Consider the following 137,759-nt stretch of genomic DNA (forward strand, 5'->3'; position numbering starts at 1 on the left):
GCCTGATTTAGTAGGTGCAATAGTTTAAGCATATACAGCAATAAAGGCTGTACCATTTAACTGCTTTTGTGTCTTAAGAGTCTACTGAATCTGACATTACTTTGAGGTAGAATGATCTATTTTCTATCTATTTTTGTAATGTGAAAAAGAAATTATTTTCATAAATATATGCTATTTTGCTCATCCATATATCCTCACTTCTAAATAACAGTAACTGCATATCACTCAAAAATAAACTTAAAAAAACAATTAAGGTTTAAGTTATATTTTTTTTCCTCATGTTTTTGTGATAGTTTATTGATACAGTGACAGAACCATTTCATCTCAGCAACATTTTCCTTTCTTTCTCATGCTAAGTAGCGGGCTAATACACAAACTTGTCATCATTTTCCATATCTCATTTTCAGTAGAAATCATCATCAATATCATAGTCTATCACATGTAACACTTCATCCTGTTTCATATTTTTTCCCTCCTGATCATCTTCATTTTCATCCCTCTCCTGTCGTGATGGTTGGTGGTACTCCTTGTAGATCCTGGTCAGTGCCTGGGCAGCTTCCAGAGATACCTTCAGCTTTCCAACCACTTCCTGGTTCTCACCAATACTTAGAACTAAAAGTGAGGGTACATTTTAGTGGTGAAAATGTCATCATGATAATTGGTTTATGATGAACCACAATATTAAATTCCAGTCATTCATAGTAATATGATACATGTATCCATTATATTGAATTATCAAGAGTACTCACTGTCAATCTGCTGCTCAATTACATCATTTCCTGTCAGCAGAAGTTCCTGTAAATCCAGATAAGCCTGGCCAACATCTTCACATTCCTCCTGTTCATTCATTGGTTCACTAACAACTGTAAACTTCAACCTTAATGAAGACATAATGATATTGTTATTACTACAGCTCAATAGAAACAGAAGTTCTGCCATGTTTAGCTGTATGCAGAGAAAGCTAAAAAAAAAAATCTCACGTACCTTCCCTGATTTGGATCTGTGCCCTCCAACATTGTGTACAGATACTGTCTTAGAGGGGCTGATTCTACAGTGTCGACATAGATAACTACAAAGGAAGAGGTATGAAGGAGATGTGGTGGAGTAGGCATAGAAAATGCATAAAATTATTTGTTTCGATGAACAGCATCACAAATTCAAATAGCCACACATGAAAAATATCTACTATAGGATACTTAAAATTAAAATATAAGTATACAATCACATTCTGGTTCTCTCTGAGACAACTGGGACAGATTGCTTATCATTTACTTTAAACACAATGGCAGAGCTGACTTGTGACATTTATGATGAAAGGTTTGGGGAAAAGTTCCTTAATTGATGAATTATGCCCTCTTGGAGTGCCACTGTGTATATTATAAGGACCACAATATACTGCAGTAAGGCGTAAATTATACCTCTTTGAAGCATTTCTGGTAAGGATGTCCACTGAATGCAACAAACAGATAGACGTTTGTACACACCTCTTGAGAAGTTGTAATGTATTTCCTCCCCCTCAGTAGGTTTACGCAGAGACATGGGAGTTTCTGTGGTTTCCATGGGAATGCCCAGTAGTCGATACTCCACATAGACTTGCTGCACTGACTGGTTCATGGCAATGTGAGACGTTGGGTCAAAAGAAAGTGACAGGATCTCCACCCGCAGTTTGTCCCCCTGAAACAAAAAATATCCATCTTTCTGAAGGCTTTTTGGGTGTGTCTTTGTGTTTAAAATGGTCATGGCAATTTTTGCAGAGGTGTGTGTCTTCTTGGTAAAGTTAGTTAAAAGGAACTTACATTATTTTCTTTAATTTTAAACTGATACAGTCTTGTATGAGACCTGAACAATACTAAAGATTAAAATAAAAACGACTACATTGAGAAACATTGTCTTAGAACTTGAACGACTGACTTTGCAAAGGTAAGTGTTGAAATCCCTACCTTTTTTAGCGGTCTTGATGGTTTTGGAATGATTATAACATCACTACCACTTGAGATACTTGATTCATTGGACACAAGGCTGCTGTCGTCCATTCCAGCTGTTACAAAGGTGAAATAAAATTTGCTAATTAGCAGATGATCACGCATTTCCCAGTACTTCTTTGTGTATACCATAAAAGCCAGAAAGTCAAGAAATGATGAATTAGAATAAAAGTTGAATAAAATTGTGGAAACAATGAAATCTGTTTAACTATTTTTTTTTAAAAAAGCCCTTGGATGACACTTGTAAAGCTGAGGAGACTACTGTACACATCATCTTTGTCCAGATTTAGAAATCCTCTCATTGATGAAGTTCATCCTCATTGATATGCGATTCATTATAACCCTTCCTATGTTATTTTTTAATCAAACACTTGATCTATCAGATTTCCATCTAAACACACCGTTTGTACTTCATATTTATACATGCTTATAAAGTTAATGAATTTGTGTGATTTCTCATCTACAGAAAAGAAGAAATTGGTCTTGAGGCCTAGGGGCTGTCACAAAGGTTACTTCACTTTGAAGAAGACCTTTCAAAATAAAATACAAAGCACCGTAAATAAACAAAATGGTATCTTGCTCACTTTTGTCCTCCTGCTCTTGCTCCTCCTCTCCCTCTCCCAAGTCCTCCTCTTCCTGTTCTAGTGCTTTGATTTCCTTTATAACATGAGGGAAAAACAGATGTAGGTCAATCCATGTGTTACGTCAATAAAGTTGTTAAATGTTATGATTTTGCAAGTATATTCTTTTCACTGCATTATCTCTCTCTTTTCTTACCTGTACTCTGGAATCACTAAAGGAGCTTCTCTCGCTTAAGGATGAGTCTGATGCAAAGGGAGATGAGCGTGATCTTATGGGAGAGCTTCTCTTACTGTCAGGTGACCTGGTGATTTTACGTTGGTGCTGTGGTGACTGGGTGGTCTTGGCCAGCTTGGGGTCTAGCATCAAAGGGGAAGTAGCAAGAGATCGGTCAGGTGACCGAAGGGTGGTGGCCCGTTTACGTGCTGGGGACTGTAGAGGTGTGGCCAAGCCCTGCCCAATTGTCTTGAGGGGGGTGTCTAGCACACGTTTGGGGGACTGAGGATGTGAAGTCCTCTCGGCTGGTTGCATTCTGATTGATGGAGGTCGAGGCTGAGGCTAAAAGAAGAGATTTCACAGTTTAGGGACATTAAGTGTAAGGAATTACAGAGACAGTTCCTCAGAATGTGATTTCTATTAATGATTTTCTTTTTTTTGAGTGATTTTGAAATGTCTGAAATTTTAGTGTAGTTAATTTTTCAGGTTATGGCTTGATTCGGGCTGTTTAACATTTCCATTTATCCTACCTGTGTTTTAGCTTCTGTAGGAGTGCTTAACACTTTTGGCTCAGTTACTTTTGTCTGAAAAAAAAAAAGTAATAGTGTTTTGAAAAAAACAAAGGAACAGACATATTATTTATGTTTAACTCTCTTATTCTCTCATACGCAGACACAGCAATATACATACCTTAACTCTTGGTTTAGCCACTGGCCTCTGGAGCCCTTCAGTTTTTTCCTTCTTTTCTGGTTGCTCTATGCTACTGTGTCTCTCTGGTGCCTCTGGTGGCTGGAAAGGGTACTTCCACCTGAGAGTCACCCTGACGATTCCTTTTGGACTACCACCCGAGTCTCTCAGCACATAATCACCTGATAAAAGGGGAGAGAGATGGATTGCAGAGACCTTTGTACATTTTATGGTGAATTACTCATATTGTGACCCTTGGTACCACAGAATAAATTTGACAGAACAGTTCAGTGCAACATGACATGCACCTTCACAGATCACATTGTCTTCAGTGAGACTGTCAGCAGGATTAATTTTAAGAGTAAGACAACATTTGATAGAGTTGCCAGCAATTCATTTTCAAATTCTGCATTTCCTCTACTTTAACTAATTAGACTAAAAACTAAAAATTAGTAGAGTTTCTGTGCAGAGATAACTAGACTGAAAACACTAAATTTGGACCAAAAAAAAAAAAACATATACAATTACAAAACCCAAAATGAGCATTTGCAATTACCCAAAGAAGGGGTGTGGGACGCAATCTTCATGAATTATAAAAGAAAATGTTGTATTATTAGTTCTATTCTATTCAACATGAATTTATTTTTTTGGTAAATCATTCTGGATTAGAGCATTTGCTATATAAACAAACTGTAGGTGTTAATTTGAAAATGGCCATGCTGCCTTCTTACCTCTGATTGGCCGGCCTGTTGCTAGGGATCGAAGAGGGATGGGGGTTTTGGCTAGGTAAGCTGGTTGTATATTGCCCTCACTGTCATCAAACATGTACACCCATAGGCATTGCACTTTAAGGTACTCCAGCACATCCACGGTAACAGCCAATGGATAGCTTGTGATGTCATCAAACACAGGGTCTGAACTGCATGGTATGGTGGGTGTTACATGAGGTGGCAGGTCATACAGCCGGTATGTCAAGTAGACATCAGGAAGCAGTCCTGGCCAACGTGCACTGAGACCCACACAACGCTCCAGGACCACTTCCAACTCGTTCGGTATCCCTCTGCCATAGTCAAATAATTCCTAAAAAAAATCATAAAACGAAATAGTGTCAATTTAAATATAGTATATTTGAATACCATCTATAGTTTTCCAAGAGAGAATAAACTTCAAATAGAGTTTGACTGATTTGTCAATCCTTTAACAGTATTCAACATGGATGAAATATTTAAAGAGAGTATGTACTCACATCCACACATGTGTATGTATGTATAGGTGTGTGCATGCGTGTGTGCGCATGTGTGTGTGTGTGTGTCTGTTTACATCCACAAATTCAAACATGTTTACCCCTGTTCCAGCATTGTTCCATGCAAGAGCTTTATGTGTCGTCAGTCTGTTGGTTTGGTCCAGGGTTCTGGCAGCCTGAGTGTCCATGGGCTCTGCTGGATGGTACAGTCGTATCCAAAACTCCAGCACCCCAATGATTTCCCCATCAACACCTGAATGCCAAATAAAGAGCAGATATCACTGCTAAAAAAAGCTACTGACTGTAAGAACAACAAATGTAACTATTGTAACGTATTTACAGGGCCAGATTAATTAGCGTGTAGTAATATTTTAAAACAGAAACATTGATGTAAGATTTGAGCTATGTATGATATAAAAACTACTTCTTACAAGTTATAAGATATAAAATTACAGCTTGAATAAGAAAACAGAATTATGAAATGTGCCTCTTGCATATTGCAATATTGTTCATTCAGAAAGCTACAATCTCTGACCTTACCTATGATATTGGCTTTGCCGCTCACTCTCTCCCCTTTGTGTTCTACTGCCCCAACAATGGGGATTTGTGCTTGTCCCCGGGTCACAAAACGCACCCCTCCCAGGGCCTGGTGCAGTTCAGCGGGCACCCAACTAACCTGACCCCCAAGTTTGCCCAAATCATGTGAAGAGAGAGCATAACGGGAGGTAAATCCATAATTTGGCTGCGCCCCTGAGATCAGTGGAGTGGAGTGCATCTCAAAGTCGAGGAAAGCATAGGTGCAAAAGGTTACAATCCTCTGGTGACTCACGGGTGTTGATCCCCTGTCGGCAAGCGCTCTTCCCATGAGTCTTAAACCCACTGGTGTGAATGTGGCCCCTGTTAGATGGATTTCCAGTAGAGACTCCCCGGCATGTAACTGAGAAAAAATTGCGTTGTCCTCTACTGTCTGAACTAACTCCTGATCCTCATCCACCCAGGGGTACTGTTGTGGTATGGTCCGATTGTAATTCTTGGGACTGTAAGCCAATTCTCTAACCTGAGCTGGAGAGAGGAAATGATTGTATTCACGCACGGCAACACAATCATTACGTACTTAATTTGGTTTTACATAGCCATTTGTGTCTTAATCTGTCAATTTTACCTTGTAAAGTGTTTATTTGTTGAAGTTTTCTCTTCAGCAGTATCTCTTTATCTCCTGCTCTCCTTCTGTTTTCTTCCTTTTCCCTTTCAGCTTTGTCCATCACCGTCCTCAGCTCAGTCTTAGAGAAAAAAAAAGGATCAACTCAGACTTTGTAGTGTGTGTGTGTGTGTGTGTGTGTGTGTGTGTGTATGTTTGTGTGTGAGGAAGATGCATACCTGAAGATCGTTACTGAGCTTTTGTTGTAGTAATAGCATGTCTCTAGTTTTCTGCAGCTCAAGCAGTGTTTCTGCATGGGACGCCTGAAGGGCAGCCGGCTCTCTCGATGACTCCTCCACCTTCCCATCATCAATGAGAAAGCGTAATTTCTCTCGGCTCTCTTGCTGAAGTCTGAAAGCCTTTCCAAGACAGAGAGAAAGCGAGACTGGAATTTGTACTCAGACACAGCAGATCGTGCGATGACTTTTGCAAGCAGATTTTGTACCGAGCGGATTTCAAAACATTCTAAGAAAATTTAGAAAGACTGCGTTTCAGAGACGCTTAGCCTTAGTGGGATCCTACGCTTATGATAAAGTAAGAGAGCAGAGCCGCAAAGATAGACGGGGGCGACAGAAAACTGTATTTTTTTTTTTCATAAAAGTTAAAGTCATTATAAAGATCAAAAGGCTAGTGTATAAAATGAGCCAAATTCTAACAGCAATTAAATATCCAGATATACTCCATAGCCAAACAACAGACCTTTTTATCTGGATTAAATGACGTTTGCAAACGTTGTCATGGAGATAACATACCGTTACAATTAAAGGAGCAAGATAGAAGAAATTGTCAAAACTTTGGTCTTAGGAGCCTTTTGCAGACGTTACATGAAAATCATAAGTTGTAAAATAAATGCAAATCAACACGTTTTCCACATTAATTGCCGCCAAAACTTGAAGGCAGCGGTGTGTAGGCCTGTTCCCTTCCGCAAAAACCGAGACATTATGCAAGACAGTCTAGTACCCTTAAAAAACCATTAGAGTGATTGTCTGACCAGATATGTGATGGTGTAAAAAATGATAATATGTGTTAAAATGAGACGGTACAAGTACAGATTGCTGAAGCTGGTATTCATAAGGAACAATTGAGACAGATTTTGACTGTTTGACGAGAGCTGGTTGCAGAGTACAGCAATATAACTAGAAGGAGTAGACACAGTGACCATTAATCATTATTAGTATAGTAACTAGTATTATCAGAGTTAATATTAGCAGCTCTGATGCTGTGGAAATGTTTAAACTTCCACAGATTTGATTTTGTGGCAGTTAAGCTATTTGAATGAAAGAGATGGTGGGAAGGGGTGAGGGTAAGTGAGGGTTCAATCATATATGTTGTTTGTTTATTGTGTTAAATTACATACAGTATATATATATATTTCTGACTTGGTTATAATATTCTTTGATCTTTTTTAGAAAAAAAAAAAAACCTGAATGTGAAATTTCTAAATCTAAATGTAGCCTATTTCAAAACGATGAACAACTGACCTTTATCTGCAGAAGAGTTTCACTCAGTTCTTCCACACTCATACCAAACTCCTGAGACAAAGAAATAATGAATGAGATTGCACAAGAGTAAGCTACATACATTTGTATTTAGACGACTTGACTTTTTCATCAGTCATGGTCTTTTACATTTGTCACTGAATCCAGCCTCTCCTGCAGTGAGGTCACTTCCTGTCTGTGCCGCAGAACCTCCTGTTCCAAGCGTTCGTGTTTTTCTCTTAGTGATACAACCATGTCTGCATGGAGATTTTTGAAATTTTATGAACTTTCAAAACATCTCTTTAATTTTTTTTCCTTTATTTGATCAAAGTCTTAACAAGTTACAAAGAATAGAGGGCAAATCACATATTGGTGCCAAATAATAATAATAATAATAATAATAATAATAATAATAATAATAATAATAATGCCTTTTATTTATTATAGAAACAGAATTATAGTTACAGCTGCCAAGAAAAGCAGGCAGTTATCATTAGCTCTACCTCCTCCAGGTTCGTGTCTTACCTTTTTCTCTGTCCCCCTCTCCCTCAGCCATCTCATTTCTGTTTCTCAGCCTCTCTGTTTCTCGTATTAGCTTCTCCTTGTTTCCTCTCTCCAGGGCCAGCTCTTCCTCCAGCTGTTGTATCACCAGTCGCAAGCTCTGTTCTCTCAGTGTTTCCGTGTCTTTTTCCTTAACACCATGTTTTTCTTGGTGGCTTTGGGCAGATAGAGTGCTAGGAAGGAAATCAATCGACATGATAGTTATTATTTCAAAAACCTCTTTTTTTCGGTTTTGTTGAATTTATTGTACTGTGAGGAACAGCAGAATTCTGCACTGTTTTTATGTTGTAGTGACACACCTCTCCAGAAGCGCATCGTAGCTCTGTTTCAGAAGATTCTTCTCTCCTTCAAGATATGACACTCTCTCACGAAGCTAAGAGAGTGAGGGAGGCAGAGAGAGAGAGAGAGGTTAAGACTTAAGGTTTTAAGACTTATCTTTAAGACTTACACATAGTTGTGGGCCTCCACACACAGGACAAAAGCGTGTGTGTGTGTATGTGTGTGTGTGTGTGTGCGTGCGTGTGTGCGTGTGCATGTGTGTGTATGAGGGACAGAGAGAGAGAGAGAGAGGGAGGGAGAGAGAGAGAGAGAGAGAGAGAGAGAGAGAAGCAATGTGCATCTAACAGCATAACGGCAATACCTCTTCCAGTCCTTGCAGGGAAAGGGTGGCAGCATTGAGTTTGCCTTCCAGTGCTAATGCTCTTTCCTTCTCCTGTTTCAGCTGCTCATTCAGCTCTTCTACCTTCTCCAAAAGTGCTCCTTGGCTTTCCCGCATTGACCGATGACTCTTCCAGAAACATTAATTGGAAGTGTAGAGCAATCATATTCATCAATACATTTTAAGTGACATTCACTAGTTTCCTGGCTTTACATGATTCTTTCTTTTATCGTGCTATAAAATGTGGCCACAAATAATTCAGTCATTGAGCTTGCTCTGACTGGTCAATGTGTGAGCATGGTATTTATTGGTTAAGCTATTTCTTTCTGTGAAGATGGTTAATGGAGTGACATTTTTTACACTCACCTCCTCCAATTGTGCCTCATAAGTCTGAGGAAAACATAGTGACAGATTGAGAGAGGGCAAGACAACTGTAGTATTACTCTGTCCTAAATATTCCCTATAGATTCTTGCTTGGGGACTACCTATATGGGTAAGGGTACTGTAACTTTTGGTAATATTAAACTATTTCTCTCGCATAGAGTAAAGAAGTTTTGATTTCGCTCTACTGATAAGGGCCAAGGACAAGAGTTTGGAACCCCCATAAATAAATGCAATAATTAACAAGCCTTTGTAACAGCGTATCAATGCTGTTGATAAGGAATACGTTTTATTGAGGGTGGGAGGGGTCATATGAAAAGAAACATAATGTCAGCCTCTGTCTATGATAGCTGTTACTCACCTCCTGAAGCATATTGAACTTCTCCTGAGTGACCAGCAGGGCGGCGCTCTTGTCAGAGAGCTGCTTCTGCAGACGTATGACATCAACATTGTCTCTTATTGTCAGTCTTCATGCGGAAGAAAGAAACAGTGGTTACCGCAACATCTATGTGCATGTGCTTGTGTGTATGCATTCATCTGTGAAATTGTGGATGTGGATCTCCACTCATGCGTTTGAACACCTGTGCCCATCTGCTTGCTGCTTTCTTAACTCTTTCATTGACTCTGCAATCTCTCGCTCTTTCTCTCTCAAAGTGTCTCTGAGTGACTGAGCAGCCAGCTCAAGCTCTGTCACGTGCACTTGCTGTGTCTCTATAACACTGGACCTCCTGAGAGAGAGAGAGAGAGAGAGAGAGAGAGAGAGAGTAGAAAAGACAAATAGACAAGAAAAGAGATAAGGTGTATAAGGAGGCAAATAAGGCAAAGCAATAGAACAAACATGGGAAAGTATTTGAAAGGAAGACGAACCAGACAAACTGAGCTAATCATAAGTATGGGTAGGCAATACCATACTGTTGAGAACCTCCCAAGCACCTATTAAGCGGTGACTGTATACACATGTAAAATGGACCTCTTCTGTTGAATGATACTAAATGCATAAATATGACTGATGTGATTCCACTTTCTTAGCTTTATACACACTTCAAAGACGAACATGCTGGAAAAGTGAGTGGTCCGTTTTGCAGTTTTTAAAAACAAACACTACACGCTATATCATGTTGGAAAAGTCCATTCCATTAAACAATGCACCAAAGATGTTTTTGGAGACTTGGATTTTTCCGTGACATGCAATAGCATCAAATCCAGTCAAGCAAGCATGATATATAGAAGCACTGGTTTTATTTCAGTTAGGTTGGTTCCTTGCAAGCACGAAATCTAATTTGGGAAAACTTTTCAATTGAAGCCGGGGTTAGGATGGCTCTAGGATATTTGAAATTTTCTCTTAGTTAGACTGACTATTCATTTGTCTTGCGTATTTGCACAAGGATAATATCTTTTTCTTAGGTAATGACTTTTTCTGGCTTTGGCATGTGCTAGTTTGCATTTGTTGGCAAGGATGCGTAACCACAAACCTGAAAATGCATGTCTGTTCATAGTGAAAGCAAAAAAACCCTTTACTATGATTGATTGTTTCTGGCAGTAACATGATCAAGAGGTTTCTGTACAAGTGCTTTATTGTACAGCATGTAGTATCCGGTGTTTTAGCATGTTTTAACACTTCAGAGACTTGTGGTGTCACGCATCTCGCTCAGTTGCTGTTCAAACCTTTTTCTACTTACAGTCTCTCAGTCTCCTCTCTGGTGTCCTCCAGTGAACTGAGACCATAGCGGGGCGGCGCTGTTTGGGCTGCCCGCCTGACCCCTCCCTCACCATCCAGACCCCGCCCTAAAGACAGAGTGAGAAAGTGAGTGAGAGAGAGAGAGAGAGAGAGAGAGAGCACACTTGACATTATTGACTCGATAATTGAAAATGTTTTTGAAGTGAATTTTAAGGAGAAGTTGTTCTGAAGTCTAAGCACTCCTAAACTGTTTAGAAAACATTGCTCTGTATTTGTTTACTGCAGTATACTTAAACCAAGAGTTCATTAAATAGGACAAAAAGGAATGCAGGCACTTTTTACTTGTATGTTTGAATAATGCATTTTTTTCCCCATTGTGACACATACAGGATAACATTTCTCCAAGGTTTTTTTTTCCACTTCCATTTTCTCCATCAGTCAGCATGAATGAAGTCTCTGTGCCGCTCCCGTTACCTGTGCGTGGTCTGTGAATGCTCCTGCCTCCCATGTCGAGGATGTGTTGTCTGGCCAGGCTGAGTTTGTTCTGCAGTGCCTCTTTCTGGCTCTCCAGTGTAGCCACACGGGCCTCTAGCTCCTGAATGGTGTCCTCCAACTCGGCATCTCTGGCTCCGGCCGAGCTCGCACCGCCATGCCGCAGTCGCAGCAGTTTCGTAGAGAGTCTGAGGAATAGAGATGGTGACCAAAGAGTGTGTGCGTTTATGTCACTGTGTGTCAGCATGCACTATCGGTATGCCATGCAGTTATATTTTTGGTATTTCTGTCAAAAAAAAAAGTACAAATATATCTCTGGTATGGCATCGTGTATGGGAGTTTCTGTGTATGTGTATGTGTGTGAACGTGTGCATCTGTGTAATTTCTGTTCTTGAGTGCGGGTGTATTGTTTAAGTAGTGTGCACCTGCGTAATTTCTGTTCTTGGGTGCGGGTGTATTGTTTTAGTAGTGTGTTTTCCTCCTGCAGACGGAGGCACTGGTCCTCCAACTGCTCTCGTGATGCACGAAAAACACGTTGATGATCTAGAGAGAAAAGGAAAGAGGGATTTTCTGTATGGACTAGTTCGTTAGCAGGGGATTATGAACAGAAGTCGTGGACAGAAGCTCCTATAATGTGCTACCTTTTATCTTTAGTATCTGAGGCTTTTTCCAGGACCTCAAATCTCGAGGTGAGTCTACAAGAGAGATCCTTAAATTAATTTAAGTACATTTCAGCATACAGATGTAATAATGTACTTGCCCAACCCCATACGCGCGCATGCACACACACACACATACACACGCAGACACACACACACACACACACACACCTTGAATTCTTGATGTGGGTCCACCTCTCAACCCCACATCCCTCACAGGGAGGTCCCCTGCTGTTTCATCCACAGCTAATGACATTTTGAGGAAAGCTTTCTTCAGTCAGGTGCTTAGGCCAGGAAGGATGGCACCATGTGATCGTCAATGGGCACGTGGCTTGCCAGTCTCTGGTGACAATGTGAAAAGATGGGACACTTCAAAATCTATATAGTGCTACATATATTGCTTTCATTTCTAAAAACACCAAGACACAAACATATCGTTTTATAAATAAAACTGTTATTGAGAGATCCAAATAAAAGAAGACTCCATCAACTTATGTGTAATTATAAAAGTTAGTATCTCACAGACCTGAGCCCTTGCTTAACTCAGCACAAATGCCTGATTCATTGTTTACTTGTATATGTCCACTTCATTTCCCTAAATAAAAGTCATCTTTTATTTTATCGTTGTCAGTTGATGTCATTCTGAACTCCAGTCCTAATACTCATTCAGTGACATCTGCAGTGATAGCCATAATCTGATATGTTAGTTGTTGGTTGTCTTGTCGTATAATATGTACAAATGTGTCCCATTAAGAGATTTCACAAGGGAAAATGTGTCCCAACTTTTACTTGCAAAGATGGTAACATAAAAAGATACTAAACATATTAACATTGTGTATTGTCATACTCATTACACAGTGAACAGTTCAGCAGTATGAGAAAACATCACCTACTGTCATTTCGCCCATTTCTGCAGAACAGAGGAACAGGTGACAAAAAAGAAGATGGTTAGTTAGCAGTTTTGAATATTATTGTGGTTTTTTTTGTCTCAGATTTCTCTCTGACTGTCTTCTGAGTTGATCAGTCACTGCTAATCCTATCCTATCTGCTCCTCCAGTTCTTCCTCTCCACCATATTTGTACTTTTTTACTATTTTTGTACTAATTCTTTGCCATTCTAACTGCTTTAGATGAATTCAAAACAGTCTACCTTTTTGATTTAGTAGGTTCTTTCTTTTTTCCATCAGAAGAAAGACATCGGTTCGTCCCACCGTAATCTGTCTAATCTTCTTCTTTCTCCCCGCCTCTACGCTGCCCATCCTCTTCCTCTCTTTCCCTGCACCTTGCACATTCTTCAAAAACTCTGTCACAGTAATGTCAGTACCAGTGCAACAAAACAGTTTTATGTTAAAATGAGCTTGGCTTAGTTTTATTGCACCACTATATGGGTTATGGTGATTATTTGCAGTGTACGTGCAAGAAATGTTGTTAGCTCACCTCAACTTGATGCTAATGGGCTTCAGTGCAATCTTTCCCAGGCTAATCTTATTGGCCAAATGGCCGGATTAGGTTGCTGGGGAGGAGAAAGACAGGAGGTATGGACAGATAATCTGATTATTCTGATTACTATTGTGTGTGTGTACATGTGTGACAGAGAGAATGAAAAAGAGAGAGAGAGAGGGAGAGATATAAGCGGCTGTCATAGCACCAGCAAGCTTGTATGTGGCTTAGTTGTAGGTGTACACTGCTACTCTCAACAAAAAATGTTTTGACATATCAATAATGACAACAATAAAAAGTTATGAAAGTTTTATTGGTTTATATAAATGCATTTATGATTTTTAATTATGCTTTTTCAATGACTGAGAATGTAGCTCTAAAGGTACACTCTTAAGGAGGAGAGTATAATTTTTGAAATGCTTGTGACTTTTAGTAAGAAATTCAACATAAGAAATACAAATAAAAAATGCTGATCAAAAATTCGTGTTATCATCCCACACTTCAAGTTTGTTATATTCATAAACACTGTGAATTTAAAAAGATGTGATTAATAAAAACAATGTTTGTCATTATTTCTGAAATAGCAACAACTTGCCAAAATGCTAACCAAACCATAAAACTGCAAACAATTGAGCTTCAATGATTCCTATCTGCTTGAGACACAAAAAATACTTCAAAACCAATAATGCCTATTCTAGTGGTCATATTGTAATGTCTTCACATGGCAGCTCTCCACTGATTTCACTGGCAGGCAGAATAACCAGCGGAGCTCTGTTATGTCCAGAGTCGCTCATCTCAGGGTTGAAGAATGGCAGTAACGGTTCAATGAAAGAGAAGCCAGTGAACGAATAAATATGAGTCCTGGTGCCTGCGTCAAAGAAGGAAATGCAACCCTCATCAAAATCCACAAACAGTCCAACCTTGTGTGGTTTTGATGGCAACTTCAGGAGAACAGAATGTTTGTCGCACGCCCTATACTCCTTCCCCTTCCTAAGACAAATTGCCCAATAGCCATCTTCAGGGCTCAGTGTGACCACCCCCTTCCTGCTGATTGACTGCCTGACCACACCCAGGTCCCAGGCAGTCTTGTTGGTCACCTCCACCTCCCAGTAACTCCTCCCCCCGGTGACTGCTTGCCTCGCCAATACACAAGGCGCAGTGTCGAAGCGTTGGGGATTGTTTGGGACACTTCGCTCAATCTCACCATCGCTCACTCTCCTGCCGTCCGCAGACAGCTCCAGCCAGGGATTAGCTGTGCTTGGGTCGAGGGTCAAATCCACTGTAGATGTACATGTTAAAGATGATTCTTAGACAGCATCGGCACAGGTTTTCAATGTACAAATGAATTATGTCAGTAATGCAGGTTTTTAGTTTAATAGTCAGTATGCATGAGAATTCTTTTGTTACTATACCTGCATAGTGTGATATCGTTTCAAGTTCTGTGGGGGAAATTATTAGTAAATAAATTAGTACTTTTTGTCAGCCTTTACAAATCTGGGGGTTATTTGAAATGCAGAATTAATTTAGTTTAAACACAATGAATGGCTACTTATCATTGTTGATCAAAAGCAGCATAGCATGAGTATTGAACAATATTTTGTTGAACATATCTATTGTGTCATACATAGAGGTCTGACGTTGAAAACAGAGAAAAGGAAGGAAAAGTGACCTGTCTCTGTTTGCCTGTTGATGTGGGTTCTCAACTGTCCGTCTAGCTGAGATAAAGCCTCCCTCAACATACCAACGCACTGTACAGTGTGCACGCTGATCTGAGACCAGTCTTTATGCTGTGGGGGAGAACGCACTGAGAGGAAAGTCTAATGAGAGTTAGAGAGAGAGAGAGAGAGAGAGAGAGAGAGAGAGAGAGAGAGAGAGAGAATTTCTCATGAACTTTGAAAGCCATCACACAAAAAGCATATTCATTTTTTAAGTGCTAGCTGATATGACTTTTATCAGAGATGGTGTCTGCATGTACATAATACAACTTGCGAGCCCCTCAGACATGGCGGAAAACCAGAGGAAAGAAAGGATGGCCTGACCTGTAAGAAGTGAAGGTGGTCCTCTGTGTGTGAGAGCTTTTCCAGCTCAACATCTCTCTTCTTTAGCCCAGATATCTCCCGCTCCAGCTCTTCAATCAATGTCTGAGCGTGTCTCTCCACCGTCCTCTGCTTCTCCTCCATCACCTCCAGCAGTTCCACCCGCCTTCGCTCAATAGACTTCAGAAGCACAGTGAAGACCTCAGCACTCTCAGCGATCTGCTTGTCAGTGTTTTTCTAACAGTAACAGAATAAAAACCGCGTTAAAACACATTCATTGCATCAGTGTCGATACATGTGGTACCTTCTACTCACTACTTTAGGATTATGAAAACTTTTTTTTGTCTGAAACAGACTGACTAACGAAATAAAATGACATGTATAGAATTGACCAAAAATTTACCCTGCTCATCTCCACTGATTGCTTAATTTCATTAACCTTCTGCAAGCGCTCGTTGATCATCTGTCGCACGTTGTCCTGTATCCCCCCCAGCTGAGACTAATGAAGAGAGCACAAAATGATATTGTCAGATATTCATTTTAAGATATTCAGCTTAGCATTAACTGTGTTATTTCCTACATTATCAGTCAAGTCAAAACACTGATGACAAGTGGTTACGGTTAATATAAAATGAAGTCTGTTTTGAATGGTCTGTCTTGAAACTAAGTGACAAACAATTAGCCTTCACATACCATACAATCTTGTGATCAACTAGTGCCATTCCACGAGCAATGTCATCCTATGACCAAAACTAATCAAATCAATATTTGAACAAAATTAGTAATGTGACCTTTTTCTCTGCCCACTCCCTCTCCACTGGCACTATGTGGTGTGTGCTGTGGTCTGTGTCGGTGCAAAGCACACAAATACATTTCTGGTCATATCTACAGAACAGCTCCAATGGTCGCTCATGTTTCTGACACATGCGCTCCTCCAGACGTTGGACCGGCTCCACCAGGGTGTGTTTGGTGAATCTGTTGTTGTGTATAGCCAGGTGTTCCTCGCAGTACGATGCCAGGCACACCAGGCAGGACCTAACAGCGCGAAGCTCCCTCCTACCAGGGCAGACGTCACAGTGAACTTCCCCGGGGGCTGCCAGGGAACGTACAGGGGCGTTCTGTCGCCTGCTCCGGATCTGCTCCGCCATCTCCCTAGCAAAGGCATTATCGTGGAGCTCCAGAGAACCTGCGAAAACTTCAGAACATTTAGGGCAGTGACGGGTGCCACTGGCTGTCCATACACCGCAGATGCAAGACCGGCAAAAGCTGTGGCCACAAGGGACAGAGACTGGATCAGTGAACATGTTCAGGCAGACAGAGCATTGGAACAGCTCTTCAGACAAGTGGGAACTGGAGGTCATGTCTGAGGAAAAAGAAATGAACACGTTGTAATTACATCCTTTTAAGCAACATACGACTGTCTGTGAAATGCATGCACCCACTGCAAGAAACCAGAGTAGGGGAAGACCACATTCAGGGGTAGTTCTCTATATATGTAGCTTTTTCATTTATTCTTTCTTTGTTGGTTAACTGAAACATCATCCCATCACTCTATGTTCAGTAAGCATAAGCATTATTTATATACATATCAAGTTTCACAAGTCGGTGTAAAACATGTTTAAACCTAACATTCATGGTATCAACTGTTTTCACTGTCACAAATCTGAGTGTGTGTTTAAGAATCCTGCTACTACTGTGACCAAATAAAAAAATTAAAGAAAGAAAGAAAGAAAGAAAAAAAACGGTCTGTACCGAAGGTGCAAAGTCCAACAACAGGGGCACTGAATTGCCATACTATAACTAATTTTTGCATTTTGCCAAACAATAATACATATGTTGTATTGAACTCCTACTTTCTACCACTATAATCTTAAACAGTATAAGCTCTCATATACAAACACATGCTTCAAATTACCTTTCAGTGGCAATTGTGTGAATGGAGAAGGGAGAGTCTGTGTACAGATGGCGGAGTGCAGTTCAAAGATATAATCTGAAAAGGCATGTACTAAAACTAAACCACTCCCATTTGGCAGAAAAAGCAAGACTTTAACCCTGTTCACACCACTGAGCTGTGAGAATACGGAGTACTGATACTGAAACCTCCACTAGGCTTTCTCTTTATTATGATGACCAAAAGAATAGTAGAATGATATAGTTAATACTTCTAATAGCTTTTCTGTTCCATCAAGTATCTGATATCATGTTGTTGTATTTGTGAATATAAACCTTTGTTTATCCTTAGTTCATGCAATCAACAGCTTACCTATGTGTATACTGTCCTCTAGTGGTGGCAAAGGCCCAAGAATGATAAAATAGACTATGACATTGAGGAAAAGCAGCAACATTTTTTTTTCTTCCATCTACCCACTCTTCACCCCAGTTAACCTTCCGCCTTAACCAAAACAAACCATCGCCGAAACACTCCAGGAAAATCCATGATTGAGATTAAATATTTCCAACTGTAAAATATGAAACAGGAGGAACATCTTTTCTGTCCAAACATCTAATCAAACAATGTGCTTTTTTAACACTAAAATAACTCAGTGAAAAATTTTGATAAAAACTAAAATGACTTCTCTCAAGACTAAAAAGCTGCTATAAGCTTGAAGTTCTGGCAAAGAACAAATAACTTTCTTTGGTAATGTTACAAGCAAGTAACACAGACTTTGGTAAAGCAGGAGATGGTGTATGATGTGGTTGTACCAAGGCCACTGTTGAGGACCTGTTTAATGCTCTTGTTTGTACAAAGCATTGAAAATACTAGAAGTGGTGTGATATTGTGCCATTCCTTTGGAAAAGAAAATTGTAATCTGAGAAGCGTCATTTTAGTTGAGTCTGTATTATTATGGGCTAATATCATACTGTCACCCATAATCTCCAAACAAGCTGTACACCTATATTCTTACATACATGTATTCTTTTGTCCAGAACAGTGTTTGTCCAGAATCTTTCTCCTGCTGTTCAGTGCACTACCCCACCCAGGATCCTTAACTGTTTGGTGTCTCTTAAATGTATCAGTGTCACTGAGAGACGTTATAACTGAATGCGTGAATTTGTTCTAAGGGAGCATGGGACCAGGTCAGGTTGTGGTATATGCGTCAATGCACAAGTTACCTAATTTAGACATAGTAAGTCCTTATGTGGCGGTAGTTATGATGTAGTTTTTGAATTGTGAGGAGCTTTTTTGTCCACAGAATCTATAAAACTGTAAGTTTTTGAAATCTTTGGTTATGTTTAATCTTAATAAAGTAGAACCTGACCTGCACATGCATCCAGTCTCTGCTACCCAGCGTGACAATCACTGGTTAACAATGATCCAGTGCATTACTTTATATTAGCTAAAACACATGAGTAAAGACTGCTAATGAAAGATTTGAAAGATTATGATTAATGAATTCATCATGGTTACTAATTATGAATAGTTTATTAACATGGAACAAGACATAGATTTGCCTTCAGAAACAGATCAATAAATAGCTACGCTGGTTTGGCTGAAGTGTATATATAAATGGTAGAAGTCATCCAATGTACGGTTAAATGTCTTTTTTTATTTTCAGAATGCCAGTGATTCCACTGTCCTCCCCTTGCACAACAAGAAGAACATGTAAAGTTTGCACATATGAAGCCAGACACAATCATTACACAGCGCATGTTCTGTTGTGTCCTATCGTTTCTCCATAGAGGATATCTCTATTCACTCAATGCTGCCAAAGGTTCTGCTGTGGCCTGACTAAACAACTGCGGCTCAGACTCGAAACAAAGCAACCATAGCTAACACACCAGCTTAATTACAGTTTCCTGGAGTCCCTGGTCATAAATAAGTGCAGTTGAAATCTGAGATGTAGGGTGTAGCCCTGCACTGCGAGACAGTGTTTTAACTGGTTGCACCAGACAGGAGTTTCCCGATCAGTTTACAACTGAACATCATGTCAACTTATAAAAACTGTCACACACAATCATAAAGTTCCAGAAAGGAGCTGATGAGAAAAATTGTTCTAAGAGTAAGAGTTCGCAAACCAGGAAAATTGAAAAAAATAGTCTTCAATGTCCCCCAGCCTAACGAATCCCAGCTCACACTAGATTTGGGAGTGTGACTTCAGTTCCTCATCAGACCCTCAGGGTGTGGTCCTGTAAGTGCGTCTTAAGTGTAATGTGATGGTGCCGGGAATCCCACGTCTGGTCAACTCTTCCTTCAGCTGAGGAACACAGAACACACAGTTCAATGGTCAGGCAACCGTGAGACTTTAATGCCACCCTGGCAAATCAGATGAAGAATGTGATTTCAGTTCCACTCTTCACAGAAAAGAGCAGGTAACATGACACACTCATATCCTATGCACAGAACTAGAATTTGACATACTGTCATTTGACATGCTTTCATATGAGGCTCTCCTGATGATTAGATCAAGAACATTAGATTAGGAACCTTTTTAAGTTTTGGATAAAACTGAGAAATCTTCATCTAGCTAAATGCCATAAAATTGTTGACCCTGTTTCTGTGCCCCATAACTGTAAGTGAAAGTAATTTATTTTCATTTATTGTGAATTAGAATGACAGAGTGGTGAAATGTAAATTGAATGTTGTATGTTCTTTTAACCAAATCACGACTCACCTGCTGTAAGACCACTTCCTTAATTCCAGACTCCGAGATGCTTTCCTTTGAAGTGAATTTTACTCTCAGTCCAATCACAGGACCAAAACCTGTGTACCAGGAAACCAAGTACATCAAAAATCTGACATCTGCAACTCTCAGTTCTCAAATACATTAAACAAACAAATCCTTGGTAGTACGCCAAATTGTTGGTGGAGAAGAACAGACAGCTAGATAGCTTGATAGGCAGAGAGAGAGAGAGAGAGAGAGAGAGAGAGAATATTTCTAATGAGTTTCAAGAATTGCTACACCAACACCCATGCAGGTACTTACACTCTCTCATTCCTAGCATTTTAGGCACGTGAGAATTACTGTGAGTTCGTTCCATTTTAGTGTACCCATCTCTAACATACATGTTCTCAAACACACAAATACACACACACACACACACACACACACACACACACACACGCACACACACACATTCTCAATTGACTAAAATTATGAGATTATTCAGATGAGAACATAATGGGAATATAACAAGTAAAATGCACATTTAATGGAATAGACATGTAGAGAGGAGTATGGGAAGTCACAAATGATAAAATAACGTGAAAATCATTTGTAGCACAGTATGCTTGTGTTACATATGTAAAATGTGAAACAAATGAAGTGACTCAAATGAAATGACATGTTTGTTGTGAGAATAACCCACCACTGTAGCAGAGAAAAGGAAAACTGTCAGTGCAGCTTTCATCTGTCCATTTGCCTGAGTCACTGAGAGACACAGCAGTACAGTTCTGATCTCCTCCAGCATTGTCAGGCTGCCCTGTTTTCCAATTTCTGAAGGTGGAGTTGCTCTGATCTGACCATATGCTGGTTCTGTAAAGGCCAATCCAAGCACTACTTGACCCCAATAAACTGACAATCTTCTGGTTCTCTGTTGTGTTCCTTATGCTGGCCAGATCCGTGTGATATTTTCTACAGTAGCTCTGAGCTTCAGTCCAGTTCTTCTGTTCAGTAACCAGAGTGAAATTCTGTGTGCTTGCTGAAATAAACGTGTTATTTCATATTTAAGTTCAAATGGAAAGAAAACTGAGGGCATTGATGTAAAATGACATTAAATGTTTTATAGGATTTCAAATATGCTTTACCATTATAGCAAATAAATGGTAAAAGTCGGTCACACCAGAAGTCATTCCATTCTCCATTAGTTAACAATTGCACACAGTACTGTTGACCGTTGACATTGTCTGGATCACGTCCTGACTCATCCCAGTCCCTAAAATCTCTCTCTCCCTCTCCATAGAAATCATCGTCGTCCAAGGACCATTGCCAGACATGATCTTGCACACTCTCAAATAGCCCAATCCAGGCTAAGCCATTATAAGTGCCATTTGCAGCATCAATCAGCCTGTTCATGTCTTCCATATTATAAACAGTGGCCAGGTCAGTGTAATTGTCTCTACAGTATCTCTGGGCTTCAGTCCAGGTCTTAGATTCATTCACAAAGTGGTACTGATGAATGCGACATGAGCAAAGAGCGCACAATCCTGGCAAACAATGATACGTTCAAGAAAATGAAGATGCACAAACACTGAAAGGATGAAATGTTTCTCTCTATTGAACCAACAGTCACTAAAGGGTCAATGATATCATGAATCATTATTACATTTAGGGCAAATGAACTGATGTGTATACAAACCAACCTGACAACAGCACAAGGAGAATCATTATTGGAGACCGAGCAAGAGGAAAGATGCTGTAAATAAATGTAGTTATGACGTGTGTTACTCATTTAATTTACCATCCAGGAGTGTCTGTAGTGAGATAAATGTAATCTGTTATTTAACCTGCAGCTGACAGTGTTTTAAAAAGCCACAAGTGATATACACTGAGCAAACTGGCTGTCGTAACAAATGAACAAATAAACAAACAAACAAAAAAAAGTATATTTGCATAACTGTACACTGAATATAACTCTACACACACACAAACAAAGGTTTACATATCAATACATCTACCAATAAAATTATTAGTACCGATATAAATACTATCATCTGTTTCATCTTTTCTTTTTTTTTAATTTACCGGGAAGATATAATTGAATCCTACCTTTCTGAAGTCACAAATAAAGACAGATATGAGTCTACCACTAGCACAGAAGGTAATAAGACTTGCGTGTTGTACAGATCCACTTATACACGTTCTGAAAGGTTGCTAAACAGGAAAAACAATTCGAGAGAACACAAACTTAACTCTACCTTCCATCATATTACGTAAATGAATCTGATACAAGGAAGCACACACTTTGAGTCACTTGTTCAGACAGCCATCAAATGAAATGTGTCAACTTAAGAAATGTCAAAAATCCCGACAGGTTTTTTCCATCCTAGCACATTTGAAATCTACCATTGTTAAATCAGAAATGATGCTTATACCTGTATTCAGACCTCTATCAGCCTAAGAGATCACAAAAAAGAAAACAATTATCATTCACAATTCAAATAAATTCTTCACCAAAATAAACAATGACATGCTACAACATTTAAGTTGTCTGAGCCTGATGAACAGCGCCTCAGTCATTCACCTGAGTCCTGTTTCACTGACATATAAAATACATTAACACACACACATGAAATTCATTTGTTGTCCATTATTATGATTAAAGAGAGAGAGCTCTCAAAGCCAAATGCTTGTTGAGTTTCATGAAGGGAAAAAATCAGGGCATGGATACAAAATAAACACATAAAGATATCAGTATTGTCAGTACTACCTGCTCCACAAAAAAAAGTGTAAACCTTTTCCAACTGCGCAGGATGCCCATGCATTTTTCCTCAATGTTGGGGGGGGGGGGGGCTTTCCAAGATAATACAAAATGAACATTTACACATGATTAAAGAGAGAGAAACAGGACAAACAATTTGAGAGAACACAAACTCAACTCTACCTTCCATCATATTACGTAAATGAATCTGATACAAGGAGGCAGACACTTTGAGTCACTTGTCCAGACAGCACACAAATGAAATGTGTCAACTTAAGAGAGTGAAATGTAAAACAACCTGATAGGTTCATTCCATACTAGCACACGTCAGCACCTATTGCACACCTGACTGACCAAGAAGGGGTCTCCTCTCTCTGTGGTCCCTTTGAAGATCTCTTCCATTTTTTCCCTTTTACACCAGGGTTTTTGGGGAGTTTTTTCTTGCCGGCTATGAGGATTAAGTCAGAGGGTGCCATCCTGTTTTGTTTGTTGTGGGCATGTAAAGCCCTCTGAGACTTTAAACAGTGATATTGAGCTCTAAATAAACTTGAAACTTAAAAAACTTTAAAAACTTTAATATTTAAGGAGGGATGGTGACATCGTATAAACAATGTGTGATTAAGAGAAAGATGAAGCAGATCACATTGTTAGGTCCTCAACTTATTCTCATTTTGCAGTCTAGCTAAATGCCATAAAATTGTTGACCCTGTTTCTGTGCCCCATAACTGTAAGTGAAAGTAATTTATTTTCATTTATTGTGAATTAGAATTTATTCAACAGAGAGGTGAAATGTAAATTGAATGTCATATGTTCTTTTAACCAAATCACGACTCACCTGCTGTAAGACCACTTCCTTAATTCCAGACTCCGAGATGCTTTCCTTTGAAGTGAATTTTACTCTCAGTCCAATCACAGGACCAAAACCTGTGTACCAGGAAACCAAGTACATCAAAAATCTGACGTCTGCAACTCTCAGTTCTCAAATACATTAAACAAACAAATCCTTGGTAGTACGCCAAATTGTTGGTGGAGAAGAACAGATAGCCAGATAGCTTGATAGCCAGAGAGAGAGAGAGAGAGAGAGAGAATATTTCTAATGAGTTTCAAGAATTGCTACACCAACACCCATGCAGGTATTTACACTCTCTCGTTCCTAGCATTTTAGGCACATGTGATAATTACTGTGAGTTCTTTTTCCATTTTAGTGTACCCATCTCTAACATACATGTCCTCAAACACACAAACAAATACACACACACAGACACACACACATTCTCAATTGACTAAAATTATGAAATTATTCAGATGAGAACGTAATGGGAATATAACAAGTATGCACATTTAATGGAATAGACATGTAGAGAGGAGTATGGGAAGTCACAAATGATAAAATAACGTGAAAATCATTTGTAGCACAGTATGCTTGTGTTACATATGTAAAATGTGAAACAAATGAAGTAACTCAAATGAAATGACATGCTTGTTGTGAGAATAACCGCTCACAGAAAAACAATTCAACCCACCACTGTAGCAGAGAAAAGAAAAACTGTCAGTGCAGCTTTCATCTGTCCATTTGCCTGAGTCACTGAGAGACACAGCAGTACAGTTCTGATCTCCTCCAGCATTGTCAGGCTGCCCTGTTTTCCAATTTCTGAAGGTGGAGTTGCTCTGATCTGACCATATGCTGGTTCTGTAAAGAACCAAGCACTATTTGACCCCAATAAACTGACAATCTTCTGGTTCTCTGTTGTGTTCTTTATGTTGGCCAGATCCAAGAGATATTTTCTACAGTAATTCTAATTTTGCAACCACAGGGGTTAGTCTTACCTTGAACATTGAAAAATTACATTTGTATTATCAGTATGGTTAAGAGTTATAATGCTGTGAAGGTGTTGACAAACTTTTACCTTCTTAAAGTTTTGGGGGGTATTCCAGAGAGCAGAGGTTTATTCTGCTTTCTGGAAGTTCGAACTATTAGGATGTTTACTACTTGTTCTGAGTTTTCACTAAACCCACTTTCTGGAATGAGCAGTTGTGTTTGCTACTTGATATTTGTGCACATGAAATAATTACATGGAAAAAAAACCTGATCTAGAGCTAATCAGATCTAAAAGCCCATGTTGAAATACAGTAAAAGTAGAACATTGAGTGGAATTGCAAATAACAGGACTTTGATTCTGATATTCACCACTACCCACATGGACATAGGCCTGTTCTAGCCTTTTGCAAATATGTATCCAGTATTTTATTCATATATCTATATTCACCAGTTTCCTTAAACATTATCTACAAGACATTAATCTTGTTTCAACACATTAATGACTTATTTGCCATTACAAAAAGCTACCCCTTTACTGAAGAGACCAGACAACAGGATAAGAAATAATATTTTATTGAAAACAAAAAGAATACTAAAGGCATGTTTAGATGTGGGGGCAAAAAACACCTTTGGGTTCCAAGTATGTCACATTTAAGAACCACCCAAGTGGGAGCTTCTACACACTGAACTGATCAGTTCAAGGTGTGTAAACAATGGGCATATTACAGCTTATCTAGCACACTACACAACTGAGGCTAGCCCCTAGCAGCAGGCCTACTGAACACTCGTATAAATTTGGCTGGTTTATGAATAGCAGGGGCCTTTGTGCTTGGCAGCTGTTTGAGAGGAGCTGGGGGTTTAGATGAAAAGGAATCCTTCATCACTTGAGTAACTAAGGGAAAAAAAAAAAAAAAAAGTTTAGTATAATATGCACACAGTAGCAAACAGAGAATAAAATCGTGAAGGCACTTGCCTTTCACAGGAGTTTTGGTCTTTATCGAAGAACCCTTTCCAGGAGCCTCTGCCCTGAACTTCCTGCTTACAGTCAGTCTGTGTGTGGCCTCAACTGCATATACACATCTCACAGTCAGCCTGCACAGAGAACGAGTCCGAACCAATGAAACCTTCAGCTGGTTAATATATACAAATACAGTGATCGGATCAGACCAAAACCCAAGACTACAACAGTGAGTGCATGAGAGAAGTCACCTGTAGGTAGTATCCCTGGTGATGACTGGCTCTTGGATAGGATGGAATTCTTCATCAACGACTATTTCATTCTCATAAGAAAGAAACTGACCATCAACCTATGGGATGGAGGATATACAGGTACAGCTTAGTCAAATCAAAACTCAAAAGGCCATGATCAAGATGAGATGACCTCACCTGAACCCTGGTTCCACATGTATTCACCCCAAAGGTGAAAAGAACTCTGTTCTCATCCAACTCCTTGGGTCTGCAAGTTTTATCCAGCAAGGTGGCTCGGGCAGGATTGGCTCCAGGGATGGCTTTAGTGAGATCACTGACTACAGTCATAATACCATCACTGGAACATGCTAGGGAGAAGAGAAGTCTCAAGAACGTCATCTGTGTGTGCACCCCTTCGGGTTCATTGCAAATTTGTGTACATCTGGGGAGGAAAAAAAAATTACCAACAAATTCAGTGGTTTTAAAGAGGCAGCGTTTGGCTGAGGACTGCTGTATTTCCATTGTCTTTGGATCCCTAGCAAGGATTTCAAATGTTCCAAAGAAATTCTGCAAGGTAATATCCTGTGAAAGGACAGAACAAACTGAGTCTACACAGGTAGTGGAACTCACTCACTCTACAGGCTAGAACCCACACAATATGCTGGAATGTTTGCACAGCAGCACAAACCTCATAGATGTATCCAATGCTGAGTAAGGGCACCTCCAGGATCATGCTCTGACTGCCATTCTGCATATAGTAACCACGCTCTGCTGACAGCTGTTCAGTGAGTGGGAATTGCCCAATGCAAACTTCCCACATGTAGTCAAATTCTTGGTGGTCCATCTTAAATCTGATACCATTCTCCATGCAGAGGCCACTGAACATGGGAGGGACTGGAGGAAATGGTAACAGGACATCAAGGTAAGACACTAAGCCACTAAACACTGCACCACTAATCAGCAAGTTTAGCTTCAAGTTATTAGAACACCATTTACATGAACACTGGTCAACTGACACTTACAGACATCATTGATGAGTGCCACCACAGAGGCTAGATGATAATATGAGTCTTTCTGGGGCATGACGTTCAGAGTATAGGTGATGTCAAGAGAATACCGAAGGACTCCCTCAAAAGAATACTACAGCACAAAAACGCAAATCATAACTTTAACATGATACATGTCAGTGTTGATGTAAAGGGGATGTGTATAAGAATGACAATACTAGATCATCTCATCCCTGACCCCTACCCCCTCCTCACCATTTTAGGAACAAGGGAGTCTTCAAAAGGGACACTGATGACATAGGCATGGGTACTGTTGGAATGGGAGAGTTTTACTATGGGATACCCATGCTGATCAGCCTCTAATGGAGTGAAATCCTGCCTGTTGAGCTTCACAGCAACCAACTCCACATCAGTAGGGAAGTTACCCACAAAAACAGTGAATTTGCGTTCCTCAAGGACAGTCTCTGACATAGTAAAAAACATTAAGAACAGTGAGGACTGTAGCGCAAATGAGAATTCCTACAAGGTCCTCAATACTTGGTCAGACATGATCAAATCTGGCGACATTCAAAAGGGCCATACACTGAACTACTTATTTGATTCAGGTCCAACAACTCCACAAGTTTGGGCATAATGCTGAAGGGCTCATTTAAGGGACATTGTTTTCAAAACCTGAAACACACATTCAAAGTGAACAAAAGAGCACCTGTACTCCAACAAAACATACTTACGGTTAATGGTGAATGGATGGTGTTCCAGCAAAGGCGTAGCCATTGGTCTGACAAGACGGAGTCTAGTCTCAAACCCAGACTCATCCATAAACACTTGCTCATAGTACAGGTGGACTGTGTAAAACTCAGTATAGACATTATGCAACACAAAGCTCTGAAAATATGGGAGGGTATGTATTAGGATTAGAAAGTCATGTTTTCACCTTTGGCTATCAAGTTAGGTGTATTGAAGTCAATTGCTGAGTCCAGCCAAGATCACTTTTCTGACCTTTCCATGGCCTCCCTTAGCCCCATAGGGAACAGCTATTGTCACAGTCTCTGCAGAGACTTCCCTGATGTAGCCCCAACTGGTGGTGGTCTGATCATCCAAGAGCTGGCCATCCACACCCAAGCTGATTTGCTTGGTCTTGAACTCCGAGTGCCCCAATACCAACGGTGTCACAACTGTGGGCATTTTCCAGCTGAGTGTGGCACCATCAAAAGAGCCCTCATCTAAGGAACAGCGCATGAACAAAGCTGACATTTTTGGAGATGAATCATGTCAGGATAATATCACAAATGTAAACACCAAAACTGGGCAGGAAGTAGCCTGTAACAAATCAGCATGCATTAAATGAGAAGTAGTAAGGAAGGACTGGATAGGATAACAAGACTAGGCAGAAAGATTATCACTTACACAAATTGCATGCGGCCACCATGTCAACCATCAGGACTTCCCATAGCTGCCTGGAAAACAGTACAAGGTGCACTACCTCTAAAGGTAAACCGTTTACCTGGAGAGGGGGAAAAAAAAAAAAAAAAAAAAAAAAAAAAAGTAAACAGTAGATTTTTAGTAAACAGTAGAGCCGTGGATTGATAGACACGAGCACTACAGTTTCAGTGATTTGCTGGTTGTGCTTGCTCATTCTCCAGTTCTTTCCATACCACTGAGACCACGGAGTGAGGTTGCCCATAAGGCATACGGAAGACCATCCTGCCCAAGGTGAAGTTCAGATGGTATCCCAGGGTATGAGCCTCATCCACAGACATCTGTTCCACTAACTGACCCTCCTGCAAGAACACAACCTGCCAGGCTAAGGTGGAAGATCTATGAATCTGAAAAAAAAAAGCAGATACATTTGTGGATCAGTAAAAGGTGTGGTGACAGGTAGTAAACTGTTCAAGGTCATGAAAATCACATTTGACAAGACAGCCCAAAATTTCCACCCAGGAGCACAGTTTATAGAAGGACACAATATGGATCTGCACCCACAAAATCAAAGACTTCAAGTATGAACAATCAAGTGACATACAGCAGAGACAGCATTATCCCAGATCTGTTCTGCAGAGGTAGTTACTCCTGAATAGGAGCAGGATGCCACATTCTTGACAGACACCTTTAAAAAAAAAAAGAGAGAGAGAGAGATTGACCCAAGAACTAAGATTTTCCGCATATATAGAGCTCACTTGTGGCATAGTAGTTGAGAAGTAAAAGAATCATTTTAAGGCTAACCATTCAGGAATGGTGGAACCTTAAATTTGAGAATAAAGTGGGCCCGATTGTGCCCCTTTGTCAGACAGCTGTGCTCTTGAATGTTTCATCAGACAGCAAGTACCTCCATGTAGTTCTCCTCACAAGTGACCTCCCTCTCAGACCAGGGAAGTCCCAACGAGCAGGTTTTGGACAATGTGTAGCTTTGCGTTTCACCATGTTGGTCAGAAGTAATTAAGTTGAATTTGAACGTGAACACCTCATCATCCTAGTGAGACATTTGGTGCTGGTTCAGAACATGTTACTAAGTCATTAATAGACGCTCAAAGTGAAACGTATAGGGAAGGGGGCGATGTCCCATTTGGACGGCATTTACCCAAACAAAAGCCTTCTTACCGTGTTGTCAGTGTGGCAAGAGAAGTACGAAGCTCGGAGGACAACGCGACCCGGCAAAGGGAGCATGGTATGTGTGTAACCACATTCTGATCCATGCTGCTGCGTGATCGGATAGACACCTGTAGGGTCTGATGGGCAAAAAACAAAGTCGCCCCAAAAAACCCTACTACGCTTTAAACTGACATGTACACTTCCTAAGTCATGTTGTCATCACCTTACCAATAGCTTCAAAGTGGATTTGAACTTCTGCGCCAAAAAATGACAGATAAGTAGTAACCGTAAGGTGTCGGTCCCTGCACTCCACATCGACAGCCTCTGTCATGAGCATTAAAAGTATGAGATGAAATTAATAAACCAAAGCGGACATTAAAAAAAAAAAAGAGCCGCTATAACGTTCTTACCTTTTGGTGCTTGGACATAATCGTCAGCTATACTCACATGGAACAGCAAAGTAAGGCTTAAAAATTACAGAATAGTCGAATGTCATTCATGGAAGATGACAAATACAAAACTAACCAAACGCTTTTATGCTAACTACATACCTAAATAGTGATCCAAGAGTCAGATCCATAATTAAGCTGCTATCAAGTAATCCAAACACTACTCCAGCGGCCAGTAAATGCACATACATCTAAATCCGCGTGCAAGGAAAAGCTGCTATTACAGTCGACTGCCCATCCTTCAGACCCTTGGCGCTGCTCGCCCCTGTGCGATGTTTTCTTTTAACGCCTTTACTTTTAATGAGAGAGCTAATTGCTATCAGCTGGAGACAGAGGAGCGCGATCTCCAGCGGTGTTCTCGTGACACAATTTCACTAATTTCCAAATGGCTCATGTTCACGTCATACCATGCTCAACTGAGTAATGACCATAGGCCTGAAATGTTACAGCGGTCACTAGGCGGCGTTAGTTTCCTTAAAATCTAATATTGCACTCGAGACTCTGAATTCTCTAACCAAGCAGCAAGATGTGAACTGTCCTGTAAATTTCACTATAATGGCAGCAAATGAAAAGGTAACATTGTGTAAACCACACATATCATCGTCAACAAACAATATTTTACTAAATTTGCGTATTGTCTGTGTATTTTACAACTATTCAGAGCGAAATCCTCCTGCTAATTCGTGTCGGGTGTTTAAATGATCTCGCTGTGTTTTGTAAAGTAGCCTTGTCTATGCAAGTCACTCAAACAGATGGAAACAAGAAAAGAGGGCACACATAACTTTACTGTTTGTTTTGTGCAGGGAGCTCGAAGTTGTTTAACATCTCTGACTAGGTAAATTCAAGGATGCATTTCACACATTGTCACTCCTTGGGTGTCTCTAGCGATGCTCACCTTGACTGGAAAAGGCCAGCGTTGGCATCCATCCACCATTAAAAGACCAAGGCCTATACGACCTCCTCCCTCCCCCCAAAAAGAAAAATGAAGTGGGGCAAAAAAAAAAGGAAAAAGTGAAAGAGAGGAAAAAATAACCAGTGGCTGATAATAGGGCACAGATGTGTCTCTGGGATAAGTGTCTGTAAACAAGGTCTGTGTTCTTTAGGGATTCCCTGCCGTGGTACCCTCGTTCTCAACCCGGACTCTTCATCACCCTTCCTTCTTAGCCCTTTTCAGGGAGTCCATGCTCAGTGCTACAGGCCCCCAGTGTCCTCCAGGTGTGTGCATTTTTTGTCTCACCTTACAAAGTGGGTCAGTTTGTCTGAGTGTGTTGTAGACAGGGATTTAATTCTTCAGCGGTATTAACAAATCAGCTGATGACACTTATAAGGTGTGCCTATACTTTGCCTTGTTAGTGTGGTCTTGTTCATAAAATTCCTGCATACAATTTTGATGAGAGTGCACTTCAGTATATTTTGTCAGCAAAGGGAAGCTTGGACAGTGGTGTTATTTACTTTTTTGTTGAAAGTGTAGGGCCTAGAGCCTGATTCTAATGCCTGTCCACAAAAATGACAATTTGTTTATGACCTAAAAGATCTGAGAATTTCAGTTATGCTGGGCTTGTCTCATACTTAGTTTTTTAGTTTTTTTTTGTTCTGTCCCCCCCCCCCCTCAGTACCAGTCATGACCCCAATGGATTTTCACTATACCGACCCATCCCTCCCACCTGGATGTCGCATCCCTAATATAGTCACCCAGTTTGAGGTAAGGCTTGAAGTTTTAATGTGATTATTTTACAGTTTCAAAGCCTAGTAATTGCAGTGACATTGGATTTCAATGTACAATTTACCACACGCTCAATATTCAAATAAATGGAGCAGGATGTTGATGTCCAATAATTTATGAGTGTTTGTTGTCTTCATAGTCTCTTACCTGGTTTTGACTATATAGTCCTTTTTGTTGTCAGGTTTGTGATCAGCTACTGAGGTGTCTCTTAAAATGCACTCAGATCTCCTATTACCAGACTGCATAAATAGATTTTAAAGGGCACAAAATACTATAGCAAAGAGGTATCCTGCTTACCACAGATTATATAAATTCTCTTTGAGGTTCTGAAGAAGGACATAAGACCCTTTTAAGTCCATGTTGGACTAAGAGGGGATCAGACAGACTGGATATTTTAATGAGATTGCTGCTCAGTTCTACTCAAGTCTGAGAAACAGGGTTTTAGGACATTATCCCTAGTGTATATTGACATAATGACAAGCTTCTGGTGTTAATTTTATTTTAAAAAGCACCAGTGCTATCACCAATTTTCTCATCTGAAGTCAAACATCCCATTTAATTTCCCTGAAATCCTGGCAAAAATACATTCAACTTTATAATAAATGTGTGGAACAGTTGTATTTTGTATGAAACGCCTTCATTAAAATAAAACCCAGATATTAATCTGTGTTGTTCTTGTGTCTAATGTAAAAACAGCTTGTATCTTAACTGGGCCTAAATGGTTTATCAGCCATAAAAATGTCTGACTCTCGAATTCATTTTTTTACTAAAGTCTAGGCAACCTGCCCTTCTCTGTTTTTCACTTATTTTTCTCTCACCCTATTTTTTTTTAATCCAGGGTGTCCAGCACTTTCAGCTCAACACTCCTTCTCCCATTATGTCTGCATGGCCTGGCCAATCAATACAACCAGATCCTTTCCTGGCAGGGTCATATCCCACCCGAGACCTTGGTTCCACCAGGTGGGCAGTTACAGGCCATTCTAGCCCCACAACCCCCAAGCGCAAGGGTCCACCGAGAAGAGGGCTTGAAGTCATCCAGCTCACTGCAGAAGAGGACGAAGCCATCACCAATCTGATGAAGCTCCATCATCAGACCCAACAAAACCTGGGATCTAGAAACAAGACAGAGGGCTGTGAAGAATTAGCATTCATGCTCCACTCAGACATGGTTCAAGACACACCTGTTATTGACCAGAAGGGGTCCCATGGATGGTCAGCTATCATGGATCAAGACTTCAGGTCTCCAGTCTGTAAACCACACAAGTCCCCACTAATAACATGCTTTGTGACTGAACAGACAGACGGTGACAACCAGAAAAGTGCCATCTCTACTAAAGCAGATAAAAATCACTATCCCACCCTTGATGACATTGTCCCTGCTGAGGAGAAGGAGACACAAGAGGGCCAGCGATCAGAGAGTCATGGTGAGGCCTGCCAAACTTTCACAACTAGATCTACCCCATTTAGTGCTATTGCTTTGGCCAACCAACACCACACCATTCAGGAAGATGCTCTTTCCTTTGAGGTTGAAGAATGCAATGATCAATTTCCACATTTACCTCTTCTGTGTCCATCCCTGCTCCTTATGCAGTGTGAAGGCTCAACTAATGGACATGATGTTTCTGACCAACGTAGATATCAGAGAGATGGCACCCTCATCATAAACAGAGATCCCGTTTGTGTATCACCAGCAGTGGATGATACCACCATATATCCCACACCTCAGAGCCAAAATCTTTGGGCTTCATCTGAAGTCTCCTCAGCTGGATTCACAGTTCAGAATCAAGCCCATCCAGATCACAGCACAGTCACCATTTTGGATCATCAGCAACGTCGCAGTCCAACATTGGTAACCGAGATGGAAGCAGCAAGAGTCCTTCTTACCCTCACGGAGTCTGGGAGTTTGGGTAGCTCAGTGGGTGAGGGTTCTTAAGAGTCTCAGCAGGGGTTGTGATGGGTAAGTTTTAGTAATCCTCATATTATCACCATAAGAAAAGGATGCCTCAACAAATGATGGAGGTCTTGTCTTTGCTCTGAATTCCTTTGTGGGCAAAATGTTGCTAGAAAGATAGCTTTTGAGAGAAACGTGAGGAGTCACACTGTCATGGCAGCACACACTAAATGTTGGCTTAATCGCCAGTGTTAATGTCATGCTGTTTCTGGTCCAAACATGTTTGCGCAGACCTCTGTTCCTATGCAGACCAACGCTGTTTGAACATAACTATGTTCGGTTCATGTGGTAATAGTATTATCTGATCTCAATAAACGTTCTTTTTAATTTGCTTTCTCAGTTCTAATTTGTACAGTCACGTTCTTTGATTGATTAAAAAACGCTTCTGTTTGTATGAACTCTTTAATTGAGAAAAGGAGGCTTTCTATTGGCAGGAAATCCAGTCACTTCAACAGAACATTATATACAGAATATATTACATTTACATCAGAAATTCTACCTCTCCCACACAGCAGGAGGTGCTGTTACACTACAAAGGATTGTAAGGGGGGGGGGGGGGGAGAACTGTAATATATTGAAGTCCAAAGTAGTCCATTTATTATGCACTTTTTCATTCCACAATTTCTGCATCAGTCCATGTCCTGCTTTTGCCCCTCAGGGAAAACATCCAAACAGTCAAAGGGACGCACATCATCTGAGCCCCGCTAAGAGGAACACATCTGTTACTCCATGTGCATGAGAGGCTTCATGTAGGGTTAACTCCTCCAAAGCCTTAAAGGCTGCGTTGCCCGAAAGTCCTTTCTATTCTCTTGGCCAATTTACTGCAGCCACTATAAATTAGAACCAAAAAACCGTCTAACTCAGTAAATCCCTTTTACTTATAAAGGATTAATTGAAGTACTTGAAACCCAACAGTCTTGAATGAATTAAATTAACTACACAGTGAATTTGCTAATTGGGCAATAAATTGCCTAGTTAAATGGATAACTGCTAAAATGTAAAACAAGATAGCTGACCTGTGTTCTTTTTCCTTTTTTGGTCATTCAGTAAAAAAAAAAAAAAAACTGAAGTAACCAGTCCTTTTAAAACATCAGTGGATATGTGACATAATCTCGAGAGATGGAGGAGGGAAGCTCTTGCCTTGGCAGTATTTCAGAATTATTTATGAATGACGACACGATCAGAACACACTTGTGTTACCATGGTGAGGGCACAGGCAGTCATTCAGAAGTGTGACAGGGAATTTTCCAGAATACCTCAATGGCACAGCTGACAGGATCACTGGTATGGCAGCAATGCATGGTTCAGTATGTAGGCATGACTAGAATGTTATTTTTTTCCTTCACAATTCAAGAGACACAGGGACCAGACTGGAGAACCGGTCAGATTTTCAGTCATGCACACATTTGACTGACAGAGTCCTACTGTGTAAGGAGCAAACAGACACCTCAGAAGAGGTAAATCTTCTAAACAGGAGTGTCTAGCTTGTACCACCAGTTTGGGCTTAACTATTTAAACAAACCTATACACATGCACCCAAAAGCACATACATAAATCTTAAGTTCAGCCCTTGTTTATAGCTGTCGGCGTTAAGTAAAAAAATGACTGCTTTCTCAAAAATTAAGACCTGTGCTTCGGTGAGAGGGCAGTTTCCACTCCTGCTTAACGTCACATGCAGGAAAGGTGGCCTTCCAGTTGATATTTGGGCATGACTACAGCGGATGGCAGTTTTAACGTCGTTCCCTTCTTGGTGCTCAATTAAAAACAAAACAAATAAACAAACAAACTAAAATATATGTTGTCCCATGCTGTCATCTGAACAAACTCTACAGCCATTTTTCATATCAGCAGAGCACTACACAGAATATTTCTGTTCCCAAATATCCCCCAGGACTCCTGTTCTAGTGTTGGACTCCCTAGAGGAAGTTTAAGATTTGGTTAGGGAGCTGGCTGCTTGGATCACTCGGTACCGCTCTCGCAAGTTCCGCCGTCGGACATGCTCGTTGGTTATTTCCAGAACATTCCCGACAGGAAACCAGCCCTTTTGTCCATCTGACAACCGGATCCCTTCATACCATCCTGGAGAGAGATGGAGGGGAGAGGGAAGACAGAAGTCAGAGAGGCGACAAAGAGTGTACATACTCACACAGCTCATCAAGTTTTAAATGATCAGAACTGTTCAGCAGTTTTGTGCCAGTTAGGTTCAACAATAGGTTATTAAATGAATAACACACCAAAATAATCAAAGATTTCACAGCTCTGAGAATACTGACTGATTTCATGTCACTAGCACACTTAAGTTGTGTTTACTTTTTAGACCAGAACCTACTTGCTTTCAGTGGTTTAACGTGTATGGAGCTCAGCAAAAACTATTAAATAGGGCACGTCTGTCTGGGCAGACCTGAGGAATGATGTCTATGTGAGAGTTGTGCCTTACCTTCATTGGTTTTGCGGATGACATTTACGATCTCTGTTGGTTCCAGGTTCAGTTCATCAGCCTGCTGGGCCACATACCTTTCCACACACTGCACCTGAGGACAGTCTTTGATACACCCACACACACACGCACGCACGCACACACACACGAAACACATATAGGTGACTCAGCAAGTACAAGAGCGGAGACACAAACACAAAGAGCAACTCAATCTTCTTACAGTATACAGTTCTTTCAGTATTCATGTAAATCACATGCTTAACTCATAATGGTAAATATGTTCAGTACTCCACTACATCTGTAGAGGAAGTCAACCTCAGTCTTACAAATACACAGACACACAAACACACACACAAACACTCACCCCAGTCCTCATATATGACCTCGTCCATCTCCTTGTCTGGGTCTTTGGGACCTGGGAATGCGGCCATCCACCTGTGCATATCTGACCTGCCAAAAAGAAAGACAACAACAGATTGAGCAATTCATCAGAAAACAGCACAATCGTTTTGTTTTGTTTTGGTCTGTTTTTTTTCCATGGAACACTCCTACACACGCTCTTCACCTGACCACAACACCCTGCAACTCATGATAACACAGAGTATGACACTATCTGCCACTGGCATATTTTCACTTCATCTATTCACAGCGCACCAACGAAACAAAAAATACAGGCTGATAAATGTTGAAAGTGTGAAAGCATTTACAACACAGCCGTTAAGCTTTTAACATAACTTTACACACTGGACACCATTACAAATGTTAAGTCTCTGAACAGAGTAACAAAGTCTGGTCCCATTCAGTGAGTGGATAGTTTAGTGACATACTATGTGGAGAATGTTTATGAAAAGATTTCCTAATCCCTGTCACAACAGAGCTAGTCTAACAGTAGTCATGTCCGCGGGCCAATTCAAATTTGTCTATGGTAAACAGAAGTAAGAATAATATCAAAGATATGTTGCAGCACAGACTCCTGTGGTTTGAATTCATTCTGATCTCCAGATAAACGGCGTTTTCCTGAGAGAGGTAAATCATGTGCCATTTCTCTAGCTGTTTTGAAATTTCCTCCTGCACAGTTAAAATAAAATTACATTACAATTACACTACATTATAATTCTGGACCACAGAACTGGAGTACATCACTGTTTAATTCCTCTCTTCCTCCTCCTGCTTCTCCTCACGTTTTCTGTGCAGTACTTACTGTGTAGGGGCCTTGAGGACTCTCTCCACCGAGCGGCCCTGGTGGTTCTCCAGTAGTGTTAGACAGAAGCAGTTCTCATTGCTCCCAGTGGACGATTCATCAGGCAAGGACTGCACCTGCACCAGTGACCGGTGCGCATAATCCAACACCATATAGCGTTCTGCACTGCTGACAGACAGATTAAAAAAGTTACAATTACCAATAAATGGCTAAATCCTGGGATGAAATAATCTCATTGTCTAATTAGGAAATACCATAACCAAGCAAATGATGGAACTGCAGAGTCACATTCAATCATTTCATGTACCTCTATCATAATGGCACTCCAGTTCCTACAAACCTAAGATTAGCTAAACAATAACATTTAGTCGTTTTCTTTCTTTAATTCGGCTTTGATAAATCTGTTCTCTCATATGTGCTAGCTGACTTCTGAGCATTGTTTTCCTTTGGTTTTCCCCTTAGAAAGCAGGGTGTGTATAGAATTACTGCCCTAACTATAATCTTTTAATTGTATGGAACAAAAGGAACAGGGATAGCTATGGTGCCACTTTTGTATTTGACCAGGGAGAGACGTAAAATGTGTAAAGCTATAGGCTTCCAGGAGCAGGATTGGGAAACTGGGAAGAACAGATGAACAGATGATTTTCTGCCACACTAAATTTTGAGCAAAGAGATACTGTCATGTCATCTCTGCATCACCCCTTACCTCTTTTTGTTTGCAATAACAAGCAGGTCATTGAAAAGAAAGAGGAAGACCGGTGTGAGTTTGGGGCGCAGGTTGAAGATCGTTCCTCCCTTGGCTACCTCCTGCAGCTCCCCACGTTTCTCCAGAAAGCGTTTCTGAGTAATTATGGGTATAGCCTGCAGGGCAGAGAGCATTCACAACACGTCACTGATTGCTGAAAGTCCCAGACGTATTTCTCCCACTCAGGCTGTAAAAGTGCGTCAGATGCATTTCTATACACGGGACGAGCTCACAAATAACAATAACTCATTTTTACTGAGTTTGAAAACCGGATCAGGCTGAGCCTTCTGTATGGAATGGAAGAAAGTGAAGTTGACATTGAGAGATTAAACGTGATGGGAAAGCCGGGAGTGCTCCAGATTTAATCATGTCATCTTAAAATTTTGCCTTGGTTTAAATAAGAAAAACCAAGTGTATATCAAATCACACCTGGTGCTTTTATGTCTCATGAACATGTAACATACTTTAGCCATGATGTATGAGCTGGTTTTCTAAACTCACCCTCAGTTTATCAAACTCCAGCGTCCTGTTGATCTCAATGAGTTCTTCCATCTGTTTCATCTTCCCAACCTGAGCGTTGCATTCCTGCATGATCTAGAGGGTACGTGTGTGTGTATGGTGTGTATGGTGTGCATGTTGTGTGTGGGTGGAATGATGTGTTTTGGATAAGGGAAAGAAGAGCATGGGAGAGGCTCTATGAGACATATGGGCTACAGCAACTGCAGGGTGTAGCACACACATTCTTTTAATAGCCTGTCAAATGTCTTTAGCTCTCATGTGGTTGAGTTAACATAGCAAGGGAACTGACTTCTCTAATGGTTCCAAACTCTTGAATTACAACAGTGCTCTTTCTTTCCTTAGACACAAGTAACTTCCTGCTTTCACATAACAATCTGTATATTGTGAATTTAGAGCTGTGTGAAATGACCTAGTCTCTCTCTCACTCTTTTCCACCCTGTTCCCCTGTCCTTCCTTCCATCTCTCCAACTCCACCCTTTTCCATCCCTTGCTCAGATAGGATATCCTGACTGAGACAATGGACCATAACTTGACATTAGGAATGACTGTGAATTTAGGGGGAAACTGCAATGGCAGTTGGGCGGGGTTAGATGGTTACCTCGGATACAGATTCCAAGGCTTTGGTGGCACTCTTTTCCTCTTTTGTTCCCTCTTGGGTTCTCTTCAGGATGTTCTGATGAAAAAAAAAACAACCAAACAAACAAAAAAGGACAAGTGTTACTAAAAAAACACACACACACAACAAATGATCACACCACTGAATTAGAGTATTTTGATCAAAACTGAAAAATTCCAAACTTTTTGATCAAAGCTAAAAAGTAAGCCCTTTGCAGAGGCATAATAGCATGAAATATATGGGTTGATGCTTATCCATGATGCAGTGCTGACCTCGATAAGCATCTTGATACGCGTGATTCGCTGGAAGGGCAACAGCAGGAAAGACATGAAAGGTAGACGCTGACACATGGGGGACTCCTGCAGACGGGATATCACAGCAGCGAACTGCGTATTCGTCTGCCTAGAGAGACGTACCACACAATGTAATGTATCGATGCACCAATGCAACTGGTGTAATATATCATTCAAATGTGTAAAACATCGGAAATGTGAAGCATTAGATACGAATCATTCAAAACACAAAACTTCTTTTGGACACAAGTAGTGCAATTCTTGAGAGGAATAAATTTGCTTCAGTATTTAAAGAAGTGTGTGTGTGTGTTTACTCACATGAGTTTGGTATAGCACTTCTCCTGGTAAATCTGGTTGCGTACGTAGTCAATATAGGCGGGGAAGTGATGCTTGCCGTGGTAATGGATGATGTCACAGATGTCTGTCATAACCACGTCATCTTCCAGTCGAGCCACCAGATCCTTCAAAAACCTAAGAAGGACCAAGTCTTAGGTCAAGATATGATCTTACATTGTCTATGTTTAAAACAATAAGATTTGTCCAAGTGATTATGAGAAGAGACTTCGAATTCTAATTAGAATTAGAATAAAATTTCATGCTCTCTAAATCCAGCACTAAACTATATAAGGTTCAGTAATGGTTAAATGAAAAGGAAGGGAAAGGGACTTTGGAGCAGGAACCAAACACAGTATACTATTTAATCCTCCTCTGAGAGGACTTTAGTCCTGACAACTTTCCCCAGCAAACAAAGAAAGCACCCAAAAAAGCTGTTGTTCAGGTTCGACAAAGTTCGTTCTACAGTTCTAAAACTACATGTCTAGTTGTGTGTGTGTGTGTGTGCGTGTGTGTGTGTGTGGAAGGGTGTGTATTTCATTGTCTCTGTCTCTCTAACCTCTCGCTGACCTCCCGTATACGCAGGATGCAAGAGAAGAGCGTCTTCTTATCCAAGACACGGAGCGTCTCATTCAGATCCCTGGACTCTAAAAAGTGATCCGTCAGCACGCGCAGAGAGCGCATGTATGATAGTTCTGATGTGATTACCTCAAACATGCTCTACAGACACACACAGACACAGATAAGGCAATGTAAAGATATATACAAAGGACCATTCCCACAGAGATACAGAGATTTATGCATTATTAGATAAATAAAATCAGATAAGACAATGATTTTAAAGTAGACGCATGCATTGGAATCGTCAATTTATTCCTGTTGCTGTACCTCTAGTCAGCACAATGTACTTCCATTGAGCATAATCAATTAAACTATGTCAAACAATCATATCAAAAGAGTGACTTTGATATACAAGTGTCCGACAATATGATCAAGTAACCTTTCATTTTCCCTTTCTCTCACCATATTCGTTACGCCTCAAACTGCCTTTTCCCAACCCCTCTCTCCGACCCACTACCTTATCCCCAATTTCTTCTCCTTTCCTCTCCTCTCCTCACCTCTTGGTACTTGCATTGCTCTGGGCTGAGGGTGTCCAGGAGGCCGCTGTCTTTGACCTCAGGTAGGTCTCGCCAAAGCTTGTTGTGAGTGAGCTGTTTGGAGATTTCTGGGTCCGTACTGGAGAGCTGGTAGTCATAGCTGGTTTTACTGATGTTACGGCACACTGTTCGCCGGATCTCATTGTTGATGACTGCTCTACAGTAGATCTGGTAGAGAGGCTCTGAGTGAAGGGAAGGAACGAGAGATGGAATGGGAGAAAAAGAGGCGAGGGCGTTAATATTTCATGAGTTAACAGCATTGAACAGGATTTTGCCAAAAGCGAAAGCATGACATTGTAATTACAGCAAAACAGATTGAGACTCAGATTACAGTTTGGGTTGAATTACATTTAGTAAATGAAAATATGAAAATCATTATTAGTCAAGAAGAAACGCAAAATATGTCCATACCGTCTTCCATATCAGCGTCTAAGTCTATTGATTTTGTCCGTGTCAGGGTAGCACGTGGTCTGGGAAATTATAAACACATTGTCCTTATTAACTGTTAATGCACAAATCACTGAAACTGAGTGTACTAATATGATACAATAACACAGAACAGTAGAGAGAAAAAAAGCTTACTCTTCCTTTTTTTCTGATTTCCCAGTATTCTCTCCCTCACCCTCATCTTGTTCCACAGCTGGAGATTCAAAGGTAGAAAGAGGACAAATGATATATCGGTGGTTAAGCACATCTTTGCACAAGACACAAAAGAACAAATACTTTTTTAACTTCAGTATTATTGCAATTTTACTTATTCGTTGTTCAACAAGCACTTATTGAATATGATTGAGGTTTTTTTGTTTCTGTGTGTTTATCTACCTTTGGCAGACGGGGACTGAGATGCGTGTTTGCTGAGGGACTGGCCATTTTGAGAGGACTTGCAGGGTGGATCGGGGGCAGGTCTGTGGGGGATAAGGGGGCTTTGGGGAGGGCTGGGTTCGTTTTGGGTCGGCAGAGGAGGGGAAGGACGCAAGGCTCGCAGTTCCTCTGCCGTCGGCTGTGGCAAGGGAATGCCACCGCGCGGCACTGTGCCGGGACGCAGATTACTGCCCTTGACTATAGGGACCCGTGGTGGAATGGCAGGAGGTGGCTCCTCTGTGTTTGCATCCGTACTTGCTGGGGAGGTGGACGCTGCATTAGAAGGAGTAGATGGTGGTTTGGACCGACGAGGTGGTTTAAGGACTGTGATGGTGGGGATGGTCAGGGCTTTGTCAGGTTGAGTCTTCGTGGGGACACTCAATACTTCTAACCTGTCTTCATAAATAGACTCTTCCTCAGGTACCTCCATAGAGTGGGCTTTAGATAGGCTGGTGGGACTTTGGGACGCATTAGAGGAGATGTTGTTCAATACAGCGTGTGGCCCAGGGTCTGATCTCCTCCTCTGTTGCTCTCTCTTCAGCTCCAGTGTATATGGTAACTTAGGCCTGTTAGAAAGTGAAGCTTTCTCCTCATTGTCTTCTTCATTTTCTTCTTCTTCTTCAGATGACTCGCTCTTGTATAAGTCCTCCTCCTCATCCAGTTGCTGTTTCTCTGTCTTCTGTTCTTCCCGGCCTTTCTCTTCCACGTATTCCTCTTCTTCTGCCTCACCGTTTAGGCCTTCTTTCTCCTTTCCATTTTCCTCCTCCTGATTTATAGGCACCCACACCAGTTTCATGCCAGGTCTCTGCAGATGGCAAATACAACTGCAGTTCCGCACGCAGCAGGACACACGAGACAGGTCCACGTTATGCTCCACCTCTGCCTTCAGCCTGCCTGTCATGAGTGACTCCACCTCCTTCCCATCTGGGGCTGGAAGAAATGGTACAAATTTGATAATGAATGCAGGGAAATCAGGGGAGGTTTATTTTTTATTCTGAAATGATCCAACTGTGAGTACTCTCAACTGGATCAGTTATTTACAAAGTATCTTATGTGCATTACATATGAATACTTCAAGAAATTATACACCAATTATGGTCATGGTCTCATGAAAGCATTACAAAAGTGAGTTCCTATCACTGTATAGTAGAAGTACAAGAGGTGGTAATGAGCAGTTTTGAGTCCTGTGTTTCCAGTACTTTCACAGGGCCCTGTGCTTCCAGTAATTGCACAGAGCAGTAATCTCACATGCCTTTTTTTCATGCCTTTGAAATCCCAGGGTTGTGCTGCAGTGGTGTTACCATGTGACAGGTTTGATTTTTTTTTTCTCTACCGTCCTTATTACATAATGCGCTCTACCTGACACAATATAAAAGTAATGTTACATAAATGATATGAAATGTATGTTTGATGATCTATATTTATTACCATTCAATATAACTGATGTCCAAATCTCTGGGATTAGGAAGGCCTCATTATTCACAGATGGGATTACACAGTTACACCTTTAAAACACGTCCTGCTTAATCACAGTGCTTACCTGTGTATATTGGGACACTGCCCTTGAGCTTACAATAAAACATGACTCACTGTACAATAAAAGCCCTTTTTACCAATGCACCCTTTGTCAGCCATAGAACACACACTCCCTCTCTTTCTCTTTTTGTCTGTCTGTCTGTCTGTCTCTCTCTCTCTCTCTCTCTCCCTCTCTCTCTGTGTGTTACTACAAACCAGATGAAAAGTAGACTAGCTCCCACAATGCATTCCATCAGCAGTGAAGGAATGAGGCCACAGCTCATTACTGACTGTGTTTTTTGCTTATCTTTTCTTTCCTGTATCTATTTCGGCAAAAGTGTGGCAGTTTTAAAGATGCATGCAAATGAATTGCATGCAGGTATCAGTGTGCATTAGTGCCTGCCATGGCTGTTAACTGCTTTATTTGCAACATCTCACTGCTCCAATCTCATGAAACTAATCAGGATAAACTACTCATGTCTCTGATGTCTATATTAAATCTGAAATCGGTCAATTCAGATTTCATCATTGTACAGTTTATGTAACAATTTCAAGTGTGTTCAGTTTCAAAAACAAACCAGCATACGTATATAAATACATCAAAACTTTTATTGTTTGCTATATTGAGTAGCACGGTAATATAATAATATTATACTGTATCCAGTTTAAAGGTAAAATGAGGGTTACAATCTGCTTTTTGTTTGTTTCTTTCTTTCTTTCTTTCTTTCTCTCTTTCCTCCTTTCTTTCTTTCTATCTGTCTGTCTCCCTTACATCTCTTACATACAATGCACTGGGAGTTGTGTTTACCTCCTGCAGGTGCAGAAACAAAACTTATATCACAGTTGATTCAGTTATGGCTGGGTTATACCAGAACAATACCACCGTTCTATTGTGAGTGGACAGCAGAACATGCCACTATTGTCTGGAAGAACTATAAACATGTTGCTGTCTGTTGCTGTATAGAACTGTCAATCAACAATAAAAAAGGAAGAGGGAATGCAACTGCAGTAAAAACAAGCCATAATCGTGACACGTGGCCCTGCTATAAAAAAAGCAAATATAATAGGGTACTAAAGCTTCAAATGTCACGGGATTCACAGTTCTAAACGTCACACAGGTAAATCAGAAGATATAACTTTACCTGAGCGGCTTCCATCCGCAACATCAGAGGCAGCATTGGTTCCCTGTGCTACTGTTTTTGTCGGCTCTTCTTCTCTCTTCCTCAGGCTCTGACTTCTCTTCACCGGCAGTGGAGGAGCCTGCTCACCTGTGGTGTGGAAGGTTCTTGGTTTGGGTTTGACTATAGGAACCTTTTTAGGTCTCTCCTCACCACTGTTGCCATTAGCAAGAGGTCCTGCAGAAGGTGGATTCAAGGTAAACTTGTCGACAATGCTCTTCACCTTTCCAGCAGTGCTTGTCGTTGAGTCAATCTCCGTGGATGGCAGTTCAGGGGTACCATTGGAACGTTTTGAGGGGACAGGAGGCCTTGGTTTAGGTTCAGGTTTGGAGGGACATGGTGTACCCTCTGTAGCTGACATTTTGACTCTTATGTTCCTGTTTTAACTGGGATAGCAGACAAACATAAGCCTGTAGCTTCACAAAGAGTCTGACACATTTACCCTGTGGAGCAGAGAGATGGGAGTACAATTAGTTTCCACAGAACTGTATGCCAAACAATCCAAGTCAACTAGGAACAGCACCACTTTCTTTTGAAAAGTATGATGTGACTGATCAGTACACAGTCAAATCAACCCTTGGCATAGTAATTAACACCTGGCTCTCTGGTATGTTAAAAATTCTTCTCATCTTTGTTTGAATACCGCAAAGAAGCTTGTTCCGAAACTTGTTCAAGGGCTGCACAAGTTATGAAACACTTAATATAATCACACTTAAAACAATGCAAGCCATATTGCAAACCCATACCACACAAAAGACTATTTCACATTCAGTTGACTTACCATAAAATTATGATATGGTTCAAAGTGCCTTATATTTTTTTTAAGTTGAGCTATGACAGAGTTAATGATTTCATAGTCATTGGAGAGACTCCTTGACCCCACTAAAGCAATGAAACTTGGAATGAGACATCCCATTCCGTAAAGCAGATAGTCTATTTCCTGAAACGGAAGACGTCAGCATTCACATGCTAATTATTTTCTCAGAATCACTGACAGCTCTTTCAAAGAACCCAAATGTGCATCTAATTATTTCATTTGACTGTCCCATTCTGTGCATTAAAAATGCTTAATGCTAAAATGCTTAAATTTTGAATGCCCATTTGAACTGATGGACAACCTTGCTAGAAACTATGTGAGAGTGATTTTTTGTTAAGGAGTATCCTTCCACTGAGAACAGTTCTTTCCCCTAAGTACAGTTCTGCATCGCTGATCACTCATTCACCAGCCATTAGTAAGTTAATAATCAACAGACCCTCTGCTCTGTGAACTCATACACAAACTACAGTTGTGTTAAATACCTATTCAAGTTCAGCTATTCAAGTTCAGCTCCCTTCAGTATGCTGTTGTATACTGACAGACTGCATTATGTCAAAGTCAAACTTACACAAGACACCCGGGTATCCCAGTGTATAAGGATTTAACTTAATTTGAGTCAGATTACATCTTAGAGTTGAATACTAAAGACAACAAAAGGCTGCAATATCTACATGACATCACATAGTACAAATACATTAAAGACAAAGCTTATGCACATTTATTATAAACTCTGGTTCACAATTATACTCTGTGAGTTTGAATGCAGTTGAATGCATAGTTAAATAGTTACAAATTCCAACATGTACTGCCAGTCTGCTTTGCAAAAACAAAATAGTAATGTAATCATGTAAGCACAGGGTCGCTATTACAGAAATAAACACACAGAAAGACCAGACAACAGCTTTAGAGGCCAGGTTATGAAGTCTCCAGACAAACCAGGGCATTAGACTTCTGTGTGTGTGTGTGTGTGTGTGTGTTGGGGGGGTCACACCTCACTCTTGGAGAATGTTTGTTTTGTGGAACAAGAAGCTTGGTATGCACATTGCTGATAACACTGAGTGTCCTAAAGGTAGTGTGTAACAGTTAGCTCAGGTGTCTTGGGTTTGTGTCACCATAATATGGTGAAAAACAGAGAGGAGAAAGCCATAAACACTTGATCTGATTTACAGACACCTGTATGAACAGCTCAGCTGTTGAACCTGCATGTAGTAGAAAGCGGGATAAAGTTGATCATTCTCTTGACTCACTTTTCAAACTGCCACAACAAGTTGAACAGGTTCTAGTAGTGCCAGAAAGATCACAGTCACACAGGGCAGTCTGCAGCGTGGATGAGAGACACGTTGCCTTTTATTGAATGAGGAAGAGTCTAAGAATGCTTCGCATGAAGTGAACACCAATGTATAAACTATTTCATTTCCAAAGAAAGTCCCTGTCTGAGCATTTCACCTCCTGTCTATAATCTGTCATCCATCACAGCTGCTTTTCCCACCATTTATGGTCAGACTTTTTTTTCTCTCCATTTCTCTGTACTTTATATTATGAGTGAATAAACAAAAGTTCTTCTCAGATTTCCAAACATGTTTCTCTAAACAAAACACATTCCCTCCAGCCCCCACTTTGCCTTTTCCTGCTGGGATAAGCATAAAGAGTGAACTCTAACTTGTACATTTCATGCCATGTCTTGTTTTGAAAAGTTACTGCTACGTCGCTCCTCACAATCAAACTGTTTTCTTCCCTGCAACACAGTCTGCTGAGAAATCTGAATTCAAAGTGAGGTAAGTTAAGATTTCATAGCAGAAGTTTGTTCTTGGAATAATTTAACTTGACTAAAGATGGATCCAAATCTCATGGCAGAATCATTCAAATGTGACCAAAATACTCAAATAAGCAACTAAAAGGACACCAATATTTATATTAAAAATGAGACAAATGTGAGGCTGAAGGTAAGAAATTTTCCTGTAACATGACATGAGATTTATCCATAGCAAGGGCACTGAAAACCTGTAATCAAGAGCCTAAATCGAATTGCCTTGAACTGAATTCACTTGAATTCACTCTTTTACCCCAAAACATGTATGTTTAATACACTGAAGTGTCGTTACAGCACCTCTGTCTAACATAGGCTTTATTTATCATCTTTTGAAAGGACAGACATATTGTCAGGGATTGCTTTTAGGTCACAGCTACTGACAAAGACTACGCAAAGGAAATGAGTTAACAGGACCATCTTTTTTGTCTTTTTCTTTTGAAACATACAGACATACCCTGAGGAGAAGTCCAGTGACCCACTCTTGTTTTATGTAGTACAATAATATTTCCTCATAGCAACAGCTCGGATGGGTGTCGGTGAATGGTGACTGACAGATTTTACTCACAGTACAATGAGCAGTCATTAAAAAGCTGAAAGTTGTGAGTGTTGATTGGCTTGAAATGAAAATCTCAGTATAGATCTGAGGGTGACCCCTCTCTCTCTCTCTCCCTTCACCTCCCCCTTACACACAGATCAGAGGTTCACAAAAACATGCTGCCAACTTCATCTTGTGGTGTCTGCTTTTATAGGGATCCCACATCAGTCTGCTTTGTCCAACACATTCCAACAGATGTGTGTGTGTGTGTGTGTGTGTCTGTGCAATGGGGAGGTGAAAGGTTTTTCACTTCAGTACAATTATTCTTAATTCTATTAATGTATCGCTAAATAATTTAAGTGCTGTAATGTTCAATAGACTACACCGATTACTAAAAAGAAATCCGAAAAATGAAAGAAATCTTCAACAGCTGACGTGTAACGAATTCAACTCTTGATGACCTGTCAAAACCTGTCATCGTATTAATACAAAAAAGTGGTGCCTACTCACCAAATACAGTTTGTGTCGGCCCGTTCACCAAACTGTTGAGCTGTACACTTCATACAACAATATCCAAAAGTATGCTCCAACGACAGACTGCGAGCCAAATTGTCGTTTTCCGTTTATCAAGTGAATTGTTCATGTGGCTATAAAGGCTGGAGCTTACTCAGCTTCAACTACACCAGCATTACTGTACCTGAAAGTATAACATATTTCAGAGTATCTCTGACATTTTAGCCACAAATGGGAAGCACTCTAAAACCTTACGTCCATTAGCGCTCTGTTCAGTGCTCTCTTCCCCATTGCATTGCTTTTTGTTGTCTTTTAGAATAATGCATGCGTTACATCCCCAGTTCTTTGTTTCCTGCTCCTGTGTGCCTGCTGTCGGCTAGCTGGAGTGGGACCGTATGTTGTGTAGGTTACCCCCGGATTTGATCCCCTCCCCTCCTCTCGCTGTCTCCGTCTCCACTCTGGTTCCCTGATTTGGTTGCAATCTCCCCCTCCCCTCTCCCCTATTGCTGCCTACTCGATAGAGATTGTCAGTGGATAATGGGCCCGTTTGCTAGACAGATTAAGCATAATCTTCGCATAAAAAAGTATTTCCAGTGAGTACGTTAACGATGAACTTCAGTCCACAATGAAATTTGATCAGTGTCCGGAAAAGAATTAATTTAAGCCTGACTATAAGCTAAAGAAATAATGACAAGAGTTAGAGATAATTCAGGTCAAAATTCAGTAAACGCTGTCGACGCGACCGATACCACATAGACTGGGTGGCAAAGTGGTTCATTTCTTTTAGCAACAATTAAATAAATCAGCACAATTGCCATGCCCACGACAGGTGTATTTGCATGTGGTTAAATACTACCATCTAGGGACGATGCGGTGGTAGCTGTAGTCGCAAATGTCTTGTGCCTCAATATTGACCAGAAATATTCATGAACCTATACGGAGCATAGGAATGAATAGACAAATAAATGAATGAACTAATGAACGATTAAATGAATGAATGAATGAATGAATGAATGGATAAATAAATAAGTTAACAAATAAATAAATAAAAATCTGTAAATGTGCAGTATTTCAAATAAAATAAAACGATGACTTTGTGAAGCAACCTGTTGTTCATTGCGTTGTCTTTGTTTAGTAAAAATTTCCCAAACTGTGTCATGGTGTTACTAAAAAGTCCTAGATAGCACTGAATGACCGATAGACACAAACAACCAGCCAATAGTTTGTTATGAATTACTGCTGCTACTACCACAAACAACTAGGACCCTTGTTATTATTATTATTACTATTATTATTATTATTATTATTATTGTTGTTGTTGTTGTTGTTGTTGTTGTTGTTTAACCTCTTGTGCTGAATTTTCTCTCTTTCTCGCCTTCTCTCCTCCCTTTCCGCCATGCTGTCATGAAAGACACCCCGTGTAAGTACGTTTGTAACCATAACTCTATGTTTCACCAATTTTGGTTTGTTTTAAACTGAGATAATAAGGCATTTTGGTGAGTACAACTAGAAAACCGGTATAAAGGCTTATATTTTGACGTGACTCGTTAAAATTGTGACCCGGAAGAGGAAAACATTTAGTCGCAGTTCGTGTGTGTACACCATCAAATGTATTCTTGTACATTTTGCTTTATTTCGTCCTATACGGTAAGAGGGTTTTTCTTGTTATCTTAAATTCGCGGTGTATCATAACAGAATTGACCTGGCACGTCAAGTGTATTTACTATATGCGTCCTGGAATTTTGGATTTAAAGAAGTAATTAAATAAATATTCGTGAGCTCGGCAGGTTAGCTTGTTAGGTTAACTTTAAATTTAGCCAAGAGTGGCTGTCAAGCTAGTGCAGGTAGTTATTTTGCTAGACTGTGAGGCGAACTTGCCATATAGTAATTATTTGATTATGAATTCCCATTGCGAGGGGAGTAGACAAAAGCGTTGTTCGCTCTTCAGTTTCTTAAAGCATGGCTGGCTGATTTGCTAATCTGGCTAATCGTTGGGCTCCATTTGATAAACATTAAATTAGATTAGTTATTAGAATGGCGTTAGCCAATACTATTATTTTAAGGTTGTGAAATCTTGCAAAAGAGACACTTCTCCGTATCACAACTGCATCCATGGCCCGATCAATTGTCCAGAATCACTGTTTTAAAAAGGTATTAAGATGTGTATATATCCTTCAATGGGTCACATATGCTACTTACCCAGTTAATCAGCTTGTTAGTCGTATAATAACCCTGTGGTGTAGGTATACGTAAATCGTCAACAGGTAATGTTTGCCTCTTTGTTTCGCTAAATCATGACAGATTTAGCGACCGATTATTACAGGAAGCATGGTGGTACTAGGCTGCAGAAAGCTTATTATTAAGCTAACGTTAGCATATCCGCCGCAGAATAACATGGCTGTTGTCAACGTTGTATTCACTGTAAAAATTTATAAGAGCGAGAATGAGGTCTTTACCAAAATTACTGTCAACCGTACATCATACATAGTCTTGTCGATGCAGCGGTATAGGCTATGGTACTTGCCCATGTTATTTTTGCTCGTATTTATGACTTATCTCCCAGTGTGCCACTAAGCTGTTAGTAACAGCAATGGACGAATTATTACTCATTTAACCCGTGTCTATTAGTACACTGGCTCATGTGTTGTATTTGAATAAGAAGCAGATCCAAAATAATTTAGATTCAACTCTGTCATGTTCTTTTATGTTCTCCCATTTTTTAATTTTGTACATACTTTAAATCGCTTCATTTAATATATACATTCGAGTAGAATGAAGTCAGATGTATTTTTTCTACAGTATTAATGGTGTGTGTTGATGCGTAAGTCTGTTGCGCTACGCAGATACATTGTCCTCTATGGCATAATCACAACTGATTAATCATAGACTGCAATGCCAAACCTGTCAAGGTTTGACCTGTACGTGCGTGAAGCAAATATAAATTTAGCCCGGAGTTCACGTACACTATAAAGATTGATAGAACACAATTAGATTAAAGAGCACATTTTAGTTTTGACAAGCTAAGTGAATACTGGACAAAGAATGACCTTGCAACTCTGCCTCATATTTATCATGTTGTCTATTTGAAACATGATGCTTCGTTAGATGCAGGCATCTGCAGAAGACAATACCACACAGATTTGTTTCTCTGCATAGATGGCCTGCATTTGTTACAAATGAAAGCGGTCTGACATGCACAGTTACAAGAGAAGAATGAATATGTTCAGCGTGTTTTTGTCAGCGATGATGAGCGATCAACATTCCTCTTCATACATTTTTTTGATGTTGTTTATACTGTGACAAATAATCATGCTGCTGTATAAAAGTGAACTGTGGAGTGGAGAAATCCTAACCTGCTCTGACACTGGCTTCAAACATATCATGTGTAATATCAGTAGGGCCTGAGTCTGGATATGTTCTTCACAGGAGAACGGTCCCTACGTGTAATCTATGAACATAACCTATCCAAACTTCCAAACTAAAAAGACTGGATATGAAAATCATCAAACCCCCCCCCCCCCCCCCCCCCCGTTATGCTTTACTTGTCTTAGAAAGTATTGAAAGCTGTACGCATTGTCTGAAAAAGCAAGTGTTCCCTTGTGTTTTTGCTAGATTTGGTTTGGTCCTTTGTGTAGTGTGTATATCTCAGTCATGTGTTCATACAGACAGACACACACACACATATGCAGGCACATAGCACACTAATTAACCCCCTGGTCCCTGGAACCCAGAGCAGAGACTATCCTTAGCAGCATCTCTCTCTGCTGCCTCCCCTATGACCGACAGCAGTGCTGCTGGGTCTCTGACTAACCTCAGAGGACTAGGTATGAGATCTTGTTTTTGTATGAGTGTGTGCATGTACACATGCATACGTGTATTTGATACCCTGTGTTTGCATGCGTGTATGTGTGTGTGTGTGTGTGTGTGTGTGGGGCTAACGGATAAACGGATATGAGATTGGTGGTTGACGTGTGGCTTGTATGGTGGTGCTGGAAGAGGCAGCTTCCTGTGCTGTGTGTTATCTCTTCAATGGGTTTCCTTTGGATCTGATTCTGTGCAGGAGTAAAAATACAGACATACACTGAAGCGCTTACAGTAGCCACCTTCAGGACGGACTCTCTGGCTTCTGACCTTTTGGAGGTAGGTGAACTCCCTCTTAGGAGATGCAGCCATTATCTCTTAGAAACAAGGCAGGTCTAAAATGCAGTGGTGGGCTATGTTTAGGCTAGGTGGTTGGTACTTCAGAAAAGCAAGTGACACCTTAAGACGTCAATAGCTTAATTTTTTTTTCCTTAAACCCAGCAAAGTATTTGAATGTCTTTCAGCTGATTATGAATCATCCCAGTTATAACCATTGCGTGACATGCAAAGTACAGTTGAGGAAAAAAAGCTGAAAAATACTTCTTATTTTCCTCTATATTTATAGAGTATGTTTGTTCTTTGAATGTACAGATTACTTATTTTACTGACATTGCTTCTAATATTGCTAGATTTTGTTTGAACATAGATAGTTACATTTGTGTATTAACTGAGAAGACTCAAATTTACAAATAGTGATATAGCGATGTAGTAATATAGTGACGTAATCAAAAACATGCCTTGTACATGATTTTCTAGCAACGCTCTTCGGTCGTTCAGTTGCTTTAGTGTGATGAGAATGATCATATACAAACAATGGAGGAAAACAACAGTGACTTCCTGCTTTCCTGATGAGGTTGGAGGGTTTGCAGCCCATGTGTGTGGTTGTTTCAGTGTAGGTCAGGTGCACAGTGCAGTGGCAGATGGCAGGAAAAGTACTGATTTATGCAGAGACCCCGCTGAGCAGAGGAGACCACAGAAAACACAATGCTCTGAGAGAAATGTCAGTCCGCAGCTCAGAGCTGACTGAAGGAAGTGGCCACTGCCCAGGACCTGTCACACATCTGTGTGTGAAACATTAAACACCTCAACACTTTAGCTGGATGAGGAGAGAGACGACTCCAGACTATATCTCAGAGAGGACCATTTGAATTAGGTTAACTTTGACTCTCTCTCTCTCTCTTCTCTCTCTCTCTCTCTCGTTATTTCTTTTTGTCTGTCATCTGTGTGTCTCTCTCTTTTTCTCAGTGGAATAGCGGAATAACCCTTGTAACATGAGCTCAGTGGCTGTGTTGACCCAGGAGAGCTTTGCAGAGCACCGCAGTGGGCTGAAGGATGAGGAGATCACAGGTAGTCTGTGTGTGCGTGTGAGAGAGAGAGAGAGAAAGTGCTGTGTGGTCCTTTCGCCTTGACTTACTGTTTGCACACTTAACTTGTTACGAACTTTTACTGAATAGAAATACTGGTTATTTTTTTGGTGCGTGATTTTGTTTTTCTGACGCTGTGTTGTAAGGTGGTGTTCCTGAGGATGAGGCCTACATCCCCACCTACCTGGAGGCTTTCCCCCCACTGCCTGAGAAAGGTGCCTCAGGAGAGAAATCTGGTGAACCTGCAGGGGCCTGGAGCAAAATTCGACCCATCAAAGCATCTGTTATCACACAGGTAAGAGGTACAGTTCCCATCTGTCACCTAGAAGAGAGGCCATGTTCTCTCAAACTCCTGTTTTCTTTTTCAGATATCCTTCTTAGTTCACATTTCTGTCATTTTCTCAGAGGAGTTTGTACCGTCTTTGAGTTTGGGTTGAATTCTCTTGTTCAAAATCGTCATGCAAAATCGTTAGACAGAACACTTAATGTGAGAGTCCTAGAATGTTTCGAACATCTAGCTTATAACTAATCACAATGTCATTCAGTATTTCTCTACTGTGACTTCCCTCTTAGGGTTTTATATAGTTTATAATCTCAATTTCTACTTTTTACAACATATCATCTTGTTCATCTGCAGGTGTTCCATGTGCCCCTGGAGGAGCGGCGTTATAAGGACAACAGTCAGTTTGGGGAGGGTGAGGAGGCTAAAGTGTGTCTGGACATCATGCAGAGGACTGGAGCGCACATCGAACTTTCTCTGGCCAAAGACCAAGGCCTCTCCATCATGGTCACAGGAAAGCTGGACTCTGTCATGAAGGCTCGGAAGGAGATTGTGGCTCGGCTCCAAACTCAGGTCTGGAGACGTGGCTTTTTGCCCAGTGATTTTACTCACATTGGAAAAATGCTCATTTGATCTCATGGAAATATCCTGTGTCACGCTCTCTCTCTCTCTCTCTCTCTCTCTCTCTCTCTCTCTTCATCCCGACGCGTCTCACATCTTCACGTTCCAGGCCTCGGCCACAGTCACCATTCCCAAAGAACACCATCGCTTTGTGATCGGGAAGAACGGAGAGAAGCTTCAGGAACTGGAGCTGAAGACGGCCACTAAGATCGCCATTCCGCGCCCAGACGACCCGAGCGCCAACATCCGCATCACTGGCACCAAGGAGGGGATTGAGAAAGCCCGACACGAGATCCTTCTCATCTCTGCTGAGCAGGTCTGTCTTATCCACATTCACCTGTTCTACAGCTGTAAGAAAGACTACTGTACACTGCCTACAGAGACTCACACCATGCTTTTGTGTCATACCAGGTGCCATGCGTCTGTTTTTGGTTTTGATGATTTTTATGAACACATTATTGAGTGGTTGTGTATGTTGGTAATTGAGATCCATTGGATGTGTTTTACTGTCACAGCCTTGGTATCAGAAGAGAATTCGTTTCCTAATTGTGTTAAAAAGATTGAGCCAAATAACCTCTCAAGAATCCACCTATGAGACTGTATAAATGATCTCTTTTAAGCAAAATTCTTCTCATAAAAGCCAAAAGAAAATACACACAACAAAATTAGTTCATCTTGACTGCTGCCCCTTTCTGCTCTTTCACTTTTTAAAACAACACTTTTCTCTGTACCCGCCTCTCCTCTGACCTCACCGTGTCCGCTCCCCGTGAAGGATAAGCGTGCGGTGGAGCGTCTGTCTCTGGAGAAGGCCTTTCACCCATTCATCGCGGGAGCGTATAACCGGCTGGTGCAGGAGCTGAGTCAGGAGACGGGGGCTCGCATCAGCATCCCCCCGCCAAGCCTGCACAAGGATGAGATCGTCATCACCGGAGAGAAGGAGGCGGTCGCCATGGCAATCGCCCGCATCCGTGCCATCTATGAGGAGAAGGTGAGGGCAGAGAGAGAGAGAAGAAATAAGATGGACAATGTCTATAAATATACTCGGTAAGGGGAGAGAATGAGTGGCCAACAGGCAAGAGGAGTTCAACAGAATCTTGTGAATATGATAAGTTGGGTTGGGATCCTAAGTAGGGTCATAAAAAAAAAAAAAAGAATAGTAAGAAAAAAAATGTGACATCTCTAAGTTTTGTCAAAAATCTAAAGAAACTTTCCTTTCCGTTTGGATATGCAGGGCTTGTCCTGAGCTTGTCGTACTATGGTACTATAACCAGTACTATGATCTGAGGTATCATAAGGTAATATTATGCATGTGCTGCATTTTAGGTCTGTGGTGATGGAGAGAAATAACAAAGCTTATAGTAGACAAAATGGTGATGGCACATATTGACTAAATGGACTGACAGAGCACAGCATGGCTGAGAGAGGTTTTACATGTTTTTGCTTTTATTACACCTTTATGATATGGTTTAGTCCCCAAACTGTTGAAGTATGTTGTTACGGATACTCACACACACACACTTCGAAGCAAACGCTTCCAGTGCCACAACACACATTTCAGCCATGTCTCTTTCCTCCTCTTTTTTTTTTTCAGAAACGAAAGACCACTACTATCTCGGTGGAGGTGAAAAAGTCGCAGCACAAGTACATAGTGGGACCAAAGGGCAACACCCTGCAGGAGATCATGGAAAGCACTGGTGTGTCTGTGGAGATGCCACCTCTGGACTCCAGCTCTGAGACCATCATCCTCCGGGGTGAACCCGACAAACTAGGCCCTGCCCTCACACAAGTTTATGCCAAGGTGAGTGGACAACATTTGGATAGGAAATCGTTGTTTAAATTGATTTATTTCAGCAACAAATTCATGACTTTATATATATATATATATATATATATATATATATATGAGAGAGGGGTATGTTTTAGTAGTCTTTTTGTTTATGACTCTTACATTAGTGTTAGACTAGTAAACATGCAGGAAGACACTTCTTTTAATTACAGACAAATTACAAATCACACATCAAACCAGACAGAAGATGTATGAGTGTTTATTAACCTAAAGAGAACATCTGCTCTGAGCAGCTCATGGTCCAAAATATTAATGACTGCCCTCACACACAGATGTATACACTGGTTACACTGAACCACAGAAAGGCTGGGATATGATTAATAACTCTGCACACACTGACGCTGTTATTACAGCTTCTTCTTATTGTTGTGATACACACACACACACACACACAGTCTTTGGCAGGCTGTAACTGGTTGTGTTGTACAGGCTAAGAGTGTGATGGTGGTGGAGGTGACGGCTCCAGCCTGGCTCCATCGCTTCATCATCGGCAAGAAAGGACAGAACATCAGCCGCATCACACAGCAACTCCCCAAGGTAAGAGGACAAACCACGGAAAGAGAAAGAGTGGAGGAAAGAGAGCTTCCACTGGCTCACAGACTTATCACGTATGAGAAAACACACACACGCACACACACGCACACTCTCATCTATATCGAGGAGTTGAAGGGACAGAATGTAGCAGGGAAGAAAGGGCAGTTGAGAAGAAAGGGGGACATGAAAGATGTCCAGCTGGGAGGGATATTGAATGAAGGATCTGGAGGAAGAAATAAACTGAGAAGAAGAGAAGGAGAGGAAGAAAAAGCTTGGTATTGTTGCTATGATGACGAGGGGGCATTTGTCTGTGATAAGATGTATGAGTGTTTATTACGTACTTGAAAAATGTTCTCAAAAGCAAATAATGTTTACTGTGATCAACGTAAATGTATGTGTTTCTTGTAACCTTTTCTCTTTTTTTTTAAGCTTATCGAGTAGTTGAAATTAAGACTTTGCCCGTCACGTGCTGCTTACCAGAGACCACAGATTCATGTATGAAACTTCTCCGGAGGTGGCCGTCCAGAGATGTGAATGAGCTGTGCTAACATGTTGACCTTTGACTTGTTTAGGTGCACATAGAGTTCACTGACGGTGAGGAGAGAATCAGTTTGGAGGGGCCGACAGAGGAGGTGGAGCAGGCCCAGGCTCAAATTCAGGAAATCATCAAAGACCTGGTGAGTGAACACTGTTCTTTCATGTGTGGGTCAGAAATATACTAGGTCTCTTGTTGACTTAGTTGTTTGAACTAACAGAAGCAGGAAAATTTTCCTGAGGCAGGAAACTCAGCCACGTGAAGCCATATCATGTCACCTGAAAAAAAGTGTTTGTTAAGCATTGCACATAACACAACAAAATGTAGTTATTTAAACCACTGACATTGTTCATGAATATTCCCTTCAGATGTCGCGGATGGATTACGCTGAGGTGAACATTGACCAGCGATTCCATAGACACCTCATTGGCAAGAATGGGGCCAACAGTAAGCTTATTAACTTAAAGCACTCAATTTCAATGGGTGTAATACAGAGGATATATGTAATTATTGACAGTGTTTGGTCTCTTGTTGTAATACATGTTATTTTAACAGTAATCAAATAGCTTAAGGTACTGAGTCAGGAAGAACTTTGTGTTCTTTGAGTCACAAAACTTCAACTGAAAATGTGTAGTTCAGTGAAAAGCATGTTCTTTAAAGGAGACACAAATCTCTGTCAGACAGTCCATGACCTCATGCTGTCATCTTAAAACTGACATTGCTGTTCATGTGGACCTTTCTACAGTAAACCGGATTAAGGAGCAGTATAAGGTGTCAGTGAGGATTCCACAGGACTCCGACCGAAGTGGACTGGTCCGCATTGAAGGAGACCCTCAGGGAGTCCAGCTGGCCCGCAGAGAGCTCATGGACATGGCCCAGCGGATGGTGAGAGATGAATGAGTAGAGGTTTTTTTGGTACACTCACTGAATAACTGCCGTTTAACGACCGTGGCAGCCTCTCTAGATCAGCTTTTGCTATCTTGAAGTTCTACTATAGCTGAAGCTTCATTTTCCTTTGAAATCATTTGTTTGCTGATCTCTCTCTCTCTCTCTCTCTCTCTCTCTCTCTCTCTGCTCATAGGAAAATGAACGCACCAAAGACCTGATCATTGAACAGAAGTTCCATCGTACAATCATCGGCCAAAAGGGTGAAAAGATCAAAGAAGTGCGGGACAAGTTCCCAGAGGTACAGCGTGTATGATGTCATCGTGTGGTGCAAATGACACGACATATCGTGGTTGTTTTTCCACCACCGTTCTGTGAACTGAAGTGTTTGTTCTTACTGTTGGCACTATAGACTGTGTTATGTGTCTTGATTTTACTGACCTGAGTTACGAACGCTGTTTTGCATATCCTTTTCGATTGTTTTAGAACTAAACATGTTTAATGCTCTCTGGCAGGTGATTATCAATTTCCCTGATCCGTCGCAAAAGAGTGACATTGTGCAGCTCCGTGGGCCCAAGAACGAGGTGGAAAAATGCGCCAAGTTCCTACAGAAACTCATCGCTGACCTGGTATGTGTTTCACAGTCTTCTCCATGTCCTCTCTGGTTACAGTCACAGGCTGGATGTTCAGTCTCTCACCCAGTGTTTTCTCTTTCTAGGTTGAAAACAGCTTTACGATCTCTGTTCCCATCTTCAAGCAGTTTCACAAAAACATTATTGGCAAAGGTGGTGCTAACATCAAGAAGGTTAGAGAAAACCTTAACCTATGCTAGCAGCTTTTTTTTTTGAGGTTATTCACATACAACACTCACAGGTGTCATTGTGAAGTCCATTTATGTTCAGGATGTACAGAAATATAATATTGTGTGTCCTCAAAATCCTATGACGTAGAGTCAGTATTGGTGTGTATGGTTTAACCGTAGATCCGCGAGGAGACGAACACAAAGATTGATCTGCCCACGGAGAACAGTGACTCTGAGATGATTGTCATCACGGGTAAAAAGGCAAACTGTGAGGCAGCACGCGATCGCATTCTGGCCATCCAAAGAGACCTGGTGAGAGGGATTAATGCATGTTCAACTAACTTCAGTATGTTCGTATGTTTTCTTTCAATACCCAGTGTCTGTTTGCTCTGTCGTATAGTTTCTCTTTCATTTGACCTCTTTCTGAATATTCCTCTTCCCTCTCTTTTCTGTGCCCCTACCATTTCTATGTCTGCTCACGTTTTATCTCTCCCTGTGTTCTTTTCGGTCTATCCCCCTCTTCCTCCCTCCATTCTTTTCTCCCTCTCTGCCTCTAACTGGTCAGGCGAACATTAAAGAGACAGAAGTGAGTATCCCGGCAAAGCTGCATAACTCTCTGATTGGCTCAAAGGGCTGTTTGGTTCGCTCCGTGATGGAAGACTGTGGGGGCGTACACATCCATTTCCCCTCCGAGGGCTCCGGGTCAGATAAAGTCACCATCCGTGGCCCCGCCGGAGAGGTGGAACGAGCCAAAAAACAACTGCTGCAACTAGCTGAGGAGAAGGTACATTTGTTTTTCTTATGATACTGGTAGCATTTCAGTTTTTCCTATCAAGAAGTACAGCTGTTATAAAAACCAAACAAACATACAAACAAATATACTTGAGCCAGACCTGTATGGCTGTTTCTGTTTTTTTTTTTCTGTATAGTGTGTGGTTCTCTTTTACTCTATTCTGAGCTGATGTCAGTGTTTCCGACTCAAGTTTCCATTCCTCTGTCACTCTCTTTCGATTTGTAGCAAGTGAACAACTTCACCGTCGAACTGCAAGCCAAACCAGAATACCACAAATTCTTGATCGGGCGAGGTGGAGCAAACATTCGCCGTGTTCGGGATCGAACTGGTGCTCGAATTATCTTTCCATCACCAGACGAACCCGAACAAGAGCTCATCACCATAGTAGGCAGAGAGGAGGCTGTCCGGCTCGCCCAGAAAGAGCTGGAAACCCTCGTCAAAAACCTGGTAATTACACCTGTCAGTCAAAGCCTGCACTCTGACCTGTCAATCTGAAACACACGCTGCATTTCAGTCAGTCAAAAAGCTACTTCCCATACGGCAGGTACGGGCCATACCTGCCAGGGAAGGACCAACCACCTAATGATTTTTTAATTCAGACAAAAACATGAGCAGTCTGGTACTAATCTCTTAAAGCAAAGTGTATTATTTAGTCCATACTTTAATCTGGACAAAAATGCCAACAGTACTTCCAAGCTTCTTAACTCATTGCTACTGGAGGGGGGGAGAGAGAGAGAGAGAGAGTGTTATACTGTTAAATGTCATAGTGATTCATCTCACACTTCAGTGACCTGAGACTGACATCAAGGGCATTGCATCCATCTGTGCAATTCCTAAGAGATGAGTCATTTTTGGGGGGGATGGGGGGAGGAGGGGGAGCAGGAGAGAATGTTGCTGTAGCGGAGAGATGACGGAAAATGATGCCGTCACTACCATGGTGACTCATCCTGACAGCAGGCTCTCACTCACTCTCTGGAGCAGAACAGTGATGTCATACGCTCTTTGTTTTGGACCGGCTATGTAACAGAAATGTTTATCTGTTTTCTTCAGTCTACCATTTACCCCTCATGAATATTCTGAGGGTAACGACGTCACCTTTTGTCTGTTAAACTTCCACAGCGCTTTCCTGCGACTTTAAATTTTCAAAGGAAATAATCTGTTGAACATTAGTAAGTGTCTGTAGGTATTGCTGCAAAAAGAGTCTGTGGGTATTGCTGCCAGATTGTTCCAAACTCCTCTGAAGTCTGACATTTATTTGACTGTGTTCTGAAAAAATGCCTCAGCCAGCCAAGGATAATGTGAGAAACTTTGCCTCACAAGTTTAATTACTGTTACACAGGGGATTAAGGAGAGATGATTTGGTTATTGTTGCCTCTGTTCTCTCTCTCTCTGTCTCTCTCAGGATAATGTGATAGAGGACACCATGGTGGTGGATCCGCGGCATCATCGTCACTTTGTATGTAGGCGAGGGCAAGTTCTGAGGGAACTTGCGGAGGAGTATGGGGGAGTTGCTGTCAGTTTTCCCCGCACTGGCGTGCAGAGTGATCGAATCACGCTTAAGGGGGCCAAAGACTGCGTGGAGGCTGCCAAAAGACGCATCCAAGAGATCATTGAGGATCTGGTGAGACAAAGGAGAACAATTACGCATTATCTTCAGAGTGTTTTGATTAAAATGCCTTGATTAAAAAAAAAAAAAAAAAAAAAACCGTTGATTCACTCATTTTAAACTGATGAACGTCTCACCGCGTTTCCTATGAAAGCTTTTAATCTTTTTGTTCCAGCGTTTTCATTTTTTCTCAAACCATAATCATGACCTTGTTCAAATGAACGACACTCTTTAGTAAGTGTAGAGAATTTTCCAAAGAATACTAAACCAAATTAGTTTAATTAGCTCAAACACAGACCAGTCTGAGTTACACGTCGGAACAATTACATTTTAGAACACGTCAGCAGTTGTGGCTTCACTCTAGACTGTTACTGAGTCATCTGCTGGTGTAACTTTGCTGTCTGTCTCCTGTGTGTGTGTGTGTGTGTGTGTGTGTGTGTGTGTGCGCGCGTGTGTGTTTATGTGTGTGTTTATGTGTTTGTGTGTGTGTTACAGGAGGCTCAGGTGAGTGTGGAGGTGGCTATCTCTCAGCGGTACCACAGAGCAGTCATGGGCCCCAAGGGGTGCAGAATCCAGCAGATCACACGAGAACATGAGGTCCAGATCAAATTTCCAGAGAGGGACGAGTCTGCAGGTTTGTCCTTTTTTTTTTCTTTGTTCTTTTCTTTGCTTTGCTTCAATCTGCTGTGCTCTTCTTTTCTATTTTTCCCCTCCCCTTACTGTTTTCTCCGTTTCCACTGTTATATCCAGGTCAGGAGCCCTCTCCATTAGAGAATGGAGACACCAGCCCAGATGCCAACTTTGTGCCCCGAAAGGGTGACATCATCACCATTTCAGGCCGAGCAGAGAAGTGTGAGCTGGCACGGGTGGCCCTACTGGTACGAACTTCATTTCCCATTAGTCACAGACATAATCTGACCCTGTCTCCTCTGATACTTTTAACCAGTTTATCCCCGCTCACCCACCTTCCTCTCTCTGTCCCTCTCTCTCACCCTAGGCTCTGGTCCCTGTGACAGTGGACGTGGAGGTGTCCTATGACCTCCACCGCTACATTATTGGGCAGAAGGGCAGCGGAATCAGAAAAATGATGGAGGACTATGAGGTTGGAAGCCCTTTGTGAAAAAAACGCAATTTTTTTTTTTTTATAAATTTATGTCTTTTGATGTAGATTGATTCATATTGCTCCTAAATAGCAAAATATTCATGTCAATTGTTTTTTTACCCTGATTTTAATGAACGTTTCTGTGCCAGTCCACTGCTGTAGGATTCTCTGGGCTGTAGTCTGATTGCAGCGTCCGTGGTTCTCTGGGGAATACGTAATTGTACTGAGCGTTGACTGAGCATGCTGTGTCTGTGGTGTTCAGGTGAATATTTGGGTTCCTCAGCCAGAGCAACAGTCTGACATCATAAAGATAACGGGTCAGGTGACCAACGTGGAGCGAGCCAAACAGGGCCTGCTGGAGCGGGTCAAAGAGCTACAGGCAGAGCAAGAGGACCGGGTAGGATCCGTGATGCGACAGAACAAATATAATGTATTGTCTTTGAATCTCGTGATGTAATGACAGTATTATCCTCAGGGGTCAGCAGTTGGCTTTTTTTTTCTTTTTTCAAATTAATGAGCTGTGACATTTTGTATTTTGTAGGAGTATCCAAACAGCCTCTTAATTTGTGCTACTTTTATATTATCAATGTAAACTATAACTCACTGTATTCCTTATTAATTTGTCATCCAAAGTGTTATCAAGTTCATCTTAATACTGGATCGTATGTCAGTGTGAGATTCTCACGTGTTGGACGTTTGTTTGGATTTAGGCTTTAAGAAGCTACAAAGTTACCCTCTCTGTCCACCCCAAATATCACCCCAAGATCATTGGCCGTAAAGGTGCCGTCATTTCCCAGATACGCAAAGATCATGACGTTAACGTGCAGTTCCCAGACAAGGGCGATGAGCACCAGGTGTGTGTGTGTGTGTGTGTGTGTGTGTGTTTACAAAAGCATGTTACTGAGTCCATAAACAAACAACATCATATCTATTACTGTATGACCCACTATTCATCATCTGGGTAGTTTTTCAGTTTTTTTTCTCTCTTTCCTCTGCACATACGTGTGTGCAGGATCTGATCGTGATCTCTGGTTATGAGCGAAATGCTGAGGAGGCAAAGGCAGCTATAGAGCAGCTGGTCTCTACCCTGCAGGAGATGGTGAGTGAGGATGTACAGCTGGACCACCGCGTCCACGCTCGCATCATCGGCACCCGCGGCAAGGCCATCCGCAAGCTCATGGAAGAGTTCAAGGCAAGCGTGTGCACCTTTCCCAAAAATTACATCAGCTACAGTGACCAGTGACATCAAAAGCTCTGTGTGTGTGTGTGTCTGTGTGTGTGCGTGTGTCTGTGTGTGTGTGTGTGTGTCTTATCTCACATTAGCCCTCTGTGTTCTCATCAGGTGGATATCCGCTTCCCCCAGCCGGGCTCAGATGACCCAGACAAAGTGACCGTGACAGGGCTGCCTGAGAATGTGGATAACGCCATTGACCATCTCCTCAACCTGGAGGAAGAATATGTGAGTAGGAATATATGTATAGGCATCCATACCATCTACATCCAGCATTCTGCATCTCAATAGACCATCTAATGGACTATCTGTTGATACATTGTATTCTTGAATGGATTTTCAACTTTCTCTTTTTTCTCTCACTCTCTCTTTCACACTCCCATACACACACAGATGTTGAGTGTGACTGAGACAGAGACCATGGCAGCCTATATGAAGCCGTCTCGTGGAGTAGGAGGAGGTGGAGGTGGAGGAGTAGGGGCGGATGATGACGGCAGGAGCCCTGCCAAGGGTTTTGTAGTGCGGGACGCCCCGTGGAACGCCCCAGGCAACAAGGTAACATCGACATCAAGGTGGAGCATCAGCGTGTATGAAAGTGCCCTGGTCAAAGCGGAGAAATAGATATCTTGTCTCTGTGTGTTTGTCAGGCTCCTGACATGAGCAGTGCAGAGGACTTCCCAACCTTTGGCTCTGGAGTAGCACCTAAACAGATGTCCGCCTGGGGACCCAAGAAGTTTTAAACACCAGAGACGTTAGGATGGAGATGATGAGAGACTTAAAACCACGCTTTAGTCCAACAAGCACACACAGCCCCCCCCCCCCCCCCACCCCCCCTCCTCCAGCAATGCTTTTCGGTCTGCCACTCTTGTGGCAAAAGTCTATTCCTCCCTCTTCATCTCCCTCTGTTCCTCTCTCTTTCTCTCTCTCTCTCCATTTGTCCTCGGTACACATTCTGAGTTGGCTCTTCTGACAGCTGTTCCTCTTCATTAGCCCTGTGTGGCTAGTGACATACTTGTCTTAACACACTCAGTGTAATCCAGTGTAATCCATAGCATTCTTTTGGTTCCAGTTAGTGCTTTTTTTTTTGTTTGTTTTCTTTTATCTTCTTTTTTTGTAAGGGGAACTGTCAAAAACGAACAAACTTCAATCAGCAGCAAATGACAGTGATAGATCCCTTAGAGGGCAATCCAAATACAGTCATGCGCCGCATAACGTCAGTTGGGGCAATGTACACCCGCACATACGTCTGTGGTCCCATAAAGTTACAACAGAGTTCAGAAATCCCCATCAGAGAACGGGATGTAGCGGACGCAAGAGTTACCTGCACACAGCATGTGGATCTCATGTCTCTTGTATACAAAGCAATTGCGCTGCCAGGGGCATATAATGGTACAGTACATACATAACCTGATAGTATTGATAATATGTCTTGATAGTCATAATAAACACCTATGTTACTGGCTTATGTATGTACTGTGCTGTACTTTCTATTGTTATTTTAATGTGAACTTTCCCTACTTACAAATAACAAGTTTACTGTACAGGTACACTACAGTATCCCATATAGCTTTGCATATACTATGGTGTTCGCACAACGTCCAAATCACATAATGCCCTATTTCACAGAAGGTGTCGTGGATGTTAAGCGACGCATGACTGTAGTGTCCTGGTCACAGTAGGACACTCCAGGGTTTGCTCAGTAGATTCGTTTTTAAAAAGACAGCTCTTTTAAAATGTGTTCTTAACGGATTTTTGTCTGTAGTTCAACCTTCTAAGCACATTACAAGACTTACAAGTTGCTCAAACTTGGTGCTGGAGTTGTCATTATTAACTGTAAAACAAAACAAAAACAAAAAAAAGGGTGCACGATTTTTACTGTATATTTATTTAAAAAAAACAAACGAAAAAAGTAGCTCTTGTTCTATTTTCACTGAGACGTTTTCTTTCAAGTCTTTGAAACAAAAGTGAGGGTGAGAATTCAGAATTCTGCAATATTTGAAGAAAAAAAACATTTCAACAGGTTTTTACCTTACTTCATATTTATTTATTTATCTCTCTTTATTTATTACTTTGCTTTTTTTGCTGACTCTGAGACTCTTTCTTCTCGTTTTTATGAAGCACTCAGTGCAAATGCTTAGACGGGACTTCTTTTAGGAAGGGTTTTAGGGAGAGGGTGAGGCCAACGGCTTTGTTTTAATGAATAAAAAAAGCTCTTGGTATTTTTTTTTTTAAGAATGTTTTTTTTTTCTCTGTTCATTGTAGGACTTGTCAGTGTTTGTGTGTGTGTGTGTGTGTATGAAAGACTGCTATTGGTTGAAAGTCACATATGTGTTGGTTTATTGCCTACCTTGTCTCTGCCCCCTGCACCCCCTTCCTTATTCCACAAAACTCCTGTCCCAGTGTGCTGTCCCGACTGCCCCTAGCCTCTGCGTAACCTAGCAACAGGGCAGCACATGACCCTCTATAACATTTCAAAGAGTCAACATACAGTGTGACCAACTAATGAGAAGAAATTAGTGGGGGTCAGAGAACTAGGAGGACGTTGTCGTTTGTGGTTAAGACTAAACTCTGTGATAGCTCAATGCTCTTTCTCTTTCGATTGCGCGACTTCATGTAAAAACAGTGAGGGGTGGGGTTAGCGGATTAACGTCTGTGTTTTTTGAGTGACTGTTACAGAATTGCTCCTCTCTGTGTGCTTCTCACTACCCCTTAGCTAAGAGGTGCCTGTGGTTTACTAAACATAGTAAAGTTGAAAGTCTAGTTTGACACTGAGCAAAAGTTGCTCTTAATGTGCTGGCCTGGATTTTAGTAAATCCTTTGAAGAGGTTTTCAGATAGGCCTAAGTCATCAGAAACCACTGCTTGAAAATTAACCTGGGCCTTCATTAAAGAGCAAGTCCTTCTAAAGCTCAGAGCAAACAGATGACTTTCCCTCCAAAAAAAACAAAAGTCAGAATATGCAAAATGATTTGTGTGTGTGTGTGTGTGTTTGTGTGTCATACCATATTGACTGAACAAGATCACTGTTCTATGCGCTAGGGCAAATTTTGGTCAAATGCTTAGGAGTCTCTCTTTTGTTTGAGTGTAACTTTTTAACTCTTCCCCAACTCTCCTCTTCCCTTTCTTTCCTCTTAAACAGAGGTTAACTGCTGTATATGATTCTTAAAATATGTGGTGTGGGTCTACTGTATATGAGAATATGACTTTGGAGGGCAAAAAAAAAAAAAATTGATTTCAAACAATCCAACAACAGTTGACACTATTAGCCTTAAGATGAATTATAGAATATTTTGAACCAGTTTGATTGAGTAAATATGCAACACTGCAATAACATGTCAGTGACTGGACTTTTCCTACTCCGAATAAAACAGTAAAAAAAAAAAAAAAAATGGGTGTGCTTGTTAATTCTGTACTCTAAAGGAGATGGATAGTCTTTGAAGTACTGGGCTGGCCAAAGAACTCGACAGGTTATTTAATAAAGCGAGATTACTTGGGCCGTTCTCCTGTTGGAAACACATGAATACAGGATCAAAACTTAAAATGAGGAAGGGTTCAAAGTAAGGATGGACAATTCTGTCATATGCTCGCTACACTGAAAAAAAGTGTTAAAGAAACAAACTTAAAGTATTCTGGTTAACCCAGCAATCCTGTGTTGTGAAATAGATGCAGAGAAAGATAAGAACCCACAACATAACGAGGAGTGAGAGGCAGTAAGAAGAGAGAAAAATGGAGAAGTGATCATTTTAGCAGCCTCTTTGGCTACTGCACGGTTTGACATAGTAGTAACGGAGATGAAGTTATACTGCCAGATCAGCATCCCAGAAGAAATTCCAACTTGATCCATTTCATGAATACAACGAAACTTCACTAACACACACAACACGGACAGACCAAGTAGACACAATAAAACCACACACAGATTTCATATAATGTGCATAACTTGTCTCTTTTTGGATTTTTTTTTTTTCATATAAACCAGGAAGATATGATTAGTGTTATGTAACAGCCTGTACAATGCAACACAAAGAACAAAAATAAACATGAACAAAATAATACAAATTAATTACTGAAAAAGCAGCAATGGGCCGACATCAACCCTGTGCATTCACATTTGATTTACATTGCAAGAAATACTCTCTTGAATCCTCACCATTGCAATAAATAAATTACACGCTTTTTTTTTTCTGAGTCAGTTTAACTCATTCATCTAACACCTCTGACAAAATGGAGAGATTACTTATGTTAAACGTGGCATGGCAAAATGGGCCATTTCAAGTCCAGATACAATCACAAGTTCAAAATCTTCTTCCAAAACAGGCTTTTCAAAACTGTGCAAGTCTATGAAGAGTGTAATTCAATGAGAAGCAGAAAGTAAACAATTTAAAATTAAAAAAGAAAACAAGAAAGAAAGAAAGAAAAATCCCAGTGTAAACTCCAACATTAGGGGTGTGTCTTCATGGAGGGACTACATTTCCCATGAAACCTCTGAGGCACGCTAATGACATAATTAGGCTGTGACAGTGCTTTCTCTTGGAAAAAAAAAAAAAAATTGTCTAATAGGTGTAGACACGGTTTACTTACTGTATTTGACAGCTGATGTAAACACATCTCCTCTGACGTTAACGTCAGCCCGTAACTGCCTGTGATGTGACCCTAATAAAATGGCTTTTGAATCAGCCATCCATGGCACATAGGGCCCACACGCACACACGGACAAACAAACGTCGTCCGGAGGAGACGGGAGGACTTCAAGATAACCATGTGTAAACAATGTCTGAGAGTGGAAACAATTCCTAACCCTAATACTTCTTACACGATAGAGGGAAAAATGATTCCTCCAGTTACTTGAGCTGTGTGTCAAACAAATGGTCTATGCTCCTTCTTGTACAGGGCACACTGTTCCCTTTCCGTTAGCTTCAATTAAGGGGTGAGAGTAATTGGCAAATGAACTGTTTCCTAATTATCTTTCCGAATCTGGCTCTGTATATTGCAGGGTTGCTCGGACTAGCTCGCTTGCGCTCTTTTACGTAAGAAACATGCCCAGTTTCTCAGACCTACCACTGATACCAATGGAGCCCTGGCAAGGCAGCAAGCATCACGCTCTTTAAAAAGATTGTGCGGCCAACGCGGAGCCCGGTTAAAGTTTGGACAGGCTCCTCTGTGAATGACCGACAGATTGAATAACAGAGGGGAAATGATGTGTGTGAGATAAAAGGGGCCATTGAGGTTTAGAACGGCAGTGAACCCACTGCAAACAAAGAGGCAAAACAGTTCCACTTCACAGAAGCATTTCCTTAGCATTGCATTTGTTACACAATCTTATGGCTATGTAAATAAATTAGAGGATCTGTTTCAGTTTTAGCTGTTAAATACGTCAATGCAAAGTGCCACAGTACGTCTTTGGGAGTTATACTTCACTTAAATCACGTCGGCCATTAAGGAAATGTTATGCTTCTACTGTGAAGTGGAACCAACCAACTGAATAAAAGGAGACAAAAAAAAACAAAAAAGAACAAGACACTGACAAAAATAACAGGACTGTTGTTTAAAAGGAGGGAGTTGAGAGGGAGAGCTTCCATTCATCAGGCCACAACTCTTTACATTTTCACCTCTCTCTCTCTCTCTCTCTCCCTCTCACTCACTCCTCCAGCATCCTCCTGATCTGAGTTTTGATTTTTTTTTTTTTTTTTTTTCCCCCTCAGTCGTGTTTTTTTTTCTCCTTTCATAAAGTCAATGTTGTTGTAACTTCTGAAACAGGTCTCCGTACGTTGAAATGCTCACAGAAAAAAAGATGCTGAGTCCAGAACTGTGTTACATTGAAAGTGATGGTAAGTTGGTTGTGTTGAGTCTGGGTACTGAGACTGAGTAAAGCTCTCTCAGCTGAGGGGAGAAAACTAATTGGCTGGGCAGGTGGGGCGGGGTGGGGTGGGGGCGTTGTTTGGTGTATATAGATTGTGATGATGAAGGTCTTCAGGAAAATTAGGGGGAAACTGGGGGCGGGAGGAGAATTGAGCAAGTGAGGGGAAACCACAGTCTGTAGAACTACGATTGAAAGAGAAAGATTAAAAATCGCCCACCAGTATAGAGAACATAAAGTGCAGGCAGTGTCTTATTTCCTCCAGAGATCCCCCTCACCTTGTCTCAAAAAAAAAAAAAAAAGAAAAAAAAAATCCTGAAAAATATCCAGAGACAGGGGCAAAAAAAACCAAAAACAAACAAACAGTCCTTATTTGTCAAGAATTCTCAGCTGGAAAACTCCACAAAGTCTTAGGCATGTTGGACATTTTGGTTGGAGGAGATCAGCCGAGTGGCCATTGGTGTTCAGGACACACTCTGGCCTTGCGTCCACTTGTGTCTGCCCTGTTGCCCCTCTCTGCTCCTCCTCCTCTTGCTCCCTGGCCAATCCTCACTCTACCCGGATGAGCAGGCCATAGAGAAGGGTTCCACCCTTCTCCTTGGTGATCCACTCGATTTCTGCGTTGCTGAATCGAGGGTCCAGTGACTCGGTGACGCCCAGCGTCTGAGGGCCGACCTTGTAAGAGCCCGGCCGCACGCACACCTGGAAACCCACTTGTGCCTGGTGACAACGTAGAGAGCGGGGATCTCGGAATCTGTGAGAGAGAGAAAAAGAAAGAGTGAGAGAGAAAGAAGCAGTCAGTGAGAGAGAAAGAACGAGAGTACGAGATTTGAGAGAGTGGAAAAGCCTGAACAAAGAACGATACATCTTCACTTGCGCGAGTCCTTAAATTCCAGTATGCTACTGCATTTGTACTTCACTGTTTTTACAGAAAGCTATAAAAACTGATCATCTATCCATGCATGTCTGCATTGCGTGTTACAGCCAAAACCGTTGGTCACGAGGAGTCTGAACAAAACGTACTGCACTTTAGGGGCAAACGTCTCCAGGCCAGAGTACCGCATAGTCGGGGAAAGCTGCACGCGCGGGATCTCCCTGTCAGGAGCGCTGTTCTCCTCTGGCTCACCATAGCTGCCCTGACCCTCTGTCTTCACTGGTGACGCAGAGAAAATGGAAGACGACTCTGCTGCAGAAGACAAAATAAGTCAGCGAGGCAAAAGAATAAAAAAAAAAAAGGCAACACAAACTTTTCTCTTTCTACCTGCTCTCGGTTCTCTCTCTCTCTTATCTGCTCGGCGGACAGCTTCTTCTATACATCAACGAACACCAACAAACCTGGCTCTGAATGACTATATGATGAGAGAGGCAGAGATGTGTGGAGGTGGGTAGTGGGTGTGTCTCTTCTGCTCACCTGAGAGAAGCTGGCTGTGGTCCAGGGTGCGTCGGAGGGCGCCCACGCTCGTGCCATGGTAGGCGATGTGCCACTTCTTTAAGGCATTGGACACCTCACAGTGTGGCTTGAGTCTGAGACAGAGAGGACAAGATCCATCACATAAAAATGTGCGAAGCCTTTAACGTGCATTTGACCAGAACATTCGACCCAGTTACGTCGGACACTCGCTCGGCTGAACGGTCTCGGTCATTGTCAGAGATTAAAAATCTTTGGCTATAAACTGAACATTAGGCTAATACTGTGAAGCGCATCAAAAAAAAAAAAAGAATATGGTCTCAGCTGTTCGACCAGTCAGATAACTGATTACTTCAGGGTACTGACCTGAGAGCGAATCGGCACCAGCCAAAGGGGAGGGCATAGTCCCTGGGCGGCTCCCCCCGTTTGTAATAAGCCTCATCACCACGCAGCTTATGACAGGACTCACAGTAACAGAGGTTATACTTGGCATCCTCATTAAAGTAGCCATCTGAGAAAGAAAAGGAAGCATCAGTGTGTTCTCACATGGAACTCCACACTTCATACATCTTCAACGCTATTACTAATGTGACATATGAGTGAGAAGGGGAATGAGAGAAAGACTGAGATCACACATATGAGAGAGAGAGAGAATAAGGAAGAGTTAACATAATCCTAACCAGGTAGCGTAAGCAGGTCCTTAAATCTGGAGCAGAGAGCCTGGTATTCACATGTCTTATTGGGGTTAACCTCAGGAGGCGGAGTCCAACACACACTCTCCTTAATCCCTGGAACAGTCAGATTGAAAAAATACAAGTGAGAGATATTCCATCTGTATGTCTGAGTCACAGTTTCCTTTATCTGCAATGACAATGGAATCTCAAATTCCACAAAGACTAATGGGATGAACAGAAAGCATGAGAGGTTGATACAGTCCTGAGAAATTTTAATTCCATTTCAAATCCCACATCTTCACATCCAAACACAGCTCCACTACAGAATAACTTTTAATAAATTTGGATATACACATAAAGTAAGTATCTTAGCTACTTAACTTCAGACAAAGCATGAAGTACATAAACACCAATCCTCACCATCCACCATGTCAGCCTTCTCCATGTCACCTTGGCAACGCATCTCCCCACTTTCTGATCCCACAGTCGGCACATTGTTTGTCACTATAGTAACCTGACATAACAATAACACAAAAAACTGAAAGTCTCTGCCTGGAAAAGCCAAGTTTATGAAGAGGATGATCGAATCCTACACTCCAACCGAGTTACATTTCAGATAAAGTTTGCAGAACAGCAGCAGTTGGGCTGAGACATTAGAGGTTATTTGGCTTATATTGGGGAAGACTATTTTTTTAGGAATAAGGCTCAGTAAACCATTGGCACTGACAATTTCACTCAGCACTCACGAGATCACATAAATCATGTCACTTATCTATGGAAACCAAAAAAAAAGAAGACAACAAAGTGAAGTACAAAGTTCACTGGTTGAATTGATAAAGAATACCAGCATCCATTAAACCATACCAAGCATGTCCTACACTGTATGTGTGTGTGTGTGTGTACACTTTTCTATGGTGCTGACCTGTTCACACTGGCCATAGAGGTCAATGAGAGGGTAGCAGGGGCTGGGGATGTCCTGTGCAGCCACACCCTGGTCCATACCATTTACAAAGAGGTGCAGACAGCTGCTGCTATCCACCAACAAACCCAGCACAGTCCCCTCAGGACACGTGTCCAAGTTAGGGCCGTAATTCTCACAGATCTGGGAAACAGACAGACAGAGGGAGAGAGAGAGAGCGAGCGAGAAGAAGTAAAAGAGAGAGCGAGAGAGAGAGAGAGAGAGACAGAGAGAGGACACCTTGGGTATTACTGTGTAAATTATGAATGTTACATGGGGAAGAAAGGGAACTGAAGAGATTGGAAAGACAGGGACAGGAGAACAGAGAGGCACCTTGAGGGAATCTTGAAGGGATGGGAAAAATGTGGAGAGAAAGAGGCAGACATGAAGGGGAGAGAGAAGAAAGAAGCGGCACAGAAAGAGACTGTTACCTTGAGGGAGTTGTGGAAGACAGAGTCACGTTGCAAAAGCCAGACAGAGCGTTTGAGGCAGCAGGCTGTGGAAGGGAAGTTGACACGGTCTGGCGAGTGGCCAATCACACCCAGAGACAGTGAAGAGGTCCACGATGGGTTTAACCTATCTATCTGGATCTGGAGAGAAACAGAAAAGAGATTCAGAAGGCTGCATTCGCACACACACACACAAACAAACACATTACAAGTCAAACTGATGCAGACTGACTAACACACACACACACACACAAATACACACCAACCTGAAACAGGTGCTGACGAGGTAATGGTTGTGCTGTGACTAGTAACCCCTGGTTATAACTGGACACACGAGCAGCAGTCAGATTCTGATTGGACAACTGGATATTCTTCCCATGGTTCTCTAGGAAGGCCATGACGGTAGGCACCAAGGCAGATTCGTTCTCGCACTGAGTGAACGAGGGACAAAAGGAGAGAAACCTTAATACTTCATGGATTAGAGAGGTCGTTCAAAGGAGGAAAACCATGATGATATTGATCAAATAAATGATAAAATTGCAGTATTCAGTTCCGTCAATGAATAACAAGTCACAACTCTCAAACCTTTATTCGCAACTTCAAGCTGAGAATAAATATCATATGCACTGAAAACCCTTCTCACCTCTCCCCATCCTTTCCAAACCTTTTTTCCACCTCTCTCCATTTGTTTCTACCTCACTTCCATTAGTCATGTTCCACTTGTGTTTCCATTTTCTCCTATGTGACAGCTAAGTGACTTTCACTCCTCTACCCTAAATATCTAAACTCACTCTGTCTTGTGTTGTCCTCCTTGAGTTTTTACCAGTTGTCTGATAACGGCCATTATCTCTCCACTCTCCCTCTTCCTCTCACCTTAATCTTTTACCCCTGAAGCAGATCGTTCTACCTTCCCTGATGCCTTGTAACAGGACTTCTCTCTCTTTCTCTCTCGCTCTACATCTAATTACCCTGACCCCCCCCCGCCAACTTTTCTCTTCCTCCTCCTCTCCTCTCTTCACCCCCCATCTACAGCTTCTCTCCTCCCCTCTCTCACCGGTGTGCTGTCCTCTTCTCCTTCACTAGAGCTGTCAGAAGAGAGGGAGGGGGCTTTCACACTCTCTGTGTCCTCCATCATGGTCGAGCTGACGATCGACACGGCCGTCACCTTTCCGTAGAGATCCAGCACCGCATACACATTCTGGAACAACACAGCATACGCGTGTGTGTCAGTCGAAGCAGACACAGAAGATTACTGTACACTACAGGCAGAGAAGCGTATGAGCTGGCCCTGAAAAGAGATGTATAATGTGTGTATATGTGTACCTTGGCCACAGCAGTAGCAGCTGGTCCCATGTCCTCTCCATCAATGAGAATGTGCATGGTGTCATCACTGCACCTCTTCACTCCAACACGATTACCCACCTAAGTCACACCAGCATTCATAATTCATTAAATGACACGCTCTCTCTCTCTCTCTCTCTCTAAACATTTATTTTTTCACCCCTCTTCCAACCAACATTCCCATCCTCTCTCCCTCTCTCACCGTGAGGCGGTCCAGTGAGCAGCCGTAGTTCTGTCTCTGTAAGACCCCATTGCGCCTGACCTCTGAGCCCACCAGTAACCAGGTGACTTTTGACCTCAGCTGGGTTAGGGAGGGCGAGAGGCCACTGAGAGGGCAGGAGGGCAGGTCAGGGGGCTGGAGTGTGGTCAGACCAACACGTAGTGACCCCGACCACTGCTCATCAACTTCATTTATCTTTACCTGTACACCAATGAAAAAAAAGACACTATTCAGCTGTCTGAAGGACGAACATGGTTCTTCTGGTTACCAACAATCATAATTTCTTGGTCTTAAATTGCCACATATTTTTTTTTCCTCAGTCTTTTATATAATTAATTCCAGACAAAATGCAAAGAGAGGAAATGTTAGCAACTAACAGTAACTACATAGTAACTAAATGTTAGTGCAAATTCCCTAGTAACTTGCCACATATGCTATTTGTCAAAGTTTTCTGTGCCTTTTCCCCAGTACACAGCTCAGTGTTATGTATGCTCAGCATTTTAAGTTACTACCCAACCCTACCCCTCTCCCTCTGTCTCTCACCTCAAACAGCTCGTCTGTTTTGAGCTCCTTGGCACTAAAAACAATGCCATGGGCATAGCTGCCAACTCTCACTGCCTGGCAACCATCACCTAGCAACACCACATTTTTCCCATGTTTACTGTGCAGACGATGAGCCACCCCCGCCACTAGAGGGAGACACACAACAAACACAGACATACAGAGAGAGAGGGAGGGAGTTTGTCATGATTACAGCCCAGCAGTCATCTTTTGTATCCACTCACTGGATGTCATGATTCTAAATCAAAAAGTACATTAAAGCTTTACTGTGCCAATCCCTACAATAAGACAAACCAAGCATGTGCACAGTAACGCTAACCAAGATAACCATTGCCATAAGATGGTTAACACAGACAATATCAGTCAAATAAGAGCTCTGAAATGTAATTGACAATGTGTTAGAAACAAAATCTCATTCTTTCACACAGTACCTGGGGAATGTATAGGGAAGCTCTTCTCTGTGATGTTACTGGTGCACAGACTGTTGTCCAGTGGACCAGACGAGCTCGTGATTGACACTTGAACACACTGACCGTACAGGTCAACGACTGCATACACCTCTGAGAGAGAATGAAAGAGAAAAGGGGGAGGGGTATCAAGATCACTTCATCTTTGGAAAAAGCGTTTGTGACAGACAAACGTCCGAATCCGCAGCCGTGACCCGTGCGTGTTTGTGTGTACGTGCGAAAACAGACAGGCATGTTCCAGCTGACAAGCACCTCTTCCAAAAGACGGCATGCGGTATATGTGCTTCCATCATTGTGCAGACAGGTGGGGAAACTGGTTCCATTCATCTTTACCTGGCGGGAGTCCAGTACACGCTACGCCCTGGTCCACTCCGTTAATGTAGTAATGCAGGTCACCAGACGCGGTGCGCATCATCCCGATCCGCGAGCCCGTCGTCAAGGAGTCCAGGTCACATCCATAATTATTCCGCATGGTGTTCCCATCCTGCATTATCGCTGTGCCACTGAGAGAGGGGGCAGAGAGGCGAGAGGAAGGATAAGACAAATAACTGTGCAGAGGCCATCTGTCAGTTCAAAGAAATGAAAAACAAAACACACACACACACTCAAACACACACGCTTACCTGAGCATCCAGGTGTCATAATCAATGTCAGTCATGGTGTTGGGAAATTCCAGTTCCTCTGGCCGGATTGCCGTCACTCCTTAAGACAAATATAAACAGAGTCTGAGACATCATGCACTAAACATGAATCAATAAAAAAAAAGGCTACTGTTAAAAAGAACTACAACAGTGTGAAAGGTCTGGCACACTCCTGTGCTGATGGAACGTTTTAGTAAGTAATCGTGTATTTCCCTTCAGTAAACTGATACCACAGGTGATCTTGCTCTGGTACAGACATAAAACAGTACATGCAGTGAACCTGTCTGTGTCAGCTCACCTGCTTCTATTGAACCTGACCAGCGATCCACCATCTTCTGAATGACAATCTCAAACAGCTCACCATCTCGAAGGTACCTGAAAACACACACACACACACACACACACACACACAAACGCAGAATAAATACTCTCTTTTCTAATCTTCACCAGACCGACATCATCGGAAGACACACCGAAGTCTGTAATATGTTTTCACTTAGTCAAATCAGCTCAAAAACACTAAATGACATCCTGTGATGCCAACCTGTTGGAGATGACAATAGCGTCGTTGAACTCGCTGCGGCAGTTCTGCCTGAATGCCGTACGTCCGCCGTTGGTGATAACTGCGTTGGTGCCGTGCAGCTGGTGGAACCGTAGGTCATTAGCCGTGCTGCCCCCGGCGACGGAGCAGGGACTGCTGGGAGACATGGCGGTCGGTCCCTCAGAGCTGTCATCTGGGAGAGGAGGGAGGTCCGCTGGGAGGAAGAAAGAAATGAAGAAAGAAAGAGAGAGGGACAGAGAGAGAGAGACTGTTTTTTGGCAACAGATGATAAATAAATGCCTCAACAGAGCAGAATCTCAATCCTTTCTTTTAAGTTCTTTCCCTCCGTCCATCCTTCATTCCCACCCTTCCCTTGACTCACCCATGTCGTCCATAATGGTGGCCTGGGCTGCCTGACCATACAGGTCCACCACTGCGTACACACTGGGCGGGACGTTCCAGGCAGCGGGGCCTTGAGCCACACCATTCACAAAGAAATGCAGACTACCATCCTCCTTACGCACCACTCCGACCGTGTCTCCAGCCTGCAGAGACAGGAAAGAGAGCATGGGTGAGATACCACTGAAAAACAGGACCGCACGATGTGGAGAAAATATACGACAAGCAATAAACTTGTTGGGTATCGGCGATGGCGATATGAGATATGACAAAACAAACATTAAAGTGCACAACTGAGGGTGTGTTCATGCAGCAAGTATAGATCCTGAACAGCAATACGTTTTGTTTGCTGCGTACTGAACTCAAAGTCATTTCCAACTATTTTTCAAGTTTATTTTACATTCACTGTATTTTCCACAAAACTTGCATCTGTGAAAAGTAACTTTTTAATAAGCTAAGCATTGCCACACAATGGATGTATTTTCCCTTTCCGATTCCAAATCGTCTTGATCCACTTATATTCACAGTGTTCATTTTTTCTGCATGGCTATTCATTTTAGTAATTTGTTGTTCAACTCTTTTACATGGCTTGTGTTTCTCTTTGAAGCCCTGTGCTTCTCTGTTGATCTCATCTAAGTTCATCACAGTGCATACATGTCCACACACCACAGACTTGCGTGTGGGTAATGTTAGAGTAGGACTGTTCCTCTGCTCTGTGCCTCTAAGCCAACATCTGACTTTATGAATTTCAGTTGTTCTGATATTTCAGCCTTTTACAAAAGTGTTTATCATGGAAATTCACAACTCAGGGACAATAAAAATACACTGAACAGCCTTATTCAAAAATGTTTTGAAAGTCTGAATACAGAAAATTAAAGGAAAGAAAATGACTAACTGATGGAGCACATGTGTAGATGAATAGGAATGGGTTCTGTCACCCTTCACTCACTTTCAGTCGGTCCAGGTTGTGTCCATATTCGTCCAGTATTGTAGTCCCATTGTGCATAACTCCATTCCCTGTCATCATCCAGGTCCCTGAGAGAGGAGATTAGTGCAAGAGAGAACATTGGGGAGCACATACATGCAGAATAGGCTGCCTCTAGTGAGGTCCTGTATGTCATGCTTTGTGTATGTGGGACTGGATGGGAGTCAGTACCTGAGCGCAGGTTGGTCATGGTAGAGGGGAGCTGAAGATAAGCTGGGTTATGCGTTGTCACTCCAATCTCTATGGAACCTGCCCATTTGTCTACCATCTTGTCAATGCGTACTTGGAACACCTCGTTGGAGCGCAATGGCCGATTGCTGAGGACCACTCCGTGATTGAAGTCGTCTGTCGCGCTGTAAACATATAAAAGGGGTATAAATAAGACAAACAAGACTGTATGGTTCTATGTTATAAGACATTTGAGACGGCTGACACCTGTGTAACTATGAATGTCAACTATCATGCAATAAATAACCTATTAATTTGTCAACACACCTTCTCAAGAGAAGAAAACGTTTCCTGCATTTTGGGATTCAGACATAGCCCTACATGCCACAGTATTACCTGTCAAATCTATTGCATTTTCTTATATAAGTACTTTTAAAAAATGTGAGAAAACTTGGCTGACTCACTGAGGACGCAGTGCAGTCCTGCCGTCACTAATGATGGCTGCCTTTTGTCCACAGTTGGGGTGAAAAAGCAGCCGATCGGCTGCATCAGGGTCTGGGGTTTGGGAGAGCACAGGACGGGGTCTGCCTACGTCAGGCGACAACGCCCTCATGATAGCATTGTTACGCCGTAAGCGGTCGCTATGGTTATGATTGTGCACGATGGTGACTTTTACAGCCATTCCATACAGATCCACTACACCATACACGACACCTGGAGTTTGGTTAGCTGCCACACCTAATGCCAAAGAAAGTCAAAGGGAGAACACAGCAAAGGGATAAGAGGTAAGAGGTCATTCAGTTGTCAAACTTGACTTAATTACACACAAACAGGAATAATTTAGAGTGATCAGACTTTTTGAAACACCGTCTGGGTCCATTTCACTCACATTGCAGTCTATCCCAGGAAAAATTTTACGCTCGTGTCCCAAGCACAAACTGGGATGGAAATTTCACTTCATTTTAGTAACAGCTGTATCTCATATACAGCTGTCTCACCGATGACAACAATCAAATCAGACTCAGTAAAACACTGAACTGATGTCATACAATTACTGTTTGCATTGATTAAATTCTCCTGACAAAATGTTCCACTCTGCACTGGTTCCCTGGTTACTAAGTAACTTTAGACATCCATAACAGTACATTTCTGTGTTTGTCAAAGAGCAATGGCACACCAACATTCTTCGAAGGTAATTAAATAAAAAATTCACATGACGAACACTTAGTTTTACAGAATTATGCATGTACAAGGCTTTCAGCAAACTGACTCCCTAAGCCATTTTTGGCCACATAGTGACTTTCTCACCTTGATCTATGCCGTTGATGTAGAAGTGCAGTGCTCCACTGGCTTTTCTCATCAGCCCTATGTGATCCCCTTCCTGTGAGTTAACAGTCAAAAAAGAGTCATTACTTCACTCTGTACAGATGAGCGATATACTGGTAAGAATAATATGAAATTTTGATTGTATTTGTTTAGACAGGAGTCAGTGGCCATCTCACCTGGAGCTCATCCAAGCTGAACTCACAGTATTCTCTCCGTGTGCCCTTCCCATTGGTCAGAATCCCACAACCACTCATCATGATTGTGCCTGAGAATATGAACACGCAGATACACACATTAAAAAGCAAAGGAAGGCAAACAAATACATTTTAAATACCACATTCAGGACATTTAGTCTGCATGTCATACACCTTAACACATACCTCTATGCTTAGGAGGCAGGTAAAAAGAGAGAGAGAGAGAGAGAGAGAGAGAGAGAGAGAGAGAGGCAAAGTAGGTTACCTGAGCGCAGGTTAGTCATTGTTGCAGGATAGTCCAGATTATTGGGGTTGTGAGTGGTGACGCCAATCTCAATGGACCCTGACCACTTATCCACTAGCTTATCAATACGAATCTGAGACAGAGAAGGTGGCCGTCAATCAAACACCACAAAAACGATTACAACAGTTACGATTACCATTGCTGACAGCTCAGACACCAGTTTATATGCACAGCAAAAGGAACAGCTTGTGTCTGAGGTCTAGCACAATGCTAACTTTCTGTAACCATCCATCATCTACGTTCATACAGTCACAAGATATGAAGTGGAAAGACCCCTGTTCCACAATAGTGAAATGTCTCATACATGTACTATGAGTGCACTCATCTATCAACATCTGGCTTCTATTAAACTGAACTCACTGACAATGCATGTTCACATATAAACACAGAGATCCTCTCACCTCAAACATCTCGTTGTGACGGAGCGGTCTATTGGTCATGACTACCCCGTTGTTAAACTCGTCCAGCGGTCTCCTTCTCTCTGCTGTCTTGTTGTTGTTACTAAGTTTGATCAGTGTGCCGCACTTTTCATGGAACAACAGCGCATCATTGGTCATCATGCCTCCTGACCCAACCCCCAAACCTGTCACGCCTCCCGAACTCCCAGCTGGACTGCTGTTGGCACTGCCCCCACCTCCAGCTCCAATGCCACTGTCGCTCCCCCCTCCTCCACCCCCACTACTGCTACTACTTCCCATGCACCCCCTTGAAGAGTCTGAAACGGTTCCTCCTCCACCTCCAAGGTCACCTCCGCCCTCGTCTTCAGAACGGTACAGAGAGACAATTGCATTGTTGAACACATCGAACAACTGGTGCTCGGTCAGAACTGTGGGAGAGAGGAAAGAGAAAGAGAGAGAGAGAGAAAGAGGGAGAGGAAAAACAATCAACAAAAAAAAGAGGGGGAGAAAAACAGAACGAGTTCTTGGAATAATGTAATAACTCGGCCGGCAGGAGCTGTAATAAACAGTACCTGTGTCAGGCTCAAGGTTACTTGGGAACTTGTCTGGTCGACTGTGGCTCCTTGAGAGCTCAGGAACTGAGGAAAAAGAAAAGTCCCAACAAAAACACGATCAGCACAGCACAGGGAGAGAAAAAAAGCATCTCTTCTACCCTCTGGTTGCTACTAATATTTTCCTCTTACTAAATCGTACTCTGGCGTCTGACCTCTTGTGCTCATTTTTCTTTGTTGGCCTGTTTGTTTGTTTTTTATGAGATTTATTATTTCTTACTTGCTGTCTTAAAAATAAAACAAAACAAAAACAAACAAACAAGACTATATCCTGTCTTTTTTTTTTTTTTACACAAATCTCTCCTGAAAAGAAGACCCTGGATCTCAAAAGAGTAAGCTGGTAAAAATAAAGTGTCATGATAACGCAGTGAACATGGCCCCTTACCGTCCTCAGCTGTTCCATTCATCACAGGAGCGACAGCCCCTGTAGCCACTGCCCCTACCCCATCCTCATGGCCGCGGCACGAGCCTGCTCCGACAGTCAGGCCTGTTGCCTGCTCCACCTCTTCCTCTTCCTCCACTGTCTCATCCTCCAGCTCATCTCCCTCCCTCTCAGGCGGTGGCTCGCAGCTGACCACGGTGACCTGGGTGCACTTGCCATAGAGGTCCACTACTGCCCACAACCTCGGGGGTAACCCGCTGGCTGCCGGGCCACAGTCCTGTCCGTTTACCCACAAGTGCAGCTCACCACGCCCGTTACGCTGGATACCCACGCGGTCCCCTTCACCCAGCTGGTCCAGGTCCCGGCCATACTCCTCGAGCACCGAGCGCCCGTCTTTCAGCACCGAGCAGCCGGACACGATCCAGGAGCCACCCTGAAGCCCCGTGGCGCTGCTCGGGAACTGCAGGCTGGCTGGGTCCTGTGCTGTCACACCTATTTCAATGGAGCCGCTCCATGAGTTCACCTAAAGCAAACAGAGGACTTATTATTAATACAGTTGTAATAAATTAGGAAACAGAAAAGGACACTTCGCATCTTGCTGATGTAAATCATGTGAAAATGGGTTGGTATGATCATGTGGAAAGACTGGAACTTAAATGCTGAAACATGCAGCACTGAATTGTAACTACATGCATCAGTAGCCCCTTTCACACATGCACTGCAAACCTAAAATAAATGGGATTCTAACCGGAGGGGCTGTATGTGTGAACAAAAGTGTCTCTATAGTCTCCTACCACACTGCTCTTTCTAACTGAAAATTTACACTGAATCCAGTGAATGAATGGGCAATACTAGTCACTCACTGGACTACTTCCCCCCCTCAGTTTCTCTCACTCTATCTACTCTTCATCTCCATCTTATCACCTATTTGGAACTCTGCTGCTTCCAACAGATGTACACTTACAATGTCTTAACACTATTAAGTCTCTCCTTTACTACCATCTTTTTCCATTTCAAGTCATTCAGAGGGCAGGAATCCACACCAGTATCTTGTGTCTAAGAGTATCTGCAGTTTAAAACACGTCACTTTATCTCCCCATAAAACGTTTTTGTTCATCAGTACATTGTCTCTCAATTCTTCCTGCTAATTACTCATCTGGTAATGCTGTTGCCTTCCTTTGTGACAGTGCAATGTAAGTCAGTGTAACAGAGGGCAGCGTGAATCTCGGTTAAGGAGGGTCGAGAGCGAATTGATGCTGTGTGACAGAGTTGAGGGTTTTGTCTCATCTGGTGACATAACTGTGAGCTGAGTGACCTGTCACCTAAAGCGACAGCTGGCTCTCCTTTCCTCTTTCACACATCATCTCTCTCCCTTTTCATATGTTTCTCATACACAATCTCCAGCCCACATTTCCATCTGTCAAGTGAATTTGGTAGTGACAAGGATCACTGGCCAGACCCAAAGCACATACATTTAAGAACAATGTCGGATTCTCTCCCTCAACATTTACCTCCTCAACAAACTACTCAACCATGCCGTGAATAATTTAAGCTGTTCTATCATGACGAAAAACACAAAAGCATTTATGTCAATATTTATATCTCGTTACATATCAATGAGCATTTTATGTGCTTAGTCATCACTGCAGATATTTCATGAGACAACCTTTAGGGTGAACTGCACCCTGTGAATTGTGAGATCTGTCTGCTGTACAGTCTGCTCAAAAAGACGAGACCATGAAGCTTGATGCAGTATCACGTCTGCTTCTAAGACAAAACCATACTGGTTGTTTGCCTGAGCTGGGATTCACAGACAAGAAATTAAGGGATAAGGGAATATTATCACTCATTACAATTTTAAGTTGGGGGTTGCCTCCCTGAATGGCTTGGAATGGGCTATTTAGACTTGTTAGACACAGGCTGCTATCCTTTCTTTGGCCCTTTACTGCCAAGTTTCAGTTGCTGTCATAATGATTCAGGGGTAATGCTATAGCTGGCACATAAGATGCTTTGAAGAGCTGGTAGTTAGACAAGTGCTGGCATTTTGTTGACACACTGGGCAGACATTTGTATTGGTACTCCTGGAAACAGTTAAATTAAAAGATGATGTGCCTTACTAGGTACCTGCCCAGACCAACACAATGCCTGGGAACATATTGGCCGATGCCTATCTACTTAAAAAAAAAAAAAAAAACATGTAACCCTGCAGCACAAAACATGCTTTATGTTGAAGATAATGACCCCAAACACAAGGTCATTTCATAAGTCGATTGATAAAGTGTGTGATGTGTTGTGTAACTGAGGTAAAATGACCTCTCAATGTGAGGTTCAGTGGTTTAAGCTCATAGTTAATTGGTTATATCTTAAATGCAGTCTGGTGCAAAGGTGCGACACGACGTCTCCATGCATCTAGTTCCCATATTCCCCCTTTAGCCGTCCTTCATATTCTATCCTATAGCTGAGACTAATAAACCGATTTAAAAACAAAAATTATGCTATTTAATCAGAAAACTGGCTGATCTTAAGCGGACTCTTAGCGAATAGTCAAAACATGTTGACTGATAACGATAAATCGGGACTTCCATTTTTAGCAAGCTAACTGCACCTACCAAAACAAACGTCATGCTGTCAACTACAAAACAGAATGAGCCTCCTAAGTGCTAATTGTGTTAGCCACTTGGTAGCAACTAATACTTCTGATAATGGTGGCCGGTGCTAGCTGGCATGCTAATCATTTTGTCACTTACAATGATAAAATCTAACCTAGCGTGAAACAATTTCCAAATAACAAACAAGAACCATACCATACCATTCCACTCCAGGGTTACCAGGTTACCTGCCTTGCTACACACAGATATCTAACCCTTTCCGTGAGCAAAGTAACAGCCACTGACAGCGAAAATTAAACAGAACCGCATACCATCAACCGCAGCTGACACTCGTTACAAGCAAGTCCTGGCAATTAGCAAAGGATCAAAATAAGTTGAGATGTATCCAAACACGTTGCTCTAGAGTAATCCTGAGACACGTAGGTGTCAATGCACAACCGATTTTTGGTCTAGCACCTCTTTGATCGGATGTCAATCGCTACATGTCTAGGTGTCGGACAGAACAGATACTGCAGACACAGAAACCCAGGACCCACTCCATTCCTCCCGCATTTTCATCCCTATCCCGACCCGACCTGAAGCATGCTTGTTTACCTTTTTGTCGATGCGAACAGTAAAGACATCACGATCTCTAAGAGGCTCTCGACTGAGGACCAACCCATTATTGAATTCCTGGACAGGTTGGTTACGATGAGCTGTTCGGTTCGAGTTTGATAGGCCGATCAGCTTACCGCTGCGAGGATGCAGCTCGGCCGCCATCTTCGCTGGGCGGCACACTTCGCGACACTGGCGTTTGCGACAACAGAAAACACTTGCACTCTCCCGTTAGTATTGGGTAATGAAACGGCAGAAGGTCTGGACAGCTAGTTCAGCTTTACGGTAGTGTGGCACTGACTGTGCTCTTCTCTCTAGCAAGTTCCACGATAACAAATATCACAGGGTTGGTTCACTGTCAGCACGGGTTCGACAATTTTGAATACCCTCGGGCATTGCGTCTGCTTAGTGGTGTTGATATTATGGTCGCTGTTTAAGTATAAGGAAGCAGCCATGAAAACAACGTATACATAATTCCGCATAAAAATAATAAATCCATATGTTAAGCGCTCAGATAAATTCTCATTCGTCAGAGTGCATTCATTTAAAACGTAAACTCTTCGTATTCCTTCTCTGCAGCGCTGCGTTGTCGTATTAGTATAACTAGTAAATGTAACACGAATTAAATACAGGTTTTATCCGCCAGGAGGCGCAGTGACTATTGTCTAGATATCATGTCCCGCGTTGCCAGGTGTACGATTGTTACCGTATTTTTACGACAATTCTGCTTTGTACGCTGTATAATCAATAATTGTAAAAAGTTTAAAATCTGAGATTAAATTGGTGTTTACATTTAAATTTTACAGATAAATGATTTTAACTCTCGCGCAGTGACTTAAGTGTGGCGCTGATTTGGAACCAGCGTAATCCTTCACGTCAAGTGCAGCACGTCAATAATGCATTATGGAAAACCCGACCCTGAGTCTGCCGTGAATGATCTAATTATATCTCTACTTGGATCTCTCACACCTGCAAGTGAGGCAGGTAAAACCCTGAGGAATAAGGGAAAGATTATAACTGTTACACAAATAGGCCTACGTAATCAACATAATCGTTGTAATCGGGGCCAAAGTAATCAACGTGGCCAGCAGGTGCATATATCCACCGAAATTCAACACACAGGCTTTATCGTGGTAGGATTTTGAATGCATGGTTTGCGCTGAAATTCGATCATTTTTCGGGCCTCTGCAACTTATTTTTGAGCACCTGTTGACGCTGACTTTCTTACTGAATATTTCCGCAGATTTTTATTTTAGTAGGCCTGTCTCGCCTTATACTAGTGGGCTTAAATTCTATGATGAGCTGTTTGACACAGCGCTATATATTCAAGCTGTTCACTCAAGCTGTTAAGTGATTTTTCTTGTGGATATTCATTGCCTTTTTACCTTGCCTAAAAGTGGCACTTATTAAAATAAACATTCTCAGATTTGATTTTATCTTAAAATGTGGTTACAACTGTTATTTATAAGTATGAAACAAAGGTCCTGGAATGAAACAAGATTAATTGAGAAACTGATGTTTGTTATTGTTGTTGTTGTTGTTGTTGTTGTTGTTGTATCTTAAGCCTTAAATGTGAGGTACACTGCTCTCATTTTGGGGTTTCCTCAGTGAACCACTCCACTGTCTCATTTTAGTCTCATACTCAAAAAATAATTACTCTCTACGTAAATGGCTTTCCCACAGAAGTAAATGCTCTAAGTCAGGTGAAAATAATATTAAAAGTATCTAATCATTGGTAAGTGGATCGTCAGAATTTTCGAATCAGAATCTCTTGTGTTGTTTTCACCATGAATTGCTATTTCAAAATAAATTGCATTGGAAAAAAGGCCAATGGATACAAATTATATGAAGAGTTGCTCGATCAGAACTCTGGTTAATATGAAATAAAAAGACATGCTGTGAAGCTTTACGAAGTGTTGAAGTTTCCATTCTTTCATATATGAAATAGAAAATGTATATTTCTGTGATTTATTGACAAAGATGTTTACCTTGCAGATCATGGAAGTGGAATTAAGTCACGATATGCAAGCAGCTATACCAGGATCATGAATAGGCTTGTTTTAATCCTTGGTCTCTGTGGTGTACCTGATTATACATTAAATCATTGCACAGGCCTGGCCATCACCAAATGTCCATTGTCAGTTTTTTGATGAACTGATACATTTTTGTTTTGTTATCTTCCATGTTAACCTAAGTGCAATGTGGAATATAGGCAGCACATAATGGAGGAGGAAATAGAGAACCTATGTGGCTAAAGTGTTTGTGGTACACCATCCACCACTTTCACAGGACAGCTGTGTGATGACACCGATGAGTGTTTGTAAAAAGCTTGGTCCAGATCAATGTCCTGACCCTGGATCAAGATCCTCTCCAGACAGCCATGCAGGTACTGTGAACGACCTAATTCTTCACTTTCACCTGGAAAAAGAGATAAAACCTGTTAAACTGAAAACTGAATTCAACCTGAATGAATGTGTCTTACAGCATCTCTGCAATATGAAAAGGGACTGATAACTATTGTGAACTGTAATCAATTTTGCTTATGATATTATCAGACTGCAAATAAAATACACATTATGACCAAGATTATTGTTAATTTCACATGACAGTGAACATCTGTATTTGTGTTGACATAACAGTTTTCTAAGGAATCCCCTTACAGTTCTCTACAATAAAGTACCTGGTAATCCTCCAAATGCCAGGATCATCCCCTCTCTCCAGTAGGAATAAAAGTCCTGGGATTCATCTTCTGATTGTGTTATTCCATTTACAGTCCAAGAATGTCTCAGTATTTTAATGACCAATTTTGGAGAGTTAGGGAAGCCAAGAATGTCATTTATTGATCCTTCCTTAAGAAAAGGGATAAGGAGCTTCAATGAAACTGCACTATTATTGGTGACAACCAGGTTAATCTGCATTAACCAAGAAGAATTGCAGCAACCATGGCAAAGATACTACTGAAGGAACTTTACAGTATTTGTCATTTGTTAAATTCTAGATTGAGCAGATTTTTTAAACAAATATTACAATTCTTTGTATCTTGTGGCAAATCCGCTTTATCAATATAATAAAAGATTCTCTTCTGTGTTACCAAAATACCTTGCTATTGTTTGAAGGTTGGCTGTCTACCGTAGTGTACCGAAATCCAGGTCTCTGGAAGCTGAATATTGTCCCTCTCCAATATCCAAAGATTTCAATTATGATTCCCTGCTCCTCTGACTGAACTGAAGGCAGCTCTGCAGTAAGACAGACATATATAAGTAAACATAAACTTAATCATTTACCTTGACTCCCATGCATGCATAAAATATTGAATTCTGTGATTTGATTTCACTGCTAAATGTTAAGAACTATAGTCCTGTGCTGAAAATTGAGCCTCATTTGTTATTTCAAGTTTGTTATGTTTGTTATTTCAATTTGTTATTTAGTTAGCTAAACTAATGGCTCCAGGGAACCCTGCCTGATCTTTGCTATAGCATGTCACCTGATTGATAGGTCAGTTAACATTAATAGCTACTTTTAGTTTGTTACTTGAAAGTGGTGAACATATGTAACGATAACATGATAAAATTCAGTTGAACCCTTACATGTAGCTTGCAAACAAAGGCAAATTCTGTCATTATTAAACAATCATCCTTTTTCAAGTGATTTAAAAGGGAAGTGTACAGTTCACACTACATAAATAGGCGGAGAAGAAAAGGAAACAACTGACCTGACGTGTTGAACATAACCATCCCTTGCCCTGAAAAGTAGCTGCCTCTCTTGATCTCTGAGAAGCAGGGCCAGGTCTCCCTGTTTGGATCTGTATCCCATGGGGTGCTGAGATTCAGCCAGTGCCCCTCTCTTATGCAACCATCCATTGCGGGAGTAAACTGAGTGAGAGTGATAAATGTGTGAGGAGAACAAAAGATATAAAAGAGCCAGGAGAGAAGAAAAGAGTGTAAAAGGGAGAAGACACAATTCAGTTCAGATGTGATAACATCTTATCGCAGTTCGTTTTGTGATAAAAATCTTATCGATCACGCTGACATTTCCAACAATGTTTCGTATGTATTAACGGTAACAAAAGAAAAGTCAAAACTAACTTGGTGAACAAGCTTTTCTTTGTCGACCAGTATCCCGCCCAAGGCTAGACGTATTTGACCAGTCATCATAATCTGGGCCGTTTTGGCGTCTAATCCCACAACCAGCGCCACCTCATCATCCACCTCCAACACCACAAACTTCCCCTCACTCCGTAGCTCCAACTAGTAAAAAGCAGCATAGTCATAAGTTCAGTCAGTAAGGTTAAGGTATTTGAATTCCTACAAGTTATTTATATGTTGAAATTTGTTAAATAATCTTGTCAAGTCGCAATGTGGACTTTCAACCTTATGCCAGAGCCCATCGTTGAGCTTGGGACCTCCCATCGCGCTTGCCAGGACATCAGCTTTCCCAATCTGCATCTCCGGAATACCCCCACGCAGTAAGAGCACGAACCAGTCTTTGCCCTCTCTGGTGTCCCCATAGAATATGGTACCTTCTGGATCCAGTGTACGAAACTCAAAAATGGATCTTATACTGGAGAGTGCACATAAATGACCTTTAATCAAGCATAGAGCACCAATATAAAATGTAACTCCAGATGCAGTTAGAAGAGTTCAGAGCATATATATTATTGGCAGGAAACAGGTTACCCATGACAAGATTTAATCGAACGAACCTCTTGACCTCAGACAGGTTTGCTTTTGTCTGCATTAAGGGCTCCCATGTGTTGTGTCTGTGCCTCAGGTTGATGACCCCTCCACCAAATATCTGTGTCAGTTCCACATAAAATATTTGAAGGTGTGAAACAACAGCAAGCCAACAAAATATTTCAGTTAAATCAGTTAAACATGAGAGGGAAAGTCTATTACTATTACAACTTGGGTAATAAAGAAATTGCAATGTCATTGTTCTTGGATTAAGTCAAGTCCAATTTCAGAGGGCCTGTGACGCAACAGGGTTTTTTTATTTTACCTTTTCTTCTCCTCCTTTTACGTGGGATAACCAAAAAGTCCATATTCAAATTTATGATTACTTCTTTTACGGTGGCTGCACAAATACGTACATATTTTCCGTATGAAAATGAGCAACTCCCTACTTGTTTACCACAGAAAAAACTTCTGACCTGAATTTAGATTGTGTTTTCAACCCAAAGTATTCTAAACCACTATCTGGCAAAGGCTGAGTGTGTGATTTTGTGGTTTTATTGATTAACTTCATTAATTATACTTGGGCTGTACCTTTAATTGTAGCAAATGTTTACCTAAGGATAATAATTTAAAACAGTAGCTGAAGGATCTCCACCCCAAAATAAAAACATCTGAGAAGAAGTTTGTGGCATACTTTCTCAGTAGAATGCTGCCAGATTTAGGCCCCTCATGTTTCTGAGGAGAAAATCTGAAAGGCTTACACTGTAAATGAATGGAAGGTTGATTTTGTATGATTGTAATATTTCTTTTGGCAGGCTGTTGTTGCAGTTGCCATTTGAGCCAAGTATTACTACTGGAAACTGCTCTGAAAGAAGATGGTAGTAAGCTAAATCTGAATGAAATACATTGGGCATTCGTATCAAATTCACCATCATACCAAACTAAAAAAAAAATGTTGCTTAACAAACTTGAAAACATGAAATGCATCTTGAATATGAGATCAGGCTCTACACTAGGAAGACAAAATATTCTGAAAAATTCATATATACACAAATACATATAAATGCTACTATAAGTGCCAGGGAGTTTGAAGCAGAGAGCAGGGATTCAATAAAAATAAATGTTGAGCCATTCAAAAATGTTACATATCTTGTTTGGAAAAATGCTGAAAAAGCAGTCCAGCACTGAAATGTTCCAGGGATGAGTTTGTTATGCAAATCTAACAATGAGGAGATCTTTTTTTTTTTTCTCAAATGTGTAGTTCATCTGAACAATGAATGTTCTCATGTGCATGACCACCTGTGGTCTCCAGTGTGGCATTATTGCCATTCATCTTAATCAGACAATTAAAATAAGTGTATGACTGATACTTTTGAGACTTTCTCTCAGGGAGGATATATCCTCACAGTCACCCTAAAAAACCTAAACAGAATCAATTTTACAATTTTACATGTCAAATCAGTGTCAGTTTAAGGAACCAATCACAGCTCAATTAATCATTCATCAAATCCTGAAAATGTATATGATATAAATTATATCATATTATATTATAAATTATATTGTGTTAGTTGTCTGAACTGATGTAGCTGAAAAAAAAACTAGCTCCTAAATGACCTGAGATGACATAAGCACTCACCTGTTCTGCTGAAACTTCACAGCTCAGCCAAGTAATACAGGGTCCCAGTAACAGCACCCCTAACACAGCCCTCACATTGTCCATGGTCACTGGGTTCTCCTCAGGCGCTCTACAGGTTGGCGACAGCAGAGCTTTAGCCAAAGAGGGCTTCTCCTTATCTGCCTGTTGTCTTATGGGCTGGTTCAGCTGAGCGTCAATGAATTGTGAACTCTGCAGTAGGGCATGTACATGGACCACAGGGCCAATGACATTGACATTAAAACCACCAAAAAGTATTGATCAGGTGGAGTGTTTACTTGTCCTAAACAATCTGTTTCTTGTGGGCGTTCTAATGGTTAGTGGCTGGAAGTTGGTGGGTGAAAATCCAATTACTAATGTGTAGTCATCAATTCATTTCTCCCATAATTTTTTAGTCTTAAAATCTTTATATTGGTCTCATTAGCAAGAACTGCACTACACAATATATTTAATCCATCAAAATGAACACCAGTTTATTGTGTAATAAAGATCATCTGGACTGGGCTGATATACTGAGTCAGTTTGTTGCATGTGTGCAACTTAACACATTATTTTTAACTGTTCTCATGTGGTCATTGCAAACCTAAAGCAAAAAGTGCTCTTTCTCTCTCTCTCTCTCTCTCAATATGTGTGTGAGTGTATATATATATATATATATATATATATATATATATATGTGTGTGTGTGTATAGATATAGATATAGATATGATACAAGCAATAAGATATTAAGATACTGTCTCATTTCATATTATCAGAATCACTTATATCATCAGAGGAAAAAAAAGGTTTAGACATCCTATACGTGCTCACAGAATTTTATTTTATTTATAAGATTTTATCTTATAGTCTCAAACAACTAATCTGAGAGTTACTTTTAAGTAAGAAATTTTTCACAGCTGCTCCTTTGGACGGTGCTCAGTTGCTTCAAATAATAAAAAAAATGTCACTGAACAAGATTTTATGTCATTCCAAGATTAAAAATTAAGTGACTTGCTTTAAAAAGCTGAATTTGATTGAGCACATTCTCATATTTTAACAGGCTCAGTTATTCTATGTGCTCTTGACCAAACAACTCCTGTATTATTGACTTTAAAGTGATACAAGTTGAAAGTACTCCAAAAGGTCTATTCAATCAGTTACAGATATTTTTAAAGTTGTGGTGCATAATTGAGATGAAACATAATTTTCACCTTCTCCCTCTCTGGGCAAGCTAGTTAGTCTGTGTTTGCTGAATGAATGACCTTTGAGAGGTGATTGATATTTGTTTGTCCATTCCACTAGGACCTTGAGGACTCCGAGCGTTGGTCTGTTTTTTGAATGTCCATAGGCTCAGACAGTTTGGCTGTTTAACGAACCAAAAGAACATGTCTCTTTTCCAAGAAATGTAGAGCTTAGAATGATCAAGCCCTAATAATCATCATCTGGGGAAGAGGAACTTGAATCTCTATAACCCAAACATATATGAGTTTTGCTGGCAGAATTTCAGCTATTTGACCATGACCTCAGTGTATTGCTATGCATTACCAGTCTACTGACCAAAAGTTGCACAATGTTGTAAACAAAACCTGGAACAGAGACTGGTCACAGAGGTGGAAGCACTACTGGCTAATGGATGCGATATTTGTGAATCTGTCTCTCATCAGCCATTTAATGTGTGGGCACATGTTCTAACATTCTCACAAACGTTAGCAGCCCGCTGCTCTGATATTGCTTGTGACAGGGATTCTGAAAGAGACGAGAGACACAGACCTCTGGTTAGCTATGCTTATGTGATGAAGTCCACACTCACTTTGTGTCAAGTTAGTTAAAGAGCATGCTTGAGATTGCAAGTGACCATAGGTGCAGTAACTGGCACCAAATCCATGTCCGTTTCTGTTTTAGACAAGGGATTCAAAGTTCAGGAGCGTAAACTGGTGGAAGTGAAGTGCATGTACACACAGACACACACACACACACACATACACTGTGTTACTGACTGAAAACCTGAAAGCATGTGGGTGACTTAGCTAACCAGCTCATGAGATACTGCAGAGCTTCATGTCTAGTCAAGTACATGACACAAATGATTTAATTTTACCATGCTTCATCCCAAGACTAACTTCACAACCAGCACAGAGCTAACCTTCTAACATCTATCCTGATTGTAGTGCAGTCTCATTTTCTTCCAGACTGACACTGGCCTAGCTCCACCTGAGACTCCACCATGAACACTGTTTTCTTAGGCCTCTGCACCTCACATTAAAACTTTGGGGAGGTATAGTCTTCTAGGTATCTCCTCTGACACATGTGGTGTCAACTGCCACTTCTTTTCACTAGGAAGCCTTGACACGTGCTGAAGTCCAACTACACTCTTCAGATTTGCCCACCACTAATCTAGACCCAATCAGCCAATGGGTGTGTCAAAATGACAATCCCCTGCTGACTTCCTACCCAGAAAAATCACCAGCTGTGTTTGTAGGGATACTCAACCAAGCCAGAAGCATCACAGAGACCAGGAGTCAAACCCAGACCCCTGGTGTGGTGGGTTTGCATCTTTTCCACTGCACAGTACTGCATACTACAAAACAACGCACAACTTGAGCAGAATGGACTCCACAATCAGCACAAACGCAGTAATTAGCATTAGCGGCAGGTTAAGGCATTTATATGGCATGAGACCAAGGCCATAATACTGTTAAACTGTAGGTAGTATTACTAAATACTTATCTTAAGTGTTCTAGGGAAATAGCTAAACTGATGTAGTATAGAAGGGTCACTGGTATAAAATTTGTCAGTTGCCGTCTTGGGAAATTAACTTTGGCCCTATGCAGCGACTTGCTCCAAAAATCCGTGATTCTACAGATCACATGTTTCTGTGGAGTTCATGCAGCTGATTTCTTGGAACAAGTCAGAAAACATTTTTAATAATCATCCATCAATTGGTGCAAGTACCTGGGTGTTAAGTTTGATTTAGATCTTTTTAACGATGTACCTGAACAGTTGCAACTGCTTACCTGGGTGTCCATATTACACAGGTAGTCAACTCTTGTCCTCTTAAACAACAGCACAAGGGGAAAAAGTGATAATATAGCAAACCTGACTTGGCTATCCAGATGCTCTTTGGGGCCTTAATGAGATTCATTTGTAGGGTCTTTTATACACTGAAGCCTTAGCCTTTCAGACATAAAATGCTTAATCTATGTTACAAAGAAATAGATTTAGAAGGATGACTACTAAATGTATTGCAGTGTCCTAGAAGGAAAAACTGTCTGCCCCCCATGCTTGGGGAAAACATTCCCTGAGGTTAATTTGAAACTCTTGAAAATATCTTAGCAGAACCTCTCCCATTTGTAAAAGGCATTTGATACTACATAAAAATAATTTTAAAAACAGCTTTTCTTTTGGGTCATTAGGTTAATACTTTATTTGAATGACTGGAGCATGGAGGGAGAACAGAGAAAACAGAGAAATAATGAAAAATAAAAACACAGTTATACCACTGGGCCATCTGTGGCTACAAGCCTTTGTACTAAATTGTCACACAAAGTCAAAAAGAGACATTGAACATATCAAACATTTTAGTTCTTTGAAACTTTCAGAAACATTGTGCGAATTTTCAAAACAGTGTCACAGTTGTACTCAAAAAGGGTTGACAAACCATATGTTACGACTATATTCCTACAAGTATTAGCGGCTGAAAATTCCTCCAGTTTGTTACTTTGACATCTCATTCACACTCAGAAGAGGTCACCCAGTCAGCTGAAATCTTGATTATCTCTAGTCATCTGTATGGATTCAGACATCTGCAAATTTCATAACAGCGATTTTCCCTATTTTCCCAATTTCCAAGCCCCTTTTATTAATCCCCAGTTTTTCTGATTTAATAACTATTCTTAGGTTGTTTTTAAACATATTGATAAAATTGGGCCTAAGAAATAGTTGACATTCATTAATCCACATTCCCAAATGGCCTATTTCAGTTATGGACAAAACAAAATTTCCTTTTTTATAATTACTCACAGGAAATGAAGGATGGCATTGAACAGACAAAAACTGTTGAAAAGATAACTTCCAAGTATTTGTTTTGGTTTTACATTTTTTTACCCTATCACTCTCTCTCTCTCTCTCTCTCTCTCTCTCTCTCTCACACACACACACACACACACACACACACACACACATACACACACCCCTACACAAACACACATAGAAACACAAAAGGCTTGTAACCACACCCAAGTGAAGCCACGTTAGCCTCTACAGTTCATCGCACTGTGCTTTGTCCCTTCTGGAAACTAACAGTGCTGCGGACGTAGTGCATGGTTTCAAACACACACACACACACACACACACACCTCTTTGGGGGGTAATCAGAATAATCATTGGATAAGTTCTATATAGAGTGAGAAAAGTAAACGGGGCAGCTGCTCCTTTTTGGTATTTACGTTCATACTAGAGGGAACTGAAAAGAAAACACAGAAAAAAAGGATAGCCAAGTGAGAGTATATAAAAAAATACAGGTGATAGAAGAGAAACACACTGAAGGTAATTCTCACATTTAGTTTTTATGACAATACTGGAGGAGATACTGAAGAAACAAGTGCTGCTCATGCGTTGTGATTATTAAACCCAAGTTTCTTGTCATGTTCCTAGGACTACTGTATATATACCAAGACTTCATAACAGTTCATTACATGTTATTTTTCAAGTCAGAAAACAGAATCCATCTACCATAAAGTGTTTTGTACTTCTTTAACCTCATTACTAAAATTACATTCATATGTATATATACTAAAAATATATAATCAGACACCCTAGTCTCTCTTTGAAAAGGGATTAATACCAGAAAAAAGACAAATTGACAAAAACTCCCAGGGGTGCCTTTGGGGGAATTCTGGCACAATCGAGGCCTTGCCCAAAGCCTCAAAGCTTCAGCTCTGTGATGGCGTCAGGAGAAGCTGACGTCATATCCCTCTCTTCCATCCGCTCCAGAAGGGGAGAGAGGACCTTTAGGCCAACGGAAATGCAAGTTGGCATGAAGCAGCTCTCTCTGGCGCATGATCGCCTTGAACAGACATTAACTAACCGCAGTTACAGGCTTTCCTCGCTGAGATTGTGGGGGAGGAGAATAGTTCTCTCTGTTTTTTAACAAGGAAGCTCCAAAAGCAATACTAGACTATCCAGCTTACTCATATTGTTTACTCTCTCTCTCTCTCTCTGTCTCTCTCTCTCTCTGTCTCTCTCTCTCTCCGCCTCGTCTCCCTCCCTGTCTTTCTACATGCTTAGATCCTGCCGAGTCAATGTAGTGTCTTTGGTGGACACCAGGGGGCACTGGGGAGGAGAAGGCCACTGAAAAGAAGGTCAACTGATTTTCTTTGAGTCACTGGAAGAAATGAGATGATTGACAAGAGAACTGGAAGTATACATGAACCAACTAACCTACCTATTCTTGCACAGTGGCCAGTTGAACATTTAAATTGCAACAAAGCGACAAACCTCTTTTTTTTTATATCACCCACTTCCTACAGACAAAACTGAATATTCAACATATTCCAGCTTTGTATACAAAATGTTACACTTTAGAATGACTCCCTCAGACACCATCGGTCTTATACCACATGACTACCATTTTCTTGGTTATTAGAGGCATCACATAAACACAAGCTTAGCCAATGTCACAGGCCCTATTTTAGCCATCTTGTTCCTATGTTATGCCTGAGTCCGATCTAATGCTTCTACTCAGTGCCCTCTAAAGGCTATGATAGTCAGTCTAAAATTTATGCATATACCTTACATGTCTATGGAATGGATGGAGGCTGACGCAGCGCAAAGTGGCTACATGTGCTCACATTCGCACACACAAAAGGCTGCATATTGTACATGAACACAAAAACACAATCTACAGATGTGAAACTTCTGAGAACAACCTCATTCTCTTGGATGCGTGAAAAGAAGTTTCCATAATCTCTTCACACACACTTGCACATGCGCTTGCACGCACTCCCACACCCACACATACACATACACGTACACATAGACACAAACACACACACACACACACACACACACACACACATACACATACACACACACACACACACATATACACAGTGACAGATACATATCCACACATACAAAACAAAATCTTGTTGCGCTCTGACTTCTCTTTACTAATGTTTAGACTTTTAAGCCTTTTTTTCAGATCCATCCCTTTACTTTCAAAAACCATTTAGCCCCCACTATTAGCAGTATAATTATTGTCATAATTACTATTGTACAATCACTATAAAAGGAAGCAGACTGAACTAAATTTTGCAAAACATACACCCTGTTTGCTGTTATTACTTGCATGTTATAGTTACTATAATTGTAGTGAATCTGAGAGGACGGATAGTTAAGCTCTACAACTACTACAGAAAGACAGGAGGAAAGGAGAAGTGTGTTGGAGGTGTATCTACCAGAAGCAGGAAGAGGGGTATCAATTGGTCCCTTCTCTTACCTCCCTCTCATCTATCGCTTCTCCCTTCAAAACAGCATTCCTTTATTTTACTTAATTTTTTCCTCTAAAATTTGCCTACTTCGCATTACTACTTTACAAAAGAGAGGCAAAAACTGTGCATGTGCATCTTGCTACCAACTAGAGCAAAAAAACCCCAAAACAAAACAAAAAAACAAAACAAAAAACAAATAAAAAGTCCTCCTCTAAAGGCCCCATCTTTTTTGTTAGACAACACCTTTGCTGCTATGATACATCTTGCTATGGGTTGCTACTGTCCCTCTTTTTACTACTGTCACTCCTGCTGTTGTACAGGTTTGGGTTCACCACTAATGGATGGGGTACTGTGCCAGCATACGGGGCAGCGTAGTTGAAGAAAGCAGGCAGGAAAGGCAGAGGCTCTACTTTGTCCCCTGGCGCCATCATATTCAAAGCCATGGGCAAGGCAGCCAAGTTATATGGGTATGCCAGGAGCTGTGGGCCATAGAAGAGGTGGTAGGAATCAGGGAAAAAGGGCAGTTTGGCTGAGTCACTGTGAGGCACCATTTTCCCCAGTGGCCCAAAAGGTAGAGGTCCAGCAGGGTAAGACATCAGAATGTTGTCCTCTTGTTTCTTACCAGAGCGATAACCTCCCGGAACAATCAAGGGAAGGGGAAATTCCTGGATGGGATAGCTAGCCTCCCTGTGGGAGTCTGTGGGTGTTACAGAGGCGTTGTCCTCTGGCTCAGACAGACTTGCTTGGGGAAGAAGCAAGGCATGTTCAGAGGGGCGCTCTGTCCCCCCACTTATTTGCAGACCCTGTCTCTCTGTTCCATGGCCACCACAATGAGGGCTGCTGTCCTGTGGGTGTAGCAGTGCTTGCTGGTCCAAGGTGTCAGGGGAGTAATGGGGGGACTTTGAATGCTTATGAGAAGGCCCATTTGTAGTGGTTTGAACAACAGAACATGTAGGAGATGGCACAGGACTCAGTGGCTCCTCTTTGGGTACCCGCAACGTTAACTCTGTATCTGTAGTTTGTTCTCTTGGGATGTTTGATGTGCCTGTGGCCCTCTGGGCAAGTGCTCTCTCTTGCGCCAAGATAGTTGGCATTGACAAGTCCTGCGCTTGGCTGCTTGGGCTTCTGGACAAAGATGACACTCGCAGATCCTGAGCCTCTAGCAAAGCATTAAAATGACCAGTTGGCCCAATATCACCCTGTGTCTGTATATCTGAGGCCACCTCTTGGTCCAAACCATCCTGTCTGACTGATTGTGTTTCTAATGACACTGCTGCAGTACTATTTGTTTTAATCTGGGATGCTGTTGCTGTGAGTGAACCATTGTTACTTGATCTTTCAGTAGGTGCTGGACTGTTTTTCCTCTGGTCCAGTGCATCGAGATTCCGCTTTTCAGGTGTTCTGTAGTCCAGACACTCTGTCCCATTCATGACTAGTATACTATGAAGGCTGGAAGATGTAACTTTTGACTGGTCCACTGTGGGGCTGAGGCTACCTGAGGAGGGCTTTGCACAGGTTGGACTACACAGCTTGTCAAATGTTGATGGTTCAGGACTCTTACAAGACCCCTCTGTTAGGTGCTCTGCTTTCACCTCACAAAAGTTGGTCTGAACCTGACTGCTCTCAATTGGTTGTGAGTCTGGTTTTGGATAGTTTATGACAGGGATGGGCTGTGCACGGTCACACTTTGCATCTGAGTCTTTGCTCTGAGTTGCCTGTACTACTTCAGGGTTTAGATTTAGCACAGTTGCTCTTGGCTGTGAATACTCAACCTCAGCAGAACTTCCCAACTCATGCCGCTTTAGGTGACGGTGAAGAGCTGCAGCTGTCTTGCACACCTTATCACATTTTGAACAGGTGTGTCTGACCAGAGGCTTCCTGCCTAGCCGACCTAGACTGCTCTTCTCCAACACTTTTCTCCTTTCTGTTTCGCTGACACCCTCTATTTCCATTTCTTCCTCCCCATCTGGGGAGGGGAATAGGTGCATACCTGGGGCAGAAGGGCGTTTGGGTTTTGGATGCTGATTCCGTTGATGTTCCTCCAATTTTGTTTGGGATGAAAAAGGAGCACGGCACAGAAGACACACAAACTCCAGCAGGTGTGTTAATTCATGCTTGTCTCGTTTCCTAGGACTGGAGAACCAACGACCACAGGTGCCACACTCAGAGGCCTGGTCCATGGGCCAGTGTCGCTCCTGTCTTATAGCAGAGGAGAGTGATGTGTTCTGGAGTGGATTAGGAGGAGGGAGTGCTGAGATAGAGGGGGTAGGAGGATTGAGTTTTCGCTGGCAGTCTTTCCCCTTCGTACCAGCCTCTTTGTATTCTACTTTTGAGGTGACAGGAGGAGTGTCTGAGGTTTCTCTTAAGTGTACCACACTCTTTTCCACCATACTGTTCTCCTCCTTTACTTCATCTCCATCTCTCTCACTACCATTATCCTCCTCTCTTCCTTCTACTTCTTTATTGACATGGTTCATGAGTCTCTCTGCTCTTCTCATTAGCCTCAGAGATCGCTTGTAGTGCATTTTGCGCTGCCAGCTCTTTACCTTCTGCATATGCTGGATCTTCCGTTTGGGTTTGTAAGAGTAGTAGGGCCTCCACAGATTGTCTTCGCCATCATGGTCGCTGTCTTGTTCTCGGACCTCCTGCCGAAAGTAGTACTCCCTGACCTTCCCTGGTGTTTTGGGGGTTTTCCGTCTTGGCTCAACATCCTCCTGGCTGGAGCTGCGGTGGGTGCGGTGTTTGTGTCTGTGATGGTGAGTGTGCCGTGGTTCCCTTACTATCTCTTGTGAGGGGTCACCTTTTTTGACTTTATGATCTGATGGATTTTTGTCCCTTATGAGATCTGTTTCAGAAATGCTCCGTTTAACAATAGCCTCCTCCCCTATGCGAACAGTGATCTGACACAGAGGTCCACTGCCTTTGACTTCTGATCCTCCTGATACTGGCACCGTTTTGGCAGACTGGCTCTTGCTATGAGCTTTGCCCCCTTTATGAAGTTTCCCTGTCTCTTTTGATTGTTTCATTTCTGAGCCCTCTGAAGATTTTAAGCCAGCTGCATCTTGCTCTTTATGTATGTCTATCTGTTCCCTCTGTAGATGTTTTTTTGTTTGATACTGAGTAGCCTTTGCTGTGGTCTGACAGGTATCCTTGGGAGAGGGAATGTCCAGGGAAATTTTTCCATTTCCAGAGGAGATCTGATTGCTGTGAACTATGACAGAGGATGAGACTGCATTGCCATGCACAATGACTGAAGGCTTGGTATGTCCAAAGGTAATGACGGAGGAAACAGCTGCCTCATTGCCCTTGGGAGGTTTGACCCTACCACTACTGTTCCCAGACTGCCCTGCATCTGACCTGTCTCTCTCACTAATCCTTGCTGGCATGCTAGTTTGGGAAGCTGCAGGCTTGGAGGTCTTTCCCTGCTCCAAGCTCACACTAATGGGGACTCCCTCTAGGTCAGGCTTCAGCTCTTTTGTGTGAATATTATTGATGATGGATTGCAGCTTGGTAGGATCCAGAGAAGTTGGCAGAGTGCAGTCCAGGTTAATAGATGAATCCTGGAGTAGAAGTCCATCAGCCAAGGATTGGCTATATGTTTTATAAGGCCGTTTCTGAGAGCGCATGGGCAGCAGGCGATACAACTTAAGTGCATTGACCTTCTGCTTATAGCCTCCATTGGCTGTCTTCTCACTAGATATGAGGCCAGGATTAATGCCATGGAAGGCTTTCTGGTGTGTTTTGAGGTTGTAATAAGTAGCAAAGGCCTCCCAGCAAAAGATGCATTGGTACCGCCTTTCACCGGTGTGCCAGACCTCATGCTTAGTTCGGTACTCAGCAAGAGCAAATACCTTGTCACAGTAGTGGCAGGGATACTTCCGGCGCCAGGAGTGTACATTGGAATGGCGCTTGAGGCTGGACAATGTCATATAGGAGCGTTCACACACTGTGCAAAAGTAGATGATATGCCCGTCCACCACCTTCACAAAGTGATCCCCCTCTCCAAGCAGATCGCTGTGAGAAAATGACATCCGTTGACGTGCCATGAGTCCTCGACCTTTCTTTATGGGTCGGCTGGGCACAGGCTCTTGTGCTGACTCTGCTGGACCCTCAACCTTAATAACCCTTTCTCTGTCTACCTTAGCCTCCTCCAGAGGCTCCTGTTTGGGTTGAACAGGCAGTACTGGCTGTGCCTGCATGCAAGTGGCCTCATGGGACTGCAGTCTTTTGTTGTGGATAAAGGCCTTACCACAGTGCTGGCAACTGAGTGCTCGTCCACCCCGATGCAAACGCATATGGATGGTGAGGGATGACGCAGTGCTGAAGAGACGGTGGCACACCCCACACAGTAACTCCGGCTTTGGCATTTCCCGAGAGGACTCGCAGAGAGCAGGAGGCGGAGGAGGCGTCAGGGAAGGAGGGGTTAGATTGAGAAGAGAAGGAGGAGAGGGAGGAGGAGAGGGAGGATGGCTTTGTCTATTGATTCCATGTTGAGGAAGGCTCAACTGAACATGGAGGCCATTGCCTTTCCCCTTTTTACCCTTTAAACTGTCCTGGCTCCCTGTCCCCTGGCTCTGGTAGGCCCTGGCACTCAGGTTGAATAGGATATGTGCTGTCTCTGTTGTTGAATGCTCTGAGTTTGTACCATTAGGGAGACTCCCACCACCTGCCTCCTCTGAATAGTCAACTTCCTGCTCAGAATGTAGTCGTGAGGAGGATCTCTGAAACTGGGGATCAGAACGAGCAACAGAAAAAGACAGAGCAGATTTGCACTTATTCCTTATTGGTGCGGTCAGGTCAATCGGAGATGAGGTGGAAGAAGACAAGTGGTCTAATTTTGATGGTGAGTGTGATAACTGTTTGTCTCTGGAAGTTTCCATTTTCCATGCAGCCCCTTGACGGTCTCGGTCATGAGCCAAAGTAGATGAAGGGGAATGGGATAAGGAGCAGTGGTTTTGTGCGGAGAGGCTAGGCAATCCCACGCTGATGGGAAAACTGAGAGATATCCTTGTTGTCTTGAAGCTGTCTGCTCTGTCAGTCCTGTCCCCTATCCTGTCCCCTCTAACCTGTCTGTTTCTGTTCTTCATTGTGATTGTTTCTCCAATAAACAAGTCAACAAAGAAGGGCACCCAAAGGCTGTAGTCAACTTCAGAAAAAGTCCTGGTCCCCTTGGAGGTTCTTTGGGAGACACGAAAATTGTAGTCCAGCAAGTCCAACAACACACTGGACCGGAGGTAATTCTGCCCTACTACCCTGCACACTGGGGAACCAGAGTGAGAAGTGACAGGAGGAGTGGCAGGAGGGGAAGACAGCAGCTCATCGAAGTCAGGACCGCAGGTGATGAGGATGCACGGAAGAGTGCCAAATGTTGCACTGTAAGTGCCGATGAGTGTCACGTCAGAGAGATGAGTGGGTTCAGCCACACACTGTTCATTCAGCTGTGAGTGGAGAACACCCGCATGGAGGGGGTCCCAGTCATCCACCTTGCACACCATGACCCTACCCCCAAACCTGCCAAGGACAGCAGAGCAGAGACATTAGGCATACCATCAGCACATCCTACCACAAAGTAAGAGTAGATGACATGCGATCACATGAGACTAAACAACACTAAACAAGTGCTCTGCAAAAGTGAGTTTTCATGGACAGTATTCATAAACAGGCTGACAAATGTAAAGACAGTCATTGAAATAAACAAAGTAAGACAAACTCTGTATTTATCAGAGATACTTGCTTTTGTAAAGAAAGAGTCAAACAAATGGACTCAACTTTGGATTCACCCTGCTTATAGGCTTTGGCATGACAAGATTGTGGAAGGAATCTCAGTGTTTGGCCCTGTTGTGCCACCACATTCCTTCAACCTAACTGAGTGTCATTCAGACTCAATCAAGATTTCCCTAAATAGAGTGTGATTACACATGGCCACAGGGCTGTAAATACATCAGAAAAAAACAGATAGGAAACACACTGATTTTAAATATTAAACAGTTTAAATGATAACAACAACAACAGCAACATACAGTGATACTCGTAAATGCTTTACAGAGGAAATGTTACCCTCTCCTTTTTTGTTGTATTCATCATAGCAAAACCTTAGAGGGTGAACACAGAACAACTGTTTTCATCCCAGCCTAACCACGTGTGCAGCATATTTTCTACACTCTGTCCATACAGTTCTTAATTCTATTCTATTCTTCTTATGTATTCTCATGTTAGCTCGGTCACCGAGGAACTGAAGGAGCGAGAATAGCTGCTCAACTGGCAGTAATGATGCGACAGGAGAAAAATCCCCAGTCATGGTTTTCTGCCTGCGTTTGAGCCAGCCAGCCAGGCAGGCCTCTGTAAAATTCCACAAGCAGCTCTGAACAGACAGAAACTAGGTCAGCACTGTTATTGCAGAGAGAGTCAAAGAGGGAGAGAAAAGCAGAGAGAAAGATAGACGTAGAGCTAAGGAGTGGGAGCGAGAGGTTAAGGGAGAGGAGAAGCATGCTGTGGACAAGCCGTATACGCACACGCACACACACACACACACACATAGACATGCGGGCACGCACACACACACACGCGCGCGTGCACACACACACACACATACACATGCACACACACACACACGCACACACAAAGTAAAACATATACACACTCTTACAAGCTAGCAGGTGCATATAAACACACCTATACATACGTACACACACGCACACACAAACACACACAGACACAGACGCACACACACACACACACAGTCTTTCAGACACAGGTTTATACAAGCCAATCGGCAGGTAGTTTCAGCAGGTTTATCTGCAGAAAGTGACGCAAGAGGTAGTCGTGAGAAGAGGAAGTGAGCAAGGAAAATGACATAATTACCCCACTGAAGCTGTTACCCCACTGAAAACATAGACAGATAGCAGGGGGAACAACAGCGCAAAACATGATTGAAAACAAACACACCTGCATACGTGCACACACACACAAAAAAAATCCGTCCATTTAGGTACTCAGAGACACACAGCAGCTGAGAAAAATCTGTCTAATTGACACACACTGGCTGTGTGATTACATGAACCAGAGCGGCAACATTGAACTTTCTTCATAGCTGACAGGAAGTATTTTTGTAAAATGCGTAGCAGCGGCTAAAATCAGAAATAAACACCATCAAAGTTTATGTAGGAAGTATACGTCAGTGAAAAATACGTGGTAGAGTGTAATATCCCTGGGCATGCAAGCTAAATTTTGACATGGCAGTTTATCTGGAACCTGTTGTGATTTTAGTGGCAGACCCTGTCACGAGGAGACAGTCTGAAAAAGCAGTAGGCACAGTGATGGATAAAAATGTCACAATTTTCATCTGGTGTTTGCGTTGTGGACAGGAAAATGCATCTGCCACCCCCTCACTTTCTTTCTATCTCTCTCTCTCCCCCTCTCTCTGTGTCTCTCTCTCTCTCTCTCTCTCTCTCTCTCTCTCTCCCTCTCTCTCTCTCTCTCTCTTGCTGTGCCTCCCTCTCTCCTTCTCTCCACATATGACGCACACACTGTCTCTCCACAAACAGTCCCTAGCACAAGAGGCTGGCCAAGCGTGACAGGGGCTTTGCTCCCCCATCCCCCTCTACTCAAACATGTAATCGACAGATAGTGCCAAACGTCTTCAGCCCCTCCAAAATATGGCACCAAACACACAAAACCGAAAGGTGTTTTTGTATGAAAAACAAAAACACAGCTGTAAATAGCTGTGTTTTTTTTTTCTTGATTTTTTTGTTCAACACACCTGTAATACGGTATTACAGTCCAGGAACTGGTGTGTATCACGATGTAATGCTAAATAAATCAAGACAAAGTTGAAAAAAACGGCAAATAGAAAAGAATAACAAAGCGTTGAGAGAAAACCAGAAAGACCATACTGACATTTTAAGGAAAAAATTTCTCTCCCTATAGAATGACAGTTGGAAAAACATTGGTTCTTATGCTGCTAATTTCCACTCAGAAATTTCAGCCCAGTAAACATATAGGCTGTACACAGAGCAGCTGTGGGTTGGGAGGTGAGGAGAATCTCAAGAGGTTCCACTCATGCGAGGTAATGGGCAAAAAGTTCAGCTGTTTCACGGTGTTAGTGAGTGGTTCGGAAAGTGAAAACGGGTAGAATGTGAGGGTCGTCTGTTTCCGTGTGGCCAGCCACGGGGACTGCCTGACCGAGCAGCAGTTTGACTGTGAAAAGGGGGCTGTCGCTGGAGTCTGAACTTTGTGCAACCCCCAGCCAAAAAACATGGTTCAGGCAGCCAGATGAGAGGAGGTGGGAGGGGGCAAAAAGACAGAGAAAGTGAGCAAGAGAGAGCGAGAAAAAATGGGGAGTGTTGAGGTTTGAAGAGAGTTGGTAAGAGACAGAGGAGGAGGAAGGGACGGGATAGGGAATTTGGGTTGAAATGGCTGTAAAGTCAAATACAACTTGCTCAGTGCTTGTAGAGATCTCATGCTCTTCTTGTCGTTCAGATGCTGTGCAGCATGCTTTGTTGCCCTTACCCTGACAGTAAACCGTGGTACTGCCGTAATTCGGTTTGCCAGGCCATGCTCAGCCAACTCTACCCATGTAAAAATGCGTGCTCTCCGTGGTCTGTTAGATTTCAACCCAGCAAGTAATTCCCATAAATTCCATCTCTGTAATAGATTCATGGGAAGCATTAAAAAGAGGACGAGAAAAAAAAAATTGAATGCATTCTGAGAGGAGAGTACTTCACAGCTGAGCCAGTGTAGTATTTCTCATTTTTGGTGCTTGTATCCATTTTTGCCACTTGCGTCAACCTGGTTTGAAGTTAAAAAAGCAAAAGGCATCTTGGAGATGCTGATGAGGCCTGGCTATATCAAATCAGCTGTTTTGAGAGCTGCAAACAAACTGGACAGACCATGCGGCAAAATACTTAAAGTCACATCCTGTTACGGAGAAAAAAATCTAATTTTGAGTAAAAAAACCTATCTGATAATAGGTCACTTTGTAGTTAGCCTATGTATTGAGTGACCTCTGACCTTTCATTGCCATGGTCAAATGGGCTGTTGTACCTGTTTTTAAGGAGTTCGTGTTGATGCATGTGGAATCCATATTAGTGCACTGTATTTCAAAATAGTTTTAAGGAAATTTCAGAGTGCCATGTCTGGTCCAGCAGCCAGACCCTTCCAAACATGGGAGTACTCCATGCCCCATCCATACTGGACAGGAGATACGGGAATTCCTGTATTCTTACAATGACCTAATTAACAGGGTATATATTTGTGCAAGACATCACACAAATTTCCTTTGTAATTTACTTAATTATTTACACAACCTGACCATTCTCAACTGGGAAAAGGCTGGCCAAGTAAACAAAGCCCCATCATTTTGACCATTTCCTCTGACGTACGTTAGCAACAATTTTAAATAGCTTAATGTACATGGATCTCTGTTTTAAAACACAAAGTTTTCCCGTCATTTCACAACAATCACTAAACGAGTCATCAGTCCCGAAAAAAGAACTGCGTGGTTCGGCCGTGAGAGGAGAGGATAGAGGGAGCCAGGCCTTGATTAGCACCACAAACACACACACACACACAGACACACACACTCATACACACACAAACATGCACACACACTCTCACACACGCACACACACCTACAAGCCATGCACACAAACAAGACAACACTCTCTTTCTCGTGTTCACACTAAACCAAAAACAACAACAACATCCACGTTAATAGAATGGTTGAGAAGCGAATGAGGCAGGAAGAAGAAAACAGAGAAAAACAGATCAGAAATGAGCCTCTCCTCCTCACCCTCTTTCTCCACTAGGCAAGCACACAACAAGACAACGTACCTCGGAAAACCTCCTGCTGCATCTCTGCTGCGATGTGTTCTCGCTCTCTCTCTCTCTCTCTCTCTCTCTCTCTCTCTCTCTCACTCACTCACTCACTCACTCTCTCTCTCTCTCTCTCTCTCTCACTCGCTCACTCTCTCTTGCTCTCCCTCCCTCCTTCCGTGTGTGCGTGTCTGCGTGTGTCCGTGTGTGTGTGCGTGTGAGAAAGGGAGAGAGAGCGCACAGGGAAAGACGTGTTCACACACACACACACAAGCAGCACTATGTAGAGACAGAGGGCAGGAACGACTCGCACTCTGACTCTCTCTCTCTATATGCCCCCCCTTCTCCCCTTCTCTCTCTCCCTTGCTCTTGCCTGCTCCATGCTCTTCTACGCCTCTCTCTCTCTCTTTCTCTCTCTCTCTCTCTCTCTCTCTCTCTATCTCTCTTACTCACTCCCTTCAGTTTGTCTTTGACACAGGATTCTGAGGTGTTTTTGCTTTTTTTTTTTTGCTTTTTTTTTATACCCCCCCCCCCCCCCCCCCAAAACTCCTCCCCGCCCCCTACAAACACAGACACACACACACACACACACACACACACACTCACTCACTCACACAAACACACACACACTCACACCTCAACCTCATTCTAATTCCAATCCTCCTTTTATTTGGAAGTATTGTTCCTCACATGCACACAAACACACACACATAACACACACTCTACTTTATATACACAAAGCCTGGCAATAGATAGACATAGAGAGAAAGAGAGAGAGAGTGGGAGGGAGAACTAGCAAGCGAGAGGACGCCATTTAAGCAGTTTGTTACGAGCACTGCCAGTCCCCAAAATGGCTGAAAACAAACAGGAGCCATGCCAACTGAAAAAAAAAAAAAAACTGGGCACAGAAAGAGACAGAACGCGTAGATAAAGAGAACGAGAAGAGGAGAGAGCAAAAAAGAGAGAGAGAGAAGGAGAGAGAGAAATAGGGAGAGGGAGAGAGAGAGACAGAGAGAATGAGCAGGAGAGGGAGAGGGAGAGAAAGAAAGGGAGCAGACAATAGTTGGGTGGAAGCACCACTCTTTAAATAAGTGAAGTTGTTGAAAGTAGAGATAAAAAGGGAGATCAAAGAATGGAAGTGGAGGGTGAGGACACACACTTTGGGTTCCATTTTTTTTTCTTTCTTTATTGCTCTCCCTGAAGAGGTGAATGTTTACAACAAGCAGCCTTGCAGCCTCCACAGTTAAAGTGAAAATTTTGAAGTCACTGCTCAAGCAGTACCCCTGAGGCAGACACCTTTCCATGATTGACAAGGACTGATCATGCCAGTACATTCTGTGTATCACACAGATAGGGGCCAGAACTTTAAGCTGGGGGTGGGGGTGGGGGCTCCATCTTACATAAAGGATTAAAAAAAGCAATTCTTTGTTCTTTGAATCTCAAGTCAACATGTCACAAACTGTATTTCAATTTAGCCTCAGTCTCACTATTTTGAGTATATCATTTGGTCTAATGTAGTCTGAATTCCAAACAACCTTTCACAACCAGAACTCAGCAGAATCAAATTTACATTTTAGTGTGTAACATAACGTTCCTCGTTTTCTTAATGACTTATTAGACTTTCCAGTTTTGTTTTGTTGTCACCCTCTGTGTCCTACACAACATTTGTTCACTCCAAAGACTGAAGGATAGCGCTGGGGAAAAAAAAAAACAGTCAGGTTCAAATTTTCTAGACTGCACACTCTCGCCTTCATTTTATTTTTATGCATTTTTTTGAAAACCCATCACTCCCCCCACCACCACCACAACCACCTCGATTCCACGTTCCTCTCCTTCCGTTCTCTCCTCTCTCTCTTTTTCTCTCTCTCTCTCTCTCTCTCTCTCACTTGCACTCTCCCTTTGTATGCCAGCACACTTGTCTCCATGGGAACGCGGTTTGGATTGGGTGTTGTTCCTATGACCTTTCTGGCTTTTTGGTAGAACTTTGTCACTTTTTTCTCTCTTACTCTTTGCTTTCAATCTACTCTTTTCATACTTGGGTGGAGACAAAGTGTATTAGTGTGTCTGCCTTAATATGAAAGTTTGTATCAGTGCTTGTATCTTGCGTTTAGTACACGGCTGTCCACACATGAGCTTACACACTTGCAGACACTGGCAGGCAGTGGCAGATTCTGTATTCAAAAGGAGTGTAGAGATCCTATTCATGTACGCTCACCCTAAAATGATCATTCCATTCATAAGACACAGAACTGGGAGAACGAGAAGGAGAAAAAGTGGCGCCAATCGGCCTATTGTTTGTTTGAATAACAAAGCAGTGAAAAATCTACACATGGGATTAACATGAAGCATCATTCTTTTCAAACATAAGTTGCCTGTATAAGGAATCTGGCCATGCTGATGCTTTATTTGATACTTTATTAGGCTTTGTCAGGTAGACTCTCTTAAAAGCTTGGAATAAAGAAGATATCTACAAACACTGACGTGTGAATACCCCAGTTTCAGTATCAGTTATAGTTCACATCCACACAGCATGCTCCCTATACCAATGCAGATAAAATCTCCGTCTCCCAGACCTTTTGCCACAAAATTATTGGTATAATAATTATTTTACCGCTTAATTATTTTATCATTATTTTGCTAGAGGGATCAATAAGGTGTGGCTTATTGTAACATTATTATGAATACATATTTAATAATAGAGCGTGGAAACTGGCAGAAAATGTGCAGCTTGTAGAAATACATGAACACTAAATATGATTTAAGATGCTCATTAGCTTGCAAGCTACCACTGGAAGCTGTAGTCAATGAAGACGGCATCATTAGACATTAGTAAAACCAGACTGAAGCAAAAAAAAAAGTAAACTTTGTAACTCTGGTGCAGATTTGTAAAAGATGATAAAAATTGTACCTTTATAGTTATGGTTTATTTTAGAACCACACACTCATCTCAAGTGTGGAATTAATTTGTAGGTAGAAGAATGGATGAACGCTTACAACAGCATAGCCGGAGACAAAAACCATTCAATCGCAACCATTTGACAGCATGGGAATTGAGACCAGCTAAACAAACAATTTAACAATTGTACACCATTTTCTAGAAAATCAGTTTTCCAGAATCAGAGTTTTGTTAACATTTTGTACATGCATTGGATCAGACTCAGAAATGGCAGATGAAAGGAGGGCCGCTTTACGTGACCCATCTAAAAATGTTCCATTTCGGTGTCAGTCAGGTTCACCTCAGTGAGAAACAGTATGAACTGATGGGTGTGGCACAGTCAAGTGAACATTTTGAAGTCACCTCTCAAGCAGTATCCCTGAAGTAGATTCCCTCATGTGACTGATAAAAATACAATGGTGATCGATATGAACTGATGACTTGCACTGTGGTTAATGAGTCCACTAGCGAGAAATGCTAAATGTTTTCCATAAAGGAAAGAGAAAGGAAAATGTTTTGACCACCTGACATGAGTCTTTGCCAAAGCATTTTCACTTTTGCTACATCTAACGCAGCCAACTCACTCCGTAAATGCTAAAGACATACTTATCATGCTTTCGACATCATAGTGGCATATAATGCTATGCATAAACACTGATGTCAAATAGTGACTCAAAGCTTCCCTTTTTATTATGTCAGATTACCAGATAAGTGATTGGTGATATTTGCTGACATGGGGGATGGGGGGTAGGGGTTCTTAGTAATTCAGCTGTGAAAAGAACTTACACAAATATCCCACCCAGAGCTCGACATCTCCTAATTACTGGCCCAGCACAGTGCTGATCAAAGGCTATTTTTTTCATATGACATATGGATCAGTGGGCACTCGCGGAGGGGCAATGGCCAGCTGAATTACCATGGCAACCAAGAGGCTGGGACATCTGGAGTTGGCCAGACACAGACCCATGGTGAGATTTGGAGATGGGAGGATTGGGAGAGTGTGTGTCTGTGTGTTTGAGAAGCAAGAAAACAGTGTGATCAAGGGAGAGAGAGCAGGTGAGAGGCTGTCCCAGAGGTCTGTCAGAGTACAACAGCATGTCACACGCTCAACGTAAAGATTTTAGTATAACTAACAGAGATAATTAATCTCATAGATTCTTCTGATCAAAAACTATATAATTAAATCACAAATATCCACTTTTACACATTTTTTGCAAGATGTGGAGCATCAAAGTTACAAGATCTAGTTGGACAAGGCCAACGGGTTACATATGGGAATGACAGAAATGATTGAGTGCACTAAAGGGTCACTAATTCACATCCACCTTTTGTACGCGAGTGGGTGCGGTGCCAGTAACTTTGTGTGGGCTGGCATATGCTAGATGGACGAAGAGAGAGCCTTGAAATGAACCCAATAAGACTGAACGCTGTAGTTTTAGAGATGAAGAGTTGAAGCGGACCTTGATGTAGGCTGCAGTTATACTGGTATCGCTGTGAAATTGTTATACTGAAAATTGGATAACCCAGATTAAAAAAAATAATCTTATCACCAGATGTGAACATTGGGATAACGGAGCGTGTTTGCGTGGGACGACCAGTTATGTCACATACGAAATATTCCAGATCACAAACATGAAACTGCGCATGGATGCAGAGTGAAGAATTACCAAACTTAAAAATAAAAGGAGAAAGGAAGCCGAAAAGTAGAGAGGGGGAGAAAATGAGCGAAAGAGAAGCCAAGAGAGACTGGAGAGGATGGGTGGAAAATCATTCGGGAGGGGGTGTCTGATATGAGGGGGAAGGGGGGGGGGGCGGGGTGGAGGGTGGCTTTTTCCACTGCCAGGGAAAGAACGGCTAAATCAAATTAATTAGCTTCTTCATCTCCCAGACGCTATTCGGGCATGCTGTACCGTGCGAGAGAGGAAGAGTACAGAGAAAGAGAAGGACAGAGCGCAGAGAATGTGTGTGGTGGGTGGGGGTAAATTCCTTGTTGTGTATATGCGCCATTCAGGAGAGTAGTGGAGGGGACTTTGAGTGGATGAGAGGAGGGTGTGTTGGGGGGGTGACTATAATTGCCTGATAAGAAGTAAGGTTGTTTTGCTTGCGCTTGGCAACAAGGAAGTGGGAATGCATGAGGCCGTACGTCGCGTGTTCTATGGTAACTGAGTTCCACACATATGATATTTCCTGTTGATCTCTGCCATGGTCCTCAGCACACTGTCAACAGCCTTTAGCTGTCCCTTCCCGACATGCCTCTTTAAATAGAAGCCTCTCTCAGAGCTGCGCAGAGACAAGGAGAAGGCAGGATAAGACACGAAGACAGAGAGGGAGAATCAGCAAAGGAAGTGCGTAAGTCAAAGGGAGATAGAGGGGAATTGTTTGGCAGATTAATTATATATACAGATATTAGAGAAGAATAAAATCGGCCTTTGGTGAGCACAAACAGCTCTGGCTGTTGGTTGTTTACATTAGTGAAGAAAGAAAGACAGAAAGAACGAAAAAGAGGAGTGAAGCAGATGGTCAGAATCAGTGGCAGTATGCCAGGGGGAACACAACAGAGGGAAAAGCGTAGAATCAAAAAGAAAAGCGGGGGGTGGGCTTGGGGTGGGGGGAGGCAAAGTGGACAGACAGTAGGAGAGCCAGCGTGTGGTAGACTCCAAGGCACTGCATAACAGAGAGAGAGAGAGAGAGAGAGAGAGAGACAGAGAGAGAGAGGGAGAGAGGGAGAGAGAGAGGAGGAGCTATGGAGAAAAAAACAGACAGACAGACAGACAGATAAAGAGCAACACAGGGAGGAGGGGCAGACAGACGGGCAGACAGACAGACAGACAGGCAGGCACAGATAGCAGGCCCCATGGTGAGAAAAGGAGGGAGAGCGTAAGGGAGAGAGGAGAGCACGGTACTATAGACAGAGGCAGGGTCACGGTAGGGAGGATAAAGAGGGGACTCAGTGGTGGTACTGCTGTGGCCAGGCTTGGCTCTCTTAGTGAGGGCCAGATTAGTACTAAGCCGATTGAAACAGGGAGGTGGAACCAAGCACAATTAATTTAGACCCCCGGATTTTTTTTTTTTTAACTTTCCAGAAAGAAACCTTGACTTCGTTACAAAAAAAAAAAAATAGAGAATATGGTTTACAGCCTCTTCAGCCAAATAGTTCACAACTCCAACGGGTCACTTCCTGAAGGACAAAAACTCCACAGATATCCCATCTGTGGCATCTTCCTCACTGTTTTCCTCATGTATTTGCCAAATGATGTCTTCTGAGTCCACTGCAACAATATGATTAACTCATTTTGCAGATCAAACATTTTTAGCAATTAATTATGTCACATGTGTTTAAACGAATAGGTAGTGAGTAGGCTCATAAATTCAATTTAAGATGGTAGTACTAATAAGAAGCAAATTCATAACTACAGTGCTTTGGTCACTCTTGACCATTGAAGTCATGTCATTAAAAAGCATCCTCATGTGACTCAGAAAGGCAATACTTTGATTGAGATCCTAATTCATGGCTACGTGGAGAGTTATAATAAGAAAGCACATTGCCACAACCCGAAAGAGAAAGAGAAACACAAAGTTTTCAAAGCGGCAACATCAAAACAAACAGCTGAGGAACAGAACAGGACATTCTCTCCGGTCCGCTTAGCCTTCTGGGATTTCTTTCAAATGAGAAGCTCATTTGTTCCAGTGAAGTCTTTGAGCGAGTCTGCTTTTCCCCCAACATCTCTCTCACTCAGTGGTGTTCTTAAAATAATTGCAGAAGACTCCAATCTGGAGTTTTCTTGTAAATAGTCCTATTATTATAATTTATTTAATTTTCATTTTAGCAGTTTACGAGTGCAGAGCAGTTCCACGTCGCTAATGATTTCTTTTTATTACCATGTTTATTGTAAGTCTGAAGATGTATATTTATATTGCAGTTCACTACTCTCTCTTGGAATTCTGTTTACTTCTCACTTGAACTGTTATTGATTACATGGGATTTACAACATGAAAATATCCAGTCAGTCTCAAAGACAACTCAGTTTAACAACTTCCACATCATTAAATGCATGACAAGACATTTTCATACACATCTACATAATGTTTATATTGTGCCTTCTCACTGGAATGCTGCCTGTTCACTGAAACAGTGTTTTCTCCCTTTTACATTCAAAAGGGAAAGAAATCCAAAATACTTATGCTGGGAATGAATACCAGGTTGAATTTAAGTGCTCTGCTGTAATCTTTGTGTACATAGCAGTGTTGTGTTTGTTGTCCTCTATAACTTGGTGTATATGCTTTAAAGGCTACTGTTTGAATTCCATTGACATGATTCACCCGAATTTTGAAGATTCTGTCTTTTCGAACACCAATTCAGATTCTCTGTTTGGCCTATCTGCCCATCTGGCCTTGCTTACGAAGTCTTGTTGACAAGGATGTGACAAGCTAATTGATGGGAAATCATGAAAATAACTTGTTTTGGATCATCCTTAATATTATTAAAACAGTGCATAACTACAAAAGATCACCAGGTCAGACTGTAGTTTTAGATTATGCACAGAACACAGGACAGGGAATTGTGTGGCAATATAATAAAAGTGCGCCAGTTTAGAATTACGATATTATATTAAAATAACTTAATCCTGAGCTGGTAAGCACTGTGTCATGGACAAGTACGAAGACTGGACCCCTGGTTTTAGTGTTAGTAATTGTCCTCCAGGGTGAGCTCTCCACAATAACTGTATATAGCACTTAGCAGTAAGAGAGCACCGCTAAAACTCTGGTTCTGACAGGAAGGGACCACAAGAGGGCCCCCAAGAGAGGAAATACAGTGCAAGTTAGAGTCACTCAGTCATCAGTTGTCAAGAGGTCGCTGGATTACAAATGAGAGAAAATCAAATGAATGTTTACATTTTACCTAGGTTTTTTTTTTTTTTTAACTGTTTTTAATGGTCATGGCAAGAGTCACAAGCAGTCATGACATTTAACGAAAACACATGATCATTCATATCCTCTTAACAAAATGTATTTCAGTTTGCAATGAGAAAAACACATACAATACATTTTACACATATATGTATTTGGTCTGTTCATGTAAAGCTAAATGTAAAGCTAAATGTCAAACAATATTCTTGATCAAAAGAAAGTAAACATTAACTTTAAACACAAATAAAACAGTACAAACTACAACTAATTACCCTACACACAGAGTTAACTACACATTCGGTAAGACAGTACAAGATATTACGAATACTAGTTACATCTTCAAATAACTTATATAAATTATTTTACTTTAATAACAATACATCAACCAAACCAATGCATTTCACAACTTATAAATGTATCTCCACAAAAATGTTAATGTTAATGTAAATTTTATTCCCTCGACATTCAAATAATATACTACTGAGATATCTTCCATTCTGTTTTATAAAACTGCACAAAGCACTCAAGGGAAAATATTACATAAAATTGCTGATGATCTCCAATCAGGATCAAATCTCAAAACCAATGACCATGGCAAAGCAGTGATTTAGCAACTATTTTGTGATAGCGTGCTCGAGATCGTTGTCATGCTGAGAGGTTGATATCCTGCTAAAGTGAAGCGTCTGGATGAGAGAGAAAAAAGCAAAATACACTTGTGCCCTCTGCAACTCAATAGGAAAAACAATGCGCATAAAATTTGCCTACTTTTGGAACACATAGCTCATGACTGGTGTCATTTGCACATAATTACTGTGTATACTTGTGGAGTACTCTGACTCCGACATTCTTTTGAAGCAAAGAGAAAACATTAAGATGATTCCTTCATCTAGTAAGGAAACTGCAGTCTCTGTATCTCTTTTTGTAGGTGGCATGCCTCTGGTTATTGAACATCCTTTTATTTTCTCTCCTGTCCATCCCAAAACAGACATTCCCTCTCTTGCATATTCACTTAAACTTGAAAAGAATCACTTTATTCTGTCATTTATTCTGATCAATATTGAGATCACCTGCAGAGACATTCCCTTTGGAAAAGTACATCAGTCCTTCCCAGTAATGAAATACTGTATATATATATACACATTTTTTTCTCTAGTTTTTTCCTTTATGATACCTGTTTCTCCTTGTGGTAACTTTACATGCAATATAACCCAATGTATTAATACAGTGTAACACAGCAATTCCTCATCCCTCAAACAAGAACATAATGTACAGACAACTTGGAATCTAACCTTCAGCATTTTTAAGTCTTGAGGTTCCTTTAATACTGATTACTAACTATTTTTACATGAACATTTTTGAAAATTGCTGTGATCAGTTCGACTCTTTAATTCGCATTCAAGAAGATTCATGACCAAATTTACCAGATTTGACTCCACTGACTATAGAGAATCATGTTTTACATTATGTTTAATGTTTTGTTATCGTGTTTACGTTTCAGGGGGGTGGGGCAGATTCTACTAAAATTTGGGTTCTTTTTACTTAGGATTTCTTTGGTCTTTTCATGTTTATAATCAATACTTAAACGGTAATGCGTTTAGCAGCTGACACAGCTAAGTAAATACAAGCTATTAATTCAAATTAGTTCATTCATTTGCCGAGCGTTTAAATTAATAGTGCTTTGGCAAATAATACATTGACACAACATGATTTACCCACCAGAGGGAGCCATTTCAATTAGGATTGCTGTGTGCCTGGCACGTCAACATACATAAAACCCATTGCCCGTCAAGGGATAACAGTTCTAATACGTGCCACATTGAGGCGCCAGTAACAACGCTTCAAATTCGCAGTGCAATTTTGGTCGCTTTTCCAGCTCATTCTTACTCATTTGCAAAAGACCTTGTGTTTTGAGAATGAAAATCTGCTTTTATATATATATATATATATATATATATACATACATACATACATACATACACATACACACACACATACAAATATGTATAAAATCTGTTGGAAATTGCTACAGCCGGTCAAAAATACATGTGGACGATGGGTGCCGAGCTAGTAAAGATAAACTTTAAGTCTTCACAGGTCTCTACAATCTTTCACCTGACCACCAGCCCACCAAACCAAACATCTGTTAGGAACAGAGTTCCTCTCAACCCGTGTTTCCACACAGAACTGCTCCAGGAGAAAGACGAAACAAATTTTCACCTGTAAATATTCGTGCCATTCTCACAAAGCACAGACACACAGTTTCCAAATAAATAAATCTTTATTTTGAAAATATTTTATACAGTAGTCGCAATTTATAAGGAGAGTGTGTTGGGTGAAGGAGATTTTTAAATCATATACGTACATACTCATCAAACGACATATAAACGCAGAAAAAACATTGATCGTGAGCATTAGTACGAAGTGAGATCCATATAACAGCAATAAATAATGTTAGGGTTCAATTTAAAGTCACTCAAATAGCGAGCCAACTTTTAGATCACTATAACATATTATATTGCTCGCCTATTCTGCATGAAAGTAGACTCAGTAGCAACAAGGGCAAGTCAGTGTGCAAAAACCCTGCGTTTTGACCTATCAGAATTCTTGAAAACATGACGGCACTGCTTCCCTGAAACTCTATCAAACTTGGCGCTCCAAAAATGCAGAAACACCTCAGTGTACATTAATTACAACGGTATCAATCAGGTAAGGAAACTATTCTTAGTCAAAAGAACCAAAACTAACTACAAGCAGGAAATTACTCTGAAATATTTTCCGGCTCGAAAGGTTCCGACAGAATGTGGCCTGTGTTTAGTTCTCTTTGTCCTTCTTTCACTTAAATATAAATTAAATATATATCTCCGTGCCCAAAATCTGTTGTTCAGTTCTGAGTAATGCTGTTACAATGTCCCTAATAAATTTACTTACCTATTCAAACTAAAGTGTCTGAGAATACCTATGATGGAAACAGTTATTAGTTTTGCCCGATAAGTTCCTTGACATAGAAAGACATATCTAATAGAGCCCAATGTTTTGTCAACTTTCTTTGGTCTAGTGTTGGGCCGTAGAACTCATAAAAAGTAACGTTTTACTCGCCTTACAAAAAGAGGAGCGACGTAATCATGGGAGGGGGGAGGGGGGGGGGCACAGTTATGGCTACTACAAACAAAAGTTTACACAAAGTGTGTCTTGACCACAAAGCGTGCAAGCTAAAAAAAACTGCATTGCTAACACTTTCATCGCAAAACAAGTAATTCCACGGCATGTACGTCACTGTATTTATTGCATTTGCCGACTCATACTGACAAAACCCTGAATTTCTATAGGCTGCGAGCGAACGTGTTTGCCCTGTCCCGGTGACAACCAACTCAATCCTCAGTGTCGGATTGGGCAGCAATTGCTAAAGCGTCCGCTAACTTGGGCGACACACACCGGCTAAGTTTCAGTTTCTGACTTCTCTTTAGATGGGACACCGAAGACGCTGTACGTAATGTTACAAAATCACATGCAGATACTACGTGAGCAGCTATAATTTTATGAATATAAACACACGTCTACTTTAGGACACATCTATCATTACTCAGTTTCTTACAATTTAGCAAGTTACACAATCCAGTCTCGTTCTTTCCCGTCTAAAACCCGCCCAACAAATTCCATGGTAGTAAGAGGACGCTAGCTGCCCTCCATTTTTACACTAACGTTACTCGTATGATCATTACCCCGCCATATTGCAAAGAACAGTACAGTGTTAAATTGACAGAAGTCAATGTTTAAATGTTTACTAATAAACATCTATACTACCAACCAACAAATATAACGTTACAAAACAAAGGGCAACAATAGCCTTGGTGAAAAACTTAATATTTCGCTGCAGTTAGCCGGATAGCTTCAAGCTAGTTAACATGAACACAAAAAGAAATATAACTTTTTTTCAGAACCGTTAACATGAACTAGCTGGTCAGATTTTTGGTGAGTCAACTTGTTCTCAATTACCTGTGTTTAGGTGTTTTTAAAAGAAAAGTCGAGAACGGCGCCAGCAATCCGAACACAGTCGACGGCTATAAATTCAAAACCTCTGCAGTGACCAAGTATCTGTTTCTAACAAGGCAGCGAAAGATACCACGTAATCTGGTTATCACTGAGTCAAACTCAAATACGTGGTAAAATAACCATACGATGAGTTTTATAGGGATATTATGAAAAGAGGCCGAATAACTTAAGATACCAACTGCGACTGGCTCCCTGGCCTTTCCCTTTCTGTCCACAATCTTACATTTAATAGGTTACACGCGCCACTGCTGAACTACTAAACACCGTATATTGTCGAACGTAAACAACCCAGTAACAAATTCTTCAAGAGATGGAGACCGGAGAACAAAGGTTGAGATTTGCTTAGATTGTCTATTTAACATTGCTAACCTAGCTATCTAAGAAACTACTGGACTAAAAGCAAATATTGACTTATTACGCTATGATATGTATCATATATTGATAATTCTGTAGAAAATACTGCGTGATATGGGCCACGACGAACAACGCTTAAATTTCTAAGAACGTCAATGGGCTTGTTGATACAATGGCAACCATATTGTTCGACGACTGTAACGTTTGTTAGGTTGCCAGCTAGCTAACATCTCCACTTTGAATTTTCAACAGCCGCTCGTTTGAACTGATGAAATACACCAAAACGTTAGTTAAACAAACTGGAGTTAATAAAACAAGGTTTAAGTTATTGAACAATGTAAGAATATAACTGTATAACACTGAGGACATCGTTGATATTTATCTAAGTAGTTCTTCTCCTACAAAGGATTGTGGCCACTAACATTAGCTAATCTAACCTAGCAAACCAGACCTGGATTGGTTACATAAACACTTAATAGCTAAATGATAATCTTGGGAAATAACGTCACCTGTATTTATCACAAATATAGACTAACTTACTTAAATGGCTGAAAATTATTCTAAAGCACAATTCTTACCAATATTACAAATGCTGCAATTGGTTATGTAACTAAGTTACACAGACCCTCTAGCTTACTTGCTTGCTAGCTAGCTATTTCTGCCAGCAGTGTTAGCAAGTTGTTGCCTAGACCAACATAGCATCGAGTCGGATCTAATCATTCCATCATAAATGTTTTCCTAAATGACCGATGAACTAATCCTTTAGTACAGATACTATCAGTCAACATTTAAGAGGTTATTATAAAAAAAATTCCTCGAATTTAACTAAGATTGATCTCAAAGGCTTTCAGCGGACTTTCCAAAGTGGCGTACCGAAGAAATGGCTTCATGTCCCGACAATGGTTCCACTTGAGTCCGAGGATTTTTGCATATTCCCGTAAAAAACAAATACAGAGCAACTATGGGCAAAATAACAACACAGGTTGCAACGCTACTTAAAAATGATGCAAATCGACCCGCTTCAAGTTCATATGATTAAAAGATTCTTAAAATAAAACTATGCAAAACCTCGACATTGTCGGTAGGCCTCATGCGCGAGCTTCTTTTCCAAGACTCTTCACTGATCCAGAGAGAGACGGACGAAACAGCACAGATTTTTTTTATTTTTGCTCAGAGGGGAAAACATCAATCGGCCAAAATCGGTACTGATCGGAAAAAGGCGGGCCAAACGAATGTAACCCTGCGTTATTTCAAAGGCCTATATCCATTGGTCAATTGTTATACCTTTGTGTATATTAATGAGAAACTTCACGAATCGTGTTGAGGAATATTAGATATTCATAAGTTGTTACCCTTACAATAATTTATAGTACCGCCTTTTTTCAATCTGACCAATGGTGTGTTTTCTTATAACCTTTCCTGCCCTCCTATCTTTACAATTCGACGAGCTCAAAAACGTGTGCATTCATTGGCCGTGCGTCTATTCTACTACATTATTCATTGTCCTAACTCTCACAGCCAATTAACGTTTTACTACATCGATCCATAACCCGCCTCCTGAGTGTCTAGCCCCTGCCGTGATGCCTATGTAAACCTGTAGCAAACATTGCAGTCTATATAAAGCTGTGTGAGCCCAGTTCGCGTTCAGATGCGCTCAGAGCGCACTGGAGTGTAGTTCAGGAAAAGGGAAGGGGACAGAAGGTAGACATATTAGATAGTAACAAAAAGTAAATAAATAAGCTCAGTGGCCAGTAAACAACGTGTATCACTGGGAAACCGCCATCGGAGACATTCCGGTCACCATTGGGGACCTGGCGGGAGTCTTGGTGGCGTCTCAGAGCTGTTCCTTCTTTCAAAGCGGCGTGCCGGGGGAGGACGCGTCTCTTTGAATAGACAGGATGCACGGACCGCCCTCCAGCGACAGCGCATGCCCATTGCGCCTCATCAAGAGAGTGCAATTCGGCATCATCAGCCCAGATGAACTTGTAGGTTTTGTCTTGGGGAGGGGGGATTCCTTTACTTTTTAAACGCTACTTTTTGATCTGACCTACCTTCATAACCATAGTTTCTTTGAGTGAATCAAATATGACAAGTAATTTGAACATTACCCAGTTATCGTATCTCATAGCTAATGTAGCCGACTAGCTAACTCACGTTGAAGCTAGCGAGCGCATGTGTAGGAGGAATCAGCAAAGTTGCCTAATACATTACACGAATCTAATTCCCTCCAATGTTTGAATAGATGAATCGAAGAGCACTTTACGACGTACCTGAATAATTTCCAAAGTGTAAAACATTAGCGTCCAGTAGTTGCAGACTTTGTCCATTTGCTATGCTATTAGTGTGCCCCAAAGTGTATTATCAAACTTCATGCCCATCTTTAAACTCAGTGTTTCCTCTCCTTTTCCTATCTTTTCAATAAAACGTAACAAATAAAAACGATATGCATGTTTTTATTTAGCTTAAGTCAAGATAATGCAATAATCTATTAAAGCGCCTTCGTTTAACGTCTTTGTAGTTATGCCTGTCTTGATCAAATGACCCATAAACACAAGTTCCTACAACTAAACGAAACGTTCTGAGCCAGTATTTTTATTAACCCCATCTTTGAGGGATGTATCAAATCCTGTGTCCATCAAGAAGCATGCATAACTGTACGCAATGGTTTGCACAGTTTGAAACGTCACCGTACACACGTGTCACCAGAAGTGAAAATATACTAGTCTGTTCTTATAATGGTATTGCCTGCATGCTTGTTTGGTCCTCAGTGACTTGTATAGATTGTAATGTTCATGCAAGTAGACACTATAAATGTCTGCTGTATAATGTTCAGAATTATTGGGATTGCTAAAGCCTTGTGTGAAATTGTATGGTCTTCTCAAACATTCTTGTCATGGAACAAGGGGCAGAATTTGTTTATTAATTATACTTTCAGAAACGCATGTCAGTCACAGAGGGGGGTATCAAGTACCCTGAGACTACAGAGGGCGGGCGCCCAAAACTGGGAGGGCTGATGGATCCCCGACAGGGGGTTATTGAGAGATCGGGCAGATGCCAGACATGTGCAGGTATATTATAAATCTTTCAATGAAAGTCCATTGTCTAAAACCCCACTTTCACCCAAATCAAAATAAATTTTCTATTTTGCCCAACATCTTATTTTTGTGGTTACATCTGCATTTTCTTTCTGCATCATGTAGGAAACATGACTGAATGCCCAGGCCACTTTGGCCATATTGAGTTGGCCAAGCCAGTTTTTCACGTTGGCTTCATCACCAAGATTATGAAGGTCCTCCGCTGTGTCTGCTTCTTCTGCTCTAAGCTGCTGGTGGACTCGGTCTGTACCCTGCACTGTTATACCCATCTAGAGCTAAAAAGTGTTTTGTTTACCAGAATGTAATGTCCTAAATGTCCTGTAAAGGAGTTGTTCCAGTCATACTCCAATCATGGAAGCAGGACATGACATCACGTTGCTGCTTTATATCTAGTGTGCCTTGCTCATGGTATATCCTTTTGTTCTTACAGAACAACCCAAAGATCAAAGACATCTTAGCCAAGTCAAAAGGGCAGCCCCGTAAGCGCCTGACCCATGTCTATGACCTGTGTAAAGGCAAGAATATCTGTGAGGGTGGAGAGGAGATGGACAACAAATTTGGCATGGAACAGCAGGAGACAGAGGAGGACCTCACCAAGGAGAAGGTAGTTAATCATTTTATGGTGACTTTTGAATATAACATTATTCCCCTTGACACCTTATCGTGCACATTTTAAATCACAGTGGAGACAAAACCCATGAAATTACTGTTAGTCTCTTACTATCTCGTGGTTCGTTTGGCTCTTTCAGTTCTTTTACTTTTTCTGTTGATTTGAAAGCCAAATCATAATCGTCCTTTTGGGTTTTTTTTTATGGCTACAACGTTTTCATTCATGCTTCTTAGGGTCACGGAGGGTGTGGACGGTACCAGCCCCGTATTCGGCGTTCCGGCCTGGAGCTGTACGCTGAGTGGAAGCACGTGAACGAGGACTCGCAAGAGAAAAAGATTCTGCTGAGTCCAGAGCGCGTGCATGAGATCTTCAAACGCATCTCTGACGAGGAAGTCGTGATCTTGGGCTTGGACCCCAAATTTGCCCGTCCCGAATGGATGATTGTCACTGTGCTTCCTGTGCCTCCCCTGGCCGTCAGACCCGCTGTGGTCATGCAGGGCTCCGCCCGAAACCAGGTGACCAATGATTCAGATGTTTCAAATGTAAATGTTGAGTGGTTAATTTGACTTTCAGCGTGTACTTGCTGATTTTTACTCAGAATTCTTATTTATTGCTTGACATGATCAAGCACAGGTACACAAACTTCAGACTGCTATTGTAGCTCTGTGAATGAAGTTCCTTTTTTTGTCACTACTTCAGGTTTTTTTAACTGCGTTTCTGTGCAAACCATTTCACAGGATGATTTAACACACAAACTGGCCGATATTGTGAAAATAAACAACCAGCTGCGGCGGAACGAGCAGAGTGGTGCAGCGGCTCACGTCATAGCTGAGGATGTGAAGCTCCTGCAGTTTCACGTGGCCACCATGGTCGACAATGAGTTGCCTGGCCTGCCGAGGGTAAGAGACAGACTAACACAAGACAGATAAATGACCTTCCCCTGCCTCTTATTCCACTTTTCTCTACACAAGGACTGTTCAGCTCAAAGTTATCAGTAACACAATGTTTATATTTAAGTGGATCTTATCATCTACAGGGACCTTTTGTACTGGACAGTGGGATAGAGTAATTCCTCTTGTTCATCATCTGCTGATATTTTGTTTATAATGGAAGCCCTTTTTTTATCATCTATTAGAAAATGAGTGTTTATATATTGGTAATCTCACTGATCTTCTATCATGATTACAGGCCATGCAAAAGTCAGGCCGTCCACTAAAATCCATCAAGCAGAGGCTGAAGGGAAAAGAGGGGCGTGTTAGAGGAAACCTGATGGGGAAGCGTGTGGACTTCTCCGCCCGAACCGTCATCACGCCTGACCCCAACCTGCAGATCGACCAGGTGGGCGTCCCACGCTCAATCGCTGCCAACATGACCTTCCCTGAGATCGTCACTCCCTTCAATATCGACAGGTAACATGCCCATCAATACAGAGGCCAGTATGAAGCTTCGCGGGGTTAGCCAGTCCTATAAGCAACTCGGCCATTGTGTTTTTATGGTTGCTTCTGCTCTGAATTTTCCAGACTCCAGGAGTTAGTCAGAAGAGGCAACAGCCAGTACCCAGGAGCCAAATACATTATCCGTGACAACGGAGACCGTATTGACCTGCGATTCCATCCTAAACCAAGTGACCTTCACCTTCAGATTGGTTATAAGGTACCATGGTGTCCCTTGGGAGAGCTGTAAAAATGTGTAGTTCTCCCAAAGCTGTCCAGTTCTTTAACAGTGCTTTACAACTGTTTCCCTTCAGGTGGAACGACACATGTGTGATGGTGACATCATCATCTTCAACAGACAGCCCACGCTGCACAAAATGTCCATGATGGGGCACAGAGTTCGAATTCTGCCTTGGTCCACTTTTCGACTCAACCTCAGGTATAACCCACTGTACACGCACTGATTGTATTTATTTGGTATTCCAATTTAAGAAGTGAGGTTTTGTTCATGCTTTGTTGTCGGCTGTGATTTAAGTTGGGAGGTTTTTTTTTTTAGATCTCATGCTCGAGTCGTTGTCTGATTATTCGATTTCTCTCCCTTGTTGGACGCAGTGTGACAACTCCCTACAACGCTGACTTTGACGGGGACGAGATGAATCTGCATCTGCCACAGTCTCTGGAGACACGTGCTGAGATCCAGGAGTTGGCCATGGTGCCACGTATGATCGTCACACCCCAGTCCAACAGGCCCGTCATGGGTATCGTGCAGGACACCCTCACTGCCGTGCGCAAGTTCACCAAGAGGGACGTCTTCTTGGAGAGGGTACGTTCCGAAAGTAGCCTGAATGTCTGAGCATCACACCGTATGAGTCTTGGTGGAAGCATACAGTCACTGCGCACTCCACACACGTGAATCCCGTCTTGTTTGTCTTGTGGTACGTGTGGACACAGGGGGAAGTGATGAATCTGCTGATGTTCCTCTCCACGTGGGACGGCAAAGTGCCTCAGCCAGCCATCCTGAAGCCACGGCCGCTCTGGACTGGCAAGCAGATTTTCAGTTTGATCATCCCGGGCCACATCAACGCCATCCGAACGCACAGCACGCACCCTGACGAAGAGGACAGCGGGCCCTACAAACACATATCTCCTGGGGACACCAAGGTACGAATGCCTAAACAGTTCCACGGCCTTCGTAATCAGTAATGCACCGGTTAGAACAGTTCAGATTGGTTATTCGTCAAATGTAATCAGTTTCATTTGTGGTGGTCTGTGAGTTGGCAATGTTCTTAGGATGTGATCTTTTTGATTTAGGGTTCATTTTATTATGGAAGACCTTTTTCCCCCATGTGTTTTTTTTCCCCCCGTGCTTTTCACTTGCAGTAATCGAGGATCTATTGTAACTTGTTGCTTTAGTTTGTGTTTGTATGTGTTGTGACTTTCTGTGTTTGCTGCTGCTGTAGGTGATTGTCGAGAATGGAGAGTTGATCATGGGGATCCTGTGTAAGAAGTCTCTGGGGACATCGGCCGGCTCACTTGTCCACATCTCCTACCTGGAGATGGGCCATGACGTCACACGACTGTTCTACTCAAATATTCAAACTGTCGTCAACAACTGGCTGCTAATTGAGGGTGAGTCATAGACTGTGGAAACCTGGCTGAATGTGTGTTTCACAAATTTTTTCCCCCATGTATTTTTCCATAGTCTCATGTCTCAAAGGGAATGTAAGTTTTGTATGTTTTTGTTGTCCTTTTTTAGGTCACTCTATCGGTATTGGTGATTCCATTGCTGATGCCAAAACATATCTGGACATTCAGAACACCATTAAGAAGGCCAAACAGGATGTGATAGAGGTGAGTCATTGCCGAATGGGTGGTGGTTTACATGCCCGACTGCTAGATTTTAAAACTAGAGCGTTCAGCCCAAAAAGCAACTTGAGTCTGTGTATCTGCATGGGCTTGCTGACGCATATGTATGTGAGTTCATAGAGGTAATGTCAGGTATATCTGGTTAATTATGAGGTATTGCAAGGGTAAATTGGAAGGTATTTTATAGATCGAACAAGAGTACATGAAGTGCTTGAACCATTATTCAAACATGTCTGAGCTCTCACCTTTCTTGTTACTCCTCAGGTGATTGAGAAAGCTCACAACAATGAGCTGGAGCCCACGCCAGGTAACACTCTGAGACAGACCTTTGAAAACCAGGTCAACCGCATCCTGAATGACGCTCGAGACAAAACTGGCTCTTCTGCTCAGAAGTCCCTCTCCGAGTACAACAACTTCAAATCCATGGTGGTGGCTGGTTCCAAGGGTTCCAAAATCAACATCTCACAGGTACACAGACTGGAAATGGTTATTTTTAAAGGGATAATGTCAACAGGAAATGTACTGTCTATTTGTACCTAATGATCTTCTGGAATGCTATGGGAATTATACCCATGTTAATTTTATAATTCATATAAATAACATACTTACTTAATTACCTACTTGACATTTAATTTTGTAGTTTAAGCACTCATGGGTATTATTGTTAGGAAAAAAAATAGTCCATCAGTTAGGCGAAGTAATTACATTCATTTCCACTCATGTCTGTCTGGGCAACACTGTGTAGGTTATTGCTGTGGTGGGGCAGCAGAACGTTGAGGGTAAGCGAATCCCCTTTGGCTTCAAGCACCGAACTCTTCCTCACTTCATTAAAGATGATTACGGTCCTGAGAGTAGAGGCTTTGTGGAGAACTCCTACCTGGCTGGCCTCACGCCCACAGAGTTCTTCTTCCACGCTATGGGTGGACGTGAGGGTCTGATCGACACGGCTGTGAAAACTGCTGAGACAGGTGGGTCACAGTGAGAGGTTTAGTTCGAATGACATCCCACAGGAGCAAAGCTCATATCTCTAGGTGCTTACGGTACTGTACACTAGTTTATGATAAGTGCTGTGTTTATGAACGATTAAAAAATGCATTTAATTATTTTTAATTTACCAAGTCCACCCAGTTATATGTAGCGTTTTTAATCAAACGGTAACTTTAACGCTTTCCTTCCTTCCCATCCCTTTCCTGAAGGTTATATTCAGCGACGTCTGATCAAGTCTATGGAGTCTGTGATGGTGAAGTATGATGGCACAGTGAGAAACTCCATTAATCAGGTGGTACAGCTGAGGTACGGAGAGGATGGCTTGGCTGGAGAGGCTGTCGAATTCCAGAATATGGCCACCCTCAAGCCCTCCAACAAGGCCTTTGAGAAGAAGTGAGTTTGTCTGCTATTCAGACGCTAACATTGACCTCCAGAAAGGAAACGTGTCCGTTTTTCTTTGTTGGATATATTGTAAGCTTGTGGACAATACTGCTTCATTAATACTTTGTTTGGTATGTAAAATAACGTAAGTCTTTATCCTTTAAAATAAGCTGGGAGCTGGGATTTTCTTTTTATTGAATCTGTCACATAACACTTCCTCATGAGTTAAAGCTGAAAAGCCTGGCAGACTTCTGCAGTGGAAGATATTAGTGTGCTGGACTGCAGCTCGTCATCTCTTCTAGAGGTCTAGTCTGTGTCAAAGGCCAACTGATTAAGTGACGTCAGCAGCTCATCCTTCTACTCCTGTCCTTTAATCCTGCAGGTTCAAGTTTGACTGCACCAATGAGCGCGCCCTGCGCCGTACCCTTCAGGAAGACGTGGTCAAAGATGTGTTGACCAATGCACACGTGCAGGGTGCCTTGGAGAGGGAATTTGAAAAAATGAAGGAAGACAGGGAGATTTTGAGAGCCATCTTCCCCACTGGAGACAGTAAAGTACGCAATAAATGACAGTCTTTCTCTTGCGCAAGCACTCATCACACACACAAAAAAAGAACCCATGCACAGGTGCAATCCAGACAAATTGTGGTTTGCAGTGCAATCATGGGGATTTTAGAGACTTCAGAAAGTGTGACTCTTTTTTCGGTTTTTAAATGTAATATTCCTTGTCTCCTGCAGGTGGTGCTGCCATGCAATTTAGCAAGAATGATCTGGAATGCTCAGAAGATTTTCCGAATCAATCCTCGAACCCCAACCGACCTGAACCCATTACGGGTGGTAGAGGGTGCGTAGACTAGTTATCTAAACCATGATCTTAAAGCACACTTGGCATAAGATGATTTAATGTAACATGTAAGCTACAGATAGTTGAATAAGCACCTGTGAGGAGACTTGTAAATGCAGTTGCCTCACTGTTGAACAAAACAAGCGCCCCCTGCTGGTTAATGTATCTATGCAGAGATCAGTTCTTTCAGCTAAATAAAGCTGTACTGCTTGGTCTGGCTAAATAAGAGATGTCATCACATGATGTGGCACATGTAGTGCGTAGCACATAATGCACAGCAGCCTTTAAAGGCCTCGTCTCTGTGTTGTATTAACAGAATCTTTGACTCGTAATTGTTATTGATTAGCGAGTGAGGTCATAATGATACTGTTTGCGATTGCCAAGAATGTTCCACATTATGTAAGGGTTCATGTGCAGGAATTTTCCAACAGGGTAATTTATGAAAGTGTTTTATGGGGAGAAGAAAATTATTGCACTGATATGGGGGGGGGGGGAACTAGAACTAACCAACCCTGTAACACATTCTGGTTTTTTCCCCCTCCCTTTGTATTCTGCATGCAGGAGTTCATGAGTTGAGCAAGAAACTGGTTATTGTAAATGGTGACGATCCATTGAGTCGACAGGCCCAGGAGAATGCCACACTGCTCTTCAACATCCACTTGCGTTCCACCCTCTGCTCCCGACGCATGACAGAGGAATTTCGTCTCAGCACAGAGGCCTTTGACTGGCTCCTGGGAGAGATTGAGACCAAATTCAACCAAGCCATCGTAAGTGATACAGGATTCTATCTTAGGGCCCAGGTGATGGAACTGATTGTCTGGTGGTGGGGAAATGGGAGTTGACTGTGTTTTTTGGCTGTACCTTTTCCAGGAGTGTATGTTGTGGTTACGGCTGTTTAAACTCAGTCAGCAGGATACAAGTCAAAGAGAAGCCAGTTTTCACTAGTTCTTTTCATCATTTGTCTCTATAATAGCATAACTAGCAAACCTTGTGCCCCCCCCCGTCCTTGTTCTCAGGTCCACCCTGGTGAAATGGTGGGAGCTCTGGCTGCTCAGTCTTTGGGCGAGCCAGCCACTCAGATGACCCTGAATACCTTCCATTACGCCGGTGTGTCGGCTAAGAACGTCACTCTTGGAGTGCCTCGTCTCAAAGAGTTGATCAACATCTCCAAGAGGCCCAAGACCCCGTCTCTGACCGTCTTCCTGCTGGGCCAGGCCGCCCGCGACGCTGAGAGGGCGAAAGACATCCTGTGTCGCCTTGAGCACACCACCCTTAGGAAAGTCACGGCCAATACAGCCATCTATTACGACCCTAATCCACAGAACACAGTGGTGGCAGAGGACCAGGAGTGGGTCAACGTCTACTACGAGATGCCCGACTTTGACGTGACGCGTATTTCGCCGTGGTTGCTGCGTATCGAACTTGACCGCAAGCACATGACTGACCGTAAACTGACCATGGAGCAAATCGCTGAGAAGATTAACGCAGGTCAGAGACCAGGGGCTTTAGCATACTAACTTTATAAGCGACTGTGTGTTTGTTAATCCACATTTAACAGTAACATATTAAATATGTAATTACTGAACTTGTGGTGATTTATTTGAATGCAAGCCTGAAATCTCTTTTTATTTGGTATATGTTTATTTCAGGTTTTGGAGATGATCTGAACTGTATCTTTAATGATGACAATGCTGAGAAACTGGTGCTGAGAATCAGGATCATGAACAGTGATGAGAACAAGTTTCAGGAGGTGAGAGAGGGCTGCTCTTTAATTCAGCAGCCACTTCACTATTTATCTATTCACTGAAAGGGTGGGTGTAGCACTTTTGGGGGTCTTGATACAGTAATTGGTCAGTCTTGTACACTTCCACGTCAAGCACATATTTTTACATTGGGGGGGGGGGGAAACCCATCACAGTTTTTAAGTGTCAACAGTGAATCAGATGACTTATGTTCTTCACCTATGCAGCTAGAATAACTGACTCTCTCTCTCTCTCCCTCCCTCCCTTATGCTGCAGGATGAAGAGGTTGTTGATAAGATGGACGATGATGTTTTTCTACGCTGCATCGAGTCCAATATGCTGACTGACATGACTCTACAGGGCATTGAACAGATTAGCAAGGTTAGAACTTAACACATTTCATGCCAAGAGTGAATGATCGCAATGAGGAAATGCTCTTTGCACTATTGTCAACATGTAAATCTGTCTGGACAGACACAACCCACAAAGTCAAAAAGGTTTCAAGTTTGACACCTTTTTTGCCCCTCGTCTTCGGCAGGTATACATGCATCTCCCTCAGACGGACAACAAGAAAAAGATCATCATCACTGAGGAGGGAGAGTTTAAGGCCCTGCAGGAGTGGATTCTGGAGACAGATGGCGTGGGACTCATGAGGGTCCTGAGTGAGAAGGATGTAGACCCAGTCAGAACCACCTCCAATGACATTGTGGAGATCTTCACTGTAAGAACATATCCAAGTTACATTTGGTAATCACACTTAATCTAGGCCCCATAGCACAGATTTACAATTCTGTTCTACTAAAGCGTTGTGAAGGTGTGTTGGTGCCTTTATGGTTAAACCACCATGTGAGGTGTTGGGATTGTTTTAACTTTGTTGGCATCTGGTAAAATTTGAAATTCTAGATCAGTAGCAGCTAGATGGGCTGACGGGAGTCACAGAAATGGTATAACCGTAGTCTTAATTGGCACTCCTTCCGTTGCAGGTCCTGGGTATTGAGGCTGTGAGGAAGGCTCTGGAGAGGGAGTTGTATCATGTCATCTCCTTTGACGGCTCTTATGTGAACTACCGCCATCTTGCCCTGTTGTGTGACACGATGACCTGCAGAGGTCACCTGATGGCCATCACACGTCACGGCATCAACAGACAGGACACGGGACCGCTCATGAAGTGTTCCTTTGAGGAGACGGTGAGGAAATTGTTTTTGTTTGTGTGTGACTGTTGGAGCAATAGCTCTGCATGAATTTTAAGGATCGATTGGCCAGATATTCAGTTGTAAAAATTATCCACGTCTGCTCGACGGAATTTCTAGGCCCTATACTTGTCTTAAAAATCAAGACCTGAACCTCCGTTTTTTGTTTTTTGTTTTTTGTAGGTGGACGTGTTGATGGAGGCCTCATCTCATGGAGAACTTGACCCCATGAAAGGTGTCTCTGAGAACATTATGCTTGGCCAGCTGGCCCCAGCTGGTACGGGCTGCTTTGACCTGCTGCTTGATGCAGAGAAATGTAAATACGGCATGGAAATTCCCACAAACATCCCTGGCATCAGCGTTGCTGGACGTAAGTCTCCCTTACAATGCAGCTTTAGCGAATCTTTGATCTGGTATCTCTTTCACCTCAGACGCTTTCCGATAATCCTGTTCTCAGCGTTTGCATCTTTGTTGAAACCCAGATAAATGTAATGACCCTGATGTCTTTATGGGAGCTGTTACCGTATGTCTGCGTTTGTGATAGTACTTGGCAGCTCTCCAACTCAATAAAACAACCCGACTGCCTCAGTCGGTCATACATTGATCTAATAGTTTGTGTTTAGAGAGATCATATCAGCATTTAACAGAAATGAACTTTCATTTGTGCAGCGACGGGTATGTTCTTTGGTTCGGCACCGAGCCCCATGAGTGGCATGTCTCCAGCCATGACCCCTTGGAACACAGGAGCTACCCCTGCCTACGGTGCCTGGTCACCCAGCGTGGGTAAGTGCGAACACGGCCTGTTAAAGAACATCTTAAGATAAATTTTACATTTGCAATGTGCCCTGCTCAGTGGTTAAAAAGGAAAAAAAAAAAATCTGAAAATAAAATTAAGCCTCTGACATGTCTCTCCCTCTTCCTGGCTTTGTCTCCAGGAAGTGGAATGACTCCTGGGGCGGCAGGGTTTTCCCCCAGCGCTGCGTCAGATGCCAGTGGATTCTCTCCAGGCTACTCCCCTGCTTGGTCCCCTACACCGGGATCACCTGGGTCTCCTGGTCCAGCCAGCCCCTACATCCCCTCCCCAAGTAAGTTGCAGCCTCAGTTTCTCGTCCTTACAGGTTCATAATGAACTGTGTGTGTTCAAAAATTTCACCTGTTCTGTTTTTTCGTCCTTGTTTCTTGCTCTCTACAGGTGGAGCCATGTCTCCAAATTATTCTCCCACCTCTCCGGCGTACGAGCCTCGTTCACCGGGTGGCTACACCCCCCAGAGCCCAGGATACTCTCCAACCTCCCCTTCCTACTCTCCAACCTCTCCTTCCTACTCTCCAACCAGCCCCAATTACAGCCCTACGTCTCCATCTTATTCTCCAACTTCTCCTTCCTATTCCCCGACCTCTCCATCTTATTCCCCCACGTCTCCAAGTTACTCTCCAACCTCTCCATCTTATTCTCCTACTTCTCCCTCTTACTCCCCTACGTCACCCTCTTATTCACCTACATCTCCTAGCTACAGTCCCACGTCGCCTAGCTACAGTCCCACGTCGCCTAGCTACAGCCCTACCTCTCCATCTTACTCCCCAACCTCTCCATCATATTCTCCAACATCTCCCTCTTACTCTCCTACGTCTCCTAGCTACTCTCCTACATCTCCCTCTTATTCTCCCACCTCACCCAGCTACAGCCCCACTTCTCCCAGTTACAGCCCCACTTCACCAAATTACACACCAACTTCGCCTTCCTACAGCCCAACATCTCCTTCCTACTCCCCCACGTCCCCCAATTATACCCCCACCAGCCCCAATTATTCGCCCACCTCACCATCTTACTCGCCAACTTCTCCATCTTACTCACCATCCAGCCCACGCTACACACCCCAGTCACCCACCTACACCCCGAGCTCTCCTTCCTACAGCCCGAGCTCGCCTTCATACTCCCCAACCTCCCCAAAATACACCCCCACTTCGCCTTCCTACAGCCCCAGCTCTCCGGAATACACCCCGACGTCGCCGAAGTACTCCCCCACCTCACCCAAATACTCGCCCACTTCTCCCAAATACAGCCCCACTTCACCGACTTATTCCCCAACCACCCCCAAGTACAGCCCAACCTCACCCACTTACTCCCCAACCTCTCCCACCTACACCCCGACCAGTCCCAAATACTCCCCCACGTCGCCCACCTATTCCCCAACCTCGCCCAAATACTCACCCACATCCCCTACATACTCACCCACTAGCCCTAAGGGCTCTACCTACAGCCCAACTTCCCCAGGCTACAGTCCCACCTCGCCCACCTACAGCCTCACCAGCCCGGCCATCAGCCCCGATGACAGCGATGAGGAAAACAACTGAAATCCATTGGAGAAGAAGAATAGTCTCTGTTTCTTCTGTCCCACAGATTGACTCTCTGACCCCAGAACATGTGACTGAAGGATTTCCCTCTTTGCTGGGGATGTCATTATCGTTGTCTTTCGGAATGGAGGCTAAGACACCTGGGGTCCCACGTGAAGTTTTTTTTTTTTTTTTCTGTTTGTTGTTGTTTTTAGTTTTTGGTTGTTTTTTTTTTTCCCCGCCCCTCTTTTGGACCTCTTGGACCACTCTTACTTAGCCTTTCCCATCCAAAGGGGTTCTTTCTATTCTCTTTCTCTCTATTTACTACTATTGAATTTCATAGACTTGAACTAGTGGCCAGAAAATGGCTGCCTCTTGAATAGACAGTTTTGTTTTTAATTTCATCGGGTGTTACGACATAGTAACTCGCCCCACTATTGGAGGAAACGGAGGGAACTTGTGTGATTCTAACACAACAAAACTCTGATTTCCCCATTCTTCTTTCTCTCTCTCTCTTTGAAATTCAGTGTTGGATGTAAAGGAAATGTATGTGAGAGCTCAAAGTATTGCCAAAAGCCTTCAAAAAAACAAAAAACAAAAAGCAAAACAGTGGATTGTATTTATCTGCAAAGCATTTAAGCTTAAATGAGACTTTGAATAGGAATCACTATAATGGAATAGACTGAGGTGCACAGATCTTTTGACATATTTTACTGAAACGTATCTGAGGTGATTTTTTTTTCCCCTCCTTTTGTTCTTTGTTCTGTAAATATTGTCCACAAATGGTGGAGAGAAAAAAAATGTGGTGGGTTTTCAGTTGAAAGCTGGATATAGTGAAAGCTTGTTCCTGAAAATGTTCTGTTTTTGAGCAAAACAGTTTGTTTTTGAAAAGTTGAAGTTTTTAAGAAAATTACATTTCAAGTGAGGGGGGGTGTGTGGTCTTGATAATGCAGACAAAAACCAATTTATGATTGGCGTTCAAAAGATCAATCTAGATTAATGGAAGCAGAACCTGGGAGAAGAATGGACATGTTATGAAGGAACTGAAGAAAGGTGTCGCCCCCCCCCCCCTTCCCACTGTACACCACCCCAAACGTAGCAAGCCTTACAGCCCTCAAACTTCACTAGCAGCTTTTAATAACAGTCTAATTAGACACCAACAGAAACAATGATTCCTAACACCACATTTATGTGACTACAGGTGAGGTTCAAATTTATAAAGAGACTTTTGATGACTCTTAATCCCTTACCCCCAACCCCCGAGGAATGGTCTAGGGAGGAAAAGTGTAGACCTGGGTGCACTGGTCGTTCATGTGCATTAGTAGCACCTGTTGATGCTTTTTAATCAGCTTTTAGGTTTAAAGTACAATTTGAAACCCCTTCCCTCTCTTTCAGCATCTCTTCAGTCACTGACTAGAATATGTATAAGTTCTTTTTTTTTCCCTTCTCTCTCTTATTGGAGTCACTGTTGAACTTATTTAAGCAAAGTGAAACTACAGTTCTTTTGTGTGAATTACAATGAACAGATTTTTTTTTTTTTGTTTTTCCTCCAAGTTTTGCATTTGTTGGCTTTGTGAGGCTGTTTCTTGGAGGCTTGCATTCAGGCTTCCCTTTTGGATGAAGGAGTCAAAGATGGGGGAGTTTAATTCCATGTGTGTGTGGTGTTTTTTTGGGGTTTTTTTTTGAGTCCTTCCACCCTTTCAAACAGTGCTATTACACAATGTTACATGCGTTACACAGTGCTCTGTAGCTAGAGCTGAGGGTTAGTCCAAGGTGTGGTGGATTTGAAAAACAATGCATGCTTTCAACATGTGGGGGCAGCAAAGACCATCTTGTTTGGCTGTCTGAGCGGACTGTATAGAGCTCTGATAGTCTGAGCTTCAGGTTAAGGTGTGTCTTTTTTTTTTTTTTTTTTTCTTAGAGGGTGGGGAGTGTGCTCCTTGAGCTGCTCTTTAACCTGCTCAGTAACCTCTTACCCACTAAAGAATAGGTGGTATAAATGATGAGCAAAAGCTTCTGTCCACAGACCAAGACACCTTTTATGTTTCAACAGGTGTCCGATGCAAATCCAAACTCTTTCATATCTTGTCTTATTTTTATTTGAACCCCCCCCCCCCCCCCCATATAGTCCATCTCCCTTCATCTAAATGCTAGCCTGAGTCTTTCTCAAATCAGTGTTTGTCCTTTTTCTACCAGTGTCTGTGTACCTGTGACAAGGGGCTTGGGGTGGGCGGGAGAGATACTGTATGCTACTGGGAGCCTGCCGTGAAAGTAACCAGGTTTCTCCCAGTGTAAAACTGGAGCCGGGATAAATGGTCAATCTAAAGGGACTGTGATGGGCTCCATAGACTAATGATCCACTCTGGTGCAACCTGGCCCTAACGCATGTGTGTCCCTTATGAACTGACAGTTAATTGAATAAACCAGAAACGAGGGGGTGTAACTGACGGATGTATGACCTTGTCCGGAACCTGTTATGTTTAAGCTTTAGATTTAAGGCCTTAATTTCCTTTGGAGAGATGATGGGTTTATTGCTAACGCCACTGTATAAAAACAGACTAATGGTTTTCTCTGATGCCTAGTTTGCCTTCACTCCCAAAGCTGTTTCTGTGTATTTCATTCAGTTAATGTCCAGGCTCCCAGTAGAAATGAGTGTGTGTGTGTGTGTGTGTGCCTGTGTATGCGTGTATGTGAGAGAGAGACTGTGTAAATGGTGAGACAGGGTTTCTTTGAGTGTAAACTGGACTGGGTCTTGGGAAAAGGAAGATTTAAATTAAGAGAAATTGCCACTGTATAGAAATCAATCTGATTACTTCAATCTCTGTATCTATTTGTTTTGTTTGTTTTTGACTTGACAAAAAGAATAAAAAAATTTACTACACTTCTGAGTCCAGTTTTCTTCAAACTTAATAAAATTCATTTGTCAGGAGAGAAAATTAAATTGAAACTTGTGTGTATATATATATAATACCATAGGCTTTCCAGATTGAGTGTTTGTATCATGCAATGCACCGTATGCATAAGAGTGAGCAGAATGTTTCATACACAACACATACCTTATAGTGTCTCATAAAAATGACATAAAATGACAAAGTCCTCAGTAACCACTGATTCAGGTTACTGTGGGTTTCTGAAAGAGCAATTTGCAAATACAAAGTGTAATGATAATTTGCTTTCTGAATTATTGTGTTACATAATACAATGCACCTGTTTTTATTTTTAGCCCCAGAGTAAAAGACAAACTCTTAGCCCGTTTGTAAATGCTTAAGAAGTTTGGTTTCATGTAAAACTTGGTTTCATCAAACCTTGAGTTTAATTTTTTCCACAAAACCAATAGCTGTATGAGGAACCTGGACACCAGTGCTATTTTATCCCTGCCAGTGAACAAACACCCATGTAAATGACCAGTATCTTTCAGGTACAATGAGTAACATGCACCCAAATAGGTCAGCATGTCCACCAGTTGAAAACATCAGCTGGCAAGCTAAAGAATCATAAACCTAAAGAATCATAGAGCCTTTCATTTTAACACTAGGGTGAGTGAAAACCTATTCTATGTTAGATTTATGTATATGTATTATACTGTGTGAGAAAAAGTGTCGGTAAAAAAAATCCAGTACATCTGGTGGTCACATGAGCCTTTGTGAAATGCATTGGCTGATCCTGATTGGCTAAGTAGGGAGAGTTATGATTCACTGTGATTCAGGAGCAAGAGTCCTTTATTATTTTAGTCAGTAGGAACTGAGATGGGGAAGCCGTGACAAGATTGCAGTTGTGTGATTTTTTCTTTCCCGGTGACTCACAGAAGTGTCTTCACCACCTTTGTATTACTGCTTCACTCCTCGCAACTGCTAAAAAAAGGGATGTGGTTCTGTACTGACACCTCAGTATGTCGATGGTCAGCATCTTTCTTCTGTCCTCCATAACCTTCCCTCTCCAACAGAAAAGTGTGACAAACTGAGTGTTGTTAAACAT

At 42.0% G+C, this 137,759-nt stretch overlaps 10 protein-coding genes across 10 annotated transcripts in view; 3 read left to right on the forward strand and 7 right to left on the reverse strand.

Moving 5' to 3' along the window:
* Positions 1–403: 403 nt before the first annotated feature.
* rpgrip1 (RPGR interacting protein 1) lies at positions 404–12,068 on the reverse strand. Its single transcript, XM_030774979.1, has 26 exons — positions 11,984–12,068; positions 11,795–11,848; positions 11,579–11,696; positions 11,136–11,341; positions 10,663–10,768; positions 9,565–9,723; positions 9,345–9,450; positions 8,969–8,992; positions 8,585–8,731; positions 8,244–8,317; positions 7,909–8,117; positions 7,534–7,640; positions 7,387–7,437; positions 6,085–6,264; positions 5,870–5,987; positions 5,248–5,769; positions 4,809–4,960; positions 4,196–4,544; positions 3,468–3,646; positions 2,760–3,119; positions 2,567–2,639; positions 1,941–2,038; positions 1,485–1,674; positions 985–1,069; positions 750–877; positions 404–612 (listed from the first exon to the last, which is right to left on the reverse strand). Exons 1-26 carry the CDS (start codon positions 12,066–12,068, stop codon positions 404–406), a joined length of 4,089 nt encoding a protein of 1,362 aa, XP_030630839.1.
* A 1,528-nt stretch (positions 12,069–13,596) lies between these two features.
* btr33 (bloodthirsty-related gene family, member 33) lies at positions 13,597–17,263 on the reverse strand. The gene is made up of 7 exons (XM_030775990.1): positions 17,203–17,263; positions 16,079–16,650; positions 15,691–15,786; positions 15,291–15,524; positions 14,921–15,068; positions 14,664–14,690; positions 13,597–14,530 (listed from the first exon to the last, which is right to left on the reverse strand). The coding sequence occupies exons 2-7, from the start codon at positions 16,646–16,648 to the stop codon at positions 13,953–13,955; spliced, it is 1,653 nt and encodes a 550-aa protein (XP_030631850.1). The 5' UTR covers positions 16,649–16,650; positions 17,203–17,263; the 3' UTR covers positions 13,597–13,952.
* A 2,139-nt stretch (positions 17,264–19,402) lies between these two features.
* Positions 19,403–28,846, reverse strand: LOC115812502 (uncharacterized). The gene is made up of 13 exons (XM_030774980.1): positions 28,838–28,846; positions 28,316–28,486; positions 28,068–28,164; positions 27,660–27,883; positions 27,392–27,545; positions 26,916–27,124; positions 26,676–26,793; positions 26,342–26,547; positions 26,118–26,235; positions 25,852–26,021; positions 21,121–21,397; positions 19,901–19,989; positions 19,403–19,483 (listed from the first exon to the last, which is right to left on the reverse strand). Exons 1-13 carry the CDS (start codon positions 28,844–28,846, stop codon positions 19,403–19,405), a joined length of 1,923 nt encoding a protein of 640 aa, XP_030630840.1.
* A 5,590-nt stretch (positions 28,847–34,436) lies between these two features.
* arhgef15b (Rho guanine nucleotide exchange factor 15b) lies at positions 34,437–47,967 on the reverse strand. Its single transcript, XM_030776032.1, has 16 exons — positions 47,900–47,967; positions 44,192–44,670; positions 41,496–42,464; positions 41,256–41,313; positions 41,085–41,143; positions 40,635–40,855; positions 40,076–40,236; positions 39,502–39,654; positions 39,163–39,292; positions 38,873–38,947; positions 38,257–38,349; positions 37,717–37,871; positions 37,011–37,175; positions 36,174–36,259; positions 35,810–35,914; positions 34,437–35,451 (listed from the first exon to the last, which is right to left on the reverse strand). The coding sequence occupies exons 2-16, from the start codon at positions 44,586–44,588 to the stop codon at positions 35,300–35,302; spliced, it is 2,979 nt and encodes a 992-aa protein (XP_030631892.1). The 5' UTR covers positions 44,589–44,670; positions 47,900–47,967; the 3' UTR covers positions 34,437–35,299.
* Positions 47,968–49,500: 1,533 nt separating this feature from the next.
* hdlbpb (high density lipoprotein binding protein b) lies at positions 49,501–64,173 on the forward strand. The gene is made up of 28 exons (XM_030776031.1): positions 49,501–49,549; positions 51,963–52,042; positions 53,009–53,113; positions 53,274–53,422; positions 53,765–53,980; positions 54,138–54,344; positions 54,801–55,016; positions 55,620–55,826; positions 56,304–56,411; positions 56,981–57,085; positions 57,312–57,390; positions 57,689–57,828; positions 58,025–58,129; positions 58,344–58,457; positions 58,547–58,633; positions 58,811–58,942; positions 59,196–59,414; positions 59,649–59,870; positions 60,826–61,044; positions 61,525–61,663; positions 61,780–61,907; positions 62,027–62,131; positions 62,394–62,528; positions 62,842–62,991; positions 63,144–63,323; positions 63,474–63,590; positions 63,756–63,917; positions 64,010–64,173. Exons 3-28 carry the CDS (start codon positions 53,035–53,037, stop codon positions 64,100–64,102), a joined length of 3,813 nt encoding a protein of 1,270 aa, XP_030631891.1. The 5' UTR covers positions 49,501–49,549; positions 51,963–52,042; positions 53,009–53,034; the 3' UTR covers positions 64,103–64,173.
* A 5,471-nt stretch (positions 64,174–69,644) lies between these two features.
* neurl4 (neuralized E3 ubiquitin protein ligase 4) lies at positions 69,645–84,613 on the reverse strand. The gene is made up of 29 exons (XM_030775982.1): positions 84,449–84,613; positions 81,249–81,768; positions 80,825–80,890; positions 80,256–80,680; positions 79,816–79,927; positions 79,533–79,621; positions 79,339–79,411; positions 78,495–78,768; positions 78,034–78,215; positions 77,827–77,912; positions 76,861–77,023; positions 76,482–76,692; positions 76,236–76,312; positions 75,920–75,998; positions 75,630–75,799; positions 75,261–75,389; positions 74,812–74,957; positions 74,251–74,469; positions 74,031–74,129; positions 73,738–73,905; positions 72,974–73,138; positions 72,690–72,848; positions 72,223–72,402; positions 71,721–71,814; positions 71,307–71,414; positions 70,993–71,137; positions 70,630–70,742; positions 70,242–70,404; positions 69,645–69,972 (listed from the first exon to the last, which is right to left on the reverse strand). The coding sequence occupies exons 1-29, from the start codon at positions 84,611–84,613 to the stop codon at positions 69,768–69,770; spliced, it is 4,785 nt and encodes a 1,594-aa protein (XP_030631842.1). The 3' UTR covers positions 69,645–69,767.
* Positions 84,614–86,400: 1,787 nt separating this feature from the next.
* Positions 86,401–90,965, reverse strand: shbg (sex hormone-binding globulin). The gene is made up of 8 exons (XM_030775999.1): positions 90,758–90,965; positions 89,151–89,242; positions 88,819–89,008; positions 88,534–88,695; positions 88,161–88,320; positions 87,548–87,684; positions 87,129–87,297; positions 86,401–86,866 (listed from the first exon to the last, which is right to left on the reverse strand). The coding sequence occupies exons 1-8, from the start codon at positions 90,839–90,841 to the stop codon at positions 86,700–86,702; spliced, it is 1,161 nt and encodes a 386-aa protein (XP_030631859.1). The 5' UTR covers positions 90,842–90,965; the 3' UTR covers positions 86,401–86,699.
* Positions 90,966–96,849: 5,884 nt separating this feature from the next.
* Positions 96,850–107,131, reverse strand: zbtb4 (zinc finger and BTB domain containing 4). Its single transcript, XM_030775979.1, has 2 exons — positions 107,078–107,131; positions 96,850–102,757 (listed from the first exon to the last, which is right to left on the reverse strand). The coding sequence occupies exon 2, from the start codon at positions 102,739–102,741 to the stop codon at positions 97,513–97,515; it is 5,229 nt and encodes a 1,742-aa protein (XP_030631839.1). The 5' UTR covers positions 102,742–102,757; positions 107,078–107,131; the 3' UTR covers positions 96,850–97,512.
* A 13,922-nt stretch (positions 107,132–121,053) lies between these two features.
* On the forward strand, positions 121,054–135,689 carry polr2a (RNA polymerase II subunit A). Its single transcript, XM_030773189.1, has 28 exons — positions 121,054–121,291; positions 122,242–122,374; positions 122,507–122,643; positions 122,832–123,005; positions 123,245–123,526; positions 123,749–123,910; positions 124,200–124,420; positions 124,532–124,664; positions 124,759–124,883; positions 125,057–125,267; positions 125,396–125,605; positions 125,905–126,073; positions 126,201–126,295; positions 126,575–126,778; positions 127,056–127,278; positions 127,507–127,690; positions 128,061–128,232; positions 128,416–128,521; positions 129,083–129,288; positions 129,538–130,009; positions 130,171–130,271; positions 130,540–130,644; positions 130,802–130,984; positions 131,247–131,450; positions 131,637–131,823; positions 132,123–132,236; positions 132,389–132,538; positions 132,646–135,689. Exons 1-28 carry the CDS (start codon positions 121,205–121,207, stop codon positions 133,803–133,805), a joined length of 5,910 nt encoding a protein of 1,969 aa, XP_030629049.1. The 5' UTR covers positions 121,054–121,204; the 3' UTR covers positions 133,806–135,689.
* Positions 135,690–135,911: 222 nt separating this feature from the next.
* Positions 135,912–137,759, forward strand: part of capgb (capping protein (actin filament), gelsolin-like b) — a 13,486-nt gene continuing 11,638 nt past the window's right edge. The window contains exon 1 of the mRNA XM_030773191.1: positions 135,912–136,472. Coding sequence (XP_030629051.1) covers positions 136,412–136,472 — 61 coding nt within the window. The 5' untranslated portion in view covers positions 135,912–136,411. The remainder of the gene's footprint in view (positions 136,473–137,759) is intronic.

Source organism: Chanos chanos, chromosome 5, assembly GCF_902362185.1.
Source record: "Chanos chanos chromosome 5, fChaCha1.1, whole genome shotgun sequence".
Classification (NCBI taxonomy): Eukaryota; Metazoa; Chordata; class Actinopteri; order Gonorynchiformes; family Chanidae; genus Chanos; species Chanos chanos.

What these genes read in the sequence shown, in the direction of transcription:
- hdlbpb (XM_030776031.1), top strand. Translation starts at nt 53,035, where the DNA reads ATGAGCTCAGTGGCTGTGTTGACCCAGGAGAGCTTTGCAGAGCACCGC. An exon ending in TGGCTCGGCTCCAAACTCAG is followed by an intron (nt 53,981 to 54,137) that starts GTCTGGAGACGT and finishes TTCACGTTCCAG; the next exon opens with GCCTCGGCCACAGTCACCAT. An exon ending in AAACCCTCGTCAAAAACCTG is followed by an intron (nt 59,871 to 60,825) that starts GTAATTACACCT and finishes TGTCTCTCTCAG; the next exon opens with GATAATGTGATAGAGGACAC.
- btr33 (XM_030775990.1), bottom strand. Translation starts at nt 16,648, where the DNA reads ATGACCTCCAGTTCCCACTTGTCTGAAGAGCTGTTCCAATGCTCTGTC. An exon ending in AATCAGTGGAGATGAGCAGG is followed by an intron (nt 15,525 to 15,690) that starts GTAAATTTTTGG and finishes TGTTACTGTTAG; the next exon opens with AAAAACACTGACAAGCAGAT. An exon ending in ACCACCTTCACTTCTTACAG is followed by an intron (nt 15,069 to 15,290) that starts GTCAGGCCATCC and finishes AACTCTCATTAG; the next exon opens with ACTTTCCTCTCAGTGCGTTC.
- arhgef15b (XM_030776032.1), bottom strand. Translation starts at nt 44,588, where the DNA reads ATGTCAGCTACAGAGGGTACACCATGTCCCTCCAAACCTGAACCTAAA. An exon ending in TGCGGATGGAAGCCGCTCAG is followed by an intron (nt 42,465 to 44,191) that starts GTAAAGTTATAT and finishes CATTTCTTCCAG; the next exon opens with CCCCAGATGGGAAGGAGGTG. An exon ending in GGTCATATATGAGGACTGGG is followed by an intron (nt 35,915 to 36,173) that starts GTGAGTGTTTGT and finishes GGTGTATCAAAG; the next exon opens with ACTGTCCTCAGGTGCAGTGT.
- zbtb4 (XM_030775979.1), bottom strand. Translation starts at nt 102,741, where the DNA reads ATGGTGTGCAAGGTGGATGACTGGGACCCCCTCCATGCGGGTGTTCTC.
- polr2a (XM_030773189.1), top strand. Translation starts at nt 121,205, where the DNA reads ATGCACGGACCGCCCTCCAGCGACAGCGCATGCCCATTGCGCCTCATC. An exon ending in CTAAGCTGCTGGTGGACTCG is followed by an intron (nt 122,644 to 122,831) that starts GTCTGTACCCTG and finishes TTGTTCTTACAG; the next exon opens with AACAACCCAAAGATCAAAGA. An exon ending in TGTGAAAACTGCTGAGACAG is followed by an intron (nt 127,279 to 127,506) that starts GTGGGTCACAGT and finishes CCTTTCCTGAAG; the next exon opens with GTTATATTCAGCGACGTCTG.
- shbg (XM_030775999.1), bottom strand. Translation starts at nt 90,841, where the DNA reads ATGGACAATGTGAGGGCTGTGTTAGGGGTGCTGTTACTGGGACCCTGT. An exon ending in GTGAAGTTTCAGCAGAACAG is followed by an intron (nt 89,243 to 90,757) that starts GTGAGTGCTTAT and finishes GAACTGACACAG; the next exon opens with ATATTTGGTGGAGGGGTCAT. An exon ending in AAGAAAAGCTTGTTCACCAA is followed by an intron (nt 88,321 to 88,533) that starts GTTAGTTTTGAC and finishes ACTCTCACTCAG; the next exon opens with TTTACTCCCGCAATGGATGG.
- neurl4 (XM_030775982.1), bottom strand. Translation starts at nt 84,613, where the DNA reads ATGGCGGCCGAGCTGCATCCTCGCAGCGGTAAGCTGATCGGCCTATCA. An exon ending in GTCACAACGAGATGTTTGAG is followed by an intron (nt 79,928 to 80,255) that starts GTGAGAGGATCT and finishes TCTCTGTCTCAG; the next exon opens with ATTCGTATTGATAAGCTAGT. An exon ending in TATGACACCTGGATGCTCAG is followed by an intron (nt 75,800 to 75,919) that starts GTAAGCGTGTGT and finishes CCCCTCTCTCAG; the next exon opens with TGGCACAGCGATAATGCAGG.
- rpgrip1 (XM_030774979.1), bottom strand. Translation starts at nt 12,068, where the DNA reads ATGTCATTAGCTGTGGATGAAACAGCAGGGGACCTCCCTGTGAGGGAT. An exon ending in ACAAATAAACACTTTACAAG is followed by an intron (nt 5,770 to 5,869) that starts GTAAAATTGACA and finishes TCCTCTCTCCAG; the next exon opens with CTCAGGTTAGAGAATTGGCT. An exon ending in ACAGATCCAAATCAGGGAAG is followed by an intron (nt 878 to 984) that starts GTACGTGAGATT and finishes GTCTTCATTAAG; the next exon opens with GTTGAAGTTTACAGTTGTTA.
- LOC115812502 (XM_030774980.1), bottom strand. An exon ending in TAAAACCACTGAATTTGTTG is followed by an intron (nt 26,022 to 26,117) that starts GTAATTTTTTTT and finishes TCTTCTCCCTAG; the next exon opens with CATGTTCCAGTGATGGTATT. An exon ending in CATGTGGAACCAGGGTTCAG is followed by an intron (nt 21,398 to 25,851) that starts GTGAGGTCATCT and finishes CGCATTCATCAG; the next exon opens with TACCACTTTGTGAATGAATC.